The 144,179-nt window shown below is 37.0% G+C and overlaps 1 protein-coding gene across 2 annotated transcripts; it reads left to right on the top strand.

Annotated features, from left to right (window-relative positions):
• The first annotated feature begins 46,984 nt into the window (after nt 1–46,984).
• LOC131063749 (uncharacterized) lies at nt 46,985–121,138 on the top strand. Of its 2 annotated transcripts, XM_057997653.2 has the most exons (4): nt 46,985–47,130; nt 47,219–47,767; nt 120,271–120,557; nt 120,664–121,138. In XM_057997653.2, the coding sequence occupies exons 2-4, from the start codon at nt 47,232–47,234 to the stop codon at nt 121,014–121,016; spliced, it is 1,176 nt and encodes a 391-aa protein (XP_057853636.1). In that variant the 5' UTR covers nt 46,985–47,130; nt 47,219–47,231; the 3' UTR covers nt 121,017–121,138. The 2 variants fall into 2 exon arrangements, with proteins under 2 accessions (XP_057853636.1, XP_057853635.1); XM_057997652.2 differs by having other exon boundaries at nt 46,998–47,767.
• Nucleotides 121,139–144,179: the final 23,041 nt, after the last annotated feature.

Below are 144,179 nucleotides of genomic sequence, written 5' to 3'. Positions count from 1 at the left end.
ATTGATATTAAATTAATTAAATGGGGGATTTAGGAAGAATTGATTTTGGATGCCTTTGAAGAATAAAGAGAAATTGATTTATTAAATAAATCAATCATTGGATTATAGTGACAATATTAATTAGATTAAATCTAATTAATATTGAGAAGAATAAGGATTAACATAATTAAATTAATTAATTATGTGGGAGAGTTAAATTAATTAAAATAATTAATTTAAAATAATTGTTAGGGAATGTAATATCTGAAAAGGGGATATCCATGATCTTGATTGAGTAGAAGCAACATATAATATCAACATGCTTGTTAGAAAGGAGTTGAAGTCATTCTTTGGAAAGATCAACTTTGTCAAAAAGTTTATAACAGGATTCACATAAATAATAAGGCCATTAAATGGTATGTTAAAGAAAGATGCAAAGTTGGAGTGGACTCCTCAAGATAAGAGAGCATTCGACGAGATCAAAAAATCCATTGTCGATGCTCCTGTCCTCATGAGTTCGGACTATACAAATCCCTTCTATTAATATTCGTTCACATCAGAGCATACATGTGCCACCATTTTCACTCAAAGAACTAAAAAAAGGGATGAGCATCTAATTTCTTTCATGAGTTCACCACTCGAGGATGTCAAGTTAATATATCCCAGTATTGAGAAGAAAGCATATGCCCTTGTCAAAGCAATCAAGAAATTTTGACACTACATCCTGAGAAGCAAAGTATATGTTGTTGTCCTAGATATAGCAATCAAGACACTGCTCATGCAAAATGAACTTGGTGAAAGAAGAGGAAAGTGGGTCGCCATTATCCAAGAACATGATATGAAAATACAACCCATGAATCTAGTGGGAGGATAGGCACTTACATAGATGATCGCTATTGATGGACCAAGATTGGTACAACAAGTATACTAGCTCCAAGACATCGGTCCAGATAAGTGGTAGAAGGATATTATATCATACCTATTGAATCAAAGGTGTCCCACACATTTTAACCCAATATAGAAGCAACCACTACGCATCAAAAGCCAAAGGTACATGTTACAAGGATCATTGTTGTACAAGAAAAAATATGAAGGGATTTATCTATAATGCATTAGAAATAATGAAGCTAAGGACATTATGGATCATTTCCATAACAAGTTCAAAACTGCACATGGAGGTGCTCTAGCCACTGGTCATCACATCCTGCATGCAGGTTACTATTAGCCCACGCTATTCAAAGATTCACACCAGCATGTGGAAATATGTCATGTCTGTCAAACAACTACCATTCGCAAGAGGAAACATGCCATGCCATTGCAACCAATTATCAAAGTAAGACCTTTTTCTCAATGGGATCTCAAATTTATTGGTATGATCAATCCCCGATATTCAACACAACACAAGTATATCCTTACTAATACTGATTATTGCAATAGGTGGTTTGAGGCCAAGGTGCTATGAGTTTGCACTATTGATGTTGTGATTACTTTTCTTGAAGAATATGTTGTTACTAGATTTGGATGCCCTCATTTGTGATAACGGTTATGCCTTCACCTCACTCAAATTTTCCAATTAGGCCTTTTACTATGGTATTGCCCTCAAATTTTCATCGAATTATTATCCATAGGCTAATGGCTTATCTGAATTAACAAACAAAAACCTTTTGAGTGCCATCAAGAAACTACTAGACAAAAATCCAAAAGATTGGCACACCCAATTGAAGTATGTCCTTTAGGTTGATAGGATGAGAATCAATAATTTCATAGGAATTACACCTTACCATCTTATGTATGGCCAAGACCCACTATTTCCCATCTAATTAAGGATTCCCACTTTGTAGTTTATGTAGGAATATCTTGAGGATGTGGATCCAGTATAGACATGATTAACACAACTACTCCAACTTGAAGAAAAGAGAGATGAAGTACTGAACAATTTCACGCAACACAGGAGTGGTGAAATGATGGTTTGACAAGCAAGCAAGAATCAAGGCTTATAGGATTTCTAACTTGGTTCTTTATTGGGACAAAGCACACAAAAATGAGGAGATCATGACAAATTCAACAAGTTATGGAAAGGACCATATCAAATTTCTGAAATACTAGAGGAGAATTCTTTTAAATTGAACACATTGACTGGAGAAGATGTTTTGTTGCTCGTTAATAGGCAATTCCTTAAGCATTTCTTTCAATCTTAGGTTAGCTCTAGTAGCTTACCTTGTACATAGTTAGGATAGGTTTCCCTTTCAATTGGGTCTTAGTTTAGTTGCATCAATCCTAGAATAGATCTCTTTCTTTGTTTTGTTTTGTTTAGTTGAGCCAAAGGTTTCAATTTTCCTTCAGTCATTTGACTCATGTCTTTGTTTTCTCAAGTAGGTTAGTTGGTCTTTTAGTTTAGTTTGTTTTTGTTAGCTTAGTTTTATTTAGTTAGTTTTGAGGGACACCCATGTATGAGAGGGCGATTATACTCGAACACACAATGGCATTTTATTGTTGAGTCCTGATCATTCTCAAATAATTTCTCATGAGGATCTCAAGAATCAGGAGTTGTTCTTTTTAGTGTTATCATTTGTTTAGAATTTGTACTTAACTTGGAAAAGTTACTTATTATACCTAGATACTGACCCTTTTGATCTATATATTTTACACACTAACAAACTCTAGATCATTCCAATTTAAAGGTGAAGTTGTGATTAGTGAAAAATCTATAGTCTTGCTTCAATGCCACTGTATTCCTCAAACCCTAGTGAGATTTATTGCTTACAAGCCAAATAGAAAGTGAAAATATGTGGAAAGAAACTAATATCATGCAAAAATGGAAAAGAAAAAGAAAAGGAAAGAAAAATTGAAATAAATTTTTTTTTAAATGAAATGAAATGAAAGTCAAACTATTTGGCTATGGAAATATGCGAGTAACTCCATCAGGGCTATGGATGCTCAAATGGCAATGGAGCAATATTCGTGAGTGATGGGTAATCTTTTTGGTTATTTTATATGGACTTATGTTGTGTTAAATATGTCATTTTATAGTTTAGACATTCTGATTAAGATGGATATAAGTCTTTTTGCAACTTGAACCTATAAACTTTGCCATCTATTAAAACAACCTTAATGATGTGGTAGTGCTTCATGAAATGTTAGTTGGAAGTAATATTGTTCGAGTATGTGTTTTGTGCATTAACTTCTATGTGTGCAGTTGGAAGAGAAACTAAGCCAACAAAGAGATATCGGTTGCTATTTTAAGAGAGTTGCAGTACTACTCAAATAAGGACTGTTGAACTAGTCAATCTGGCAGTTGATGATCCTAGCAGATCTCCTAGATGTTGTTGATCAGTTGTTGTTTTAGAACATGTGTCGGTCCGTTGAGAAGGTATAGAGAGCGTTGTCACATATATTTTTGCATTAGACTAAGTCTTAGAATGATTTACCCTTTTATTCTTTTATTTCTAATAAAAGTTGTCCTCCTAGTTTGTTGGGAGTGGATCGACTATGTAGATAGTTAGTTGTTAGATTTCCTATAAATCCATCAGTTAAAGATGGAGTATGCAATGAAATTTTTATTTTCACTTGAGCACCAAGTGTACTTTGTTTTACAGTTATAAATAAGAAGGAGATTCTAGTTATGCCATCTTTGTTGTTCAGAACTTCAATGTACATGTGATGTTGATATAATCTTTAGGTTTGGTTAGAATCCCAGAGGCTCAACCAAGGGGGCCCACTTGGGGAGCATCCACACTTGTTCATTTCTATGCTTTGCTAAGTAAGTTTACTATCAAGATTAAGTTTGTTGTTTAAAGTCTTTTGGTTGACTGTCCTACAGCCATAAAAACTTCATTCTGTGATTGTTCCTGTAGCCAAAGGAAAGCAAAGTTTTAGTTACCAACTGGGTTAGTTTATTTCTCGGATAGAATTATAAACTTCACATTCAATAGGTCAAGTTAATGTCAGTAGAAGCAATATTGAAATCTGATGTTTTCCACTACTTTCTTATTTAGTTGTTTCAAGTTTGAATTACTGTTCCCCATAAGTCTCTTAGTGCACATACAGTGCAGTCTTGTTTCAAGTATATGTTCCTATGTTTGGAAATTGAATGAATTCCTTATAAATGAGTTAGTGATAACATCGAATTGAGCCTTTTGGTCAAGGAAATAAATCTTTATTACTAAGGCACTGTAAGAAACCAACATTTTTGGCGTTGTTGTCAAGGACAATGTCAAACTAAGAACTTATTGAGAATATAGTGTTTAGAATCTTTTAGTCTTTGTTTCATGTCACTAAAATTAGATAAATCTTTGAATTATTTGAGAAACATGACACAAACCTATTACGTAACATTTTGTGTAGGGATATTGGCAATTAAGACAAATATGCATGCATAGGGGAAGAAGAAGGGATGCATTAGGAAGATTTCTTCCCTCTCAATATAACCTTGCAATAAATCCTTATCAAGCTCCAGATATAAATCCTTTTGTTGAGGCTTTTGTGGAAGCTGGAAACCAGGGTATTTTTTATTTAACAAAGGGAGACCCTGATTTCTTAAATGAACCCCCTGAAGAGAATATTTTACCCCTGGTTCTTTATCACCCACAAATGGCGGCTCCTGGTGGAGGAGGTCCTCCACCTCCTCCTAATCCCACTTTTGAATTCCATATTCCTAACCAGCATTATAATGCAAATTTGAAGAATATACCAGCCTCCTCTCTTCCAAAGTTCCATGGCTTGGTCACAGAAGACCCAGACACCTTTTTGTTTGAGTTTGATATTCTTTGTAGAAGATATGATTGTACTATTGATGCCCATAAACTCAATTTATTCCATGCTACCCTAAAAGAAGTTGCTCTTAGGTGGTTTATGAGTTTAGGTAGAGATGCAATAGCTACCTGGGATGAAATGAAGGAAAAGTATAAAGACTATAGCAGAGGAATTGATCGACATGGTGATGATATCTTCTGAATGGCGCAAAAAAAAGATGAAAGCCTAGAAGATTATCTTGAGAGGTTTATGTTTAGTGTCAAGAAATCCAAGCATAGCACCTTGAGTCAAGAATCCCTAAAATTAATTTTTCTAAGAGTAATTAATGAGGATTGTATTGAAGCACATGGACTTATGGGAGGAGGAGACATTACTCAAGCAGAATGGGATGACATTAGGAAGATTTATCAGAAATACTCCAAAGCTTATGCCAAGAAGGGTAGATACTATAGGACTGGATCAACGACAGCAAAAGCATCTTCAACGGTATTTAGGATGGAGATAACTCATTCGTTAAAGGATTTCAAGGAAGACATTATCAACAGCATGGCAACACAACTAGATACACTTCAAGCCAACAAGAAACATGAAGCAAAAGCTATGTTGTTATAATACTACCCCCATTCCAGAAACAAGAAGAGGGATTGCATATGCAGAATCATTTCAAGCATTGAGAGCAAGCGGGAGTATCCAGAATTCAGACTACTTGACGATGAGGAAGGACAAGTATTATTTGTTGCATATAGGAGACCATGGGCACTAAGGAAAGGTATGCCACAAGACCCTCTTTCTTTCAATCATCCTTATGCAAATCTCAATGCTAATAATAATTGGTAGTTCCAAAATCCCCCTAATTGGTCAAATTATGGGAAAAACTATTGGGGAAACTGGAATCCTTTCTGGCCAAATAGCCCTAATATGAACATGCAACAACCACGAGGTATTTGGCAACTTCCTCAAGGGAAGTGACAATCAACACCTCAATGGAGAGGAGGACAACAATGACAAAATAAATCTTTTAGTTACATGCATCCACCTGTTCCTCCTCTTTAACAATCTCTATTACCTCAGGATAGCCCAAATACAAATCCACCCAAGCCTACTCAATTGCTAGCACAACTTGCGCCAAATCCTAACAGTAAACCACAACAGCAGGTGTTTGCTACTAACCCTATCCAATACCCTTCTTATGTTGTGAATATCAACAATATGCAACTCCGCTTAGAAAAGGACTTGAGGGTTCCTCATTCACCAATTATTAATGAACTCTCTCCTTAACAAGAGGAACTATTAAAAAATGATCACCCTCAAGTCACACAGTCTACTCCTAAAGAACACACTGAGCAGGCACAAACAAGTGAGTTAGACCCTCCATTTTCTCATAGGTTAGCAATCAAATAACCAGAAGTAGAGCCAACCTTTGACTTTTTAGACCAGCTTAAGCATGTTTGTGTCAAAATACCCTTATTCCAAGCCATTAAAGATTTTCCCATCTACAGTAAAGCAATAAGGGAAATGTGTCTCAAGAAACCAGGAAGGAAAAGAAGAGACCCAAAAATTGTCCATGTTCGGGTCAATTGGCAGATATTATGTTGGGTATGTTGGCATAACTGATGGTGTTGGCACATCGGGTTCATCAGTGAGTATTGTCATTGATGACTAATACTTACCGATGAATAAGACCAAGCTCATAGGTAGGGAAATGTGGTAAACCTTAATGGTTTACTCATGGCTGCAAATAGTATGGAGGATTCAGTGCTTGCCAAATATGCATTATTGACACACTTAAGCAGTGTTTTGGTTGAAGACTAATTGGTTGAAGGATAAACAGAGTAGTTGACCAGTCAGTCAACCATCTGATAGGTGTTGATATCAGTTTCTTAAACTGATAGTTAAAATGATGATGTGGTCACGGGAGGTGACTCAGATTGCAGTGTAGTAGTCTTATGCATGACCGAAACACTCTAGATAGACAGGTGATCAGTCTAATTGATGATCACTGACTGATGGAAAAATATAAATAATTACACCGATGAACCAATGATATAGGTTGAAGGATGATATCCACTGAGAATCTTGGAGTAGTGACCTATAAGTTGGATGCGATGACCAAAGGTGAGTTGGTCAGAATGAGATATCATCAAACAAACTTCTAGTGAAGTCTACAACAGTTAGCAATCAGTTAAGGAGAGATTTGTGTGGTTTTTTTGATTCACATTAAACAGGCAGAACATGACCCAAAAGTTGCTAAAATTATGAGTTGCAGTGACAGATAAGGATGAGTTGTTGGCGAGAATGATGGAGTGCGCAGAGAAAGTGTGAGAAGATTTGGGAAGATTTGAATTTCAAATCTACCGAGTGTTAGATGTAAACTCATTTAGGAATTAGCACGTATGTGTTGGCAAAATATGGTATAAAGGTTTTTGGCGAAAACTAAAAAGTTTGATCATAAAAATTGCTAAGTGCAATTTTGAAGAGAGGCAATCCAACAAGGTGAGAAGAGTGCAGAACTGCTAAGTGAATAGCAGAGTGGTGAAGAGAGTGTGCAGAGCTCGGATAGTGTGAAGAGTATAAAAAGAATTCAGAGCACTAGTAGAGTGCAGAGCAAGTGAAATACAAAGCATCAGTAGAGTGCAGAGCAAGTGTAACTGGTGGTCAAAACAAAGAGCTTCAATTGGATCTGATTAAGCTAAGAGTAGCTATTATAGTAGATCATTCTCTCTATTTTTTTCTAATAACTACAACCGTAAAATCCCTTAATTGGGTGGACTTTAACAAGTCCCTTTGTAAAATCCCTTAACCGAGTGACATCTTAATTGATGATCCTAAGTCCTTTAACAAGGCTACCTCTAACAGGGTAAAGGTTCTAAAAGGCCTTAAAGAAAATCCCTTAACTAGGTGGCACCTTACAATGTCTTTGTAATCTCCTAACAGGGATGGCTCCTCACCGAGCGTACTCCAGAAGAGTGCAGATTTTGTGAGTTTCTACTCACATCGTGGTTTTCTCCCATTTGGGTTTCCACGTGATAAATCTTGGTAGTCATGTGTGTTTGATTTTATGTGTGCATGTTTCTTATTAATGTTGCTTATACTGATAAGTGTTAAGTTTGAATAGAAACTTTGATTAAGGTTAAATCTGGTAAAAACGGTATAGTGTTGATTCACCCCTCCCCTCTCAGCATCGGTTGGGACTGACAATTGGTATCAGAGCCCTGGTCCTTAGATTCAGAAAAGCTTAACAACATAAGGAAATATCCAAGATGATACGAAAGGAAGGCCCCAAGTTCTCTAAGGAGAACTACACATTATGGTGTGGTAGAATGAAGCTCTACCTAAGAACCCTAGGAGATCAATACTAGAATCATGTAAGTATAGAGTACAATGAACCTATAGTGGTTCTCATTGCAGATCAGATCAAAGAGAAGCGAGATAACATCACAACTATGGAGGTGATTTCTAGTACTCTACCTGATAACGAGTATGTTGAGATTCAAGATCTAAAAATAGCCTATGAGATGTGGAATAAGGTGAAGACTATTTATGGAGGAGATCCTCATGTATAAAAGGCTAAGATGGACAGTTGGAGAGGAAAATTTGATCAGATGAGGATGCAAGAGGGAGAGAATATAGAACATTACAACAAAAGAATAAAGGATGTGGTAAATTTCATCAGAAATACTGGAGGAAATCTTGAGGAAGATGATGTGGTCAACAAAATCCTGAGAACATTGCTACCACAATATGTCATAAGGGTTTTGCAACTCAGGAACTTAGATCTTTGGGAACACTTAATGTTACACTTGACTCCCTGATCCGTAAGTTGATTGCCTTTCAACTGAGCAACTATGATAATAGTATGCCAAAGATTGATGTTGCCTTCAAATCTTCCATGACACTTGCACCAACAATGAGAAGAAAATAAATTGGAAGTAGTTCTACTGCAAGAACCAGTCATTCTCATGAACATGACAACTTGTTATCTAAAGAACAGGAACAAGATGAGCTTGAAGCTCTAATAGCAAGAAGGTTGCCAAGAGGAAAAGGAAAGTACAGAGGTAAACTACCCCTGAACTATTTCTCTTGCAATAAAATAGGTCACATTGCATCCAAATTTCATGACAATGATAAGAACGATAACTTTAGAAGATACAAAGAGAAGAGCAAGAAGGAGTGTTATCTTGTAGAAGAAGGAGTTACAATGAAGAATCAGAAGGATCTGATGGAGAAGGGATTGCATTTGTAGCGGTAAAGGAAGATAGCACAGAGGAAAGTGATATGACACTGATTTCCAATTCAAACAAGTGTGGAGACCGGGTAATTGACAATGGTTGCACTCACCACATGACTGGTGACAGGAACAAATTCCTCAGCATGGAGGATTGTGATGGAGGATTGGTGAGATTCGGCAATGATACTCCTTGTGTGGTAAAAGGTAAGGGATCTATATCCCTAAATGATAAAACCAATTGTGAAGATGTTTACTAGGTAGAAGGGCTAAAGTATAGTCTATTAAGTGTTGCACAGCTTAACAATAAGGGTTACCAATTAGAGTTTAATGAAGGAATATGCAAAATAAGTGATAAATCAAGAGGTTTGACTGCTACCGGTAAACAAACTAGAGGTAATTTTTTCTACCTGGACACCACTATAGGAAGTTGCCTAATGACAAAGATAGAAGATAGTTGGTTGTGGCACAAAAGATTGTGTCATGTTAATTTTGATAGCATAGAAAAGGTTAGTAAAATGAAGTTTGTCAGAGGTATGACTGACATTATGAAACCTGAGAATGCTATGTGCAAAGAATGCCAACTAGGAAAGTTGACCGGATCTAGTTTCAGTAGCAAATCTTATTCATCTGAGAATGTGCTGGACTTAGTGCATATAGATTTATGTGGTCCTATGAGGACTAAGAGTTTCTATGGGGACCGATACTTCATGTTGTTTGTAGATGATTTCTCAAGAATGATGTGGGTTGTATTTTTGAAGAAAAAATATGAAGCCTTTCACATGTTTAAGGTCTTCAAGGCTTGAGTGGAGAGAGGAACCGATAAGAGTTTGAAATGTTTGAGATCGGATAGAGGAGGAGAGTTCACCTCTCAAGAGTTCATAAAATACTGTGAAGAATAGGGGATTATGAGGCAGATGTTTGCACCCAGAACACCTCAGCAGAATGGGTTTGTTGAAAGAAGAAACAAAACTCTAATTGATTATGTGAGGACTCTAATGATTCAGAATGATATTCCACATGTCTTCTGGAGAGAACTAGTGAGCAATGTTGTGTATACCCTGAACCGGATACAAGTGAAGAAGGGGATAAATAAGACTCCCTATGAATTATGGTGTGGATACTCATCCAATGTGAGTTACTTCAAGGTATTTGGAAGTAGGTGCTACATCAAGAGGGATGAGTACTTTGGAAATTTTGATCCTAAGAGTGATGAAGGAATCTTCTTAGGTTACTCCACAAAGAGTAAAGCATATCGGTGTTTGAACAAACAGATCAGTAATATTGTGGAGAGTGCAAATGTCAAAGTAGATGAGTTCTTTCAGAAAAATGAACAGGACAGCAAGAGTGAACCAAAGGACTATCAAGGATTCGATTACACTATACCGGTCAAACCTACTGCAGAGAATCCTAGTGTAGCTGCAAATGAGGAAGCATGTGAAGTAGAACCTACACAACCGGTAGAAGAGGCTCCAAGAAATTAATCGATACCACCAAGGTATATCAGAAACAATCATTCAGTTGACAATATTATTCGTGATAAGAATGCAGGAGTATACTAGAAGAAAAACAAGGGAGAGTACCTGTCTACTCTCTAAAATTGAGCCCAAAACATCAAAGGAGGCTCTAAAAGATGAAGGTTGGATCAAAGCTATGGAGGAAGAACTGGAGTAGGTTGAGAAAAATGAAACTTGGACCCTTGTGCCCAGACCAGAGAACGAAAATGTGATAGGCACCAAGTGGGTCTTTAGAAACAAAATGGATGAAACTGGTCAAGTAGTAAGAAACAAAGCAAGGTTAGTCTGCAAAGGGTATGCACAGGAAGAAGGTTTGGATTATGGAGAGACCTTTGCACCGGTGGCCAAACTAGAAGGGGTCAGAATCTTGCTTGCTTATGCTGCTTGTAGACACCTAAAAATGTCTCGTTAATTCTACACTAATTATTCATCTATTTAATTAAGTAATTCTTTAATTATTTGATTAAATTAACTATTTCTTCTAATCACCGCCCTTCAACACTTCTAATTATTCTATTTCTATTCTCAAATCATTTTAATCAGTTAACCCTATCTCAATTATTAATTATATATCAATTATTTAATTAATTGCAACATTTTCCTTAGTTAAATAATCTTTATTATTTAATTAATTCTATTTCCTAAGTTTAAATAATTTCACTTAAATTATTTAAATTAATTAATGAAATTCCTCCAATCCCCCAAATTATAATTCCATCTGATTTCATTTCATGTTTCCCCAAATTCGAATTTCATATCATTTCATTTAATTTCATATTTCCAAATTCACATTTCCCCAAATTTGAATTTCGGTTAATTTCGTGTGCATTTCAATGTTCAAATGACCAAATTCAAATCCAAATTGAAAATGAAAATCAAATTCAATTTCAAATTCCTACAACACATGCTAAAATTAGAACCGGTTGATCAAATCAATTGTTTAATTAGTTAACTCAGTTAACTCATCAATCATCCTTTTTAACTCAAAATCAATTTAGTCTTCTAATCAATCAATTCAGTCATCTCCCCAATCTATTCATTTCACTAATCAATCAAGTGAGTTGACTAGTCCATCTATTCAGTTCACTCTTCAATCAATCAAGCTGACTACTCAATCAATTGAGTTCACTGATCAATCAATTTCAGTTGTCTATCCATCAACACTTGAGTTCTATTTCTCACCCCCTTTGTGTTGAAAATCTATAAATTCAACCTCTTTTCATCATTTCAATCTATCTTTTTCAAAGAATCACAAAATCAGAGTCTTCAAAGTATTTGTATGCAGGAAATTGGTGCAATACCTAAGAGCCACTAACCACTCAAATTGGAGAAGCACAATGGAAGCAAAGATGCAGAATGAGGGAGTTTCTATTTGAATGCATTTCTCATTTCTTGTATTGATTTTCATTGATTATGTTTGATGTTTGTTAATTATTTGAGAATTAATTATTCGTTCTTATTCGCTAATTAGCTTAATACATTTATGACATTCAGGCATAGAAACAATGGTGAACCCGACGTGAATTTACTCTAAACCTTTATTTTTCTATTTTGACAAAACTTGCAGATCCGTATGTGCACAGGAAACTGGATATTGCAATTGCATACGTAGAAATTCACAATTGCCAATAATGTATCGCAATTGCTATGACATCATATCTCAATTGATTAGACATCATATCGCAATTTCTTAAATAGATCACAATTTCTCTAAAGGATTGCAAATTCAAAAAAAATTGTGTCATTTTTGAATGATTTTGTCTTGCGCATCTAACACTGAAATTTTGTCGAATTCTGGAAAAGTTAATTTCTGCATATAAAATGTATCTAATCCAATGGCAGGAAAGCTGACATTCTAAATTTCAGGTACAAGAAAGGCAAAGTAGAATAGGAGACAACAAAAGGCTTATTAAAGACTTCTGAAGGCTGAAAGGGAGCTCCATGAGATTGAAGAAAACGAGGAGGTCACTCAGTATCACAAAACCATCCACCGCTTTTTAACCAAATACAAATTCTTTGACGAAATCAATGTGTTGGCTCGCGTAGTGTGGAACAATATCATTGCAAAATAACTCTTCTATCTCCTGTCTTTTTCTTCTATTTTTTTTTTGTTAAAAGTTCAAAAAATAAAATAAAAAGTCAAAAAAAATTCAAAAAAAAAGAAGTAGCAATTTCTATCACATCATATCATAATTGATCAGTCATCATGTCGCAATTGCTTACACAATAATTCACAATTGATGGTTTATCATTTCGCATTTGATTAGTAGTTTAGTCGCATTTGATAGATTCAGTTCTTTATTTTTTGTTCTGATGCAGTTCTGGTTTTTACCAAGATATCTTTCTGTCTGTGAAAAGACAAAACTCTGTAACCTGAAAATTAGGTTGGATAGCCCACTATGTGTTGACAAACATTATTATTTTTCTGCAGGGGTAGCCCAAAAACACTTCTTTTTGGTGCTTTAATAAAAGAACAAAATAAATTTCATCATTGCTATGCTGGTTAAAATGAACACGATGTATGTGTGGAGCAACATCTCCACTTAGAATAGAAAATCATTGCAATGAAGGGATAAAAAAGAACTTTGTTTTTTGTCTCTTCGAGGAGAGCTCTCCCCTTCAATGGGTGATCAAAAAACCAGACTCTCTTATTTCATGCTTTCCTTTATTTTTTGAAATTAAATCCTTTAGAAGGCTTGCCCTCCCGAGTTGCCCTTAAGGTGCCATTAAGGCCGGTGAGAGGGAAACAACCTAAGTGGCTAATGGCTAAAGCCAAGTAATCCAAGCCACTATAAATAAATGCATATGTGATGAAAATCATATGCGATGAGTGTTACATGTTGTCACAATGGCATTATGCCTCCCTCAGTGCCTATACGGTACGTTAAAATCTGTAGAGCGTAACCTCTATAGACTGGGAGACCTCCCTCAATGGAGTGTAAAACGCTGCTGATTGTGACCACTCGAACATAACCCTGTCTAAACACCATAGAAATTAGAAGCCAAGTTGAGTCAATAACCAGACACTTGTTTTATCACAGTGCAAGGGTGGGGAAGAATCTGCCCCCAAGACACTCACCATAAATCTCCCAGGATAACGGACCAATTGAGGAGCAATCTTCTTTGGTCTAATTTCTAGAAAAAGGCAAAAAAATGGGCGCACCCTAGGGTGTGACACGATTTTTTGAGCTGATGGAGTATCAAGATGTGGTTTGTGATAATACTTGTGACCTTTTGACCTTAGGAGAGTCTTCTTTATGTAATATTGAATTGCCCAAATACAATGAAAAAAAAATGGGGTCTTGAAAAAGACACCAATATTCATGGGAATTTGAAAGAAGTTCCTTAAACAAGTATTATTTTCATGGTTTTATTCTTTTTGATGTGTCTATTGTGTCCTTTGCTACATTTCACCAAGTTCAAACATCTTAGAAAATACCAAAAACAAAGTGGAATCTCAACCAAAGTTTTGTCAAAAACATCAACAAGATCAAATCCCTCATCAAAGTCAAGTTTCAATATCAACAAGATCAAAACCCTGCAGCAAACAAGCTTGTCAACATCAACATCAAATCAAACTTTTGCAACATTCTAGAAATGAAGAAAACATCTTACATGTTTTGATCTTAGGTTCAAACCAATCAAGCAAACATCATGGATTGGCGTTATGCATTTCATAGGGAAGGTGAAGAATTCATCTCTTCCATTCCTATTTCATCACCATCCATAGAAACATTAGCTCAACAAATCAATACTTTGCAACAACAAATGAGAGACATAACTAGTCCTAGCAACCATAGGGGGTGGTTAGAAAATATGATGAGGGAGGTGACAACCATGAGGGAATCATTATCAGGACAACCCTCTTCTTCTTGTGAGACCATTCAAACATGCCAACCTTCATTCTTCAACAAAATCATTCCTACCTCAGTTCAACCAACATTAGAGTCATGTCAACCTTCTTTCAACCTAACATATCAATCATACCAATCATATCAACCCAACACTCAAAGTACCTTTTTCAACCAAAATCAAGCCTCTTTCAACCAAAATCAAACTCATTTCAACCAAAATCAAACCTCTTTCAGCCAAAATCATACTCCTTTCAACCAAAATCAAATCCCTTTCAACCAAAGTCCAAATCAAAATTCATACCAACCCAACATTCAAACCTCTTTCAACCAAAACCAAACCCCTTTCAACCAAAGTACAAGTCAAAACTCATTCAACCAAAATCAAACCTCTTTCAACCAAAATCATACTCCTTTCAACCAAAATCAAATCCCTTTGCACCAAAGTCCAAATCAACCACATTTATCCACCATTTCATCATCCCCTAAGGTTACACAAGACCAACCCATGCCATCTCTATCCAATAACACAATCTCCCAAGGGGTATCCATAGCACAAATCCAATCTAATCCAAGTCATGATTTAGAGAGTCTCGTTCAAGAGCATTTCTCATCAAGTCAAAATGTTGAAACCTTCCAAGAATCTCCCATGAATATCCAAACACCTTCCCTATGTCAGGAGGACAATCCAAAATCAGAAGAAATCAGTCATGAAATAAATCAAGATCAAGAACAAACCTTTTCATCCTACCCAGTTTTTTATGAAGACTCCACCTATCAAGAATCTTATGATGATCCCCTCATTCTTTTCTATTCCACTCATAATAACACCCTTGTTTCTCAAGAGCAAGATGTTCTTTCAAGTACCATCCAACATCCACCTCCTAAACAAGATCCCATTATAATTTCTCATAGTCTCTCTCATGATTCCAATACACAAGTTGTTCATGAACCCCTTATCAATAAAATCAACAATCCGGATCATGCTACACAGGACAACTTGTCAACAATGGTATGTGCACCATCATCAAATGCCAATGTCGTGACAGAAACAAGCATAACACCAGCTAATGAAATCAACACCCATATAGTTACATCATCTTCTTCAAGCACAAGCATAACATTAGCTAATGAAATCAACACCCAAATTGTTTCATCATACTCTTCAAGTGCATCAGTAAAAACAAGAATAACACCTGCTCATATCACAACTTTGAAACCAAAATCTATTTTCCTCATACACCCACACTTGAAAGACTGGGGGCAAGAAGGTCTACCACAACTGAATTGGATTGAAAATAAGGAGGCTATAGCAGAAACTATACATGAAAGACACCTGATTGAATATCCTATTGAAAAAGACAAGTTCAACCAACTCTTCAAACAAAGACCAATGAATTATCTACACAAAGTTCATACCAACTCAATAACAACATTCACCTCAAAAAATATTACATCTAAGGGTGGGTTCATTTCAATTTTTAGTTCTGCATTTGCATATTTCTTTACTGCATTGCATATCTCCATTTCAGAGTGCATTATAGTTGCTTGCATATCACCATTGCACAACATATAGTTGCATATCATTATTGCTTTCTCATATAGTTGCATCAATAAAACATGATTATTGTCTGAGTTATTCACTTGTCCACACTGAAAGGAACAAAGGTTGTCTCATTTCCTAGATACTTGTTCATGAAGTCTTTAGGAGGCCTTTAGTCATTCACATTGTGATTACGCTTTATCCTTAGTTGGGTAGAGGTTTCCTTATCAAGTCTTGTTACCCAAAATCTATCAATTGTTATATCTCATACATTAATCAAAATCTCTAAGTCTTTACAAGATACCTAGTTGATCACGTGGCTAGTGAAAAATCTAATATTTTGCTTCAGCGCCGCTGTAATTGTCATACCCAAGTAGGTTTCATTACTTACAAGTCAAGGCAAGAAAAAAAAAAAAAAAGGAAAAAAAGTGTTTGTCAATATTCATCTCAAAGCAAAAAGAGCAGAAAGACATGGCTGAAATATCATGCATACAAGTGAAACAAAAAGCTTGACTATGGGAAGATGCAAGTAACTCCATTAGGGCTATGGACGCCTACTGGCAATGGACCAATATTTGAGAGATTACGATGCATAACCTCATTAAAGCCCTAAAAGCTTACTGGTAGCGAGACTCTATCCAGGTTACTTTTGAAGTCAGAATAACTCATGTAGCTAGCCACATAGGATTACAAGGGTCTTTGATGGTTATAAGAGTCAGAATGAACTCAAATGCACACACATGGGCAAAATAAGATCAAAGTTTCAAGAATTGATGGAGAAATTTTCCGTGCCTCCATTTATAAATCTTGGTTACATAGTGTGTTAGGTTGGATGGTGTAAGTCTTTTGAGAATGGATTGAACTCCTATCTCTGAAATGTTTTGCACCTTTAATCCAATTAGTGCATTTCAAAATGAAAGACACACACACTCATCCTTGTTCGAATAGGAACTGCATTTTTGTCATGCATCCTGCATTAACATAACTCATATAAAAAATTTATTGTCTCCACTATATTATGCATCATCATTTTATCATCATAGGTCTCCATACTTGGGGGCATAACTGAAAAAAATCAATCCTAAAAATCATCAAACGTCATGAAAAAATCGATCAAAAACATTCACAAAAAGTCATGAAAAAATTAATAAAAAATATTCACAAAAAGTCCTAAAAAAATCAATCAAAAACATTCAGATAAAGTCCTAAAAAAATCAATCAAAAACATTCACAAAAAGTCATGAAAAAATCAATCAAAAACATTCACAAAATGTCATGAAAAAATATCAAAAAATAAAAAAATCAAAGCAAGAAAGAATGGGCCATCCATCAAATCAAATCAACAACAAGAAAACTCTCTAAGTCTACAATCAAACTGATCACATGTCTTGTTAATCAATTTATTGATCAAACTTTATCAAACATCAACACGTCTTATACAAGGAAGGGTACACTCGAAACCAGACAGATCGGTCTTATACGGGGTACTCACTTTTTGAAACCAAACATTCCTATCAATGATCACACAAATCAAAACAATGACATAGATTAATATGACTGTTGGATTTTATCCAAGTTAGTGTTATCTTTATCAATTAATGGCAGGTCATGCTTCATCAAATACCAAAACATTTGAAAAGCTCTTCAAAAACAAACTAAAAAATTAGAAAACATCAAAAACTTGCAATAACATGTCTCGCAAGAATCAAATACCCTAGCAGATATCTAGCAAACACTTCACATGAAGTTAAACAAAGGATACAACTATCTTGTAAAAAAAACTACAATCAAGCTGATCAACTGTCTAATCTATTGAATCACTATCAAACTATCAACGTGATCAACATCTTGTCTTAAACAGAATTGGTACACTCAAAACCAGACAGATCAGTCTTGTCTTAAATATTGTTTAATTAATCAAGTAAAGACCCAATTACTCTAACACCCCCCCTTAAGCTAGACTTAGGGAGAAGCTAAAACCTAGAACAACTACTGAAAGAAGGAAAGATGGGTCCCGACAACAAGGCCTGATCATGTACCCAAATACAATGAAATCTCTATGAAACAAAGAAAAAGGAGAAAACCCAGTGGGAAAAAATCCTCTCCAAAAAGAGATAAAAGAACATACTAAAAGAAAAAGAAGGAAGGGAGGCCTCATAAAGACCCCCCAAGGACAACTTCCTTCATCCCAAGCATAGAGCACAACTCAAGATAGCACGGCGATGCAAAAGGTTTCATGAAGATGTCTGCAACCTGCTCGGCAGTAGGAATGTACTCCAGAATGAGAACACCATCATGAATCGACTGGCGGATGAAATGCATGTGAAGCTCAATGTACTTCGTCTGCTGATGCTCTACCGGGTTGCGGGAAATATGAATAGAACTCTGATTGTCACACCAAAGAACAATGGGACTATCAGGAGGAAAACCAAACTCAGTCATCAACTGTTGAAGCCATAAGATCTCCTGACTAGCGAGCATAGCAGCACGGTACTCAGCCTCTATAGATGATAATGCATGAGCAGTCTGCTTCTTGCAAGACCATGTGATAGGACCAGAGTTAAGATAGAAAACAAAGCGAGAAGTAGACCTCTGATCAGTGACATCAGAAGCCCAATCTGAGTCAGTGTAGCCAACAATGTGACGTTCCCCTGATGTGTAGTGAATGCCATGAGAACTAGAGCCCCGAATGTACCTCAAAATATGTTTGGTAGCTTGCTAATGACTCTCATGAGGATCATGAGAGAATCAAGAGACAAGGCCAACCGCAAAGGAAATATCAGGATGGGTGTGAGTCAGGTACAACAAACTGCCAACCAACTACTTGTAAAGTGTAGAATCTACTGAATGAGTGGGACAAGCAGTAATCAAAACAACCCCTGACTGAAATGGAGTGGGAGTAGACTTCCAATCAAGCATGTCAAAGCACTGAAGCAAGTCAATAGCATACTTCTGCTGGTAAATGGAAAGCCCATCAGAAGACTGAATCACTTGAAGACCAAGTAAATAGTGCAGAAGACCAAGATCTGTCATCTCAAACTGATCCATCAAGGCACGCTGAATATGATGAATCATAGAGGATGAGCTACCTATGAGGAGGAGATCATCAACATAGAGCACAAGAATAAAGATCTCGCCCTCAAGAAGCTGAATGTACACTGTGTGATCAGAATGACTATGGGTGAATCCAGTGGAGAGCAAGAAAAAATCCATCTTCTCATACCAAGCCCGAGGGGCCTGTTTGAGACCATACAATGAACACTGAAGTCTGTAAACCAAATAACTATCCTGCACAAATCCCTGAGGCTGCTCCATGTAGATTTCCTTCTGTAGGTCCCCATGCAAGAAGGCACTCTTCACATCCATCTGAAAAATAGGCCATCCCCTAGAAGCTGCAAGAGATAGTACAAAGTGAATAGAGTTCATCTTGGCAACAGGGGCAAAGGTCTCGAAGTAATCAATACCCTCAACCTGTGAGAAACCCTTCACAACAAGACGTGCTTTGTACTTATCAATGGAACAATCAACAACATACTTAGTGTGATACAACCAGCGACACCTAACCATCTTTCTGACCTTAGGAAGAGGACAAAGATCCCAAGTATGATTCCTCATCAAAGAAGAATACTCCTCCTCCATAGCATAATCCCACTCAGGGTGTCCGGTAGCCTCTGAAAACTTCTGAGGATCATATGAAATAGCATGACTCAAAAGACTAGAACCCACAGTATGAGAACAGGTGCGATGAGTATCTAAAGGATCACTAGCCATAGGACCTTCCGCCTCAACAGTAAGGCGAGCCCAGTTGGGCATCTAGGTGGAGTAGGTGGAGGTGGGGATGGTGGATCATCAGCACCATCATCAGAATCATCCTCCAAAAGATCCTGAAGAGGTGCAGTGGTTGGAGTAGGCAAAGGAGTAGACACTGGAGTCGGGGTATCCACTATGGGAAGGCGCTCATCAAACTGAACATCCCATCAAAATAGGACCTCTCTGGAATCAGGATCAAACAACCTGTATGCCTTAACATCCTCACAGTAGCAAACAAAAATGAGGGGTCGGCTCTACCACTCCATGGCTTTCCTCTAAGAATCAGGAATAAAAGCCCATGCCTCACTACCAAACACTCGGAAAAAAGAAACATCAGGCTTGTCATGAGACCAAGCCTCCTCAGGAGTCATATGTCGAATCGCCTTGTGAGGCATCTGATTTTGAATATAGTTGGCACAATTGACTGCCTCGGCCCAAAAAGGTGAATCCATGGACCTGGACTAAATCATACAATTTGCCATCTCCCGTAAAGTTTTGTTCTTGCGCTCAGTGACACCATTCTGTTGAGGGGTGTAGGGAACAATAAACTGATGCTGCAAACCATGCTCAATGCAAAAATCTCCGAATGCCTGATTCACATACTCCCCCCCATTATTTGTACGTATTCGCCGAATAGAACAGCCAGACTACTTCTCTACAAATGTCTTGAAGATTCGAAATGAATCAAAGACATCAGACTTGTACTTAAGAAAGTACACCCATGTGCGTCTGGAGAAGTCATCAATAAATGTGAGTACATACTTGGCCCCGGAAAAAGAAGGAGTGGGAAAGGACATGAGATTACTATGAATCAACTCCAAGGGTGCCAACGCACGAGAGACTCTTCCATTTAGAAAGGGATCTCTGTGATTCTTGCCAAGCACACAACCATGACAAACACCATCAGTATAGGAAATCTATGGGAGCCCAAGAACAAGTGCCTGTGTACTTATCTGCTGAAGATATCTGTAATTGACATGGCCCAAGCACTCATGCCAAAGGTGACTCACTGAATTTGCATGTGCTATAAGAGATGAACCTGTACCCGAAGGGGGCTCAAAGTCATCAAATCTGTAGAGACAAGATGTAGTATCAACACTCCTAGTAGCCACAACCAAATTAGGGTCATGGAGGTCCCAAATAACCACATCATGTGGTGAGAACTCAACTGTCTTACCAGGGCCAGAGTGGAAAATCTGATAAATGGACCAAAGGTTCGTCGAGATATCAGGGACAACCAGAACATCCTGTAGAGTAACCCCATCCAAAGAGATAGAACCTAAACCCAAGACTGAAAGCTGAACTGAGTCACCCACTACAATCTGTGAAATACCACAAGAGGCAAGAGAAGTAACCAACTGTTGAGTGTGTGTCATATGGTGGGAAGCACCAGAATCTAGTATCCATGTGAACCCATAAGTCGAAGCTCGGGCAGTGAGAGCATGACCTTTCCCTGTGGAAGGAGAAGATGCCTGAGGTGAGGAGATGTGATGCTGTTGCATGGCTTCCTCTAAAGCCTCTAAACATTTCCAGCACCTAGAAACTAGATGTCCTTCCTTGCCACAAAAACTGCAAGTGTCTCCTGATTTCTTCTTAGTCTTGGAGGACGACTCACCAGATTGTGAAGATTTCCCTTGTTTTGGAGGAAATGGAGGTTTAGAATCAGACTTAGGAGGTGGCTTGGAGGAAGACTCACTGCCTGCAAAATTCTTCTTGGGCTTTGATTTCTGCTTTTGTTTCTCCTTCTCCTTAGAGGACTGAGCAACCAATGCTTTGTTCTTACAGCCTAAGAGCTTAGCTAGCTGAGAAAGATGAGACTGCTCATGAGACAAACACTCACAAAAGAAATCAAAGGTAGGCATGTTGAAACAAGCACCCAAGCCATCCATGGTGGAGTAGAAAGCAGAGGCAAAAAACTAAAAGTGACCCCGAAGCTTTGAAAGAATCAAATGAATGCACTCTATGTCTGTCTTGATCTTGCCACATCCCTGAAGAACAGATCTTGTAGTCTTGAATTTGTTCAAAAAATCCTCAATGGTGGGAAAGGAATCAAGTGACAAAGAAACCAACTTTGCCTCTATCTGTAATACCTGAATCTCACTAACCCTCCCGAAGAGAGAATCAAACTTCAACCACATAGTCCGAGGAGTGAGAAACTCATCAAGGGGAAACAAAAGACTGTCGGAGACATGCAAAGAGAGCAAACTCATGGCCTCATTCATCTTGTTCCTGTGCTGAAGAAGCTCATAAGGATGTTGCAATACATGTTGAGCCTCATCCAAACAAGACCACAACCCTCGTGCCCAGAGAAGCCTCGTGATGCGAGGCTTCCAAGTGTGATAGTTGTGTGAAGTCAACAACTCAATTGAAGGATCTGCCATGAGAACAAAAAACTCTGCACCTGCACCTGCACCTGCTTGTTGGTTTTTTTATTATGTGATCTTTCAGAATAGATAGAAGATTCAGAAGGGTTTGTTTGTTTTGAGAGTTTTAGTGTTCTTAATTTCTGATATAAATGACAAAAAGGGAGAAAAAACACCCCCCCACAATAGATAAACCTAAACCCTAGTACATACTAATGAGAAGGAAGTAGTGCATAAGTAAAAAAACTTCAAACTGATATCTCATGTACTTGATGAAAATTCTAAGAAAAAATATCACAAATCTGAATAGAGCATGTTGAGAGCTTTCCAACACCTATTCATTTTTGAAAAATGAAGTCCGTTTGCACAATCTACGGCCCCGGAAGTGCAGAAAAGAAGCCTGACTTTGACTAGAAAAAAGTACAGTCAAATAGTAGATTCAGAAAAAAAAAAAAACCAATACCACGACGTCCATCTTGGAACCAACTTTCTAATGCCTATTTGTTTTCCAAAAATCGACTCTGGATGCCCAAGATATGACCAAAAAATGAACCCCCCCTCAAAAAGGCTAGAGGGTGTGGGTCTGGTGGAGGAGCCAGGAGGAGGTGGCGCTCCAATGACGCTCAAGTGGCGCTCCGGCGGCACTCCGAGGAGGAGCGATGAGCAGCGGAGGTGACGTTGCTGGCAGAGGCGGGGTGGCATTGCTGCCTGCGCGACAGTAATTGGAGGGTCGGCAGGGCGGAGGTGGCGAACTCGCTGGCAGCGGTGATCGGAGGGCCGGCGAGGCGGAGGACCGACGGGGGCTGGAATGCAGGGGCTGGCGAGGGGTCGGAGAGGTTGTCGTTGAGGATTGGAAAGGGTGCCACCAGGGGCCGGAGCCGGCAGGAATGTCATCGTATGGCAGCCGGACTGTCGGTCCCGTACCCTACATAAGCCTGAAAACTAATTTTTTTTGAAAAAAACTTGTCTTTTTCACCTTTTTTTTAACTTTTTTATTTTTTATTTTTTTATTTTTTTAATTTTTTAAATTTTTTTAAAAAATCAAAAAACCGGCCTACATGCCCTAAAAAGGCAAAAAAAAAATTGAATTTTTTGCTCGATTTGTGTGCCACAGCTGTACGACCTAGTTTTGGAGAAAAAATTCACCCCCAGATGCTCAGGATTCAAAACTAGGCAAATTTTATATGATTATAGGGGTTTTTGGGCCTTCTAAGCATGATGGTGAGGTTCGTTTAGGCCCAAAGTGCTCAGAAAAAAACCTATCCCTAAACACACAAAAAAAATTGCTTGAAACCCTAGATCTGCTTCCAATGCAAAAATTCTCAAAAACAGGAACAGATAGCTGCAGATCTGAGCTCTAATACCATGTTGGAGTTGAGAAACACAACACCACAGGAGCCTAAAGATCTTTTGCAAGCTAAAACAATATGTTACAAGGAGAAGCAATGAAACAAAATAATTTGAAGAACAAAAACACAAAAAAATATGCTCAAAAGAGGAGAGCTCAATATTCACCAAAATGTGTAATGACATAATGATACAAAGAAAAGAAAATTAACCTTTAATAGGTCAAGAAACCCTAAAGGAAAAGCCCTAGGCTTGCACATAATAATTAATAAAAGAATTAATTATTATGCACCTAATGTTAGCTTAAGTGTAAAAGATAATAGGAAACTTAAAGAATTAAACAAATATTGTTTAATTAATCAAGTAAAGACCCAATTACTCTAGCAATAAATCCCAGAATGGAGGGTTCATTCCTTGTTTGTTATGTGTTTGTTTCTTTACAATGAGATAACTATGCATTTTGGTTCCTTATACCCTGGTGTACAAAGCTTCATTGTTACATAATAAGGCTCAATGATGAAAATGTATTGCACTATGAATAAAGACAAGAAGACTATTCATCATCAATCATATCATTTCATTTTTCTAATCTCATCATGTTGATTGTCTCTTCATATCATTCTCTCATCAAACATTTTTCTACTTGATCATTCTTTCATCTAACATGATCTCTCTCATCACTTAATTTCAATCTTTTCATCTATAATTCTATCTTTTTCTCATATCAACTATTCTATCTATCAATCAATTATTCCTCACCTTCATCATATTTTATCATTCATCCAATTTTTATCTATCTTTGTCCTATACAAGATTAGTCCTTCCTGAAACAAGACATTTTTGACCTATCATTTGTCTTATACAAGATGTATCCTTCCTGAAACTAGACATGATCATCTATCTTTGTGTTATACAGGATGTATCCTTCCCGAAACCAAACATATCAGTCTTATACAGGATGTATCCTTCCTAAAACCAGACATTTTGATCATTTTTTGTCTTATATAAGATGTGTCATTCCTGAAATAAAACTTTATCTTATCAATCCAATCCTATCAAATCAATCAATCTACAAATCACTTCAACCATTTCTTTTCTATAATCAGACTCATTCTTGTCATCAAGCTAACCAGTATTCATCTTTCATCTAACATTCTTCTTCTTTTGAGAGATCATTCATGCCTTCAATGCACAAACAATCTCTCGAGGGAGAATTATACCCTAAGCGTTACCGAGGCATACTGGGGCATTTTTTTTTCTTTTCATTTTCTTTGAAACAACGTCGTTCCGACATTGTCTCAAAGAGGGGCAAATGTAGACACCTAAAAATGTCTCGTTAATTCTACACTAATTATTCGTCTATTTAAGTAAGTGATTCTTTAATTATTTGATTAAATTAACTATTTCTTCTAATCATCACCCTTCAACGCTTCTGATTATTCTATTTCTATTCTCAAATCATTTTAATCAATTAACCCTATCTCAATTATTAATTAAATATCAATTATTTAATTAATTGCGACATTTTCCTTAGTTAAATCATCTTTATTATTTAATTAATTCTATTTCTTAAGTTTAAATAATTTCATTTTAATTATTTTAATTAATTAATTAAATTCCTCCAATCCCCCAAATTATAATTTCAATTAATTCCATCTAATTTCATTTCATATTTCCCCAAATTCGAATTTCATATCATTTCATTTAATTTCATATTTCCAAATTCACATTTCCCCAAATTTGAATTTGAGTTAATTTCATGTGCATTTTAGTATTTGAATGACCAAATTCAAATCCAAATTGAAAATGAAAATCAAATTCAATTTCAAATTCCTACAACACATGCTAAAATAAGAACTGTTTGATCAAATCAGTTGTCTAATCAGTTAACTCACCGATCATCTTTTTTAACTCAAAATCAATTCAGTCATCTCCCCAATCTATTTAGTTCACTAATCAATCAAGTGGGTTGACTAATCCATCTATTCAGTTCACTCTTCAATCAATCCAGTTGACTACTCAATCAATTGAGTTCACCGATCAATCAATTTCAGTTGTCTATCAATCAACACTTGAGTTCTATTTCTCACCCCCTTTGTGTTGAAAATCTATAAATTCAACCTCTTTTCATCATTTCAATCTAGCTTTTTCAAAGAATCACAAAATCAGAGTCTTCAAAGTATTTGTATGCAGGAAATTGGTGCAATGCCTGAGAGCCACCAACCACTCAAATTGGAGAAGCACAATGGAAGCAAAGATGCAGAATGAAAGAGTTTCCATTTGAATGCATTTCTCATTTCTTGTATTGATTTTCATTGATTATGTTTGATGTTTGTTAATTAGTTGAGAATCGATGATTCGTTCTTATTCGCTAATTAGTTTAATACATTTATGACATTCAGGCATAGAAACATTGCTTACAGGATTTTCAAGGTCTACCAAATGGATGTCAAATCAACATTCTTGAATGGTGTTCTAGAGGAAGAAGTGTACATTGAGCAACCGGAAGGATTTGCTTCAGGAGATGAAAGAGATATGGTATGTAAGCTAAAAAGGGCTTTGTATGGGCTAAAACGAGCACCAAGAGCTTGGTATGAGAGATTGCACTCATACCTAATAAGTATAGGGTTCATGAGAACCAGTGACAATAGTAACTTGTATTTGAAGAATGGAAAAGAAGGAAAATATATGATTGCAGATATTTTTGTAGACTAAATCATCTTTGGAGGAGATGATGAAGTCAGAAAAGGTTTTACAAAAGAAATGAAGAAAGAACTTGAAATGTCCATGATTGATGAAATAAAATTCTTCATTGGTCTGCAAGTATCTTAGCTAAAGAATGGTATATTCATTAGCCATACCAAATATATAAGGGAAATATTGAAGACCTTTGGAATGGAAGATTCCAAACTTGTTGGAACTCCGATGGTTATAGGTTACAAGTTTTCCAGAGACGATGAGGCTAATGAAGTGAATGAGACACTATACCAATCCATGATCGGTAAGTTGCAGTATGCAGTGCACAATAGACCAGATATAACACAAGCAGTTGGCTTGGTTGCTAGATTTGTTGCAAATCCAAAAGAGACTTATATGATGGCAGTTAAGAGGATATTCAGATACCTTAAGGGGAATGATGAGTATGGTCTCTGGTATCCACATAAGGAAAATTTTAACTTAATTGTCTTCACCAATGCAAATTGGGCAAGAAACATTGATGACAGAAAGAGCACTAGTGGAGGTGCATTCTTTCTTGGAGATATGATTATGTCATGGAAAAGCAAGAAACATAACTGTATCTCTTAATCCACAGCTGAGGCGAAGTATGTGGCTACTGCAATCAATTGTACATAGGTAGTATGGATTAAGCAGATCTTGGAAGGTATCCAAGAAAAGGTGATTGAACTTGTGGTGATACACTATGACAATACAAGTTCCATCAACATATCAAAAAACCTAGTAATGCACTCCAAAACCAAGCATAATGCAATAAAATATCGTTATCTTAGGGAACAGGTTCAAGACAAAGAAGTTAGACTGGAATATGTGCCAACCAAGGAACAGGTTGTAGACATATTCACCAAGCCACTACCTAAGGATACTTTTGATTGTCTCAGAGGTAAGCTAGGGGTAATTCCCCTGAATGCTCTAAGGTGAGTGAAGATCGAAACAACAACAATCCGGTATGATTTTTTGTGAAAATTATATGTATTTGGATTGATGATTATGGACTACTCCTATTAGGGGGAGCGGTAATTGCAGTATGTGAAATAGGATGTCTAGACTACACCTTTGGCATTGTTGTCAAAGGGGAAGTGAAGTCAGATGTAACATGAAGGAAGATGAAGTCAGATGTGACATGAATGGAAGCCAGTGAAATGGGGAGTAAGATCTTTACTCAAGACCAAACAGAGCAGCTAATCGGTACAACAAAAGAAAAAGTGACTGGTTGCTAAAAGAGAAGTTGGAAGTGTTGCCATCAATGTCAAAAAGGGAGAGTGTTAGCATACTGATGGTATTGGGACAATTGGTTCATCAGTGAGTATTGTCATTGATGACTAACATTTACTGATGAATAAGACCAAGCTCATAGGAAAGGAAGTGTGGTAAACCTCAATGGTTTATTCATGGCTCCAAACAATATGGAGGATTTAGTGCTTCCCAAATATGCATTATTGACACACTTAAGTAGTGTGTTGGTCGAAAACTAATCGGTTGAAGGATAAACAGAGTATTTGACCAGTCAGTCAAGCATCAAATAGGTGTTGAGATCAGTTTCTTAAACTAACAATTGAAATGATTATGCGGTCACAGGAGGTGACTCAGATTGCAATTTAGTAGTCTTATGCACAATCAGAATACTCTGGATAGACAGGTCATCAGTCTGATTGATGATCAGTGACCGATGGCAAAAGATGAATAATTACACCGGTGATACAGGTTGAAGGATGATATCCACCGAGAATCTGAGAGCAGTGACCGGTAAGTTGGATGCGATGACCAAAGGTAAGGTATTTAGGATGAGATATCATCAAACAAACTATTAGTGAAGTCTAAAGCAGCTAGCAATCAATGAAGGAAAGATTTGTGCAGATGTTTCAGTTCGCATTAAACAAGTAGAACACGACCTAGAAGTTGCTAAAATTAGAAGTTGCGGTGGCAGATAAGGATGAGTTGCTAGTGAGAATGATAGAGAGTACGCAAAGAAAATGTAGGTAGATTTGGGAAGATTTGAATTTCAAATCTACCGAGTGTTAGGTGTAAACTCATTTAGGAATCAGCAGGTATCTATTGGCAAAATATGGTATAAAGGTTTTTGGCGAAAACCAAAAAGTTTGATCATAAAAATTGCTATGTAATTTTGAAGAGAGGCGATCCAACAAGGTGAGAAGAGTGCAGAACTGCTAAGTGAATAGCAGAGTGGTGAAGAGAGTGTGCAGAGCTTGGATAGTGTGAAGAGTAGAGAAAGAATGCAGAGCACCAGTAGAGTGCAGAGCAAGTGAAATGCAGAGCACCAGTAGAGTGCAGAGCAAGTGTAACTGGTGGTCAAAACAAAGAGCTTTAATTGGATTTGATTAAGCTAAGTTTAGATATTATAGCAGATCATTCTCTATATTTTTTTATAATAACTACAATAGTAAAATCCCTTAATTGGGTGGACTTTAACAGGTCCCTTTGTAAAATTCCTTAATCGGGTGACATCTTAATTGATGATCCTAAGTCCTTTAACAAGGATACCTCTAACAGGGTAAAGGTTCTAAAAGGCGTTAAAGAAAATCCCTTAACCAGGTGGCACCTAAAAGTGTCTTTGTAATCTCCTAACAGGGATGGCTCCTCACCAAGCGTACTCCAGAAGAGTACAGATCTTGTGAGTTTCTACTCACACCGTGGTTTTCTCCCATTTGGGTTTCCATGTGATAAATCTTGGTAGTCATGTGTGTTTGATTTTATGTGTACATGTTTCTTATTAATGCTGCTTATACTGATAAGTGTTAAGTTTGAATAGAAACTTTGACTAAGGTTAAATCTGGTAAAACCGATATAGTGTTGATTCACCCCTCTACTCTCAGCACCGGTTGGGACTGATAGGGTAAAGTTATCACTCCTAAGTATTCTGATCCTGGTAGTCCAATGGTAGAAATAACCATTAATGGAGTCTTGGTTAAAAATGATCTTATAGATTTGGGAGCTTCTATACATGTTATGACCAAGAGCTTGATGGAAAAATTGAATGTTACAACTCTAAGGCACACACCTACTATGTTGCAACTGGTTGACAGTTCAACAGTTACCCTAAATGGAGTTGTTGAAGATCTTATTATCACCCTAGACTCTTCAGAGTATCCAATAGATTTTATGATTCTATCCCCTAAAGCCACTCTAGGAGGATATCCTATTATATTGGGAAGACCACGACTGATTGCTACAGATGCTTACATATGGTGCAAGTCTAGAGATATGACAATTTCCAATGGTAGTACCAGTAAGAAAATTCTTCTCTTTCCACCTGCAAAGCCTAATGAAGAAAATGATACTATAGCATGGCCTGAATTAGGTGATGATCTCGAGGAGGTTAATTCACTATAATCATTAATGATGATTGGAAGGACTTCTATCTTGCAATTGCAAGATGAGGATGAGATTTTATTCCAGAACAATTGTCAAATAAATGATTGTATTTCATGTCCTTTGTAAAATTTGTTACTATCATCTTCTACTTCGGTACCATAAAATCAAGCACACCTACTACATGCATTACTTCCACATGAAATAAAGATCTCGACTGTCATTCAAGCAGCCATGATAGAACTGATTAAGCAATTAGAAGTCTCCCCAGGAAAATTTCTTAATATCAACAGTAAGTTGTCCACAGTACAACATGAATCTTTGGAAACACTCCTAAAAACTCACCAGCATGCCTTTGCATGGGACTATCATGATATGAATGGATTGGATCCTATTCTTTGCACACATATAATTTACATCAACAAGGAGTGCAAACCAACCTGACAACCATAGAGGAGAGTAAACCCTGCAGTAAGAGAAATTGTCAAGCAAGAATTACAAAAAATATTAGATGTAGGATTTATTTACCCTATCTCTGATAGTTAGTGCATATCTCCTTTGGTCATTTTACCAAAGAAAGGAGGTAAGTGGAGAGTATGTGTTGATTATAGAGAACTGAATGCAGACACAAAAAAAGATCACTTTCCATTACCTTTTATTGATCAAGTATTGGATAATTTAGCAGACAAGAAGTATTTCTCTTTCTTGGATGGATTCAGTGGATATAATCATATTAGAATTGCTCCTTAGGATCATGAGAAGAATACCTTTACATGCCCTTAGGGCACATATGCTTATTAATTCCTTCCTTTTGGTTTATGTAATGCCCCTGCAACATTTCAAAGGGCAGTTATTAGCATATTTTTTGACATCTCTCTCAATAAAATGTAAATTTACATGGATGATTTCACAACTTATGGAGACACATTTGATGATTCCTTATCTAATCTGGAAAAGGTTTTGCATAGGTGTGAATATCATCATTTATCCCTAAATAGTGAGAAGTGCTTCATGATGATGACATAAGGCATAGTACTAGTTCACCATATATCTCAATTAGGCATTAAGGTGAACCCTGCCAAAATTGAAGTGATAAAGAATTTATATATGCCCACAAAGCATAAAGATGTCATGAGCTTCCTGGGGCATGTAGGTTATTATAGGATACTCATCCAAGAATTCAGCAAAGTAGCAAAACCACTACATAATCTCTTAACAAAGGATGTTGAATTCCATTGGATAGACTCTTATGATCATGTGTTTTCCGATCTTAAGGATGATCTTACTAAAACACCTATTCTCAGAGGGCCTAACTAGGAACTTCCATTTCATGTTCATACAGATGCCTCTGATTATGCAATTGGAGTTGTCTTGGGGAAAAAAGAAGGAGATAGTGAACATGCTATCTATTTCATCAGTAAAAACTTGCAAGGAGCTTAACTAAATTACATAGTGACAGAAAAGGAAATGCTAGCAGTAGTTTATGCTTTAAACAAATTCAGGTATTATATCACTGTGTATCAAGTGTTTTTCCATACTAATCATGCAACTATCAAGTACCTAATGAATAAACCTTTGGTAGTAGGTAGGTTAGCTAGGTGGTTGTTGTTACTACAATAGTAGACAAACTAGGGAAAGCCAATGTAGTAGTAGATTTTCTCTCACAACTTACAACATCTAACCTCGATACTGTCATTAATGATTCGTTCCCAGATGAGCATCTTTTTTTGTCAATACCTATACACCATGGTATGCTGACTTAGCAAATTATCTAGCTTCAGAGAAGGTTCCCTCTATTTCTCCCCTAAAGAGAAGAGACTACTGGTTGAAAAGAGTTTTCCATATTCTTGGATTGCAGGTTGTTTATACTATAATGGACCAGATCATGTTGTGCATAGATGTGTTAGAGAAGATGAGACTTATGATATTCTACATGCCTGCCAAAAGAACTGCCATGAAGATTCTTAACGCTGGTAATTATTGTCCAAGCCTTCACAAGGATGTCATTAAGTATACCAGAAAGTGTGATCGCTGCCAAAGGATGGGATGACCAACTAAATCTGATGATATGCCCATGCAAACACAGGTAGTTGTTACACCATTTGATAAATGGGTGTATACACCTAAAATTGGCTATGAGCAATTAAATAAATATTTTATATTTATTTAATAATTATTCTTCTATTAAATAGTTAATTCGAAAAGATTAATTAATTTAATTCATTTTCATATCTTTCTATTAATTAATATTTTATTAATTAATTCATCTATCCTATTCTTCCAATTAATTAAATATTTAATATTTAATTATTCCTCTAACCAAGTTAATTAAATATCTAATGTTTAATTATCTCCTCCAATCAATTGAATATATAATATTTAATAGTTATTCTCCTATCATATAGTCTTAAATATTAAATAATTTCCTAAATTATTTAATCTCTTTTCCAACTCACCCTCCATCTCCACTTCATCTTCCCTTTGCCAACTCATCAAACATGTGGCTAAGGAAATTAATATTTCTTAAATATTAATTTATCATTTATCTTCAACTTCCAAAATTTAATGAAATTGTGTACATACACATATTTCATAACCATCTTCTATATTCTCTCCAACACCCCCTACATCTTAGGAAGGACTTGAGTCCACTTGTCCTCTCATGCCTAAATTTCCTCCAACCATCCCTAGATTCTCTCAGTCAGCAACCCAGTCAAGGTGAGATGAGTGACACTTGTCTTCTCCTTCCCCCTTTCTCTCAACCTTCACCTTTGCTCATAGCCATTCAAATCTATAGATCTAATCATGACCATTGATCTAAGCCACATCATCTACTCCTCTCAAGGTCTATAAAATCAGGAGCTTCAGTTGAGAGGAAGTTAGTCTTCAAAAAATAGTCTTCAAGCCAATCTTATGCATCTGTGAGTTTTTGAAGCAAATAAGCAAATAACAAATAGTAATAGAAAATATCATTTAGCATAATCATGTAGCTTTGCATATCATACTATCAGTTAACTATAAGTTAACAGTCCATTCTTCATATGCCATCTTGGAAGCCAACAGTGCATTGTCTGAGAGCACACCATCTGCAACCAGGAACAGTGGAGTTAGGACACAATGAGACATAAGTCATGAAGGTAAAATAATGTTTTATTTTAATATGTATTTCATGTAGTTTCATTGGTGGATTTTGGATTTCCTGTATGCATTTCCATTGTATTTTGTGAAACTAACTTATTACAGGTAATATTCTAAGGATGAAATTCAAGCTCACACAATGGGGAATGGACTTCATTGGTCCTATTGATCCTCCTTCTAATGGTAAGTCTTATATACTTGTTTGTACTGATTAAGTTACTAAATGGGTGGAGGTTAGAGCTATGGCACATGCTAGGGATAACAAGGTTGCAAAGTTTCTGTATGAAGAAATTTTTACTAGATATGGAGTCCCTATGGAGTTGGTCACTGATCAAGGGCCACAATTTACCTCCATCTTAATCACAACTCTCATGAATGACTATAACATTCGCCATAAAAATTCTAGTCCCTATCATCCCCAAGACAATGGCCAAGCTGAGGTCACCAATAGGGAAATTGAAGCCATTCTTACAAAAACTATGAGTCTCCACAAGAAGGATTGGGCCTCTAGATTACCAAAGGCAGTATGGGCTTAACGAATTTCATGAAAAACAACTACTAGCTTTACCCCATTTGAGTTACTCTATGGAAAAACATTTGCCCTTCCAATTGAATTTGAATACAAAACTCTAAGGATGACACTAGACCTGGATATGGACATTTCTGAAGCACAACAGGACTGCATCATGCAGCTTAATGCTTTAGATGAATACAGGTTGCGGGCACTTCAGCGTACATAGCTCATACAACAACAATGAATTCGATGACATGACAAACATATTAAGAGCAAGAAATTTGCCCTTGGAGATTGGGCACTACTGTATGACTCTAGATATCAGGAAAACCAGGGCAAGTTACAAACATGTTGGATGGGACCATAAGAAGTGGCTGAAGTCTTTTAAAATGGGGTTGTTCATCTCACCACAATAGATCTGGTCTATTTTAAGATGTTGGTGAATGACCACAAACTTCACCTTTATCATAAGCCCATTTCAAAGCAGGAGTTCCTACAACAATTTGCAAATAATGCAAATTTCAAATTTGCTGCAGGACAAAATGGTGGGCTTCCAAGTTCACCACGTGCTGACTAAGATTACTTTTCCACCTTCTCGAAAATTTTCCATGTCCACATGGATTTTCTTCTTATCTATCGCCACCATTCCAACTCATCTCTTTAACTCCATCCATCTGTACTCATTTTCTTTTCATTCTTTAACTTTGTTGTTTTGCACATCTTGCGGCCATCACATCAATACCAGTAATTATTACTTCTTATGGATCACACTTTAGGTATGCCTTAACACATCTTGTACTTATTACTCTTAACTACAATTTTTTTTCCAGTAATTTCATATCATTGTATATTATCCTATCATTTCTCAACATGTTTCTATTCCTATCCCTTCCCACGTGCGGACCCGTGTAACATTTGGGTTGGGGGGAGGGTAGATGATGTGTTCTTTTTTTTTTGCACATGCGAAAATTGAACTATGAAATTCAAATATTGGCCATCTTCCGCAATCTTGATTTTTTTAAAATTTTCCTAAGTCTAGAGTTATTATTTTCCTTCAAACTATCTTCCTTGTCACCCTGACTTCTTCAGTTCGTACGTGTAATAACAAAGGTGCTATAATTAGCTTTGAAATGTGTGAAGGTTATGAGTTGCAAGTTAGAAAATTGCTAGAAACATTCAGAAGGAAGGAAAACTGCTTTGTAAAGAACAAGAGGGAATTTCTCTGTGAAGCAAAAGTGATAAGCTCTGCAGGAAATGGGAGGACCGCCGAGCAGACATGAACTAGTAGACCATGGGCTCATTCTTTCAAATGTAGATTGTGAGCCAATATTTAGAGCTTGCAGATGGTTGGATTATTTCTTGAAACTTGACAATCTTGATCATTGTGTAGCCCATGAGTTTGCATCTACATTTCAAGAAGGGGAAGCCATGGTAAGAGGGGTTAAAATAATTGCTTCAGAGGAGCGAATTGCCGAAGTAACTGGACTTCCTACAGTTGGGGAGAAATGTTTGGATACTTTCGATGCAAGATCAGCCAGGGTTGAATTTACACTTCCTAGGGATCCTCCATTAGAGATTTCCAAGCAGGGGACGAGTAGAAAATATTTGCATCCAGATTGGGCTCCTATAGTTGTATATATCATCAAATACATTACCTGCGAAGGTCGATAGTCTCTTCTTTGTGCTATTCATTTCAAGCTTCTTTCTCATCTTTGCCATGGGAGACACATGAATGTCTCGAGCGTCCTGTACCACATGCTAAGGAAGATGTCTTCCAAGACACAAAAAGGTAGGGAGAATTTTGTGTCTCATCACTGTTTAATCAAATTATTAGTAGAAAGAAGTATTCGAGACATAAACCCTAGACTTTTTGGGGATAATTTTATTCAAGGGGAACAAGTTCAAAATTTAGGGATTGTAGCTCAGCCTTCTTCTTCTAGAAAGAGGAAGCGGAGGAAGTTTGTTGCAGAGGTTTCCTCTTCAAACCCTGATAATAGAATTGTGGTGGAAACCCTAGCAGCCTCAACCCCTATTTCTGATAAACAAAATAAGAAGAAGTCTATGAAGGATTAAACACCATCAAAAGATATACCCAAAGAACACAAAGATATTGACATAAAAGAGGTGTCTAGTGTTAAAAAAAATAGTCATCTGAAGCTTCAATCAAAGAAAGCCAAACCCTCACCTGTAGTCTTTCCTGTAACAAGAACAAGCATAAAGATTTTTGAACCCTATGATTTCCATTTAAGACATAGCAACTAGAATCAGGGTAAAACTAAAGGTAAAGCTAAGGTAGACCCTCAGCAGGTGATTATTGAAAGTGATATCAAGTTGGATATTAATTTTATAGGGGAATTGGTAAAATTGATGTACGACAACTCACCTCCCAGAGCTCAAAGTCCTCCATCTCCTCCTTATAATTTTTCATCAGAGAATGTAGGCATTGAAGAGAAGGGAGGGATAAATCTGACAGTTAATTTAAATATGCCATGTAATGATCCTAATCAGCTTAAAACTAATGAGGCAGCTAGCCTGGATAAGCTTGTCGTCATTGCAGAGCAGATTGCTTCTGCAGGGCAAGCTGAAGTAAGGATGAATTTGCCAATACCACCTACATTCATGTCAAGAAGCATTGTTTCAAATGTGCCAACTTATTCAGGAAGAATGAGAAACTTGGAAACAAGAAAAGAAAAGGTTGCAAAAGGAATTTGATAAGAGAGATAAGGAAATTTTAAAATTGAAAACCAATATGGGGGAGGTCATGGAGTTAGTTCACCAGATTGTGCAATGTCGACGTCCTCCCAGAGTATATTCTCTATACCTGAAAGAATTATATCTTTCTTATCAGCTATCTAGGGAATTTTCTAGTTTATGTTCTTCTTTGTTAACTCCAAAGGAATTCTTGAGTGCATATGAAACTTAAAGTTTTGATGTCAGAAATCTACTTTGTGAATTATATTTACATAATCATGTAATACCAATGGATACTCATTAGAATCCACTATTGTATATTGGTGATATCCAGCTCAGAGCATTCATGTCCTTCATACAAAATCAGAATAATTGGGGACAACAGTTCAGACAATATAGATATTTAGAGTTAACTTTCCCATTGGAACTTAGAGCTAAAACATCTTCCTCAGATGATGTATTGTATGAATGGAACTAGATTTTGAGTAGTAACTAGAACAAGGATCTTGTCTTGACAAGAAGAGAGTAGGTATATCAAGAGTATGAAAACATGGCTAAAACCTCAACCCGTTTAGTGTTTGGTTACCTTGCACAACGGTGGAATGATTTGACAGATGAGTTGAAACAATGAGAGCCGAACTCTTTATAGAACTATCATGCCATGTTGAGGAGGGCAGCCAAGTGTAGTACCCCTACTCCTTTGAACTCATTAGACTCATATTTTATTATTGTTACTTTCAGTGGATACATTACCATGATGTGTTATTCAGACTTTTATGACATTATTTCATGCTTTATCTGGATATGAGATGCATAATTTATTTGCAATATTTCAGTACTTGTGAATTTATGGCATTTTATGGATTATTACTATGTACTGACACTTTACTTTATCTATGCAATGTGGAATTATATGTTGTGTGTCTGTGAGTGTATTGGATGCAAGGGGACAATTTTCCTTCACTCATGTTGGTGAGAGAAGGAACATCGTGATTCTCCTTCATCGGTGTGTTTGTTGTGTTTTCGATATTGTATATATGCATGTGTGGTTCGGTGATGCAGGATATTGCAGGTACAAGTACCGGGTAGGTACGGGGTATCGTCTCCACCTGGCTTCATAGGTCTAAGCATGCCTTATATTTTCTGATGGAAGTGGAGGAGATAGTAGTTGACCCTATTTTTACTCAGTTACACTCGCATGAGTGTCGTCAGTTGGTCGTCCTGTCAGTTTGTTCGGCCTTCGTATTTTGTCGTTTGATCTTTTTATGAGTATTTGCTTGAGGTTTGTTCAGTTTGTGTGTTTTAGTGTATTTAATTAATTAATTAAATTTATGGAGTTATCTCATAGTTGGTGTTTTTGAAATATGTATTTTATGCATTGAGATTATAAATTTAATTAATTAAAAGAAGTTATTAAATGAAGTTGCAATTTGCATGATATTAGAAATATATTTTATTTAAATTTTAGTGAAAAATAAATTAGATTAATTTCATTAATTGTTTCCTAGAATTTTAAATAAATAAAAGAATAAATAAATAAATGAATGAATAAAAGAATAAATTAGAATTAAAGTATTGCTTTAATTCATTTTTTAGGAAATTAATTAATTTGCATGAGAAAAGTAAAAGAAAGAAAAATGATTTTTAATTATTGCATGTTAACTGATCCTTTGTTAGAAAATTAGAAAAGAAAAGAAAATTGCTTTTATTACTAAATTTAGGTTTTTGGGAAAAAGATATGCAACCTAAAATTTTAGTTTAAAAGGGGAATAGGTCTTTCTTTTAGGGGGACACAGGAAACAGGTCAGAGATTTAGGTGAAGAGAAATTTATTTGGAAGCTTGTTGAAGGATTGGTTCTCTTCTAAAAATTTCTTCCAGGAAAGCTATACCAGGTTGGGTGGCTTCTTTTGATTGTTTGTTTTAAAGAAAATAATTTATTTCTATTTCTTCTATCTTTCTGAATGATGTGTGTGTTAAGATGTTTGTCAAATCTAAAATCCTGTCTAATTATTTTTTGTTCTTGGCTTAAGTCCATTCCTGAAGTTAATTTTTGGTTTATGGAAAGAAGTTATTTCCTCGGTGTTTGTAGATTAAATTTTGAGAAAATTGGGAAAAGTTATTATGGCAAATTTTGCCAAGATTTTTATTATGCATGGAAATTGCAAGATTGGTAGAAAACGAGTTTTTACCAGAGAAAATATTCCCTTTTGTTGGGTTTAGTTTTGATATTTGGCTATGGATGTTTTGTCAATATTTGTGTAATCTCTGGGTAATTATTTATTTACTATGGTAATAGATCTAATTTTAATTAAATTTATTTGGGTTTTATAAGTTATGGGGAAATTATTTTATTTAAATTTTTCTGGGAAAAAAGTTGTTTTTAATTAAATTCTGGAAAATAATTTTTATTGAATAAGGAAATTCATTGTAAGTTTTGTGTTATTGAAAACTTTAAAAAAAATAAAAAAATTAGGGCAGGTAGCAACTACCGAGGGTAGTACAGCTACCGTACGGTAGTAGTACTACTGACGGTAGCACGTGCTATCGGCGGTAGCACGGGCTACCTACGACAACACGTGCTACCTACGGTAGTACCTGCTACCGTGCGGTAGCATGTGCTACCTACGGCAGCACGTGCTACCGTGCAGGGTAGTAGATTTCACGTTTTCCCTGTGTACTTTGGACATGACACTTTCGATTTTCGTGCCAGGGATTTGTTGTATGGTTTTTTGTTAATTAATTTATTATATATTTATATATAGAAGTTGTTTTTTTTATGATGGGTATTAAATTATTTTAGTATTAATTTAATACTGTGAAAATTAATTTATGAGTTGACATATATATTTTGTAATATAATTATAAGTATATTATATATATACAATGTGTGTGTATATATATATATAATTTAGAGTTTGGGTGTTTTCAGAAAAGCTTGTAATTTTTAGATTTTATATTTATGCTTTGAAACACATTAGGAGATTAATTCATATGTGAATTTATTTAACATTATTGGACAAATGACAAAATTGATTTATTTGTATTAATATAGTTGTATTTTATTATTGTCTGGAAAATCTTTAATTGCAAGTTATTTATGCTTTTGGCTGTTTTAAGAAAAGATTGCCTGTGTTAAGATTTTGTGTAAATGGTATTTGCAGTCAAGCTTAATTTCATTGCAATTCTGGTTGAGTGGTCATTATGTCATATGTTATTATATCTCCTGGGTTAGGTGTTGTTGTGTAACCTTGTTGATATGAGCCATTGTGTGTTTTGTTCCAAATGGTCAATCTTGGGTTAGTGATTGTGTATCCTTCACCTGTGGTTTGTCAGGATTAGATATGGCTATTTGTTTCGCCATAGAGTTCTCGTAGAGAGACCTTTCCTATTAGTGTCCTTTGAGATAGAGTGGCTTTCGAGTGGGGGCCACGGCCGAAGTGGATGGTAGGATAACCCCTCGAAAGTCAATTAAAAAGCGATAACCTAATAATTGATTAGGGGGTGGGTAGAATAAATATTAATTAAGATAATGCACCTCGTGCATAGGTGAGTGCTAGTACAAGGCTCATAATGTTGCGAGAAGGCCTGGAATGGCAAACTTACCACCTTGTCTTGACGAAAGGATTGGTAGGGTCCGCATGAGACTTAGATGGAGCCAAAGGTTCGGGAGAGGTTACTAGGATAACCCAAGATGGGGGTCGGGACCTATGGAGGCCTACCATGGTAACCACCGTAAGCCATGCGATGACACTCTCTCCTTAGAGTCACTAGTGTTTGTGAGTTGAGTCACATGGATGTTTGCAGAGTCATGTAGTTCTTTCGTACTTGTCTTACTTTTGCTTGCTTGAGGGTTTTCTACTATCTCCTAGCATGGTGGGGTGGTTCCATTTCGGGATCACATGGTCGGGTGGTAGTGCTACTTCCCATCGGATGTTCTGGATTGTATCTTCTGGCGAGGAAAGGCTTCGCGAGTGTTTCTTGGTTCGTGGTTCATTTACCAGCTCTTGTTCGTGATCATTGTTCAGTTGAGACCTTGTGGTCATTGTATCAGACTTTTATGTAGCCTTGATATTGTAACTTTTGGATTCCGTGGTATTTTTGGAAGCCATGTATTTATGGACATTGTAATATTATGTCAGTGGAATGTATGTTAATTCAGTTACTTTGATCTTTTATATAAATGGTTTATGGATAAATAGATGCTTTGAAATACTTTGATTCTTTCATTATGGAATTTAGATGTATTTGTAGTTTTAATCTTAAGCATTTAATTTACTTAATTAAATGGACAGTTGGATTAACCATGGTGTTAATATAATCTACAAATTAATCTTCGTTGGTAACCCTTAGGAAATCATGTGTTAGACTTCTACTGTGTTGTGAAACGTGCAATTGTTATAATTAATGCACTTAATCTTTTAAAAAAAAATGTTTCACCCTTTAGTTGCCTAGTTGTGTTGTTTTCCTTTAGGGTTCCTGGCGGGGCATTACACAAGTATGTGCAGTTAGGAAGATAATTATAGGAGAGGTGGTTTCCTCTCACATTCCATCCTCCACTCTTACTGTACCTTGTTCCAGATTGGAAAAACCTCCAGATTGTTGATAAGGAAACTAAGGATGCTCGATGGAAGGAGATAGAGGAAAATCAAGGTTTCTATTGGGATCCATATGTTCAGGCCATAGGGGAAACTGAAGTGACAGATTTTAGGGTGGAAACATTAGAGGAACATAAAAATGCTTGGGGACAAGCATTAGTTAGGCTGGGGGGAAATGATGGGTAGTATTTTTTGTTGTTTTATATGGACTTATGTTATGTTAGAATTGTTATTTTATAGTTTAGACATTCCGATTAAGATGGATATAAGTCTTTTTGTAGCTTGAACCTATAAACTTTGCCATCTATTAAAACAACCTTAATGATATGATAAATATCTTTTAATGATATGGGAATGCTTGATGAAATGTTGGTTGGAAGTAATATTGTTCAAGTATGTATTTTCGTGCATTAACTTTTGTGTGTGTAGCTGGAAGAGAGACTAAGCCAATGAAGAGACATCGGTTGTTGTTTTAAGAGAGTTGCAGTCCTACTCAAATAAGGACTGTTGAACCAGTCAATTTGGAAGTTGATGATCCTAGTAGATCTCCTTGTTGCAATTGATCAGTTGTTGTTTTAGAACGTGTGCCAGTCCGTTGAGAAGATCTAGAGGGTGTTGTGGCCTATATTTGTGCATTAGACTAAGTCTTAGAATGATTTACCCTTTTATGCTTTTATTTCTAATAAAAGTTGTCCTCCTAGTTTGTTGGGAGTGGATCGACTGTGTAGATAGCTAGTTGTAAGATTTCCTACAAATCCATCAGTTAAGGGTGGAGTATGTAATGCAATTTTTATTTTCACTTGAGCACCGAGTGTACCTTGTTTTACAGTTAGAAATAATAAGGAGATTTCAGTTTTGCCATCTCTGTTGTTCAAAACTTCAATGTGCATGTGACGTTGATATAATCTTTAGGTTTGGTTAGAATCTTGGAGGCTCAACCAAGGGGGCCCACTTGGGGAGCATCCACACTTGTTCACTTCTATGCTTTTCTAAGTAAATTTATTATCAAGATTAAGTTTGTTGTTTAAATTCTTTTGGTTGACTGTCCTATAGCCACAAAAACTTTATTATGTGACTGTTCTTGCAACCAAAGGAAAGTAGAGTTTTAGTTACCAGCTGGGTTAGTTTATTTATAGCATAGAATTATAAGCTTCACATTCAGTAGGTCAAGTTAATGTCAGTAGAAGCAATGTTAAAATATGATGTTTTCCACTACTTTCTTGTTTAGTTGTTTCAAGTTTGAATTGGTGTTCCCCATAAGTCTCTTAGTGCACATATAGTGCAGGCTTGTTTCGAGTATATGTTCCCAGGTTGACAATTGAATGAATTCTTTATAAATGAGTTAGTGATAGCAGAGAATTGAGCCTTCTGGTCAAAGAAATAAATCTTTATTACTAAGGCATTATAATAAACCAACAATGAGGTCTACAAAGATAACCTCATTGGGGTTATAAATGCTTGCTAGCAGCGAGGCTCTATCCAAGTTGCTTTTGAAGATAAGATGAACTACGTAGCTCTTCATGATCGAACTTGAGAATTGTAGACATCTTGTGAGAGGAAATTAATGCAGATGCACACACATGGGTTATCAAAAGCTAAGTGACTCGGTAAAATTTGAGATTTCTTCCTTGTTTTTGTATATCTTCTAACCTTTTGAGTTGATTGAGCAAATTTTGTTAAGAAATTCTAAGTTTCAAATGAATTTTATTCTGGCAATCTTCTGGAACAATTGCTCCATAGAGTCGCTAGATGTTGTGACTAGATCACACATTACCCCATCATAAATGGGGACCCCCTCTTTGCTTTGTAGTAGTTTTGAATAAAGTGTCAAAGTCTCTTTAGAGATATCCCAACATGAAGTGAGCTAGAATGATGCACCTTCAAAATTCAAAAAATAAAAAAAATTGGCTATGGCATGAAAGTGAGTCAAGTCGTCCTAGACTAGAACACCCCGTCCTAGACTAGAACACCATGTCCTTTACTAAAACACCTCGTCCTAGACTCGGTCACTACCTTTCCTAGGCTAGAACACCAATCGTTTCAAGTTAGATCACTACTTGTTCAAGGTTAGAACCACCTTAACTTTTGACTTAGAGCATTTTCATAATTGCATTATCAAGTCATTCTAGGCTAGAACATCATATTCTAGGCTAGGACACAAGGTGTATTCAACTAGAAAACCCTGTCTTTGACTCGAACACCTTGCCTTTGACTCAAACAACTTGTCTTTTACCAAAACACCGCATCTTTGACTGTGATGATCTAAAAGCAAGAGAGTGTCTTTTATGGTCAATCCTAATTCGATTTTGAAAAAAGAGAAGCAATGCCTTGAACTCCACACGATGTGAGTCATTTGGTAAATGTGATGGACGAAGAACAAGGGCATTTAATGAATGCAAGAGCGAAATATAAGCATTTCATGATGCCACCTCAACATTTGAGTTTCTACGATGTAATCTCTATGCTACATTCAATGCAAAATTTCAAAGTTCAAAGATGGATTTAAATGATAAAGGCAAAGCATTTGATGAATGTTGTCACATAGATGAAGATATTTAAAATCGATACCCTTGATGTTGTAAGGAGTGAAAAGTTTTAAAGTTCTAAGTTGGGCCATTAATGATGATTGCGAATTGGGATGCAAAGGTCTATGTTGTCTCGCCAAGATTGATCAATCCGCATTCAATTAATAGGATGCACTTTATATTTTAAGTTAATTTGATGAATGAAATACTTGAGTTGCGAAACTTGAAATTCTCCATAAGCATTAAAACACATTTGATAAGAAGCGCTCACCTTTATAAAATGATTACAAGGTGATTTAATTTAAAGACTCAAAAGACAAAGCTCGAGGCCTCTTGCCAATAACAATAGCATTGCATGCAATGAAAGTCATTGAACAGAAGGAGAAGTATTCAAGTCAATGAGCAATAAATCGATTTAATCAAGGTAGCGTATTGAAGCCAAGCGAATGAACTTAATGATTTTGATGCAAAGTTCGAAGTCTTCCATTTGTGACAATCGCAATACATTAATGAAATTGCCAAACACTTGTGATGAAGTATCGAACTCTGGGAGGGACTATAATTTTGTTTTGATCATTGCATTTGATCAACACATTAAATCGATATTGTTTCTGCCTGGGTGAAGACAGCGAATTTGTCAGAGAATCTATCCATTTGTGGTCAAGACTTTGGTCTTGATCAAGAGCGACCAACAGCTAGTCATCATTCAGCCGTGATTTGTGTCAAAATGAGACAAATTTTGCCATCTTAGATAGCGACTCTGTAATCATCTGATATCAGCAAGCAAATTGATTAAAAGACAGTGATTCATGAGGTTTTGATTGCATTCGTGGGCAGTGATTATGATTTTAAGATCAACGAATTGTGTCTAGATATCTCCCAACTCGAATTCAAATCATACAGGTGACAGTGATTGTTGAAAGACAACGAATTTATCTTTGGCGAAATTGAGTTCTACTTCATACGATTTTGATGAGAAAAGGAAATCCGAGTTTGAATGAGGTTGGCAATTGGGGTTTTGATCTGATATTACAAAGACAATCGCAGCGAATTACTTCATTGCCAAAATAATTTGGTGTAGAAATACAGCAAGATATTGAGTGCGACCAACAATTTTTTTCCAAAGAGACAAATCTTGTTTCCTTCAAATCTATCGAATTGATCAACATCAGACTTGGGACAAATATTATTGTTGGAGGCCAAGAAAGAAGACAATTTCATCTAGAATTAAGTGCCAATTCATTTTGATTAGTTCATAGTTTTTTCTAGTGCTGGTATATTTCATCAATTTCAGTCACTAATAACTCTTTCAATCAATTTTGAACATCTTTTGATCATTTGCAAAGATTCATTATTAGTGAGGAGGACCGTTTCTATGTTAAGGGTTAGAATTGTCATCATAGTGTTATATTTTCCCTTAGGGTTATTAGATTCTCTTGCAAATCAACCATCGCGTCATGAAACTAATTTAGCCAATTCTCACAGGTGCAAGATGGCGGGAACAAGACAAGCCCTCGCCAAGGAAGACTTGAAGAACGTCATTGTGGGGTCCAAGATCACATTGTATTGGGGCAATATAGGTGATCCCAATCTAGGCCAGATTGATATGAAGAAGTTTTAAAGCTTAGCCTCCAGGATCCCATAGACCTTCCAGTTCAAGATTTGGATGTTCTACTTCATGGAGAACGTGTCACTGGAAAAAGAGAGGATAAATTGGGCGAAACTCATTAATAACAACATTGACTTGCAACTCAAGAGGCTTGAGTGAATGAAGACATTCTACATGGTCTCATACATCATATACTCACTCACCTAGGCTTATCAGTATGTAGGACTAACATATAGAGGACCAATTGGTACCAAATTAGGACAACTAAGAGCATGCGATTCATACATACAATTGCATTACCTCAATCAAACGTATTATAGGAGGTCAAATGATGTCCACTATGCACATCCCAAGGATATTGCAAGGTGGCATTCAATAAAGGCTATACCCAAAAGCACAAGAGTTAGTAGAGAAGTTTGATGCATGGTTCATTCAGTTTCCCAAATTCACTTATATAAGAGTTTAAGGATGCTCTTGCCCACCTCTCATGCTACCAAGATATCCCACAAGCAAACGAATATTGCTTGAATTGGTGAGACAATTGATAGGATATAACAAAGTGCAAAAAAACAAGTTAAAAACAAAGACTTCTTTTCCTATTTCACTAAGAAAATCTTTGCAGGTTTGTCCATCCTTGCAAGCAATAGAGAAAATAGATGAAGAGTTGATGTCTTTCTCCCTCCAACCATACATTCCCAGAGACAACTTTGATCCTCATGACATCATTCGAACAACAAGTGGAAAGAGGCATGGGCATCGATTCTAGTTAGAAGATCATTTCATGAATTCACTAGATGATTTGGAGATTAGAAGGAAAATGTGTTCAAGACTACCTATTGAGATTATTAGAGCAACTAAGGTTTTTGATGTCACCGACAAAACCCATGATAGTGGAAGACGCCTCTTGCCAATCTATGAGAAAGAAAAGGGCAGGGAAGTAAAGGTCAATTGGGTTGATGTTGAGATTAAATATTTGGGAGAACTCATGACGCTAGTCTTGATCAACACCAAGCGACGAGTAGAAGCACAAACATATATGTTCCAAGATAAAGGCATCCAAGTGACATTTCAAATAATGGGAGAAGTCGAATCTTCTAATGATGAAAGGGAAAGCGAGAGTCATAATGAGAGTGTCACTCAATCATCTCATTCCAAAGGATCCTGACAAAAGGAAGTTAATGAGGAAGAACATCCAAAGAAAAAACACAACTCAAGTCAAACACCTTGACCTTCCTCTAACACTTCATTCGTACACAAAGTAGAAATGTATCAAGCATTCAAGACAAGTACTATGAGCGAGCCTAAATGATCCATAGATAAAGGGAAACAACAAGTTGTCTAAGACAAGATAACTTCACCTAAGCCAGTCAATGATACATATGTGAACATTGAAGATGATGAAGAACATGAAGTCATATGTCCTCCATGAGAGAAGTGATTGAATGAGATACATGTTGAAGAGGAAAGATCAACTATACCTGCTTGGCTAAGGGAAAGATTGTCGAAGAAGGTGATTGTAGAAGAAGAACAAGATCACTTTGATCTAGGTAGCTACCTGGATAGAAATCAAGAACATGAGAAGAGGGCAGCCTCCAGGATGTCAAAGATGACAGGGGACAAAGAAAGATCCACGATCATACAAATTATCGTTCCAAGGGTAGATAAAGCCAAAGACGAGATTACAGCTGAAGAGTTTGATTTGGAGACCATCAATCTAGTTCCTCCCACCATTGATCAAGCATTAGAAGATATGAATGATAGAGTGAAAATAGTTCATGATATTCTCAAATTGGAAGTTGAGAAGAATAGAAAGTTAGAGAAAGAGAACAACATATTGAGAGGCTACCTCCAACAACTCAAGGTTCCACTAAGACAACATGATCCATCAACGTCACTATCCTCGCTATTTCCTCCAGATTTATAACAGAAGAGTTGACATCAAAATAAATTTGATATTTGATTAATTTTGTGACTCTTGATCTTTTAGACTATTTGATCCTGTAAACTTAATTAAAATTCCTTAATTCATTATTTTAAAATTTCATACTCTTTAAAACCTACTTTACAAACCGCCCCCCCGCCCCCCCCATATATATAATACGAAGACACACTTCGTGGAAGCCAGCTATGTACGTACCTACTTTTTACTCTTTAAAACCTACTTTACAATATATAATACGAAGACACACTTCGTGGAAGCCAGCTATGTACGTACCTACTTTTTACTCTTTAAAACCTACTTTACAAACCGCCCCCCCCCCCCCATATATATAATACGAAGACACACTTCGTGGAAGCCAGCTATGTACGTACCTACTTTTTACTCTTTAAAACCTATTTTACAATATATAATACGAAGACACACTTCGTGGAAGCCAGCTATGTACGTACCTACTTTTTACTCTTTAAAACCTACTTTACAAACCGCCCCCCCCCCCCCATATATATAATACGAAGACACACTTCGTGGAAGCCAGCTATGTACGTACCTACTTTTTTGCATCATTGATTTGGAAAATGACCTTTAGACGAACAAAGCGCCATCGAAGTTACTCTGAAAGCCGTCACCTTTGAAGCGTTCTGAAACTAAAGTTTTGCTCCACTGTAAGTGCAACTTTTTCTTTATCAAAACCCCAAGACAACAAATTTCAGTTTCATCAATATGTTTCTGAGTTGTTGTCAATCTGTGTAGAGTCGAACGAGCCATGCCGAGACTTACCAGGGCACGAAAAGACGCGCGGAAAGCCAAAGTAGACGCCTGGAAAGCGTACGAGACGAGCACCACTGGTAATAATATTAATAATGCTCCTCCTGCTTCGATTTGGGCTCCATGTGGCACAAGCTCTGACCTTGTATCGGCCGGAGGAGAAACGAGTGTTTCAACGGCGGGAGAAAGCAAACAGGAAAATGCAACTGAGAGTGATGCTTCTGCAGCGGTGCAGGATAAGATAGCCGAAAAGAGTACGGCTGAAATTGGCAAGGAGAGATCAGATGGAGGAGAAAGGGGGCCGGGAGAAAACAAATACCAAAAGGTAAATGAAAGGGACGACCGTTCGAGCTACGCTGGGAACAAGAATTTCAGACATTATTTTAATGGCAGAAATTCGAATGCATTGCAAAATTATAAAGAATATAATTCTAGACAAGGTGGGCAACATGGGTATTATGAAAATCTGAGGAGAGATCGCGAAGGATATAATGAAGGCAACATCAGACGTATCGATGCCCTTGGAAGAGCTTTGTAAGGGTTTTTCATTTGTAATTTTTCATTTCGTTTTGTTTTCAAAATCATTGGCTCTCATTTTATTCTGTATTTAGTGAAATGGTTTTATTAGACGGATGTGTGTATGGCTGTATCCCGAGACTTCTCCTTTCTCAATGATTTGGGCTTTCTTCGCCACGGGTGAGGGGTTTTCATTGCGTTTAATTCAACAAGCGATGACATTTGCTTGAGTGTTTGATGCCAAATTTTACTCAATTGGTCCCTGTTTCACGTCTCTTTTATTCGACATTGGGTTTTACTTTGGATATTAGTATGCTTTTCTGCGCAATTGAAACTGCCCTTCAGTTTGATTGTGTATCCTCCTGATTCTGGGGCTTCTGATTATCGTTTTTTTTTTGGTCGAGGTTACCTGTTGAAATCATGGAGCCCTAGCTCGGCTCTGGACTCTTCGATGTGCCAACAGATTTAACCATATTATCATAGCGCCTCATCAATGGGGAGTCCATTAGGTAGTAGGCTGCCTCAACACAGAGTGAGATTTGAACCTTGGTTTCTCTCGTTCGAAAGCATTCCATTACCGTTAATTGCTCAAATTTTGGTATGCTTTTGTTTTTAATTGCTTGGATACATTGTCTTTTCATCTAATGCCGGGTTTGGGGAAGCGTTAAATATGGTTTGAGGAAAGCCTGGGCCACATTCTTAGAAAAAGGAATCTGAAAGGTCCTCTACAGTTTCACAATGCTTGTTGTTCTATGCCCGGTCCATCATGCTTATGCAACTTGGTATATTCTCCAGCAGATGAGTACCTATTAAGCCCGGGCTACAAACTCAATATACATGGTAGCGACAATGTTAACAAAAAAATAAGTACAAGAGGATTAAAATTTCCTAAGAATCTTTAAAGCACAAAATTGAAATGGAGGACATAGAGGATTTTATTTTCAACTCAATACACCCCGGGCATGTAGTCTACAAATAACATCATTTAAGTAAAATTTTGATTTAGGCCAATAAGTTTAAAAAAATGAAGGTATGGCTAGATAGGTCTGTTGAATATCAATTCTTGTAAAAAAAAAATGGTTAATTTGAAACAAAGCAAAGAAAACTAAAATAGTGCACTTATCATGCGTAGATTCTGATGATGGATCCTGTTGGTGTGTGTTTTATCATTCACCGAACACAGAATAAAATGTCCAAAGACACTTTATCCTCTCTTGAAAAATCACCGCTTATGCTAGATTGCGAGAAGATCATATGGCGATTCCAAGGTTTCTTTTATCAGATCTTGACGCGTGGATAAGCTTAATGGGCGTTGTTGTGATATGTTGGTAATACACAAAGAGACTTACGCTTGGCTCGTTCAATTCACAATGAAGGTTTAGACAATGAAGCTCTATCATTTGGGACTTGGATTATGAAAAAAAACTGAAAAGGAGACAAGGGTTTAGAAGTTCTAATCTATTCCTAGGAATTCAAGAGACGGTATTGACTAGGTGAATTCAATAACCACACTTTGCTTTGCCTCACTCAAGACAACTACACAAAGTGAGTGCAATCTTCAAGGGATGTGCTTATGATCGAAAGTTAAGCATGCACAAAGGAAAGCTCAGACTAACTTTACACAATGAACAAAAATCATCTGTTCATCAAAAGTATGAGTGGAGATTCTTCACAAATCAATACTTATCAGATCTTGCATTCATCTAACATACATGAAATAAAATCTAAACTATTGTGTTGAGGAAATTGAAAACCTCGCCAATCATTCAGATAAAAGAGATTACAAGGCCTAGAAGCACACAAGTAATGTATTATCCAAAATGACCTCTCGCAACAATATTTCAAAAACCTCACTCTCCAAATGAGAGGAGGAAACCTTATATGGGCACACAAAAAGATTGAATGGCCGAGATTTAACAATGATCAAGGGGCTAGATTGAAAGATCAAAACCCTAATTAGGGTTTGCTACAACTTACTACTCCTCGACCAATGAGAAAATTACATTTGGAGATGCTTGTCCTTCTTGCTAAATATGAACCAATAATAAAAATAGAAGGTTGTTGCATTGTGAAGTGTGCCCTCTAGAAGCTTCTATGGATAAGTCAGGTTCATTGAACCTGGACATGTTGACTCGGTGATTGGTTGGAAGATGACGAGGTGCCACCTCAGCGTGTTGGATGTCTTCCCCAAATTCTCCAATTTGTGTGAAGGAATTGTCTAAGTATGGAAATTTGTTTCTTCTTGTCACCATCTGATTCTGATTTGGAGCTTGTCTTTAATTTTTTAGGAGATGAAAATCCTTCAAGAAGTTGCCTCGATTCCTTCCATAGGTCTGGTGTTATGGATGAAATTCCTCAAGAAGTATGAAATTATTTTCATCAAGTCCGAGGACTTTCTTTCTTGATGCCTTGAGATTCTTTCAAGTGCCTTGAATTTGGGGAAGAATCCCATTGTGAAGTATTTCTCATACTTAGCCAAATTTCGGCCATTTCTATGCTCGGACGAACCTTGCTTGTGGACTTGTCTTCAATTCTGAATTTGACTTTAAACTCCATTTGTGTTTTCTGCGATGATCCCGCCTCCGTTGTCATCCAGAACCTGCCAAAATTAAAGAAAATAAGTTAGAATCCTCATTTTGAACATGAATTTTGAAGGTTTGATGGCAGAGTGTGCTCTGATTTTGGTCCCTTTTACTCCAATTCCTCAACTCTTTTAGCCTTCAACAAGCTGTGAACACTTAGAAATTTCAGAAACCCTTGAAAACTCAATCTGATTTGAAGGTTTGGGAGTGAAAATTGTCTTTGATTAATCTGAAATTGAATAACTTAGTCCCAAAATTCGTGAAATGAATGTCAAAAAATCAGATTTGGATGACTAAGTTGTGAAAACCAAATCCATTTTCCATAAAAACTTCATCAAAGCTTGAAAAACCAGTATGAAAACCATGAGAATTTGTCTTGAAAAACATTGTCACCTTCAGAATCTAGACAAGAGAGAAGTAAGAAAGCACTGCTTGTCTCAGAAAATTTTGAATCTGCACATGAAATGTCTTTGAAATGCTCTTGAAAACCTTCGAAATCCTCTTGAAATCTGTATGAAAACTCTTAAAATCTTCTCCTCCTCTTGTGTCTTGCTCTTCCAAGTTCGAACTTTCACAATGAATGAAATGAATGAATGAGTGACCATTTGTATAAACCTTCAAGTGGTTAGGATTTTTTGCAATTGGAAACACAGCTGGTTATTCCAATCTTGAACTAGTTTTGTTTCTAAATTCATTGAACTCAATGAGAAAGTTGCCATTTTTTATTTCAGTTGAGTTCAGTCTTCTTGGGAAAGTTTTGATTTCGAATTGAGTCTAAGTTTAGTTCAATAAGAAAGTTTCTATTTTGAGTTTGAGTTCATGAATCGAACTCTATCCTTATCTCTCCTTCCAAATTTGAAACTTTCTAAAAACTTTTTTCTTTCCTTTAGTTCGAACTTAGGCAGATTTTCTTGACAGCAAGGCGGATTTTGTCAATCATTTCCATATAGCTGGCAGACTTTGTGAGAATCCTTTCCTTATGTTGGCGAGATTAATGAGTTTCTTTCCTCTCTTTGCTGATCAGATTTATCAATGTAGGGCGAGCTTTGGGGAATTCTTTCCCTCTCCACATACCAAGCGGACTTCATCAAAGTTGTGCACCTTATATCCAGACTTAGTCACACCTCATCCTCTCTTACATGGCGGAGTTCATCAAGGTTGTGCACCATATTCAATCAAGGGAAGACTTGATATGAGCTGTTCACCTCCTTTAGGCGGACTTGATGACAAGTCTTCCATCTTGTTGGTGTTTGTTTTATCATCTACCAAACATTAGGATAGGATACCCGAAGACATTCTATCCTCTCCTGAAAAATCACTACTGATTCCAAGGTCTATATATGCGAACAAGCGACTTTAGTGGAATAGCTTCTTGGGTAGTGTATGCTGAAAATCTCAAGGGGGACTTACGTTTAACAAGTATCTTGAACTGCTGGACTTAGATGGATTTGGCAATTTTAGGCTCTTCTCTTTTTTGGATTTTCGGGGATTTAGATGTTCAAAAGAAAGGAGAAAAGGATAGGGTTTAGGAAGGCTAATCTAATTCTACGAACTCTGGAGACGGTATCAGCTGGGTGCTCTCGGGAAACCAAACTTTGCTTCGCCACACTAGAGACAACTACACAAAGTAGGTGCAATCTTCGATGGGTTGTATTTACGATCGAGATGTTCGGATGCACAAAGGACGGGCTCAGACTAACTTTGCATGGTAGAATGGAAATCATCCATTTACCAAAAGTATGAGCGGAGATACACCATCAATTGACACTTATCAAATCCTTCATTCAAATTAACAACAATGAAAGTAAATCTATATTAACTTTAACTAGGTGTTGAGGAGATTGAAACCATGCAAATCATTCAAACAATAGTGATTACAAAGCAGCGCACATGCAATATATTATCTGGAAATGACCTTAAGCAACAATATATCGAAAACCTCACACTCTCCAAATGAGAGGAGGTAGCCTTATATAGTTTTTCGAAAATCAATGAATGGCCGAGATCGAACAGTGATCAAGGGCCAAGATTGATAACTACAAACCCTAATTAAGGTTTCCCCAAACACTATTAGTTCAAATGAATAAGAGGGTGACACGTGGCATAGCTGCTAATTTGACTGTGGTGAGTGTCCACTTTCCTTTTTCAGAGATTCGACGTATCTGGACACAATGAGCTTGACCTCCTCCATGGCGACACTTGGTGAACTGCCAATTTGGAAGTCGATGATGTCCACATCATCGGTACAGGTGGCGAGGATGCTCTCCCACTCAACGGCTTGGGCAAGGAAATTTTCATCGATGAAGAGAAAATTTGCAATTTTCGAGAAATTGCCTTTGTCAATTATCCCTGAATCCTTGAAGAAGCTAGACTGGATTCTGGCTCTTAGGTTTTTTGCCTGCAGATGCTTCTCCCTTATGCTTTCCTTCTTCCAGATCTCTGACGCCACATGGAATACCTTTCCCAGGATCTCTCTAACACTTTCCTCTGTCTCTGAGCACTTGGTCTCGGATTTCTTTAGAACTTCAATTCGAGTGACCAAGGCATAGTACCATGTGCTGAAGTCGTACCTGTCTCCGGTCTGTATGATTCCCGCATCCACTAGGCTTCTCTTCGACAAGCCTCGGATAACCTTCAGGTGTGGAAGTGTTTCATTCTGAATTTCATTCATATCCTCCCAATTGATGGCTAGATCTTGGATACGATTGATCAGGGAAAAGGCCGAGTCATGTGCCGATACCAAATTCTCTACTAGTGTGTCAGCACGCGCAGAAGCGTCTGAAATCCACTCCTTTGCTTGAGTGTATGAGCCCTTCATATCATCATAATCCTTCATCGATCCTTGCTGAAGAGGCTGTGGCGGAGTAACTAGGATCTCATGGTCAAGTGGTCTGGTAAGATGGAGAATGTACCTTCTCCATTGCTGGTTCTCCTCTTCGACCTTCTTCCTCTTTTCTTTTTCATGGGTTAGACTTGCCTTCAGAACACTGCAAGAGTCGTCAAAATACTGGACCTCTTGGTCCTGGGTGGGCTTACCCAGCTCTATGGTAGTGATCTTGTAATCATCTTGCAACGACATTGTCCCTAGTCTTTCCTTCTTTGGGCATCGCTATCTGGATTGTCCTAAACCCTGCATTGTCTCTCTGAATTAAGGAAAACTTTCTAGCGGGCTTGGGTGGTTTGGTTATAGTGGGCTCATTCACCCTCTCCAGAAATGCCGCAGTGACCTCTTCGGAACAGGCCCCCTTGGGGACCTTAGCCTTTATTCTTTCCCTTAGCCAATCCGAGACAGTTGATTGCTCGACAGTATTATGGTCAAATTCATCATTTGCCTCTCTTGGGTTTGCTGGTATGCCGTCCAAGAAGACTGTAGGTGTTTCCACTTGCTCTCTGTCTGGACTTTGGACAACTTCCTTCATTACTTCTTCAACTGAAGGAGAAGGCATTCTCTCTTCATCATCAACCATGCAGATGTTCATCTCTCGTTCTTTAACTGTATTCTGATCAGGTATGATAGAAGCGACACTTAGAATGGATTGGCCTTCGCTGGACTCCCTTCTTTCTCCTATGATCTTCTTCCCTGTGATTTTCACCGAGCTCCCCGCTAACTCCTTCCTCTTCCGAGACCCAACACTTTCTGGATTTCGGGCATCACCGGCAGAGGTACAAGGATCGATGGACAGCGTATCATCTACTCCCATTGATTCGTAGGTCAAGGTCACACCTTTGGCTTTTAACTGCCTTGTCTTTTCAGACGTCCACCACCTCAAATACTCAACCACCGACCTCATGAGGTCTGCTAGATCTGATTTCTCCCCCTCTGTCCAATCTATCAAAACTAGGGGTTTGTTTTTCATCTTTTCGAAGCCTGGCTGATGAAGCTCTAAGCTTTCTTCTACTTGATCAGCAACCTTGAATACCTTTGTTGCTCTCACCATGCTCAAAGGAATTCTCGACCAGAATCTCTTCCTGATCTCGAAGCTATCGGCTGCGTTAGCCCAATAATTTTCTAGGTCCAGTCTGTGCTCAAACGACGTTCCTTCGATCTTCTTTATCTTGTGGAATGGATCGAAATTCCTTCTTGTCTTGTATTGATAGAGGGGATACCAGGCTAGCTCCTTCTCAGCGGTCGCAGAAGCTTGGGATGACGGACACGTTTCGAGCCCATTGCCTATTGTAAGTGAGGACGTCCCTGCCTTCTTTTGCCTATCCCTTTGAATCAGTATATACTCCTCCAATTGTTTGACAACCTCGAGCAACACCACTCGGTTGGTAGGGTAAGCTGGAAGCTTGTATGGAGGCCCAGAGAATCCCTGGATTCAGAGGTAAGTGAACTTTGGGTATTGGATGTACCAACATCCAAACCGACTGATGAAGTCCATAGACTCTTGAGAGAGTCTCTGGTGCAGCCCGCTTTGCAATGTCCGAGTGATGTGCATAAGGAAAGTATCATTCACTCTTTTGTAATGGAATTTCTCTTCCATGTGGAGCTGAGGATAGCAATCATATACTGGAAACTGGTTCTCCTTGCTCCCTACTTCTCCTCTACAAGTGAGACCTCTGTACCTGTAGGTCCTGGCCAAGGAATAGAATAAGTAAGAACTCATGAAGAAAGTCCTATTTGTCTCTAGGTTCCTCAGCTGGCTGTCTAGGTTTTCGCTAATCATCCTGGCCCAGTCTATCATCTTTACCCCATTGATTATTTCATTAATGAAATAATACATCTAGGGTTCGAATGGAGCTCCCTGAGGGCTTCCTATTATCCTATTGAGCAGGACGATCATGTCTCCGACGTCTTCCTTGAAGTATGCTCGCACTAGGCTCTTCCTCTGAAGTTTGGAGGCACCCTTCCTTGGCTTGTCTAGCCAGGAATGGTAAAATATGGTGTCATATTCTTCCAGGTGGTCCTGATACAGACTGTCTGCTTCGTCCTTTGCCATATACACTGTGTTGTGATACTCTGGGATCCTGAAGGCCTCTCTGATGGCCTCATCACTAATGTTCGCTAGTATCCTTCCATCAGGTGCAACAATGTCCTTGCTGATGGGGTTGTAATGTTTGACACATTCGACTACTAGTTCATTGCATTGCATGGTGGGGAGGAAGCCAGCAGCATGCACAATACCGCTCTTCATCATCTTTCGTGCAATGGTGGTAGGCACGAGGTTGTCTAGACCAAACATTCGCTTCTTGAATTCCCTCAAATTGATGTGTCCGAGGTTGGTGTTGCTGACGTTCTTCCATTTTGAAGCCATCCTCGACTCTGGAGGAGCATCTTTATCCACCTAGAATTTCATAGTGTTTAGGACCTGCAGACGAACAATGAAAATTTTAAGTTAGAAAATATTTCGCAAAATTTTGAAAAAAATAATGGGGCTGCGAAATGGCTAAGTTTTGGACAATTTTCCATTTTTATTCTCATACTTAGCCATAAAAATCAAATTTTCACCTCAAAACCCTCAGTCTTGAGGCTGGTTGTGGTTACCACCAAGTGTTAAAACTTTCAAAAAACTTTCAAAAAAAGATTTTCTTTCCAAAAATTTTGAAAAAATATTTCTCAAGTTCTGGAAAATATCTAGAAAAAATCTATAAATCTGCATCATGAATTTGGTTTCACCTTCGAATGGGCAGAAGCAGGGCTAGGAATTCTCTCAAGAACACTCAGAAAATTCAGTAAAGGTTAAATAATCTTTTCCCATATTGGTTGCCTTCCAAAAATCTGCGAAACTTTGGTCAAAAGCTTATCCAACTTCCAGAAATGTCAAAAACTTTCTCCAGATGATCTTCGAACTGAAATAATTTACTAAGCTGTCCTTAGTAACTTTGAAATTGTTGGTGTAGAAATGAAGTCCGAAGTGAAGTATTTGTAAATAAAATTAACTCTTCAATTGGAAACCCTTAAAATCTTCCAACCCATACTTCTAATTTCATCTTCACTCTTTTTTGGAAAGTGTTGTCATGTTTCCAAGTTTGAAGAAAATATCTTCCAAAGGTTTCCAATTTGGTTTATAAGTTGAAATGTTTATTAATCTTCCAATATTCTTCTTTTGAAAACTTTCTATTTTGGATTCAGGTTCGAAAATATCCACTAATTCTCAAATATTCCTTTTAGAAACTTTCCGTTTTGGTCTCAGGCTCGAAATCCTTACCAATCTTCCAATATTTTCCCTTTCGAAAACTTTCTATTTTGGTCTTCAAGTTCAAAATCTCTGTGGATTTTTGTGACATCATGTTGATTTTGTTTGACTTTTCATGTGTAGGTGGACTTTTGAAAACTTACCTTCATCTTTTTCAAGTTTTGGCGGACTTTGCCTACCTCTCCAAGGTATGGTGGAGTTTAGAGGGCCTTCCCATGTGGTATGGCAGACTTTGGAGGCTCTCCCTACCTTGGGCGGACTTTGGAGACCTCTCCTCATAGCCCTCCTAACCTATGGCGGTCTTTGGAGACCTCTCCTCATGGCCCTTCTGTATCGTGGTGGAGTTTGAACCTGCAACAATACTTTAAAACCCTTGTTAGCCAGACTTAGAAGAATTTTCAGAGGAATTTCAAAATTTCACAGTTTAATCAAATTTAACTGGATTAACTTAAAATTTGAAATCCATGCCTAGGTGGATCATCTGAGGCATCACGCCCCTTAAAATGTAGGGATTTGGCTTTTTAGGTCGAAACTTGGAAATTTTGGATCCCGGTCGAGGCAAGTCAATGGCAGCCGTGTAGACCCTGAGTACCCATTCTGAAAAAGCCAAAAAGCGGACTTTCTAAAAATAGAAAGAAAACTTTCTAAAAATAGCCATACCAAGGATTGGGCTAGAAATGCCAAAAACGAAACTGCCTAAAAAATAGGAAAAAGCAAAAAAAGCAAACTTTCTAAAAATAGAAAGTTGTTCAAATTCGTCCAAATCGATTGCGATCTTCGTCCTTTGGCGTCCCTAAGTGCTTTGAAGGTGTTTGTACTCTGGAATCACATGATTTGCAAAAACTAACTTTCAACCGTTAGGGCTTGAAATGTTCGAAACTGAACAAGGCTTGGTAAAACTGGAGCGAAAGGTCATGGGCGCTAACAAAAACCCTAGAAAGCAGGAAAAGAGAGAGTCCCCATTTGCAATGGGGCGATGTGTGAAAAAAGGTCACAACACATCTTATCAAGCAATGAGGGCGGACTTGGAAGAACCTCTTCTCCATCTACATGGTAGACTTGGCAAGAGTCTTTCACTTCTCTTCAAAGCCTTCTACTATTGCTAGGCGGACTTTATCAAACCTTTGCACCTCTTACTTGCCATGTTCTTAACCTCTAGGCGGACTTGATCAATCTTTTGCACCATGTTCGATCCTCTTCAAGGCGGACTTCGTAAGGCACATTCTTCATGGAGGGCGGACTTTATTGAAGTCATGCACCTCAGTTTGTTGTGTTGGGCAGACTTCCTTAACTTGTTGCACTTTCTTCATCTCATGCACTTACCACATGGAGGGTGGACTTGGTCATGTCTTTGCACTTGTGCATACTTCTTCAAGGCGGGGTTCATTAGCTTCATTCCCTCTTCACGTGCTTCAAGTTAGACTTAGTCATGTCTTTGCACTTGCCACATGGCGGACTTCATGAGATCTGTGCACCACATCCCATCAAAGGGCGGAGTTCATTGCACTTATGCACCGCAACATGGCGGAGTTCATCAAAATTGTGTACCATGGGTAGGCGGACTTAGAAGAATTCATTCCATGTGATTTTGAAGTGCATCTTATGAGAACGGGATTCAAAACCTTCATAACTTATGCATTTCAACTCGGATCATCTTGAAATTTGGAAATCATACTCCACTTTACCCCTGAAATCCTCTGGATCCCTAAAATCTAGGAACTTAGCTTTTTCAGACAAAACTTGAATTTTGGAGGATTTTGTCGATCATTTTTAGTATAACTTAGGGCCAATAGTGCAAACCCTAGATCCCCTTTCCAAAAATAGAAAAAGCAAGCATCCCTTAAAATAGGAAAAACTTTCTAAAAATAGCCACTTCGGGGATCGTGCTTAAAATGCCAAAAACAAAACTTCCTAAAAAATAGGAAAAAGCAAAAAGCAAAACTTTCCAAAAATAGAAAGTTGTCCAATTGACCCAAATCAATTGCAATCTTCGTCCTTTGGACTTTCTAGGCAGTTTGAGGACGTCTAGACTCTGTTTTGACCATGGTTTGCACAACCTGACTTATGACTTCCAAAACTCGAACCTTTCAAAATTGACAAAATTGGGCGTCGAGAAGGTTGCTAGGCTCTAACAAAAACCCTAGAAAGTAGGAAACAAGGAGGGTCCCCATTTGCAATGGGGCGATGTGTGAAAAAGGTCACAACAGATCCCAACATTGATACAAAATCTCGTACAGAATTTAAAAAAAATCTTTTTACCCGTAAAACTCTTTTTGGTTCTTTTTTTACAATTGAATGCACTTGTTTTTTTTTTCATTGTGGTTGGTCTTTAGGGTTATGGGATGCCTTAGTGCACCGATCAGAATTGGACTTGGTTCACACTATAGCAGATAGTCCTTACAATTTTTTTTTGATATACATGGATTTTAGTGTCAAATTTGGGCTTTTTACAATAAACAAGATCACCAGGTTCGATAAGATTACTTAATCTTTGGCATGATCTTGGAAGAATGATTATTTTAATTACCAATTGATTGTAGGGTCAACCTTGAGCAATTGTTTCTTGAAAACAATTTTGACCATATTATCCAAAATTATTTTAAAGTAAAAACAACTACCTAATCTATAGCAGATTAGAGATAATTAAAGAGAAATATATAATGATTTTGAGAATCTAAAATAAGCTAATGATTGCTATGAATAATGAAACTATCTCTACACACCTTTGCCTTGTAATTATTCTCATAATTGCTTTTTGCAAGAAGTTTGCTTAAAATTTCTTGGGCTTTTTATGCATTAATAGTTCACCTGGTGGCATGTGATTATATTTTGCTACTTATTTTATGCTCCCAAGATAATTTGTTAATTGTTCACTTGTTAAATTCTTGTTGTAGATACCTATATTTGTTGCCCAGTCATTTGCAACTCAACTTTCGACACTAACACTACCTACATATCTCAGTTTTCGTTCCAGTATAGTTAGATTAAATCCTTCCATGTTGTTTTCTTGATTCTTCTGAATTCCATTTATTCCATTGCTCTAGATTTTTTTTTCAGAGCATTTACTTTTCTCAATTCAACCCAATTTCATACATAAGGATATCTTATGTTTGTACTTCGAATGAATTGAATTGTTGTCCGTTTTTTTGGTATACAACACTTACTGAGGCTTTCTTTGCTAATGTTTGAGTGGGCCTTTAATCTTAAATTGTTAACAATCTTGATACTGGTTTAGGTAAAATAGAAATTTAAGTTTGGGTACATTTTGGGTTTTTTCATAATATATACATATTTATAACCCAATAAGAAAAATAGACATATTTTTTAATATTTCATAGAGTAGTATTTTTGAACTTGATACAATATTAATAAAATCAATATTATATTATAATATTAAATAATTTTTTTATGTTAATAAATAAATAACTAAATAAAATTTCTATTTTCCCATTGTTATCTTCACATATCAACCATGGTGTATAAATCTAAGTTACACCAATTTTTTGGGATGGGGACATGTTGTGACCTTTTCACACATCACCCCATTGCTAACGGGGACCCCCTCTTTTGCCAGCTTCCTGCATTGTTAGGTTAGGGTTTTGGCTGCTTAGTGGGCAATTTTGCGTTTCCCGTGCCCGAGTCTCAAAGTTTTGATCATGCCTAGTGCCCTCTAGGGTTTTTTGAATTGTTAGGATCAAATTGCAAAAGTTGATATTTTAATGATCCTAAATTTTGCTAAGTGTTTGACCTATTGAGCGTAAACGTGTTTTTAAACACGCGCATCAATGATTTTAAAGTGCCAAGGTATTCACAGACTTTTTGGAGTTGTTTTCTTGCTTCCAAGGTAATATTTATGTTGGTTTCGCACTTTATTCCAATATTTTCCTAGCGTTTCGCTCATATTTTTGGAAAATTAGTCTAAGTCCAGTTAAATTTAATGTTTCTAAGTGATCTTGAGTGGTTAAAATGATAAAATCCTAAGGGAAATTCATATTCCAAGGGTTAAAGGGTCAAAATCCATGCTAGAGGTGTTTTTTCCCTCACATTCCAGACTACCCAACCCATTCCCCCACTCAAAATCCATACTACACATGGGTTTCCCCTGGAATCCATACTGGCTACTAATTTCCCCCACTGTTTATTCAGACTGCCATCGAATTTCCCCTGGAAGTGCTAAAATTTGGCTAAGTGTCAGGATTTATCCAGACTGCCATCGATTTTCCACCATGAGTGCGGATTGAAGTGCGGACTAAAATGCAGACAACGTTAAGGATGATTCCATGCCTGGGTCGATTTTCCACCAGGATTTTTGTGACGACTAAGTGAGGATTTTTGTCCAGATTTTTATCCAGATAGAGGTCGATTTTCCCTAAGTATTTTTGTAAGGATTTTTATCCAGACAGGGATCAATTTTCCACTGGGAACATTATGAAGAGTTTTGAGTCCGGATTTTCATCCAGACTAAGGTCGAATTTCCACCAGGGAGGTATTTTTCCAAGCTAAGTGAGTTTTGAGTGTGGATTTTTGTCCAGACACATATCGAATTTCCCCTGAGGGATGATTTCTTGCAAATTGAGTGCATTGTTGTCTGGATTTTTGTCCAAACTCACATCGAATTTCCCCTGGGAGGGTTTTTATGTGCATTTTGATGAAATTGAGCAAGGATTTTTGTCCAAGCATGGGTCGAATTTCCCTTATGGGGTAAGTTTTGACACTTAAGTGTTTTTTTAAAGGAATATTTCAATCCCAACTGATAGTGATTTTCCCCTGGAGGCTTTATTTTGGATTTAAATTGAAATATTTTAATAAATAAGCCCCATTTTAATTGTTTTTAAATAATTATTAATGATTATTTAAAATTTAAAAGCAAAATTTAATAACTTGCAATAATCATTAAATGTTTGAACCTTCTAGAAGAAAGTTAGGGTTTCACCAAGCAAGTATTTATACAAGTGTTTTATCCCACATTGCTTGTGTGGTGAAAGTGAGAGGTGAAAGCAAGCATATGAGAGGAACTTCAGCATTATTTTATTATTATTTCTGCCAGGGGTCTCCATGAAAGCGATTTTTCTCCAAGTTGGGCGAATTTTTAGCAAGGCATTTTTGTGAAGTGTGGGATTGAGGATTTATTTTCCTCCATTTTTTCCAGCTTGCTGATCTATCCTCCTTGGCTGCCATTAAAAACCAGTTTCAAATTTTCGATTTTGCTAAATTTGGCGATTTTTTCCAAATTTGGCATTTTTTGGTGAAAGTTGGCAAATTCATGTTTGGAGACTTGGGCGATTTTTCCTCCACCATTTTTGCTTGCTGTTCAGACCTTCATTGCTGTTGATTGCTGCCATTAACAACATTTTTCAGAATTCTGAAAATTTCGATTTTTTGCTAAGGAAGGCAATTTTTTGTTTTTGGGGTATCCAATCCCAACTTGGGCGATTTTTTCTAGGTTGCTGTCATCCTTGCTGTTGCAGATCAAGGCTGCCATTGGCATCAATTTTCAGATTTTAAGTTCAGCGCTAGACTTGGGAAAATTTCGATTTTGCTTGGGAGGTGTTTTGGTGCCACATATTGATGTTTTTTGTGCATTCTTGTTGGCTGCCATCATTTCTAGCCTGCTGATTCGCTTCAGATCTGAGGTTTGCTTCAGATTTTGACCTCCATTAATGGCTGCCATTAATTTTCAGACTTAAGTTTTTATTGCCCAGCCAATTCCAACTTAAACATTTAGCATTTGGAGGTGTTTTATGGAGTTTTCTGTGTATTTTTTAGACCATTTTATCGCTGTTGCAGGTCTAAAACTCCATTGTTAGGCGGTTGTCCTCAGAAATTTTCATTTCCAGCCACCTAACTAGTTTTGGCGAATTTGCTTGGGGCTGTTTCTTTAGCCATTTTTCATCATTTTTAGGGATTTAAACCACTTTGTAAGGTGCTGGTAAGTCTGAAGTATCCGATTTTCAGACTTGTCCTCAGAAAACTAAATTTTACCAGCCATACTTACATTCTAGAAAATGATTGTTTTCATCAATAAAATTGATTTTTATTGATTTTATGCACATTTTGAAGATTACAACATGTTTTGAAAGTTTGATTTTCAGGTTGTCTTCAGAATTTTGACCTCCATTGTTGACTACGGAAGGTGTCTTCAGACATTCATTGTGTGAAAACACAACCTTTCACATCTCTCCTTAGTCATCACTTATCTGGTATACTCCTTTGCATTTTTGCTTGCATATTTTCTAAGCATAAGGAGGTATCCAATGAATTTTATGGAAGGCTACCATGCCTTAGTGTTGTCACACTTTGAACTTAATTGCTAAAATTTACCAAGTGTATGGATTATTTTCCTGACTCCATGCTCTAACTAGATAAATCTTTAAAAAGTCAGGAATTTTATTACAAGTATTATTTATTTTCCTTAGTCTAACTTCGAGCTTCGTACAGGTGCGATGTCAAAGTCAGGATACAAGGAAAGAAAAGAACTATTGAAGACGTTGGAGACTGGATTTTATCCAGAATTTAAGATTTCATCCAGATGGAAGGAGATCACAGATACAAACATGCATTTCCTAGACTTCGACCAGATGCAGCGTCGGATGTTCGGAGTTAGAGATCAAGTTCCTTCCCCAACATATGCGAATATTATGAAGAGTGGCATTTTCCATGCCGCTGGATTTCCACATTCAATACAATGCAGTGAGTTGATCCTGGAGTGTGCACGATGTTACGATCCACTCACAAGAATGACCAGGAGTCCCAAGGGTGTTGTCATCGCCTACCTTGTTGAGGATGCCATTGCTGAGGTGTTTGGAATTCCATGCGGAATAGACATGAAGGATGTGACCAAGGAGGATTATGCAGACAAATACACCAAGAAGATGGGTGTATGCAAGAGTTTAATTAACAAAGAGTGGATGATTGAGCCTAGGCCTCATCATTCCAAGGCTCCCAAGACACTTATGTGCATAGATTTTAAGGAGGAATATAGTGATTTGATATTCCTACTCAACAGAGTGATGGGGATGCCACAGGGAGCAATATTTGATGGATGGATGCTCTACTTCATTCAGGATTGTCTGAGAGGGACACTAGTGAATTGGTCCAAGATTATAAGTGACAACCTGGATTTCCAGCTGAGGAATGTAGAGCGGTCCAAGTCATTCGCTATGACTTCTTACCTGGTGTACCTGCTTGCACGATTTGTTTCATACAAAGGATTAATATGCAAGGGTGAAGTCGGGAATGGACAAGGACAGTTCAAGAGTTATGAGTGCTACCCCTAGCTGAGCATGCATAGAATTGAAGATTACAAAAGAGTGAATGATGCATTCACTATGTACATCACACGGATGCTGCAGGGCGGAATGCACAGAAGATTGTCCAAGGAGGCAACAGAGTTGATAGAGAAATATGGATCGTGGTACATACAGTTTCCCACTTTCACATACCTGAGGATTCATGGGTTTCAATCTAAACCCTACAAACTTCCTAGGTATCCTACCGACAAAATGATATTGTTGGAAGTGGTGAGACAACTTCTAGAGTTTGATGTTATCCAGAGAGAGAAGCACAGGACAGGCATGACATTCCCTATTTCAGTTGGGAAGACGTCAGAGGTTTGCCAATCCGCCATAGTTGCCAACATTGCAGGTGAGGAGCTTGCATTCTACAGATTTGCTACATACAAGAAGAGAGAAAGATTCGATCCAGACAAGAAGGTGGGAAGGATCAGAGGAGAGAATTTCACTCATAAGATTGACATAGAAGATTATTGGGCTAACCTGATGGACGAGCAAGCAGTGAAGAGAAGAATGTGGTTTAGAATGTCAGTAGATTTCATGAGGAAGTGTGGACTTTTCCTCATTCCTGATCAGGTATTAGATGATAGAGATCATACACACCCACATTATGAGAATGAAATGAAGAAGGCAATCCTATTGCCAAATTGGTCAGAGTCAGAAGAGATTGACCTGGACGCATTGATGAGAGAGGTCTTAAATTTCTCCCGCACATGGGTGGATATACAGATGAACAGATTAGTTGACATGGGTGTTCCCTTCACTTATGAAAGGATGAAGCCGGAAGAGTTTACTTCCGAGGATGATTAGAGGACTGTCAGTGATGTCAGGATTCATGCAGACGAAGAGAGTCAAGCTCCCAAGAGAAGGAAGAACACGCCCGGAGAAGTCAAGGCCAGAGGGAAGAAGATTGAGGAGGTGAAGAAGAAACAAAAGACTATCATTCCTTCACCCCCTCCTAGTGTCTCTTCAATCGAAGTGATTGAAGTAACAGAAAAGAATAAGGAGACTCAACAGTGTTCCAACACAGTGATACTACCAGAGAATACTCAGGAATTTCATGCCACAGCGACATCTGCACCTCCTGAGGAGAATGATGACCAACCGGGATCCCCTACTATTCTTTTGGAAGTTAGTTTGGGAAATGAGGTATATGATTGGACCAGGAATAATCCTGATGATAATGATGATGTTATCTCGGCATTGAAAGGACTTGATCGAGAAATATGTCTCGATGATGGTATGGAGATGGCTGCTATTCCTGAATGGTTGATGAGAAGTATGGAAAAAAGTAAACAAATGATAGAGGTACAACCTATTCATGATATTGATGACTACCTAGCTAGGAGTGCTAAGGAGAAGGAGCCCAAGAGAGCGGAGATTTTATCACACATAGCTAGAGATGAGACAGGAATGCGGATTGCGCAGATTGTTGTTCCTATTTCAGGCATGACAGCGGACACTGCTACTCCTATGGATTTCTAGATCACTTCAGTTGCCCTTGGTCGTACATCCAGTAAACAGGAATTTCAGGAGATTGGTAACAACCTCCAAGCAATAAATGCAAGGTTAGACAAAGCGATTGAAGAGAATGAAAGGTACAGAGAAGAAAATATTAGACTCAAAGAGTATATTGCAGGGACAAGGCGTGAGGATCCCACCCTTATTTCCCCTATTGTAGTTGACTATGGAATACATTCACACTGCAAGGTAGCGAGAGTTACACTTTCGAAGGTGGAAAAGTGGATTGAAAGCACAAAAAAGCAGGCAGATGATTTCCTTACTCAGTTTGTCCATGCATATGATAAGACAACAACGCTCGTATTCAGAATCTAGTATTTGGAGGGAGTTTGGGAAGAATACCGGCCTATTCAAGACAAGACTATTCCACGCCTCCTGGCATTGAAGAAGGTTCCTAATTCCACCTTGGTCAGCGAGAACATTGTGCACAGTGGAGACAGATATGATTTCCATGGCTGGTATTGTGCATTAGCTTTGAAGAAATCAGCTTATGAGAACGCCCAATCGAGTTGTATGGAGATGGAAGGATTAATTCAGGACATTCAGATGAAGATCCTTGCCTCGATTGAGGAATTATTGGGTATTGATGTTAGTGATGCTAGTGGTTTACACTTAACCGAATTAAGAGACAAGATGAAATTTATGTATTTTTGCTAGTTAGACTCTTTGCAGAAGAGTCAGATTGATTACTTGGTCTCTTTGTTGATTCATGTTCATAATTCGTAGAAGCTTATGGCAGAATGGGAGAACACTTTGAATGCTTGCTTGGATTCATTGGACGTGATTGATTTACAGTAGGATACCTTGCCTAGCATTTCCATGGAGGAGTTAGATTCAGTATTGGCTAGATTCTTGGAGTATGCTAGGAGAGAGAGAGATGCAGGGAGGAATCTTCTAGAAGATTCCCTATATGATGACTAGGTATCTTTTCATTGGGCCATATGTTGGTGGCACCATTTTTGATGTAACCCTAATTAGGGCAATTCTAGGGTTTTGTTGGCATGATCTTGGCCGTTGATCTTAGATCAATCTTGGCCATCCATTTTTGTAAGAGACTCTATATATGCCTCCTTGTCTCTCATTTGTAAGAGAGAGTTTTTGTAAAATTGTTGGTATATGCTGCAGCTATTTGAATCCTAATCATTGTTCAATTGTTGGTGATTTTGCTCTTCAAGTGTTGTATTTGCATTCATGGTTCTCAATTCCTCCAAGTTAGATTAGAATTTATTTTCATGTATGTTAGATTGAGTGGAAGATTTGTTGAGTTTATTTGTGTGGAATCCTTAATCCATACCACTAGCCTCTTGCCGCTGGTAAGTGCACCTTGTGTGGTCAACTGGAATTCGAGTAAGCATAACTTCAACTATTACGCGTTCGTTGACAAGCATCAACTTGGATGGTGTCAACGTTTGATGGTTATAGCCTGAAAAACTTTAAGTATACCTTAGAAGATTGCACTAAGCTTGTGTCAATACCTGATTGTGAGACCTTGCCTGGTTTGATTCCACTAGATCCATTCATCATTTCCTACATTCTTAGGTTTAGAATAGATTTCCTGAACCCTATTCTTTTTCCCCCTTTTTTAGTGAGAAGTAAATCTAGAGCCATATTGATAAATCTTAAGTTGTCAGCACACCTATTCCGCATCATTCATGATAATCCAAACATTTGCGTAAGCCCCCAAGTGAAACACAACAATTCACATCAACCACTGAACTTACCCACTCGTCAAGACCTGACATGTAGAAACCTTGGAATCATTTTAGTTGATCTCATTCTTAGCATCTGAGGTGATTTTGTTCAAGAGAGGGTAAATTACTTTGGTAATTTATTCTGTATTGTTATGTGCATAAAAAACACATCAACAGGACGGTAGGGGATGGAGGTACATGTTTCCAAGACATTTCTTTTGGAAGGCTATTTTTTAGGGGACATTAGGGGATGGTTATGGAATTTAAAATTAAGGAAATTTCAAATATTCATATGATTACACTAATAAGGCATTCGTCATATTCTTTATATAAGCTTAATACATAATATTAGACTTGAACTGAGATTTCATATGATAGTGAACAATCAAGTTAATAAAATTCAATTCCTTCCATTCTCAAAGTGCATATATGCTACATAAAAATTACAATAAAATGCTCAAAGGTTGTGAATTTCAACTACAAGATGACTAAAACATAGAAAATATGTTGTTGTCTCTAATTGGTATTTGGTAACTGTTGATGTGTTTTTTATGCACATGCGAACACAAAATAAAATACCAAAAAAGTATCTTATCCTCTCTTGAACAAAATCTCTCAATGCTGAAGATTAGCTTAAGGATCACTTGAGAAGACTCCAAGATTCATGAATGTAGGGTCACTACGTGTGGATAAGCTCATTGGTTTGATGTGATTATGTTGGAATCACAAGGGGACTTACATTCGAATGCCTGAATGCTTGATTCGCTGGAACTTGATCATTTGATATTTCAATCTTGTGATGCTTTTTGTCCTAGACTAACTCGAGTTTGAAAAAATGACAAAAGGTGAAGGGTTAAGAGAGTCTATTCTAATCCTAAGAATGTAGGAATATATATGAATGACTATATGGAATCCTACCGAGTGAGGTCTCACCATCAACTTGAACAATTTGACACAAGCTCAGTGCAATCTTCTAAGAACGTTTCAAAGATGTTCGAATCAATACCATCAAACATTGATCACCGTTCAAGTTAATGCATAAGCAATGAGTGTAGAACGATTCGAAGTTAAGCTCATATCATTCCAGTTGACCACACAAGACGCACTTACAAGCAGCAAGAGGCTAGTGGTATGGATAAGGCGGATACCACATGAATACATTCAACAACTTCTTCCATTCAATCTAATCAACATGAAAATAAATTGAGAAGTAGAATCATGAGGCTTGTTGAAATAACAAATTTCACCATAACTTCAATGAAAAGAGTATCTCATTTACAAGTCATACCAACAATTCTTCCTTCTCTTAATCTACTCTAATTGCTATTCTATTCACTCCTATTACTAATTATTAGCTATTCTTCAACTATTCACTATTAACCTTTACAAATGAAGATTCTGAGCTTTTATAGAGAGCTCATTTACAAAGAACAGCCAAGATTGAATTTCTATCAATGGCCAAGATCTTACAATGGAAACCCTAATTAGGGTTTGTTACAACAAACTCAATTCGGCCAATGAAATGATTACAACATTTTGGCATGACCAATAGATGACAAGGGTAGGTGCCTCGGAGTTTGTGCCATCACTGGTGAATTAGGTTCATTGAATTAACACATGTTGAGGTAGACCTTCCTTGACTGGTAGAGATAATGATTGGGACACGACCTTCAACTTGCACTTTGTAAGATTGATGGATCATCATGAAGAAATATCTCTTGACTCAACATTATCTAGCTTCAATGATGACGACGATGATCTTCTAACTTTGATTAACTCTTCTGAAACTGTCATCTCGAATGCCTTGATCATGGAAGTGTAAGGTATAAATCTTAGTTTTGAAGTATTGATGAACTTCTGATGTCACCACTGTCTCTCTTCTTTGGAGTTCCTTCTCCTGTGACTCCCTTCATGTCGTTGATGTTGTAGATCATGTCTTCGTGCAAGTGAATGCCTCTTGTGTGATCTCCTTATTTCTTTCTCCATCTCCTGCAAAACAAACAAGCGGGTATCAAATACACGATAAATAGGTTTAACAAGAGCATATAAAGAGAATTATTCCTCTTGAAGGGACTCTTGAAGTTGTTTTTCGCTCTTAAAGAGGAACTCTTTGAAGTTTACTGCACCCTTGATGTTCATTAAGTTGCCCTTGTCTTTGAAGTCACACAATTCATTGAGATCATGAAGTTGTTAATGTAGATCAAATCATAAGGTTTTACATGAAATTCGCTCTTGATTCATGAAGTTGATATTCGCTCATGAAGCTTTTGAAGATGAAGATCGCTCTAGTTGGTGTGCCCATGAAGTTGTTTCTCTCATCTTGCTCATCAGGTTTGTCATTCCCTTCCAACTCATGAGGTTCGCTCATGATTTCTAACTCATGAAGTTCGTTTGTGTGAAGCTTGTTTTTGTGAAATTCATTCCAAATCCTTAGGTTATGAAGTGTACTTGTTATGAACTTAGCTCTAAATCTCCCAAACATGAAGCTCGCTTCAAATTGTTAACTCATGAAGTTGACATTCATTTTACCAACTCGTGAAATTCATTCATCTCATATTTGCTTCATTTCCAATTTTCATTCATGAATGCTTGAAGGCAAAATTTGCTCCGAATCCCCAACTTATGAAGTTCGCTTCAAAAGCTCAACTCATGAAGTGTATTTTGTATGAAGTTCGCTCCATTTAATTGATTCATAAAGTACACTTGTTATGAACTTCGCTCCAACTCTCCCAAACTTGAAGTTCGCTCCAAATTGGCAACTCATGAAGTTGCAAATTCGCTCCAAATCTTGAACTCATGAAGTAGGAGATTTACTTCAAAACAGCAAGTCATGAAGTTGTAACATCTCATCCCAAGGGTTGTACTCATGATGTCTTATATCCATTGCCTTGTTTGCTGAGTTTGCTTGTCTTCTCCAAACATAAAATTCACTCCAAACTGTTCAAACCTGAAGTTTGCTCCAAAACAGTCAAACTTGAAGTTCAACTTCGCTCCACTTCTTCAATTCATGAAGTAAGAACTTTGCTCCACTCCTTCAATTCATGAAGTAAGAACTTCACTCCAATCCTTCAATTCATGAAGTTGTTGAATTTCACTCCTAGTTGAGAGATCATGAAGTTGATTTTAAATTTGCTTCATTCCCTTGAATCTCATTTTATCAACGAAGGCTTGAAGGTGTAATCTGTTCCAATCTCTGAATTTCCCCTCTAGAGTCCAAGTCATGAAGTTCAACTTCGCTCCAAGAGGTGGAAGCATGAAGTTCGCTCCAAAACACTCCAACATGAAGTTCACTCCAAAGCACTCCAACGTGAAGTTCGCTCCAAAGCACTCCAACATGAAGTTCGCTCCAAAACTGGAAGTCATGAAGTTCGCTTGGAATTGCTAAGTCATGAAGTTTAGCTTCAAGTTGAATCCATTCAAGGTGAAATGCTATCCACCATACTTCTCTCCTCTATTCCAACTTCGCTCATGAAGGCTTGAAGGTGAAGTTTACTCATGTGTGCTCATTGGAGAAGTTTGCTCCAAATCATCAACTGTTGAAGTAGGAATTTTGCTCCAAAAGCTCAGGTCATGAAGTTAGAAATTCGCCCCAAAGTACAAAGTCATGAAGTTTGCTTCAAAACTCAACTCATGAAGCTAGAAATTCGCTCCAGAAGGTGAACTCATGAAGTGCGTGCTCTCACCTCCTTCACTTCATTCCTTTATAGCTAATCTTGCCTATGAAATCTTGAAAGTGAAATTCGCTCCAATGCCCTAACTCATGAAGTTCGTTCCAAAGTATGGACTCCTGAAGTTGAAATTCATTCATGTGTGCTCATTCATGCAATTCGCTTTAATCTCCCAACTTGTGAAGTTTGCCCTTGATCGTTTGAATATGAAGTAATTGTTTTCAAATTTCCCTCATTCTTACACTTCTAACATGAGGACGCTCGTTCCAAGTCTCTCAAGCATGAAATTTGCTCCAAGAGTCTTGCTCATGAAGTTCATTCGTGAGTGCTTGAACATGAAGTAAGCTGCTCTTCATCTCTCTCAGGAAGCCTTGAAGGTGAAATTCGCTCTAGTCTCCTCCTTCATGAAATTTGCTTCAAACCTCTTACGCCTGAAGTTCGCTTCAAAATGTGAGGTCAGGAAGTCAAAACCTAACAAAGACTTAGAGATGAGGCGGATTACAAGTAATCACTTCATTACACATTCAAATTCTTAAACTCATTCTTTCATCAATTCTCAAGCAAAAGACTCAAGAAGAATTCACTCATCAATCATTCAACATGAAGTGAGCAATTTCAAAGAACTCTTTAACAAGACTCTTGATCATCTGACATGGAATGCAAAACTTATAAACTAACTCATTTACTTCACATTCAATCATAAGGCTATTCACCTAACTCCTGGCCATTTTAAGCGCCTATACCTCTCTAATGCAAAGGCTAATAGCAAAAGACTCGACACTACCTATAAAGCAAGAAAAAAGTGGGGGTCCCATTTGCAAGGGGGTGATGTGTGAATACCTCACAACAGTAACATTGCATCAAAATTGGAGTTTGAGTCATTGCTACTGTGAGGGGCTACCTCATCCAATGGAATCCCAATCAATCACTCTTGTGCCTCCTCCTTATCAACTTGTGTGGCATCTTTGGGTTCAACATCCTAGTGCATGGTTGGAGTGTGATGATACTTGTGAGTCTGTTGATACGAAATTTGCAAGGCACTTTGCATAGCCACTAGCTTTTTCACTCATTACGAGGTAAACCTATTTCTTTTGATTGATTGAATGAAGTTGTATGTGGACTTTTTCATTTTTGTAGTAGAAGAATTGACAACTTGTGAAAGGAGGTGAGTTGCAAATATTTATAACTTTGGTGCATCCTTGCCATGACATGCTACATCTACCATTTAAAAAGGTTGGTCTAAGCTAATGTAGTTTTTGTTAGGAAAATGGTAGAGTTAGCTAATGTAATATTAGAGTTGGTCATCTCCTCTTGAATCTTTTGTTAGGAAGAAGGACAAGAAAGATGAAAGAGGTAGATCCAAATCTTGTGGAAGATCCAAGTCTCTTGGAAAGTCCAAGGCAAAATGTTGGAACTTAAAACCGGTCACTTCGGAAAAGAATGTAAGGAGGAGAAAAAGACGAAGAAACCCTCCGATTCAGATTCAAACAAATCCTCTTAGGATGACGGTGAAGCATTTGTCGCAACCTTGGCAATGCATACATTAGAAGATGTGTGGTTGACAGATTTCGGTGCATCTTTTCTCATTACCTCACATCGGGGTTGGTTTTCAAAGTATGAAGAATATGATGGTGGAAGGTGTATCTTGGTGATGACTCATTTGAAAATTGCTGGCCATGGAAGAGTCAAGATTAGATTCCCTGATGGTAGAGTGAAGGGTATTGGTGGTGTAATGCACATTTTGGGTTTGGCACGAAATCTACTCTTGATAAGTAAACTCGGTGATGTGGGTGTGCAGGTTGTTTTCTCTCAAGGAGGATGTAAAGTGATTAGAGGTTTTATGGTGCTTGCTAAAGGTATTCAAATAGGCACCTTGCATAAGTTGGATGCATGCATTGTACAAAGCGGTAGTGCTTCTATGGAGTCCAAGAAGAGGGATTTGGATTCTTCATCCTCACTATCAAATCGAGCAGTGAAGAGGACTGTTGCTTCTACATTTGATGGTCGTGCTTTTTGGGTATTTAAGGGTGCCAACTCTTTGGAGATTTAACTCCAAACAGAGAAGACAATGTTATGGCACCAAAGACCTGGTGATATTGGTGAGAAGGGTCTCAAAACCCTAAAAGTAAATACCTCGTAGAGGGGCTTGATGATTGTAATCTTGAGTTCTATTTTTGTGAATTGTGTTTATGGTAAACAAAACCATGTTAAGTTTTACTCTAGTTCTCACAAATCTTTTGGGTTGTTGGACTTGATACATTTTGATGCTTTTGGTCCTATTAATGTTCCTTCGATTTCAAAATCTATGTATTTTGTATCATTCATTGATGACTATAGTAGGACATTTGTTTATTTTCTCAAAAGTAAATCTGAAGTCTTTAGTCGATTTAAGGAGTTTAAGGCTCTTGTTGAGAATCAGACTAGTAGAAAGATTAAGTGTTTGAGGACTAACAATGGTGGTGAGTTTTGCTTAGCAGAATTTGTCAGGTTTTGTAAGGACTGTGGGATTGAGAGGCATAAGACAACTCCCTACATCCCTCAACAGAATGGAGTTGCAGATAGGATGAACAAGATGTTGATGGAGAGGGCTAGGAGTATGCTTAGTGGTGCTAGCCTTGAACAAAAGTTTTGGGTTGAAGTTGTAGCCACTGCTTGCTATCTAGTAAACAGATCTCCTAACATCAGCACTTGTTGATAAGACACCTATGGAGGTGTGGTCAGGAAGAAAGCTGTCGTGATGTTTTCAGTTTCACACATCGCCCCATTGCAAATGGGGACCCCCACTATTTTCGCCCCTGCTTGTGAGAGGGGATGAGTTTACGGATGTGGTTGCGTCGAACTTGCAAAGTTGCTAAGATTGTTAAGATGCAAAAAGGTTGTCGATTTGCAAGTTAGAGGGCATGTAAGAACCCTTACTAACTTTGCCCTTAAATCATTGATTTCTACCCTTGGGAATTTTGTCAAACACTTGTCTTGCAAAGTCTGTACTTGCTGTTATGAGTTTTCTATTTGTATTGTTTGGGTCTTGTACACTGCAATTAATGTTTTGAATGCCTCTAACCATGAAAGATTGACTAACAATGTCATAGAAATGATATGCCAATTGATTTTGATGCATATAAGTAACTAAAAATAACAACTACAGCTGCTTGACAAATCATCAAACACTTGGCATGCAAACTAGAAATTATGTGGCAGCAGCATAATGAAGTTTTTATAAGTTATTCTCACACCAAATAGTTACAAAGGTATAACATGTAATTTCCAAAACTTATGACAGCAAAATTAGAGAACCTGATATGTAAAATGCTTGCTGCAAATGATGGTCTCCACTCTTCAATGGACTGCCAATTAAACACGTTCCTGCTGTAGCTACGAATAATTTGCCAATTAAATGCCTGATTTCTTAGTACTGTAGCACGTCACTATTCACGCCACTGTAGCCTTTCACTATTCACGGATTACTGTAGCGCGGGTACTGTAGTGTCTACTGTAGCGCGGTTACTGTAGCGTCTACTGTAGCGCGGGTATTGTAGCAGCAATTGTATCTTGAAATGATTGCTTCAATTCTGATTTTTAATGGCTGCCAAATGAAACTGTAGGTCTGCAATTGATATATATTCGAAAATCTGCATACCCTAGATGTCTTCCCTTCTTTTTAAAGCCCAAATAGAACTCCAGAATGAAGCTCTCCTGAAATGCCAAATTCAGTGGATATTTCACCACCTCAAATGGTTGCAACACTGAAGAATTGTCGCTCTCCAATGGCTGACTGAATCAGAAACCCTTGGCTTCTTCTCCCAAGTTCATAACAAACAAATATCAATTCTCTGGATGGATCATATAAAATGAGCTCTTAAGTCCCTTTTTATTCTTTCTTATGAGAGCTCGAACACTTTCTTGGCCAATGTGGGATTAAAGACATATTCACACATTATAATATTAAAGTGACTTTATTATTATAAAGTTACTTTATAACTTTATAATAACATTAAAATATTTAAATAAATCACTTAAGTCACTTTTAATTAAATTAATTAAATATAAAGCCACCTTTTTTTATTTTATTTTATTTAATGACTTAATAAGAAATTAATTTAATCAATTTCTCCTTATTTCTCCACTTAGCCTTCGGAGAATGTAAAGGCTAAGAACTCCACTGAGATGCTAAAAAGGTGGGGACATTATAGGGCATTAGGGGTTTGAGATGACATGAGCTAGGGTTTTGATGTGAAACTTGACAAAGGCATGAGTTTACTCAAAAGATCGATCTTGATAAATGTTAGCCTAACAATTTCATGTTTGTACAAATGAAGCTTTGATGAAGTCAAGATGCTACGAATGAAAGAGGATTGCAAAGCTATCTAATTTGGTCGATCGAGTCTCAAACTGCAAAGCAAGTCAATTTGGCCGCCCAAGTGGAAAGTTGCAAGGGTCTTCAATTTCACTGCCCAAGTTTTGCAATGCAAAGGTCTTCGATTTGGCCGCCCAAGCTTTGCAATGCAAAGGTCTTCCATTTGGCCGCCCAAGCTTTGCAATGCAAAGGTCTTCAATCTGGCCGCCCAAGTCCTCAATGTGGCAATTTTATCAGCAGACTCCATTCTGATTTGCAGCGAATCTCATCTCCAAGGTGGCGATTGTGGTGACAAATACAAAGAAGTTTTATTCCGATCTGCGATTCAGTATACAAAACACACCCAGTCCAGCAATTTGATGATCATTTTGATCAGTATATTTGATCAAAATTCACTTGAAGAGGGCGATTTTGAGGGAGAAAAGGTTTTAAGATCAAATTGAAGGCATCTTTTCATCTATTTTGGAGGCAGACAAGAGGCGAAATTTGGTGAAATTTTGTGCATCATCAGACCTATAGCAAACATAATCCGACATATAGAAGTGGAAGGTAAGTGAAATTAGTACGTATTCTATGTATTTGACACACTTTTGTTTGCTTTGTAGGTGATTAAGTAAGGAATCAAGGACAAGTCAACATCAAGATTAAGCTCGAGTCATGCAAATTAGAGATCAAAGTCAAGACCTTGGAGCATGAAAGAAAGATAACTTACATAATGATGAAGGAAAGTTTTACAATCTTGAATTCCCTTCGGGAACCCAAGAATCAAAGACAGTACACCAGGTGCACCATTCATCAAGTGTATCATGAACAAGGGAGGATCAATCAAGGTCATCACACAGTCTACATCAAACATGATCAGGGAAATAGAGAGTTTCAGAAGAGTTAATTAAAGTTTGTTAGATCATAACAATGCTTCTCATCTTCATCACATTGAGCAAATTGGATAATGTTGGGTATCAAGAGATATTGCTCAACATTCCTTCATGAAAATCTACCAAGTCTACAAGTACGAATTGAGATGGCATCCTAGTCATCATTCCACCAATTCGAGGAATTCCACATCAGCATGTCTAGATGCAACACACCTAACTCATCTTATGGAGACACAAACTTTGAGCTACCTACCCTCATATTTCATTGGTCCACATTCAATATTGAACCTAAGTGTAATTTTCTCATTGGCCAATGGAGTTTGTTGTAACAAACCCTAATTAGGGTTTTCCATCATGCAATCTTGGCCATTGATTGTGAATCAATCTGAGCCATTCATTGTAAAAAGCTATCTATATAAGGCTCGGTTTTCTCATTTGTAAGGAGTTAATAATAGCAAGTTAACAATAGTAGAAGAATAGAAAATGGTTAGCAATTAGAATAGAAGTTAGATTAGGAGAAGGCAAAGATTGTTCCCAAAATCTTGTTGTAAAGAGCATATGATTTCATTGAAGCTATGGCAAATTAATGTGTTATTTTAACAAGTTGCATGGTCTCTACTTCTCAGTTCATTTGTTTCCATGTTGATTAGATGAATGAAGGAATTGGGAGTGATTAATGATGAAATTCATACATCCATACCACTAGCAATTTGCTGATTGTAAGTTTGCCTTGTGTGGTCAACTGGAATTCTTAATGAGCTTAACTTCAATTGCTATTCACACTTTTTGATATGCATTGTCTTGATGGTGTCTTTGTTGTTGATAGTGATTTGAACATCACATGCCTACCTTAGGAGATCACACTAGCTTTGTGGAGTTGTTCATTGATGGTGAAGCGAAGCTTAGTTGAATTTCATCGAATCAGTCATTGTCTCTTGCATTCTTAGGAGTAGCGTAGTCTTCCTATTCCCATGTCTTTTGCTTTTTTTTATTCTCCAAGCAAGTAGTGAGAATCTAAGTTCCAGTAGTTCAAGCATTCAAGTATTCAACGTAAGTCCCCTTGGATTATCAGCTATCACATCAACCATTGAGCTTATCCACAAGTCAAGCCCCAACATTAGGAACCTTGGGAGTTGTCTCATTTGATTGCGTAGCATAGCATTTGTGAGACTTTATTCAAGAGAGGATAAGATAATTTTGGGTATTTTATTTTGTGTTTGATTGTGCATAAAAAACACATCAACAAAAGCCTTCTATGAAACATCTCAAACACCTTTGGAGGTGTGGTCAGGAAGGAAGCCTTCTATGAGACATCTCAGAGTTTTTGGTTGTGAAGCTTATGCTCATGGTCTGAGTGAAAAATTGATGTAGATTATTTTTGATCCTGCATGTTAGTGATCACATCCTAAATATAATAGAGAAAAAATTAACAAATGAACAGAGGTCAACAAAGAAAATCATAGAATTGTACTCCAAAAAATCTGATTACTGTATTCATTACTCTGCAGCAGAAGATTACATCTTCCCCAAGGAAAAACCCAACTCGTACAATACCAGCAAGTCCCATTTATTTCAGTCACCAACCCTTAACTCCCTCCTAACGAGATTGCAACCAGCTAATTAACTGAACAATCTATGCCTAATTTAACTCCTACGTAACCTCCCTCAACCCACAACTAACACTAATCAAAACATGGCTCAGCTGATAACAAAGATTGATAGCAAAGAAGATCAGTCAAAACAACTGGTTGAACGGGGCTGAAACTTTAATTAAGCCCAAAAGATTGGCTGTTAGACTAAATGCTCTGCATCATCCTCCCCTTGTCTGGAAAAGTTCGAACATTTCAGTCCTTCTGTGTTTGGTTCAAAAGTTGGAATAGCTTGGCTATACTTAAGCAAGTCAACTTCTAAGACCCAAGAGTTATAGGAATCAGGTAAGCCTTCCCACTTAACAAAATACAGCTTATAAGATTTGGATGGAGTATCCACTGATTTGGTATCCAATACTCGTTCAATCTGCCCTATTTTCTTCTTTGGCACTTGTTTGGTCCAATTGTCATTTTCCTTCTCATTTCGCTCTTCTTCGAATTGATCATCACTAGTTCTAGCTGAGTATGAATGAAGGTCAGCAACATTAAAGATGGGACTAATGTCCAAATCTTTAGGCAATTCAATTTGATAGGCATTGTCATTTATCCTCTTCATGGTTTTGCAGGGTCCAATTTTCATGGGTTACAACTTGTTGTAGGCACCTTGGGGGTACCTTTCTTTGCGTAGATGTACCATAACCATTTCTCCTTCATGAAAGACTTGTCTTCTCTTATGCAAATCAACTTTCTTTTTATATTGGTCATTCATAGACTGTAATTTGAGCCTAACTTGCTGATGTATCACTTGAATATTCTCTTAAAATTCTGTATCTACTGGGTTATTATGTGTGCTTGTTGGCAAGTCAACTAAATCCACAACTCCTTTAGGATTTGCACCATATACAATTTGAAAAGAAGACTTACCTATCAATCTATTTATACTGGAGTTAAACTCAGCTTGAGGTATTACCAAATCCCATTGCTGAGGATTCTCTCCAACTAAACACCTCAACAAGGCTTCTGTTCACCACCTTTGTTTGATTATCAGTTTGGGGATGGTATGCTGAACTGAATTGCAACTTGCTATCCAACTTCTTCCATAAGACTCTCCAAAAATGGCTTAAGAACTTGGCATCCCTGTCACTGGTAATTGTCATAGGAATGCCATGCAGCCTCACCACTTCCCTGAAGAACAAGTGTTCCACTTGGTTTGCATCATTGGTCTTCTTACATAGTATGAAATAGGCCATCTTAGAAAAACGGTCTACCATCACAAGCATTGAATCATTGCCTCTTTGGGTTTGTGGAAGCCCCAAGACAAAATCCATAGCAATATCAACCCATGGCTGCTTTGACATAGGTAAGGGCATGTATAAACCTGTAGTTTGACATCCTCCTTTTGCTGTTTGACACACCCTACAAGCAGCAACAAACTTGTTCACATCTCTCCTCATATTGTAATGTCCCCTACTAGGAGGTTGCCTGTTGTTTAATGATTAACATACATTAGCATACCTTAGCATACATTGTTATGCTTCAAATCAGATTATTAAACTAGAGAACAATTGATTATTCATAATACAATCAATAATTATTATATTAGGCCCATCCTTACTACTTTACTAACCCTAATGGAGGATAGGGGAATACTGTTATAGGGTGCTTGGAAACCACCTCCACAAGTAGGCCCAAGGGTTTCATGAACACTCGTCAATATCACCACTTGGCCCAAGGGTTTCATGAACACTTGTCAATACCGCCTCTTGGGGCTCACCTATTTTGGGATGGAATTACTCCGCCTCTCCCTACACAAACCGACCTATCCTTCCAAAGGCATTTAGCAAAAAATTAAAATAACATCTTTCATGAATTATGAATGTATGTGCTTTGATATATATATATATATATGTATGTATGTATGTATGTAAATCATTTCTGATATAACACTGAATTCATTGTCAATAATATAACATCTTTCATGAATTATGAATGTATGTGCTTTGATATATATATAAAACTTATATTATGGGCTTATTCTGTTTATATAATCATATTTATTATTATTTTATTTGTATAATCATATGTATATTTCTTGTCATTCTTACCAGAATTAATATTTGTCAATCAGCATAATTAATCCTTTAATTCATAATGGGTAGATACTGCATATCAATCTGCTATTCGTAGATAATTACTTGCCAATGAATGATTGATCCGAAGTCTGCAGATTGCTATTTCTTATCACTGTCTTTTCTCTCCTTCCTCTGTTCGATTTTGGAATGAGTATTGTTGTTTCTTTAATATGCTTCAAAAGGACTTGTACACAAATGGTTGCAACTCTCCATTATCCTTAACAAATCGCACCTCCTCTTTGCCAATTAATTTCTTTGTAATAAATCATACCTTTGAAAGACTTGGTAAATTGCCGACTTACCTTAATTAAATCATACCCTTTGTCATTCTTAATCACTACCTTGACAATGCATCTCATCATAATGTAATCGCTGCTTATCTTCTTTTGCATGTATCAGTAATTAAATGTTGCAAAGGAAGACAGATCTGACATGCGTCAGATCTAGTCTGCCACTAACTATGTACCGTTGTTAATCTAATATTTGGGTTAAGGATGGGGACATGACAGTCTGCCCTTCCCAAATTTGCTTGTCCTCAAGCAACTCGTACTAATATAATCTCAATCAATCATGGTTAGCATACTTGCCTCAGTCAACTACTACTATAGTTCTTTTTTAGGATCATGAGGTCGATCACATTGTCTAAAGGTATGAGGATAATTTTTTTAGTCTAATGTTATTAACTGCAAACTTAGATTTGGTAATGGCAAGCCTATGATTTAAGACAAGTTTTCTCTTATTGTATTTTGGATTGACCCATGCTTGCATAATTGCATGACTCACGTCTATGACTTCAAACATAATAAATTCATATCCTTTTGACTGACTTGTAAAAAACATAGAGTCCAACATGGAACATACACTTGAAAACATGAAGCACACACGTGGATATATGCAAACATGGAGCATACATGTGAGTACACATATTGTTAGATTCTTTTTCATTGATTCATTTTTACCCTGCAATGTTAATGAAGAGGTTGTTCCTTTACTTGATTAGGACACCTTGGAGTCTTATGAAGAGACTTGACATATTACAATTTTGTATCGTGGGGATTGTGTTTCTAGATCTTAAGGATAGGAGGGTGTTTTGATTACTATTTTTGTTCCTCCATAAAGCTCCATCTGTTCTTCGTCTCTTTTTCCTTTGATTGTATGCTCTTAAGATCCATTTTTCCTTGCCTTGTTTTTTTGCTAGAATTCTCTTCGATTTTTTCATTAGTGGTTGCTTCTATCTTATGAGCTTGACCTCTCCTTTCACATCTATGCCCTGGTTCCCATTTCTCCTTACGTTTGTAGCATAAGTTTTCCTTTTTTAAGTTGCACTTTATGACAAATGTGCCCCTGTTCCCAAGGTTCCTTGCATTTGTAGCATAGTTTCATTTTCTTAAGTTCATCGCATTCTTCTTGGGTAGAGAAAGTTTTGTGAAATCCATCTTTCTTGTGGAAAGGTTTGGTATGGCTGTTTGAGGGCTTGTTACTTGCTGATGAAATTTCTAGTCTCAATGCTTTTTCAATGGCATCTTCAAGAGATACTGGTTTAAGAGCACTTACCAACCCTCTAAGTGAATCTTTTAATCCTTCCACAGATATGTGAGTCTATCTTCGTCAACTCCTGAGACTCGGTCTGGGATTCTTTGGAATTCAGCTATGTAACTTTCTACTGTTCCTTGTTGTTCCAACTAAGTTACTTTTTAAAATCTTCTTGGGGGTGTTTTCTATCAAACCTTTTAATAAGTTTTTGTGAGAAGTCATCATAGGAAGTTATATTTTGGTGCCATTGGGTGGTGCCACCATTCATGGGCCAATCCCTCCAAATGTAGGATAGCAAATTGGACTGCATCTTCTTCTGTCATTGGGCTGACGGTAAAATAAGTCTTTAACTTTTGCAGCCAGGCATGGGCTGTGATTTTATCTGATCCATCAAAGTTTGAAAGAGTTACTTTATTCACTTTGTGTCTTAAGTCCTTATTTGGATGCCTCTTTTCTTCCCTAGGTGCCTCATGTCTCTTGGCTTGACAAAATTCCCTAAATGTTATAAGTTCCCTAACCTTAGGTTCAAGATTTACATAAGCTCTAGCAATTCCTTCGGTGCTATTTGTGGGTGGATCAATTTCTTCTTCCTCCCTTGGTTTATCTTCCCTGGGTAGGGGGTTTGGGCACCCTAGGTGTAGAGGAGCCATTGTTATTCTTTGAATGATTTGAGCTTACGTCTCTCCCATTTGAGGGATTGTTCTTAAGATTATTAATTGAATTACTCATATTTTGTAGGGCCTGCAGAATTATTTGAGTTCTTTCATTCAGATCCATTAATGCTTTGGTTGTCAACTCCATGAATGTTCTCAACTCATCTCTCATTGGTTCATCCATGTTATCGTTTTGATTGGGGTTAGAGTTTACTGCTAGTTTTTTCCTTTCCCTTTCTAAGGCTCTTTGTGCCCTTTGATTATGTTGCATCAACTTATCTTTTCACAGGATGGCAAGATATAGCTCTGATACCAGTTGTAATGTCCCCTACTAGGAGGCTGCTTGTTTCTCAATGATTAACACACATTAGCATACATTGTTATGCTTTATATCAGATATTAAACTAGAGAACAATTGATTATTCATAATACAATCGATAATTATTATATTAGGCCCATCCTTACTATCATAGCCCTAATGGAGGATGGGGAATTATTGTCATAGGGTGCTTGGAAACCACCTGCACAAGTTGGCCCAATTGTTACATGAACACTTGACAATACCGCCACTTGGCCCAAGGGTTTCATGAACACCCGTCAATACTACCTCTTGGGGCTCACCTATTTTGGGATGGAATTACTCCGCCTCTCCCTACACAAACCAACCTATCCTTTTAGCGAAAGATTAAAGACCATGTCATTAAAATAATATCTTCCATGAATTATGAATGTATGCGCTTTGATATATATATGTATATTTAATCATTTCTGATATAACATTGAATTCATTATTATTAGCCAAATATATATCTATCGCCCTGGGAACCCTATGATTCCTATATTAGTGGGTGGGAACTATAGTTGAGAAGACTGAGGGGCTCCATCTAATCATCTTATTAGGGATCAGGATCCGACTAGGAGATAGCAATTTTGGCAAACCGCCCTAAATATTTTGTGGTGGTTTCAGGGAGATTAGATCTAGAAGGAGAGGCCTTCTACGCCCACCCCCTTCGAGACGCCTTCTACGCCCACCCCCTTCGAGACCTCCCCTTGCACTTCTATAGTTCCCTGTTGAACCCTATGCGTCCCTACTATAACTACTGTAGTAGCGGGGTGGTCCTCTTCATTCCGAACTCGATGCTGGGTGACTGATACAATCCAAAGGACCTTGAATCACTTCTCTCCAGGCTGCCCATAGAATAGTAGGGGTCTTCATCAGGAATACACTATGTTTTGTTGTAGGGATCGGGAATGAACACAGAAGAACGTCAGTTAGTGAATTATGTCATTATCTGTTACTTCCGGGTCTTTCCGTTGCATTCACTTACGATAAGAAACAATCACCTGCGTTTGGTACTTCACCCCACTTTTTGTGCACTCCTCTTTCTCTCCCCTGTTCTTCGTTCCGTCATACTCCTTCCAACTTTCCCAATTACAATGTGTCTATATATATATATATTATTATTAGCTTATTCTGTTTATATAATCATATGCATATTTATTATTATTTTATTTGTATAATCATATGTATATTTATTGTCATTCTTACCAGAATTAATATTTGTCAATCAGCATAATTACTCCTTTAATTCTTAATGGGCAGATACAGCATACCAATCTGTTGTTTGTAGATAATTACTTGCCAATGAATGACTGATCTGAAGTCTGCAGATTGATATTTCTTGTCACTGCCTTTTCTCTCCCTCCTCCGTTCAATGATGTTTTGGAATGAGTATTGTCGTTTCTTTAATATGCTTCAAAGGGATATGAACACGAATGGTTGCCACTCTCCATTAACCTCAACAAATCGCACCTCCTCTTTGCCAATTAATTTCTGTGTAATAAATCATACCTTTGAAAGACTTGGTAAATTGCTGATTTACCTTAATTAAATCGCATCCTTTGTCATTCTTAATCACTACCTTGACAATGCATCTCGTCATAATGTAATCGCTGCATATCTTCTTTTGCATGTATTAATAATAAATTGTTGCAAAGGCAAATATGTCTGCAATGCATCAGATCTGGTCTGCCACTAACTATGTACCATTGTTAATGTAATATTTGGGTTAAGGATGGGGACATGACACATATTAGGCCAAAAGTACTTCTCACTAATCAATTTAAAGGTCTTATCTCTTCCAAATTGTCCACCCAAACCATTTGAGTGCATCTATCTCAATAGCTTTTCTCTTCGTGATCCAAGGGGAATACAAAGTTGAGATCCCTTTAACAAGAAACTATCTAGCAATATGTAGTCTTCAAATGAATGCTGATGGATATGGTTTGGATTGTTTAGAATTGCCAAGATGTTGCTAAAATTGGGATCATTTGCATATTCGTTCTTCATCTCTTCAAAATCAACCAACCCATGACTCATTACAAACAATAATTGATGTCCTCTACTCAAAGCATCAGCCACTAGATTGGTTTTACTACTCCTATGCTACAAAACAAAAGTATAGGCCTTCAAGAATGATATTAGAATAATATCTTTCTCTTTGTGTTATTAATGGTCATTTAAGTTGTTTCTAATTTCACTTCTAGTTAACGATTGTTTCTTTTAGAAACATCGTCTTTGTAACTCTATTTAAAGGAGCTTTGTCTCCTCGATTAATTGAACAACATCGATTCTTTGAAATCCATATGCTTTTGCATCTGTATTATGGTATCAGGGCCTTGGTTATTTTCGAAATAATTTTTTAACAATTTTTTTTGAAAAATTTCTTTGTTTATTCGAAACTACTTTGGCAGTTCGTTTTCGTTGCAGCTGCTAGGGTTTTCTCGCTATTTTCTGCCCTCTCCCGCGACCCGTCTCCTGCATTTTGCGCAATCATGCGACGCGTTTTTTTTTCCCGCCTGTAATTTTTTTTTGCCATTTTTGGACGGAAATCTGCATTTTCGATTAGGGTTTTTACCCTTCAAATCAAGTCGAATTTTTTTTTCGATTGCAGATTCTTGGTAGGTTTTTCGAGATCTCAACTTGGTTGTCATCAGCATTTTCTGGGTGCCTTGATTTTTGAGCTAGTAGATCCAGATTTCGACAGCAGATTCTTTCTAGGTTTTTTGCAAGGATTTTTGGGTTGTCTTCAAATTTTTCTGAGTCAGCCAAATTTTTTTTCAAAATCCGTGCCATCCATACTTCATTTTTCTTGAAGTTTGTACCTGCATCTGTCTTTGTTTTTGCATTGGGATTCAAATTTTTGAATTCCGTGCATGCCCGTCTCATTTTTTCGTTTTCCATGCATTGGGAAGCGTGCAAGATGGCGTCATTGACCAACTTGATGTTGGAAGGCAGTCAGGTTTTGTGCACTTAGCATCTTCTCAGTACCTCGTTTTTCGTGCCTCGAAAAGCGTGAAGATGGCTTATGGGCATTGATGTTTGTTTCGTTCTTTAATATTTTTTTACCTAAAAAAAATCTGATGGGTTTTAATATTTTTTTCCCTTGAAAAAATTTGTGGGTTTTAATAATTTTGTCCTAAAAAATTATCTGTGGGTTTTTAAATATTTTGTCCCTGTAAAAAAAATTCATGGGAGGGTTTATGATTTTTTCCTCAAAAATTGTACTTTGCTGCAATCTGTTTTTAGTCGCACCTGGAGTTGTTGTGCGAACATCTGCACTAGTCTCTTATTTGCAATCTATTTTTGGGCATCTTGCTCATTTGCAATAGTTTGGAGGGTTTGCCGATTTTTTCCTCAAAATTGTGATAGCTGTTCTTGGTGTGTCTCTGGTTACAGAGAGGGACAGTTCTCCAACATCAGGTTGGACAGTTGGTGTTGTTTTGGGCATCTCTAGAAGTTTTGCAGTTTCTGGGAGGGTTGGTGGCAGACTCATCTCAAGTGGCAGAGTTAGTGGCAGGCTCTTGTCTTCTGTTGCAGCGTGTTCTGAGAAGAAGGGGGCAACCTTCTCTGTTATTTCTCTTGGTAGTTAGAACAATGACCATTAAGGGAGGGTATTAGAATAATATCTTTCTCTTTGTGTTATTAATGGTCATTTAAGTTGTTTCTAATTTCACCTCTAGTTAACGATTGTTTCTTTTAGAAACATCGTCTTTGTAACTCTATTTAAAGGAGCTTTGTCTCCTCGATTAATTGAACAACATCGATTCTTTGAAATCCATATGCTTTTGCATCTGTATTAGGCCAAAAGTACTTCTCACTAATCAATTTAAAGGTCTTATCTCTTCCAAATTGTCCACCCAAACCATTTGAGTGCATCTATCTCAATAACTTTTCTCTTCGTGATCCATGGGGAATACAAAGTTGAGATCCCTTTAACAAGAAACTATCTAGCAATATGTAGTCTTCAAATGAATGCTGATGGATTCTTCAAATGAATGCTGATGGATATGGTTTGGATTGTTTAGAATTGCCAAGATGTTGCTAAAATTGGGATCATTTGCATATTCGTTCTTCATCTCTTCAAAATCAACCAACCCATGACTCATTACAAACAATAATTGATGTCCTCCACTCAAAGCATCAGCCACTAGATTGGTTTTACTACTCCTATGCTACAAAACAAAAGTATAGGCCTTCAAGAATGAAACACATTTAGCATGTTTATGGGACAGCTTACCTTGTGATTTTATGTACCTCAAAACTTGATTGTCAGTCATCAAAATGAACTCCTTATGTAAGAGATAATGCCTCCAATATTTTAATGCTTGTACTACAACATTGAATTCTTTATCATAAGTAGTGTACCTCTTCTTAGCTTCATTTAATTTTTCAGTGAAAAAGGCAATTGCTTTCCCATCTTGACTTAACACTCCCCCAATAGCTACCCCTAAAGCATCACATTCAACCATAAAAAGTTTCTCAAAATCAGTTATGGTAAGGATAGGTGCTTCAGTAACCTTTTCCTTGAGCTGTTCAAAACTAAGGTCAATTGCCTTTCTCCAAGTTAAGGTCTTCCCTTTTGTGCAATCAGCTAATGGTGCACTAATGCCACTAAATTTTTTGATGAATCTCTTATAAAAATTTACCAAACCATAGAAGCTTCTCACCTAAGTAATACGAACCTTTTCTGGATGCATGCTCAATCCATCTGATGAAATAACATTTCCCAAAAATACCAACTTATCTTTGTAAAACTCACTCTTTTCATTGTTGATAAATAACCTTTCTGCTCTGAGTATGTCAAGTGCTATCCTCAATGTTCTACATGCTCCTTCAAGGATTTACTAAAGTTTAAAATATCATCAAAATATACTATCAAAAATTTCCCAATGTGCAATCTAAATACATGATTCATTGTTCGCATGAAGGTAAATGGTGCATTGGACAATCCGAATGGCATCACCACCCACTCAACTAACCCATATTGGGTTTTGAAGGCAGTCTTCCACTCACCTTCGCGAATCTGAATTGGATGATGACTGCTTTTGAGGTCAATCTTGGAGAAGATCTTAGCACTTGACAAGCAATTTGTAAGAATTAGCTATGAAGATAGCCACCCAAGATCTAGAGGCCAAATGAATAGCTCAATAATAAGAGAGAACAATAGAGACAAGAACAAATTGTATTCTCATCAATGATGCAATAAGTTGGACTAGACATACAATGTACATGAGCCTGCTTATATAGGCAAGGCAAAAGGGAATGAGAGACACAATAATGACATGTGGCCCAATGAGATGCAAGGTTAGGTAAGAATTAGTTAAAACTCAACCACTCGACACAAGTAACAATGCATCCTAGGAAAGGACAATTCCACCTAAAGTGGAAATGCTCCAACTAATCCTATGCAGTTCTCTAAGTAAGCTCAAGTAAAGTGTAATTAGGACCTAGGAAAGAATAAACCAAGGTAAAATGCCTTAATTACATGAACACCCCCCCCTTAAGTGCAACTTAGGGGAATGTAGACTCAAGCTAATAATGCAAGATGGGTCTTGACTACTAGGCCATGCTAGGTACCCATGAACAAATGCAATGCAATCTCTCACAAATGGAGAAAGAGAGAAAAACCTAGTGGGACAAAACTCCCCCTCCCCACCCCCAAAAGAGAGATGAACACACAAAATGCTCTCAATGAGAACAAAACCTCATGTGAGGAAACCCCCCTCGCCCAGACCATTAAGCGCCCCCTCAATGTAGAATCTTCTGCAAGGATGGTCCAATGATTTTGACCAAAATTCCTCCCCATTAGGAAGAAATAGAGCCAATGTTGCACCAAGAATGTCAAAGTGTGATAAAACCAGGTACCAATGTTGATGAAGAATGACGGAGGAATTACTCGTTGCAACATGATAAAAATCAGGCATTGAGACAACTTGTATGAGCATCAATTGGATACTCAAACTACATACATTCTCAACTAGAGACATGTACCAAGTCATACAAGATAGTTCCTAATCTATTGAATACAAAAGGATTACATCAAATATGTCATCAATGACAAAGTACAAAGAGGCATGGCACTTTATATTAGTGCGAGTACAACATAGCTCATGTAAAATAATACAACATGACAAAGTGCAAATTTGAAAACATGAAGATGATGCCACCAAAAAGATGCCTTGTAGCTGACTGCAAATGAAGATGCCTCCGATTGGTATGTCGCCAAGAAAAATGGAGGACAATTGGCCCCCTTGGCTACTAGTTGGAGGACACTGCAATACAAATATGAAAGGTGTACAAGAAAAAAATTGTGCCCCCAATTTTGCTAATTTCATGAAAATTTTGTTTTTAAAAGACTTAAAAAATCTTACTAAAAACATTTATTAAAAGCTTATGATAAAAAGCTTTATTAAACTTAATAAAGAAAAATTAATTTTTAAAATTTTAAAAAAATCTTTAATAGAAGAGAAAAACACATGTTTTTTTTGAATTTTTGATTAAAAAAGTTTATTAATAAATAATAAAGAAAATTATATTTAAAAAAAATAAAAAATATTAAAAAATTGTTTTAATAAAAATTTATTTAACTAAAAATTTAAATAAAAAATTATTAAAGAAAAAAATTTAAAAAAAGATTTTATTTATTAGAAATAACTTTAATTAAACAAATTAAAGAAAAAACTATTAAAAAGTTTATTTTTTAAAGCATATTTTTTAAGTTTTTCAATTATTAAAAAATAAATAAAAATAAAAATGCCTACAATGGCAGGGTACTATCCTGTCACGACATGACTGTGGCAGGGTAGTACCTTGCCATACAACCCGCAGGGTCTGCATACGCAGGCCCTTGTAGGGTACCAAAAAAATTTAATTTTTTTTTTGTTTTTAAACAAAACAAAAAAAGTGGCTTTCAAAAAAAACAAAGATGTTTCCGATTATTAATTTTTTTTTTGCTGAAAAAATTAAATCAACAATTTAAAAAAAATAAAATCACACATGTACTTGCAAGTCCGTACGATGATCAGTGAGGGAAATTTTCTCAGCTTGGGGTGATGGTGGCCGATTTGGGCAAATGGACAAGTGATCTTGGGTTTTTTGGGCCTTATAAGAACAATGGTGATGCTAGATTTGATCCAAAGTGCTTTAAAATTGTAGATCGCTCCTTGGTCAGACCAAGGAAGCAATAATTGTTTGGGGAATTAATCGGCAAATCAAAAGTATAATATTTTTTCAAAAAATCGGGAAAAAATCGGATTTACAAAAAAACATAAAAAATTGTAGGCAAATAAAATAGACACTTGAACACATGAATTGCAGGAAATAGATTTCCGTTGTTTATATTCATATCACTGATTACGTTGCACAAAATATACTAAACCATAAATTATATCTAGATGGTGATAGATGTCAAAATGTCAATTACAATATAGTTTGTGACTTTGAACAAAGTCAACTTGTAAACTAAGTACAAAATTCCAAAATATCAAATGTAGGCAATGACATGCTAAAGGGCAGGAGGCTCTGATGATGAAGCTCCCGGGTGAGAGCCTGTCCTAATTCAATCAATCCATTGAGGACCAAAGTTGGCTTGCCTCATGATATCAAAATCTTCAGTCTCAAGTGGACGATCAACAACAACATCATCATCATCATAAACATCATCATCATCAGCAGCAGCAATCAACTCACACTCTGGATATATCTCATCGAGGTCAATTGGCAAGCCATCCTCAATAGTTCCTGATTTTGCCCATGTAGAAATTAGTGTTTCCCTTACAAGTGAAAAACACAATGAATAGTGAATACACTTTAAAAAACTGCAACAATATATTAATATTCTCACCTTGAACTTTGCTTATCTTCAAGCGGAGGTTGTGATGAACAAATACCAAGTCATTCACCCATTGTTGTGATAGGCGGTTGCGTTTCTTGGAATGTACGTTTTCAAAAACACTCCAATTACGATCACAAGACGATGAGCTGCATGGTTGGCTCAAAATGCGCACTGCCATCCACCTTAAATTTGGTATTTCGTCTCCAAAAGAAGCCCACCATGCAGCTGAAAAACACATTACATGGAGATGATATTGTAAGATTGAGAATATCTTATAATCTTGTCAGCCTTATTGAGCATGTTGGCAAAATAAAGAGATTGTCAAAAGCTTATAGAGTCTACTTGGTTGAATGGTCTTCCCCCTTTGTATAGCAGCCCTAGAAGAGAGAAAACCCTTAGAATGCTTGTACACTTCCAACTCTATCGTAGCCGCATCAAATTTTTCCAAGTTAGGAAACATTTTTTCCATGCACTTGAAGAAGCCTTGTTTGATCTCAGCATCAATTTCCATGAAGTCAGTCTTATAGAATAACAAGGGATTGAGCAAGTATCCCGCAGCATGGAGAGGAGTGTGCATCTGTCCATCCCATCTCCGATCAATTATGTCCCACAACGGCATATACCTATCCCTGTTATTTTTCATCTTACTCCTTATCACCTCCTTGGCCCTATCCATGGCCTCATACACATATACCATGGGGGGTTTTTCCCCATCCACTAGTCTCAAGCCTTTACTAAAGGCTCTGAAAATTCTACAATTTGTTCAATAGATTCCCAAAAGGTGGTAGAATACATATATTCTGCCATTGCTATGCCATTTACTTGAGTTGTGAAGCCAGACTCCATCTACCCTGCAGAAACAAACATTCGCCTCAAATTACCTTTTTGTTCACATAATGTTTGTAATGCAAGGAAATATGTTGCAAATCTTGTCACCCCTGGTCGAACTAGCTCCTTGCCTCTTGTGAAAGAGCACAATATAAGCAAAACCCTCGTGTGATTATAAACAAATTTGGTAACCTTGTGAGCCTTTTGAAATGTCGCCTTAACCCATTCATTTTTTCCAATGTCCTCTAGGGTTAGATCAAGGCAATGTGCTGCACATGGTGTAAAAAACATTGAAGGGTATTTATCTGTCAGAAGTCTCCTTGCAACAACACAAGCAACAACATTGTCTGTGATAAATTGAACCACATTTTGTGGCCCTACATCCGTAACTACCATGTCATACATCTCAAACAATGCATTTGTGGATTTCATCATATTAGATGCATCCACAGATTTTAGAAAAACAGTGCCAATCTCACAAGAGACAAGGAAGTTAATGAGAGTTCGGTTCCTTCTATCTGTGCAACCATCTGACATGATACTGCAACCAGTCCTAGCCCACTGTAACTGATTTTTAACAACATCTTGAACATCCTCTACTGCATCTTTCAGCATGCCAACCCTCAATGACCCATAAGATGGGGCTTGAAACCTAGGTCCTACAATTGCAATAGCATCTACCATGGGTTGCCAATATGGATTTCTGGAAGCATGGAATGCCATGTGAGAGGAGTACCAAAAATTACCAATTGCCTTCTTTTCCTGTTCAGTGACAGTTTTTCCCCGTCCTGTACTCTCCAAAGTGGTTTGTGATCCCGGTGTAGTACGAGGTTGGAAGAAAGTTTTAATGTTTCCTCCACCTGCGTTTGGTCCACGTGCTATAGAATTAGGTGTTGATCCACATTCCCTAAAACTCCCATCTTCACCATCCTCCTCACCCAAATGGTTCGTTCTGGGATCTGCAGAACTAGAGCCTAGCTCAACCCCAATTCTTGCCTTTTTGGCCTTACTCTCAGCAATCCCGTCAAGAGATTGTTTTGCCTGATACGAGACATTTGTAGGGCATGCTTTGCATATCACAGTGTTATTTTCTCGTTCTTTGGACAAATGCCATTTGAAACGATAAATTCCACCACTGATCTCTTCTAGACACCAATTGCACTTGACCTTCGTGCTACCAGGAACTGTTGTGCAATGTGTCCACGCAAAGTCTTTTTGACGTGACATTGTGATCGAGAATTAGTTCTGCAAAAATATTTTAGTTCAGTCTTTCAACAATTTCAATTGATACTTTTAAAGATATGAGTTTTTATGACTACAATCGATGTTCTGAGCAGACTAAGAAAAAGGTAAAAGGTCTCATTTGCTAGACTAAGAATGGCAAAACATTTTTGTCTTGGTTTGAAAGTCTCTCAAATTCCATGGCTATGAAAAAGAAAGTTCTTGGCAGCATTCTAAAGTTTTGAACAATTGATTAGGAATCGATTCTATCCAATGTGTCATAAGGAAGAAAAGGGTATGAAATGTCTTAAGCAAAAAGAAATTCAAAGCGTACAAGAATACACTAGCAAATTTTATAGAAGGGCTATTCAAATGGGTTAAGATGTGTTAGAATAAGTACAAATGAAATATATCGGTGTGATGGATGGAGAAGCATTGTTGAACATTAAGTTCTTTGTCAATGGTGTTAAGGTTAATTCTTTGTTTGATTCATGGTCACAAACTAACTTTGATTGCACAAAGTTGATGGACTTGCTTTGGAAACTTTTTAGCCTTAAGCCCTATGGTTTGGGTTGGATTAAGAAAGACACACAATACTAGTTGAAAGACACATAATTTTCTCTCTATTTTATTTAAAAAAAATGTAAAATATGTTTTTTAGCAAGATGAATCTCAGCAATTTTCTCTACATAGCGTATCAGCCATTTTTCTACACTAATGCTAATACTATATCCATAGTCCCCTCTACCTCTTTTTTTCTCACTTATTTTGAAAAGTAATGGAAACCAACTAACTAGCAAGTTGTAGAAATCAACAGAATGTGCTTAAAGGCTTCTGAGAGAACTAACCATGTTCTTTTCTAACGCCCTATCCTATTTTAAAATTTCCATGTAGCTGTGTATTTATAATGACAATAATTTACGTTTATCATTTTAAAAATAAAGTGATTTGATAAACCTATCAATAGAACTAATTCTAATTCTTAGCATAGAATTTGTTTCTCCATTCTTATCGAAGACAAAATTTGCTTCTACATTTTGCTTAAAAAGAAAACCGGTGAACAACTCACACAGGAAATCATAATTTTGCTATTTCAAACCACAAAATTTCATATTGGAAACAATAAATTAATGACTCTTAATTGATCAGAAAACTTCAAAATTATTTGATGAAATGGTATTTCTTAAATGATAAGCTTATAACATCAACTGACGTCATAGAAATGTATACAAAATGGGGAAGCACTAAATGAAATCTATAAGCTATTTTCTGAAAAAGAAAATTGATAAATCTTAGAAAAAACAAGCATTAAGTTTAAAAAAACAATACTTATGAAATAAACAAAGATGCACACGATAAGTATGAAATAAAGTTTAAACAAAAAAATTGATAAAAATAAATAAAAACCTGCTATAAAGAAAATTCTCCGTCAACTTGTAGATGCCGTCTATTTCGTTGAAGACTTGCAGGTTTTAACTTTCGTCGACTTCGCAGAAGACTTGCCCGTGTATGGAATGTTATGTGCGTGCGTGCTTTATAGAAAACACGGGCCAAAATATTTTTTTTTTCACGCGGTTTAGGGTTTTTTCTTCGTCGCGATTTTTTGGGGTTTTTTTGCATTTTAAACGGGTTTTAATCGCGATTTTTGGCGATTTACAACGCAAAAAATTGTTGACTGGCATTGACTGATTTTTACCGATTTATTTGGGGAAAAAATCGGCATTCTCGACGACTCCCGATTAATTGCGATTTATTCCAGATGTTTGCTTCTATGGGTCAGACAACCACCCTCCACCTTCAAATGGCTATAGATTTGGCCTCCAGTGTTGGATTTGGACGAAACAAAAGACGATTTTGACTTTCTTGAATTTCCTCAATCCAATGGTAAACCTCAGATTTGACCCAACAAGCTCCAATATTAACTTGCAATAGAAAGCTTCAAAATACAAAACCCCAAATTGCACCAAAATTCTCTCAAACGACAAACCAATGGTACTTTAATGGCTATGATACCAAGTAAAAATTGGCTATGAAGATAGCCACCCAAGATCCAGAGGCCAAATGAATAGCACAATAACAAGAGAGAACAATAGAGACAAGAACAAACTGTATTCTTATCAATGATGCAATAAGTTGGACTAGACATACAATGTACATGAGCCTACTTATGTAGGCAAGGCAAAAGGGAATGAGAGCACACAATAATGACATGTGGCCCAATGAGATACAAGCGTAGGTAAGAGTTAGTTAGAACTCAACCACCCGACACAAGTAACAATGCATCTTAGGAAAAGACAATTCTACCTAATTTGGAAATGCTCCAACTAATCCTATACAATTCCCTAAGTAAGCTCAAATATAGTGTAACTAGGACATAGGAAAGAATAAACCAAGATAAAATGCTTTAATTACACCAGCACAATCCAATAGATCATCCATCTTGGGTGACAGATAGTGGTACTTCATAGTGATCTTGTTAATAGCTTTCTAATCCATACAAAGTTTCCACTTTCCTCCCTTCTTAGGGGAGAGTAGGGTAGGTGTGGCACAAGGACTCATGCTTTCTCTCGCAAATCCTTTTTCCAATAAGTTAGTGATTTGTCTCGTATTTTCCGTATTCTCTAGAGGAGTCATTCTATAAGCAGTTTGATTTGGAAGTTTAGCTCTAGGAATTAGATCAATTTGTTGAGTAATGCCTCTAGAGGGAGGCAAACCAGCTGGCAGGTCACTTGGTGTCAAGTCAGATAATTGTTGCAGCAATTCTTGCACTTCCATTGGAAATGTTTGGTGGTCTGATTTTTCTTTTCCTCGTAGGAACAGCAGATAACAAACATCTCCCTTAGATTCTGTTAAAAACTCTTTCCAACCCACTGTAAATAGGGACAAAGCTGCTATTTTTGTTGATCCTTCTCCCTTAAGGCTTCAAAATATGAAGTTTACCCTCATGTTGTATCTCATAGGTGTCCTCTCTAACATGATGAATTTGTAATGTCCCCATTTAGGATTCACCTTGATTTAGACCTGAAACAACATTTCTAACTTAAAGTGAGAATTGTAATACATTTATAAATATAATTTCATTAATTTTGAAGACATTTTACTATAATATTTAACTCATAATGGTAAGAATAGTTTTTGGAAGAAAGAACTTATCTTGATAAGTTTCCCAACATCCCCTCTAAACCATGTGTTGACTCTTGTTGATCATGTTTTATTGCAGCTTTTATCTGATTGATATCCCACAATTAGTGGAGAATGGGTTAAAAACACAAATAATTTTCCCAAACAAAATTCTTCAATCTTCAACATGTTGTTGACTCCTCTTAGACCATCGTTGACCTTTTGGTAATGCTGATTGTTCAAATCACAATCAATAATCTGCAAGGCATAAGTGGGGATAAAATAAAAACCACAACCCATATTCAAAAAGCTTCCAAGTGGGTCCCATTCCCTTTAGTGGAGCTGCTGCTAAAAACACAATAATAATTGTGAAATTTCCAAAAACCTTTTCTAATTGCTTCAAACACTGTTCGATAAGTGGGGATAAAATAAAAACCACAACCCATATTCAAAAGGCTTCCAAGTGGGTCCCATTCCCTTTAGTGGAGCTGCTGCTAAAAACACAATAATAATTGTGAAATTTCCAAAAACCTTTTCTAATTGCTTCAAACACTGTTCGATAAGTGGGGATAAAATAAAAACCACAACCCATATTCAAAAGGCTTCCAAGTGGGTCCCATTCCCTTTAGTGGAGCTGCTGCTAAAAACACAATAATAATTGTGAAATTTCCAAAAACCTTTTCTAATTGCTTCAAACACTGTTCGACAATTCTTTCATTATAGGAATATGAATAATTATTGTGTGGGGCCCACAAAGCACTTTGGCAAGCTTAATCTAATACTAATAAATCTGAGTTTCTATTGAAGTCCTTTTTCCTTAATTCTGATATCTCTGTCAGATCAAAGACTCCCCACGTGGTATTCCTTCCTTTATAATTTGACAAGTCCCCCAATAAGATTTACTATGGAGTGCTATAATGAATTGACTGATTTTTAATATTGCTACCCATAACACAACATACAATCACCGTGAGGTGTTGGATATTTGTACCAAGCGATTAAGATATCCAGCTCTTCTGGGAATTCAGAGAGGGTTGTGATATCGGTTGGTAAGAATTTATGTCAGAATGAATCAGCAATACCATTCCTTTCTATCGTGTAATGCAAACAATACCATTCCTTTCGTAGACATGCACCTTCCATGCGTTGTCCTCCAACTCCCCCTCTTCAAATGATAAAAAACTGTCTTACATATCTTCCGTATGTCCTTCTATTAGAGTCATGACTCTTCATTCATCAATGCATAGCCGTGCCCTTTCTTCATCTTAAGTGATTGTTATTGACTAATTGCTCCTTGTCCATATATAATCGGTGGGTTATAACATTCGATTAGTCTCCTTACTAGTCATCGTCAAATTAGTGCCATGATTGATTAATATGTCTTCTCCACTGATTAATATAATTAATGCTCAGTTAATATCATGCTTCTCTCGAAGGAAGATAGTCTTCTTTCCTTGATAGTGCAATCAATAGTTGACATCCGTTAATGGTATTTGGATCAGTCAACTGTCATCGATGCTAATTGATGTTTATTCGATCAATTATGATCATGTTCAATAATCGCTGATGGCAAATATTAGTCACTGTGATTGATATACTTTGAATCTTCTTCTTGGATTTATAGCGAGCAATGGTATCATGCTGATGATAATCTTCAATCACTAATAGTGATGAAGTTGATTGCTGTCTCTGATTGGTGCTTGAAACATGTGCAGTATATTGGTGTTGTTTCTGATATAAACTTTGAAGTATGCAACCTTTATGTCGATGGCAATGAATGTTCAAAAGAGCAGATCCATTTAGGATACAAATAAAAGACAAGACAAATTCCAACCATGTTTGGGGAACGAGGATCAATCTCCTATTATATCTTGTACGGTTGAATGGTTGCACCCCCCTTCGTTTGGTAATAGATACATCTCTCTCTTGATCGCACCTCTCTTCTATACAAATCGTGCTTCTTTGCTGTCTAACAATTAGTTAGAGAATTGATGAATAAGCATTGATTGTTTATGACTAATCGCACTCTTTCATGATCATTTGTAATTGGTAGTTACTTGATTATATTAATCAAGTATTTGATTAACTAGCCAATGGGTTTGATAAAGTCCTTAATCGGTATTCATTTGATGTCTCCCTTCAATTGATGCACACGAAGTTTCTCCATGAATAAATGTTATCAGAAGATATGGATGCTCTTAGATCTGCATTCCTTGATTATGAGAGTGACATATCCCATCTCTTGTCTTCATATGCTTTGCTTGGAGGCTTGATAGGAAAATCATGAAGTCTTATGGAATAAGATGATTTTTCACAATGTCTCTATGCTACAATTGATATAAATATACAACTAACTGTTAGTACTATGTACAAATTGTTATCTTCTAACTTCTAGCTAATTGAGGATGCTATCAAGGCTGCCACCCTTGATCACATAATTGCTAATCATTATTTGGTCATAGATGGGGACATGACAGAATTACATCCCTATCATATAGCCAGGGCCTACCCGATAACAAGCGACAAACTTCCATTGGCACTACATCACACAACACTTTGTCCTCATATGGACCAATTTTGAACTCAACAAAACAAAAACCAAGAAATTTTATAAGGGTTTGGTTTCGATATGCAAGCAAGCTTTTATTTTTGTACCATCTCTCTACTTACCAAGTCATCAGTGGTTCCTCCATCAACAATCACCTTGCACACTTTACCTTTGACACTTGCATTGTGTTCGAAATACACTGTTTCTCCGCCAATCAGCTATAATGGTTTCCTAATCTCCAGCTATCATGGTCCTTCTCAGCATTAAATTCTCACCTATCTCTGCTTACACTTCTTCTATCAGGGGCTCTTCTCTTTCTTCTTCTTGAGTCACCATTGTTCTCTTGGGGTTTTGAGGGCAATCCATAGCTCTATGAGCCTCACTGCAAATATAACGTTTCAAGGGTTTCCAACCCCCCAAAAATTGTTGTCCTCGTCCTCTACCTCTAAAGTCACTGCTTCTTTGGAAGTTTGTCTTCACATTATCCATTGATTCTTCTTCATTGGTTGATTTGGAGGAACTTGCCCTTCCTCTATTTGAATTACCACCTCTTTTGCTGGCTTCTTTACTTATTCTATTCAATTTCCCCTCTGCTTTTAAAGCTATTTGATAAGCTTCATCTATAGAATTCACCTTGAGTAAGGTTAACTCATTTTGGAGCTGGAATCTAAGTCCATTAATATACCTGGCCACAATATGCTCATTGTCTTCTTGCAAGTTAGTTCTGATTTGCAGCTTCATAAATTATTCAGTGTAGGCAGATATGGAGGACTCCTTCTGTCTAAAATTCTCCAAAAAACTTCTCTTGGTAATCTGAAGGCATGAAATGCTTCAACATCTTTGGCCACAACTTAATCTTCTCCTTTCCTTGACTCCTAATGTATTTAAGATTCTTCCACCATACAGCTACATGAGACTTCATCTTTGAAGCTGCAATCTTTACCCTTCGTGGTTCAACTTCCTCAATCCCTTCAATATCATAGTACTTTTCTAAGTCTTGAATCCAATCCAAGAACACCTCAGGATTTAGTTCACCTTTAAAATCAGGAACCTCAACCTTGACTTTAGTTCCTTATTTGTTGATGGCCTCAATAAGTCTCTCCATTGGGTCTATGACTGTTGCTTGCCCTCTTTGAACTTCCTATTCTTCTTTAGAGTCCCCATGAAGCAACCTAGCCTCTAGGTCCCACAACCTTCGAAGTACTTCATCCAATGCATTACCTCAATCGAGCATTCTTCCTGCCGTTGTGTCCACAAGCCATGGGAGCTCCTCTCTGAGCCATTTTCAGTTTTGCTCTGATACCAAACTGATGCAAATTATTTTTGATCCTTCCAGTTAGTAATCACATCTGTATACTAAAGAAATAAAAAACAAATGAACCGAGACCAACAAAGAAAATCATAGAATTGTCCTTCAAAAAATCTGATTACTATATTCATTATTCTGCAGCAGAAGATTACATCTTCCCCAAAGAAAAAACTAACTCCAATACTAGCAAATCCTGTTTATTTCAGTCACCAACCCTTAACTCCCTCCTACGGAGATTGCAACCAACTAATTAATTGAACAATCTATACCTAATTTAACTCCTACGTAACCTCCCTCAACCAACAACTAACACTAATCAAAACATGACTCAGCTGATAACAAAGAAGACCAGTCAAAACAATTGGTTGAACGGGATTGAAACTTTAAATAAGCCCCAAAAGTGTGGTTGTTAGACTAAATGCTCTGCATAAAAAAAGATCTAAGTTGGAAAACAAGGCAATGAAGTGTATCTTTATTGGCTATGGTGTTGGTCTAATTGGGTATAGGCTTTGGGATCCAGTGATAGAGAAGGTTCTCTACAACAAAAGTGTTATTTTCAGAGAGATGAAACCTTCCGCTATTGAGCTACAACCAGAGAAAGAAGAGGATCACAATGAGGTAGTTCAGATTTCTTCTACCCTTGAGAAAGAACTATGAGCTCTTGGTGGATTTGATGATGAGGAGAGCTCTAGTAGCTTTGAAAGTTCAGAAGAAAATGAAGAACCTCAACCCCAACCTTTGAGGAGGTCTATAAGAATTGGGTGGCAACTGGATAGGTTTGGTTATTCATTGTTAGATTCCAATTGTATGTATGCTTTGATTGTTAACACTGATGAACCTGTTGGCCCGTTGTCATTGATGTGATTTGGTCGAAAATGTATGTCTTTGATTCAATTCGGAAGTTTGCTTCAGTATATGTTGTTTCTTTGTTATGCGATGTATGTATGTTTACTTCAAGCAATTTTGAGGTCCAGTATCTACTCTTACCGGAAGATGTTTTGGGTCTGGTCCCATTTGGAGGCGATGAGAGTAGATTCTTCAAGGTGGTTTTGGTTCCGATCCTATCTGAAAATGTTAAAGGCATGTTTTATGATTCAAGTTGGAAGCAAACACTTCATGAAGATATTTGTTTGTTGTAGTGTGTAGATATTCCGGTCTCACCCCTTTCCAGTTGAGTCGACTAGTCAGAATACTTTATGGGAATACATATAGCCATCAATGTTGCATGTTAGAAGCATCGTTGTTGCAAAACAACTATTTGTGTACGTTATGTATATGCAAAAAAGTCTGTGGATGTAAATATTGTTATGCGGTATATGTACGGTGGATGTATAAGATAGTTTGTGCACTTCAAAGGAACTATTACCCATGCGTATGTCAGATACAACATTAACAGTTCAATTTTGTACTCTATCATTCGGCAGTGAGCCCTTCAGGTAGTGAGCCCAAACTGGCAGTGAGCCACCCCTTGTATTGTGTAATCGGTTACATATTGCATTATACCCGAGATAACACTCTTCTATGGTTTTTCCCATGTTAGGTTTTCCATGTACAAATCCGGTGTTGTATTTTGTGTTAATTTCCCTTACTGCATTTAAATTATGTTATTTGATTGGTTAGTTAGAAGTTTTAACAAGTTCAAGAGAATACTGATTCACCCCTCCCCTCTCAATATTCCGAATATTCAACAGAACCTAGGACTGTTAGAGAGGCTATGGGTATGAGTGATGCAAATTCTTGGATGGAAGACATGAACGATGAGATGTCGTCTTTGAAGAACAATACTTGGGATTTGGTACCTTAGCTTGAAAGACATAAGCGCGTGGGATGCAAATGGTTGTTCAAGGAAAAGTTGGGTTCCGATGGTAGCATCGAGAAGCAAAAAGCACGGTTTGTTGCCAAGGGTATTCCCAGGTTGAAGGAATAGATTATGGTGATAATTTCTCTCCCGTTGCAAAGTTGACATCCATTTGTTTCTTGTTATCACTTGCTACAGTTCATGATTTGGAAATCAAGTAAATGGATGTGAAGACAACATTCCTTCATGGTGATTTGGAGGAAAAGATTTTGTATGTCACAATTAGAGCATTTCATGGTGAAAGGTAAAGAAAATCTAATTTGCAAGCTGAAAAAGTCTTTGTACGGTTTGAAACAATCTCCTAGGATGTGGTACCAAAAGTTTGATTCCTATGTGTTGAATTTGGAATTTCAGAGGTCTAAATTCGATCATTATGTTTAATTGATAATGGTCGCATTCTCATTATTGCATTATATGTGGATGATATGTTACTGTTTGGGAATGGATATTTAATTTCTGATTTGAAGCCTTAATTTTTAGCACAGTTTGAGATGAAAGATCTAGGTGTAGCTAGGTACATTATGGGAGTGGAGATCAGAAGAGACAGAGCTAACAAAAAGCTTTTGTTAAGCCAAAGTAAATATGTGAATTCAGTGTTGAAGAGATTTAGCATGATAGCTTGTAGATCTGTGATAAGCTCTATTGCATTGGCAACTAAGTTATCTATGAAGGGTTGTTCAAAATCTCCTATTGAGGTGGAGGACATGGCCTGTGTACCATACACGAGTGTTGTTGGTAGTCTTATGTTTGCTATGGTCTATACAAGACCAAACATTGCCCAAGCAGTGGGAGTCTTGAGTTGATATATGGCTAATCCTGGATGGGTGCATTGGGATGGAATTGAGAGTGTTCAAATATTTGAGGCGTACTTCCAAGTATTCCTTGTGTTAACATGGTTATCCTATTGGACCTCGACATTTTGTGAGTATTTGTGGATATGTGGATTTAGATTGGGCAAGTAACATTCATAGCAAAAGATCCATCGGTGGTTAATTCTTTGCAATGTATGGTGTTGTTATTAGTTGGATGAGTAAGCAACAAGATGTAGTCACTTTGTCCACGGCGGAGATAGAGTATATGGTAGCTACTCATGCTTGTGAGGAAGCCATTTGGTTTAGACGGTTGTGTTCAGATATTGGCTTGGATGGTTGTGTTCAAAATTTGGCTTTCCATGTTAGAACAAAGCAAATTGGTGTTCAGTTTCATTTTGTTCGAGATATGGTAGAGGATGGAAAGGTAAAATTGGAGAAGGTTGACACTTCGACAAATGTTGCAGATGCTTGATAAAATTGGTGAGCATAGAGAAGTTGAGATGGTGTTTGAAGTCAATGGGCCTCAAGGCCCCTAGCAATTAAATTATGGAGTAGATACTCCCTTTGCTCTTGCAAGGTGTTCAACAAGTGGGAGAATCTTAAGAAAATTGTGTTTCAACCTTGCATTTACATAAGGTTACTATTTATAGGAAGTTTTCATTTGAGCATGAATTAGTTTGAATTTTTCCCCAAAGCTTTAGATTGGCTAAATAAGCATGCCAGTAAATTTTGGTTGCAAGATCATATCTAGATTTGAAGATACTAAAGTTTTTGCTTTTGAAAGTTGTGAATGAAAGTTTTGGAGTCAATTTGAGGGCCTTAGAGGCTCCAAACCAGTCCAAAAGTGTTTGTAACCGAAGTAGTAGGTTATAGTTTTGATAGAGCACATTGCAAGCTTTTCGACACGTCAAACGGTTCATCAATTGGACACCCAATTCAAAAGTTATGACCTCTGGAAGTTGGATCTCCTAAAATAGGAAATATAAAAATGTGTTGACACATAAATGAGCTGTAAAAGTTGGTGTGTGTGTTGACACATCATAGGGCATCTTGGATTGGAGATAAGTTGGGCGCCACTTTTTGGGCTGTTTTAGTTCATGGTTTCGTAATAACATTTAACAATTTCATGTATTGTATCTCCTATATGTTAGGTGCATGAGATGGAGATTGTGTGTAAGAGTCTTATAGCTATTGGGTTACCTTCTAATCTTTGGTTGTTGATGTACTTGTGAGAAGCTTGCTTCATAAGTATATTGTATTTTGTTGTTGATTTGTGAATAATATATTGGGCGACTTTTGGAGTGTGGCGTTTTTCTCCCGAAAAGATTTTCCCCACGATATATCTTGTGTTCATTGTGTTTATCTTTATGTATGTTTATTATCTCCTTTTGAATGTGTTTCTTATTTTATAATAGCTAAAAATTGTAAAGAAAATTTGTGATATCTTCCCCACTAGATTAGTGTTAGGAAGCATTTTCCGCTCCTTAGCTTCCTTTCAATTTTATCCATCCTTGCCTCTATTTTGTTGAATGTTGGAACACAGATTGGCAAAGGCTAGTCATTATGTGAGAAGTAAGGGAGACTCCTAATCGGTATACATTTTTGAAGGGCTTTCATGAGTATTTGTTTCCCACCTTCATCATGAGATTGAGGCACTCGCCTAGGCCTAGTTGCATACCATTTGGGATTTGGAGCATAGGTTGCCATATGAGTAGGGTGTTCATATTGTTTAACTATTGTGTCACAATGGGCCTATTATGCTTCTCATAAAGTCCCAAAGTAGGATCCTTTCTATGAGTTACTTGCTTCATCTGTCTAAGCATGATATCATATGTCTCATATATTTCTCCAAGGCTAGGAGAGTCTATATCAACATCTCTTCTGACTTGCATGATAGGTAAGATGAAGGAGAAAACATTAAACAAGTTACAAAAGTTAAAACTTAAATAAAGATTAATACTCAAATGACAAAAAAAATGCTATTACAAAGAATGAAAATAATTTACAAGTTAGAAGCATCGCTAAATTAATCATTTAATAACTTTAACAATAAAACCAGCAATTTCTTACTTCATTTTGGACTACCAATTATCTTCAAGGATATTTTGTTTCACACATTTTCTTTCAGTCATGTTTGCCTTAAGCTATGTACCACATTTTGGAAACTATCAAAGAAAATGAAGTAGTTGGCATATTGAGCATTCATGGGCTTGAGAAATTCCTTCATTGAAAAAGTATCAAAGAAAGCAAGTGAGGTGTGATGGTTGCGAATGGACATTTGTATGACTCTAGCTTTTGCTACCATTGCCTTCACCAAATCTATCTTTCAAATGTCTTGCAATGTGTTTTTCAATGCATGAACTCATAGGCTTCTAAAAATGTTCTTGAAAGCACCGTCCATCATCAAGTCAACTAACTTATATACAGGGTTGTTACCACATGTACAACATTAAAGGGTCCAACCTCTTTTATGGCATTCTTTAAAATTTGAAATTGGAAGTTTGCATTATTTCTCATCCCTGAATATTCAATAGCTCTAAGAAAATAAAAGCCATTTGATGTCTGGTTGATGCCTAATATTGGTCTATCCATCCACGATGATAGAGCAACCATTCTTTATTCAAGTTTGCCTCATTTCCTCCATTACCACACTCACCTTAAAATATTCTCTATTGAGGTGGGTGGTATGTAACTTATTTTTGCTAGGGGGTGAATGAGGGATCAACAATAATTGCATCTTTGAACTTTTGTTTTAGATAGGGAGAACGTGCCACACCAATTGGTATGGTATGGGCAAAGAAAAGTTAAGTAATAGAAGACTTATTCACCTCTTGTGATTGCATATTAAACATTCCTACAACACTAGTAGCTTTTTCCTTGGTATAACCCTCTCTCCTTTTATTTCCAACATCTAAGGTTTGGGTAGGCAATGACATAGTAGGCTGCGTGTTCTCTATTGATAATCCCTTATTTTTTGTTTCCCATCCCTATACAATCTAGTCATCACCCTCTTAGTTAGAGTTTCTTTTCACAACCATTTACAAATCGTTCACTTATGCACAAAAGATGAGAATAAACTATTGTATAGCTGCACCTATAGCATTTGTCGGACAAATGGCAAAGCCATACTTGACTTTGATGATTTATAGCTTCAGTCGGATAAAATTAAATGTTAAATTGGCCTTAAGGCCTTCAACATTTAATTATATATATCATTATGTTATTTATTATTATTATTGTTAAATTGATTAGATAATAATAATTAATACTATATATTTTGGTTATGTTCATTGATTTATTAAATCTTGTATTTAGATATATATCGATTAACATAAATAATATTAAATAAATGATTAATGAAAACACCGATTAAATATTGGGTTGCATATAATATATCGGGCTGCATGTATTATCGGGTGGCAACATAACGAAGATCACCGATAGTTATCGGTGTGTTAGTCTACACCGATAGTTATCGGTTGTTAAGGCTAACACACTGATAACTATCAGCTGTTAGCATTAAGACAACACCAATAGACATTGGTTGCAATACTACTCCCACCGATTGGCATTAACGTGGAACAAACAATTGTTTAGTATAAACAAAGAGCCACAATCAAGTAATGTCTTGATCGGTCATGACCGATCAAGGCATTCATGACCGATCAAGACATTGCTTGACCGTGCCTCATTTGTTACATACTTATATTGAGTGGCATTCGTGAGATAGGATATAGAAATATAATAAATGCTCCTCTCACCAGCCATACAAAAGAAGATAGTCAGATTTACATTTTAATCAGTAATACATAGAACAAGATAGATGTTAATTCTGATCCATAAATTTAACAGACTTACCTCAATATATTTTTTTTCTTGTGTTTGTCTATGGCTCTTGCAAATTGTTAAAGGGTATTTTTGGATTAAAGGGGCCTTTTACATTGGTTTTGAGGAGTTCAAAAGAGCTTTTAGATGGGTTACTTGAACTCATAGTCACTGCAACATTTTCACTCCTGAGGAACCCCCAATGAAAGTATCACGACTTCTTTGTTGAATTTGAATCTCATCACCCTCACTATTGGTCATTGCCTTTTTGTTGAAAATTCAAAACATGTTTTCAAGTGAAAACATTAAACAAAAACAAACAAAATAGTCTCGTAAAGTGTTTCAGAACTATCAGAAAAGTTAAAAAAAGCAAAAGAATTTGAGCAAATGAACAATAGATATAAACTAATGTCAAATGAAGAAGATTTGATGCTCTCTTGCTTTTTTCTATTCCTGTTCGCTGCTTCTCACTGCTCTTCTTTCTTTGTCTTCTTCACAAATTGGAAAAATGGCAAAATGAGTTTGTTTTTTGTTTTTAGTAGGGCTGTTTTAGGTTTAGGAATGGTGTAAAGGGGTGTGGGAACTGGGGACCTGTTGATGTGTGTTTTAGGCACATAACATTACAGAATAAATTACCAAGATAATTTACCCTCTCTTGAACAAAATCACCTCAGATGCTAAGAATGAGATCAACTAAAATGATTCCAAGGTTTATACATGTCAGGTCTTGACGAGTGGGTAACTCAATGGTCGATGTGAATTGCTGTGTTCACTTGGGGACTTACGCAAATGTTTGGATTATCATGAATGATGCGGAATAGGTGTGTACAACTTAAGATTTATCAATATGGCTCTGGATTTTACTTCTTACTAAAAAAATGGTCCAAAGGAATAGGGTTCAGGAAATCTATTCTAAGCCTAGGAATGTAGGAAATGATGAATGGATTTAGTGGAATCAAACCAGGCAAGGTCTCACAATCAGGTATTGACACAAGCTTAGTGCAATCGTCTAAGGTATACTTAAAGGATTTTCAGGCTATCACCATCAAACGTTGACACCATCCAAGTTGATGCTTGTCAAGGGACACGTAATAGTTGAAGTTAAGCTTACTTAAATTCCAGTTGACCACACAAGGGGCACTTACCAGCGGCAAGAGGCTAGTGGTATGGATTAAGTATTCCACACAAATGAATTCAACAAATCTTCCACTCAATCTAACATACATGAAAATAAATTCTAAACTAAAATTCTAATCTAACTTGGAGGAATTGAGAACCATCAATGCAAATACAACACTTGAAGAGCAAAATCACCAACAATTGAACAATGATTAGGATTCAAATAGCTGCAGCATATACCAACAATTCTACAAAATCTCTCTTACAAATGAGAGACAAAGAGACATATATAGAGTCTCTTACAAAATGGATGGCCAAGATTGATCTAAGATCAACGATCGAGATCATGCCAACAAAACCCTAGAATTGCCCTAATTAGGGTTTACATCAAAAATGGTGCCACCAACATATGGCCCAATGAAAAGATACCTAGTCATCAAATAGAGAATCTTCTAAAAGATTCCTCCCTGCATCTCTCTCTCCCAGCATACTTCAAGAATCTAGCCAATACTGAATCTAACTCCTCCATGGAAATGCTAGGCAAGGTATCTTGTTGTAAATCAATCACGTCCAGCAAATCCGAGCAAGCATTCATAGTGTTCTCCCATTCTGGCATGAGCTTCTACAAAATATGAACATGAATCAACAAAGAGACCAAGTCATCTATCTGACTCTTCTTCAAAGAGTCCAACTGGCAAAAATACATAAATTTCATCCTATCTCTTAATTCAGCTAAGTGTAAACCACTAGCATCACTAACATCAACACCCAATAATTCCTCAATCGAGGCAAGGATCTTCATCTAAATGTCCTGAATTAATCCTTTCATCTCCATACAACTCGACTAAGCGTTCTCATAAGTTGATTTCTTCACGGCTAATGAACAATACCAGCCATGGAAATCATATCTGTCTCCACTGTGCACAATGTTCTCGCTGACCAAGGTGGAATTAGGAATCCTTTTCAAAGCCTGCAAGCGTGGAATAATCTTCTCTTGGATAGGCCGGAATTCTTCCCAAACTCCCTCCAAATACTGGATTCCGAATATGAGCCCTATTGTCCTATCATATGCATGGACAAACTAAGTAAGGAAATCATCTGCCTGCTTTCTTGTGCTCTCAATCCACTTTTCCACCTCCAAGAGTGCACCTCTCGCTACCTCACAGTGTGAATGCATTCCACGGTCAACTGCAATAGGGGAAATAAGGGTGGGATCTTCATGCCTTGTCCCTGCAATATACTCTCTAAGTCTGATATTCTCTTCTCTGTACCTTTCTTTCTCCGCAATCTCTTTGTCTAACCTTGCATCGATTGCCTTGAAGTTTTCACCAACCTCCTGAAATTCTTGCTTTCTGGATGTACGACCAAGGGCAACTGAAGTGATCTAGAAATCCATAGGAGTAGCAATGTCCGTTGTCATGCCTGCAATAGGAACAACAATCTGCGCAATCCGTATTCCTGTCTCATCTCTAGCTATGTGCAACAAAATCTCCGCTCTCGGGCTCTTTCTCCTTAGCACTCCTAGCTAGGTAGTCATCAATATCATCAATAGGCTGTACCTCTATCATTTGTTTACTTTTCTCCATACTTCTCATCAACCATTTAGGAATAGCGGCCATCTCCATACCATCATCGAGACATATTTCTCGATTAAGTCCTCTCAATGCCGAGATAACATCATCATTATCATCAAAATTATTCTTGGTCCAATCATATACCTCATTTCCCAAACTAACTTCCAAAAGGACAGTAGGGGATCCCGGCTGATCATCATTCTCATTAGGAGGTGCAGATGTCGCTGTGGCATGAAATTCCTAAGTATTCCCTGGTAGTATCACAGTGTTGGAACACTGCTGAGTCTCCTTGTTCTGTTCTGTTACTTCAATCACTTCGATTGATGAGACACTGGGAGGGGGTGAAGGAATGATAAGTGGAGGAATGATAGTCTTTTGTTTCTTCACCACCTCCTCAATCTTCTTCCCTCTGGCCTTGACTTCTCCTGGCGTGTTCTTCCTTCTCTTGGGAGCTTGACTCTCTTCGTCTGCATGAATCCTGACATCACTGATAGTCCTCTAATCATCATCGGAAGTAGACTCTTCCGGCTTCATCCTTTTATAAGTGAAGGGAACACCCATGTCAACTAACTTATTCATCTGTATATCCACCCATGCACGGGAGAAATTCAAGACCTCTCTCATCAATATATTCAGGTCAATCTCCTCTGACTCTGACCAATTAGGCAATAAGATTGTCTTCTTCATTTCGCTCTCATACTGTGGATGTGTATGATCTTTATCATCTAATACTTGATCAGGAATGAGGAAAAGTCCACACCTCCTCATAAAATCCACTGACATTCTCGACCACATTCTTCTCTTCACTGCTTGCTCGTCCATCAGGCTGGCCCAATAATCTTCTATGTCAATTTTGTGAATGAACTTCTCTCCCTTGATCCTTCCTACTTTCTTGTCTGGATCGAATCTTTCTCTTTTCTTGTATTTAGCAAATCGGTAGAATGCAAGCTCCTCACTTGCAGTGCTGGCGGCTATGGCGGACTGGCAAACCTCTGACATCTTCCCAATTGAAATAGGGAATGTCATGCCTGTCTTGTGCTTCTCCCTCTGAATGACATCAAACTCTAGAAGCTGTCTCACCACTTCCAACAAAATCATTCTGTCGGTCGGATACCTAGGAAGTCTGTAGGGTTCAAATTGAAATCCATGAATCCTGAGGTATGTGAAAGTGGGAAACTGTATATACCACGATCCATATTTCTCTATTAACTCTGTTGCCTCCTTGGACAATCTTCTGTGGATTCCGCCTTGCAGCATCTGTGTGATGTACATAGTGAATGCATGATTCACTCTCTTATAGTCTTCAATTCTATACATGCTCAACTGGGGGTAGCATTCATGACTCCTGAATTGTCCTTGCCCATTCCCAATTTCACCTTTGCATATTAATCCTCTGTATGAAACAAACCGTGCAAGCAGGTATACCAGGTAAGAAGTCATGGTGAATGACTTGGACCACTCTACATTCCTCAGCTGAAATCCAGGTTGTCACTTATAATCTTAGACCAATTTACTAATGTTCCTCTAAGACAATCCTGGATGAAATGGAACATCCATCTATCGAATATTGCTCCCTGCGACATCCCCATCACTCTGTTGAGTAGGAATATCAAATCACTATACTCCTCCTTAAAATATATGCACATGAGTGTCTTGGGAGCCTTGGAATGATGAGACCTAGGCTCGATCATCCACTCTTTGTTAATCAAATTCTTGCATACACCCATCTTCTTCTTGTATCTTTCTGCATATTCATCCTTGGTCTCATCCTTCATGTCCATTCCGCGTGGAATTCCGAACACCTTTGCAATAGCATCCTCAGCAAGTTAGGCGATGACAACGCCCTTGGGAGTCTTGATCATTCTTGTGAGCGGATCATAACATCGTGAACACTCCAGGATAAGCTCACTGCACTGTATGGACTGTGGAAATCTAGCGGCATGGAAAATACCACTCTTCATAATGTTCGCATAGGTTGGGGAAGGAACTTGATCTCCGACTCCGAACATCCAACGCTGCATCTGGTCGAAGTCTAGGAAATGCATGTTTTTATCTGTGATCTCCTTCCATCTGGGTGAAATCTTAAGTTTTGGATAAAATCCAGTCTCCAGCATCTTCAATAGTTCTTTCCTTTCCTTATATCTAGACTTTGACATCGCACCTGTACGAAGCTCGAAGTTAGAGTTAGGAAAATAAATAATGCTCTTAATAAAATTCTTGACTTTCTAAAGATTTAGCTAACTAGGGCACGGAGTCAGGAAAATAATCCATACACTTGATAAATTTTAACAATTAAGTTCAAAGTGTGACAACTCTAAGACATGGAAACCTTCTATAAAATTTATTGATACCTCCTTATGCTTAGAAAATATGCAAGCTAAAATGCAAAGGAGTATACCGGATTAATGATGACTAAAGAAAGGTGTGAAAGGTTGTGTTTTCACACAATGTATGTCTGAAGACACCTTCCGCAGTCGACAATGGAGGTCAACAATTATGAAGACAACCTGAAAATCAGACTTTTAAAACATGTTGTAATCTTAAAAAATGTGCATAAACTCTATAAAAATCAGTTTTAATGATGAAAACAATCATATTCAGGAATGTAAGTGTGGCTGGTAAAAAATTAATTTCTGAGGACAAGTCTAAAAATTGATTACTTCAGACTTACCAGCACCTTGCAAAGTGGTTAAAAATCCCTGAAAATGATGAAAAATGGCTAAGGAATCAGCTCCAAGCAAAATCGCCAAAGTGGTTGGATGGCTAGAAATGAAAATTTCTGAAGACAACCGTCTAACAATGGAGTTTTCAGACCTGCAACAGCGATAAGATGGTCTGAAAATGCACAGAAAACTCCACAAAATACCTCCAAATGCAAATCGCTTGAGTTGGAATTGGCTGGGCAACAAAAACTTAAGTCTGAAAATTAATGGGCAGCCATTAATGGAGGTCAAATCTAAAGCAAACCTCAGATCTGAAACGAATCAGCAAGCTGAAAATGATGACAGCCACCAAGCATTCATGGAAATCCACCAAAGTGTGGCACCAAATCACTCCCAAACTAAAATCGAAATTTTCCCAACTATTGCGCCAAAGTCAAAATTCTGAAAATGTCATTAATGGCAGCCTTGATCTGCAACAATGGAGGTTTGGAACAACAAGCAAAAAATGGAGGAAAATATTGCCTAATTCTCCAAACACAAAATCACCACCCTTCACCAAAAATCACCAAATTTGCAAAAAAATTGTCAAACTTGGAAAATCGAAAATCTGGAAATGGTCTTCAATGGCAACAAGGGGAATGGATCAACAAGCTAGAAAAAATGGAGGAGGAAAGAATCCTCAACCCAACACTTCACTTCAATCACTTGCTAAAATTCGCCCAACTTGGAGAAAAATCGTCTTTCATGGAGACACCTGGCAGATTTAATAATAAAGTAATGCTAAGGCTCCTCTCTTATACTTGCTTTTACCTCAAACACTTGTATATATACTTGCTTGGCAAAAACTAACTTGCTTCTAGAAGGTTCAAAATATTAAATTTTTATTGCAAGTTATTTAATTATACTTTTAAAATTTTAAATAATCATTAATCATTATTTAAAAACAATTAAAAATGGGGTTTATTTATTAAAATATTGCGATTTAAATCCAAATTAAGCCTCCAGGGGAAAATCGACTTGGGTTGGGATTGAAAAATCTCTTTAAAAATCATTTAAGTGTCAAAAATTTCCCCACAAGGGAAAATCGATCCTAGCTTGGATAAAAATCCATGCTCAAATTCATAAGAAATGCACACAAAACTCCCCAGGGGAAAATCGATGGCAATCTGGATTGAATATCCACACTCCAAACTCACTTCACTTACAAAAATCACTCCCTGGTGGAAAATCGACCTCTGTCTGAATTGAAAATCCACACTCCAAACTCACTTCACTTGCAAAAATCACTCCCTGGTGGAAAATCGACCTTTGTCTGGATGAAAATCCGGACTCAAAACTCATTAAAATGCTCTCACTGGAAAATCGACCTTTGTCTGGATGAAAATCCGGACAAAATCTGCACTCACTTGTCACAAATATCTTGGTGGAAAATCAACCCAGGCATGGAATCATCCTTAACGTTGTCTGCACTATAGTTTGCACTCCTGGTGGAAAATCGATGGCAGTTTGGATAAATCCTGACACTTAGCCAAATTTTAGCACTTCCAGGGGAAAATCAATCCAGGTATGGATAAACAGTGGTGGAAAATAACAGCCAGTATGGATTTTAGGGGAAACCCATGTGTAGTGTGGAATTTGAGTGGGGGAATGGGTTGGGTAGTCTAAAATATGAGGGGAAAAGCACCTCTAGCATGGAATTTGATCCTCTAACCCTTGGAATATGGATTTGCCTTAGGATTTTATCATTTTAACCACTCAAAATCATTCAGCAATTTCAAAATTAGACTGGACTTAGGCAAATTTTCCCAAAATATGAGCAAAACGCTAGGAAATTATTGAAATAAAGTGCGAAATCAATTTAAATAATACCTTAGGAGCGAGAAAACAACTCCAAAAGGTCTTGGAATACCTTGGCACTTTAAAATCACTAATGCGCGTGTTTAAAAACACATTAACGCTCGAAAGGTCAACACTTAGACAAAACTTAGGATCATTAAAATATCAACGTTTGCAACGTGATCCTATAACTTCAAAAACCCTAGATGGCACTAGGCATAATCAAAACTCCGAGACTCGGGCACAGGAAACACAAAATTGCCCACTAAGCAGCCAAAACCCTAACCTAACAACGCAGAAAGCAGGAAAAGAGGGGGTCCCCGTTAGCAATGGGGCGATGTGTGAAAAGGTCACAACAGGACCCTTGGACTCCCTTCGATCCCCTTTTCTATTTTCTATTTTGTGTTTTTCTTTTTTAAAATGGCATTTAGACCTGGGCTCTAGGAGATGGCTAATTGCCTATTGGCGTTTGCTGCCTCAAATAGGCCATCCTTGAAAAGTATCCTCTTTTTTTGAGATTGGGCACAGGTTGAGGTTGTTTTCTACCTAGTTTTTGCATCCTTGAAATGTCTTTTATAATGGATGGGTCAAAATATACAAGGGATGTGTCCTTGGGGCACATAGATATAAACAAAATAATAAATATTTAACTAAATAAAGTTCATATGTCGGCATGGTCATATGCGCTGTCATGACTATTCCCAAGGTATATTTTACTATTTTAATCACATGTAGGGAGTCCATCCACATCTTTTAAGGAACACCTCAATGGAGTATAACTTATAATGAATAAATCTGTGTGATCGGTATAACATATTAGTAGTTCATGTCCATTGGTGCTAGCAGAGTGAATAAATCTGTGTGATCTAGAAGACAAAGGGTAGTGATTCGTTTTATGTATCCACAACAAATTAAAAAGCAAAAACAATTTTTTAAAAACTGTCTTATAAATTGTTGGCTTCACTATAGGTTTTCTGAAAATTTGACGTGGTTTTGCATGGGCTCATTCGGGATGAATTCACATACTGAATCAGGGCTCCTAGATGCACCCTTGCCTCTGCCAGACTAGGATCCTACCTAGAGCAGATTGTATCCGTATTCAGAAAGTAGTAGGGATGAACTAGTAACATAGATTTTAAACATCTCATACTGTGTTTCTCGAACTGGCTTGAAGGTCACATGTTTGGTATGGAATCTGGATAGTGTATTATCTGAGAATTAGCTTAAAATATTGAAAGTGTTCGCATTATTAAGGAATTATTTTTATTGCCATGGTTACTTCTTGAAATAATACGAGTCATTTTCATCGTCTAAATTAGTTCTCTTCTATGCCTATTTTGCTGAAATGCAAGTAATTGTTGCATGAACTCTCACTTTTGATGTTTTCATGTTGTTGGCTTTGTGAATTTCATCTCACACAATTTAAATGGACAAAAATTCCAGTTCGTTTCCTGAGATTCTTGATATTATACTAATAAGCATGAAGTCTCAACCTCCCATGGCACCATCTGAACTGTGTATCTATTGTTTTGTCACAACATTATAATTTATAGTAGGCTTGATAAACTGAATATTTCAAATTCATGTAATTATAAATGATATTATTTAGGCACCTTCAGGTGATAAATTTAATCATCATATCACGTATATTTCTATCTATATCATTACCCATAATTATACTGTAGACTGATGGCTTTGTGGAATTTATATCTTGGGAAACAGTCATTCCACCATCCATCTACTTTTTAGTTTTTAAATTTCCATCATGATAAATCTTGTGGACTTAAAGTGAATTGAAGTTCATATTTTGTTACAAACTCAATATGACTCTGGATGGAAAGAATTTTTCTCCCAAAGAATTGGCACAAGGTTGTGTCTGAGTAAATTTGAATTGTAGTAATCCAGAATAGTGAGCTATTGAAGAAGTGGATGCAAGTGAATTAGGTTTGCACTTGTGAGAGGTAGGTAGACTGTACTGAAGAAGAAAAAGGAACAAAAGAGTTTTCCACGACCAATTTGTTGTAATCGAAGAGAGGGAAATTTGAAGCTTCTTTTCTGTTGCAGCAGTCAGGGAACATCTTAAAATTGAACCTGCATGGTCTACCCATGCGCTCACTTTTGTCCAACTGTGTGGCACTTCTTAGCACTGCCATCTGCCCCACCCTCTTGTACCCACTTCTGTTTGCTATTGCATTGTTTGATTTTTTGCCCAAACTTTAACTGCAGGCATTTTGTGCAACCCGTGAGCTATGGGTAAGCAACAACATCTTGTTCTGCAACTCACTATCCCTCTCCTTGCATTCAACACCTCTACCTATTGTACACCATCTCTCCATTAGTTCTTTATGTATATGTTCTTATTCAATACTAACCCTAAAATAATCATATTATTATAATGGTTTAATATTATTAATATTAGATTAGGATAGTTTATTGGCTATAGTTGCCTGGAGTTACAGACAAAAAATTGAGCAACAAACTGATTATGAATAGTATAATATTCATTAGTATTCACCAAAAAAGGACACATTATTGTGCATGATTACATAGCTGAACAATCAACATGCTTGGTGACAATATGAGTTGACATTTCATCTGTTGATTCTTCAATTGTTGCACCTCAACATCAAAGCTAAACCAGAAAATCTTCAACTGTAATGAAGGATTTTTTAATAACAAGGTAAATATTAGCCCCATTTGTCCAATCTTATAAAACTGCCTTTGAAGTCTATAATATTTCTTGTTGGAGGTTTTGATCCCTATACTGCCAACAATTGTTGTTATAGTTTTTGAGCTGCCCATTCTCTTTTTTGTTTCTTGCTTTGGCTCAAGGGTTGCTGGCTTGTTTCCCTAAGTGTTATAAACTTGTAAGGATTAAAATTATGCTTTATCTTACAGGCTGGTTTTGTCACAATCCTTTGAGATTTCCTCCTTCATACTAATTCCCTCTTTCTCTCTGCTGTAAATGGAAATTACCCTCTCGTTTGTGAATCCATGACTGTTCTTTCTGAGATTCACCCCATTCAATGTTTTCCAAATCCTTTAGCTGAATTTCCTTCTGGATGGATTCTTTTATTAATATCTTAATGCTGTCTTGTCGATCTCATCTGGAGTTTAATTTTGCTCGTGAATTTACTTGGATTTTCCTATGTTTTTTGGCAATTGTTTGCAAATGTGCATTTTCTTCTGCTGCTTGTTTTTTGACTTTTTTCCACATTATCATCTGTAAAGAACTTCCCATGATTTCTCAAAAATAATGCTTTCCTTTGCTTCTCTAAGAATTATTTTGGTCTCCAAACTTGTGTAGGCTGGGATTGAGAATTCATTTTCCTTGGGAATTCTTTGTGTTACCTTCTTCGTATGTTACAATTGCTGACTACATGATCGTTTTCTACAGTCGAAGCATCTTAATGACAAACTCTCAGCGCAAAGTTGACTTCATTTGACCAAGGTCAATTCTGATACACAACTGAGCATAAAAGAAGAGTTACTTGTTTCCAGTAGAGTCATCCATTCTGATATATTTACCTAAAGTCCTTGCTATTCGTTTTAGAATTTCTTCATTCGTTAATTCTGAGGCAACTTGAAGGCATACCCATATCAGTACATTCCATTTCAAGTCTTCCTTCAGATTAAAGAGTGGAGAATAAGACCTAACGTGTAGACCCTGGTTTCCAAAAAGCCATGATCCATTATGAAAAATAGCATGTGTGTTTTGTTGGGATTGAAACAGCACTTGAACGAAGCCTTCAATTAAGACTCTAATCGCTAGGCAAGAGGGTAGGGTCCAGTTTTGACCCATCCAATATTTCATCACTTCTAATGCTGGCTAAAAGCCTATAAACTTACAAATGATGGCGCACTCACACAATTGTTGCACTATCTTGTATAAGGCTTTATCTGGGATATGGATATTAGATAGTTCATTCTTTTGTGATGTTCAGTACCTTAATCTTGAGGTTTGAATGCTGAAGTAATTGGTCATCTAGGCAAGGGAATGCCCTTGATTTACATTAAATATGTTTATATGTTAATCCATAAGCCATATTTAGAATCAGCCTTTTGTCTCTTTATATAAGCCCTTGTGTTTTAGCCATATTTTAAAAACTTGGACTTGAGAATTACTTAGAAGACTCAAAATTGTTAAATTTTTTGGACTCAGCAAAAACTCGGCAATAAATTGACCAATTTATCATAAAAAAAAATATATATAATTTTTAAAATATACTTTAAAAACATGCATATTTTTTGAATTTATAAACCATAATACTTATTTTCTTCATAAATAGATCAAAATTGGAGTTCAATACATGAACTGAAAAATGAGATCAAAGTTTCAATAGACATAATCTTCCATTTTTATTATCAACAAAAAAATATAAATCGTAAATTTCTTTGACGACTAAAGCTTAGAAAAGTCTGTTGCCACTGTCTGGATGTCATGAAAGTGGATGGTATAGCTATGTATCCTCAACAAGTTGTGTATGCGGTGAACACACCCCTAATGACTTGACAAAGTCCTCTTTTGAAGCCTCAAATATTGCCATATTTGCTTGCCATTCAGCTTTATCTCTATCCAAATCATTGATCTCTTTAGTCGTAAACAACATATTCACATCCTCGAGCTCAACAACCCAATTTGAACATGGATCAATATCATCAAGTTCAAGCACATGATGTGCATCTTGCTTCTATACCATCTTTTAATGCAATTGAAGGTTGTATCACACAAACATAAGGTCATTCAAGTGCTTTTGAGTCAATTTGTTGTGATTTTTTGTGTGAATGGCTTAAAAAGTATTCTAGTTGTGCTCACAACTAGAAACAGTAACAGGGCTAGTATAGAATGGGCTAGTATAGAATGTGGATAGTGAGCTTTTGAAGATTAGGTGTTGTGGCACCAAAATCTTCCTACCACAAATTTGCATAGACAACATTTATAACTTAGTAAGATATTAAGAATTTTATTAAACTTAAATAAATTTTAAACTATAATAAAACATAAAGTTTTTATTACTTGGCTAGAGTGTCTTTTCTAGAAAAATCATGAAGGTGAAGAAAATAATGCTCTCTGCCCCTCTTATAACTCTGTAATTCATCATATATGAGATCGTGAACATTGTCATTAGGGATCACCCTTTCAAACATGTTGAGGCCAAACATGACCTCTGAGTTTGCTCTAGATAAAGGGGAGAAGAAAAACTTAAGGTTCAATTTGTAGGCAACAACATGAATATGTTGGTGGAGTTTTAGGTTCCACCTTTGATCAATAATATGCCATATTTGTTCATATTTGGTTCTATTTGACCCATGCAAATGTTGAATTGTTGGTCTGGCCCCATCAATGACATCATATAGATACTCAATGGGGTTTTTGTCCCATCCACCAATCATAGAACCCCAACCAAAATGAAAAGGAAATTAGAAAAATAAAGAAAATCAGAAATTAAAAAAATATAATTAGCAAATTAAGATATTACAAAAAACTACTTGTAACCTTGTAAATTTATTCTTAAAAAAAAGAAAAAATTGATAAAAAATTTACCTTGATGTTCTCATCCGCAGTGTTGACAAATGTATCATAAAAAATAGTCCTCACGATCCTCTCTGCTTTAGCCATCTTGTAATAAGGATCTCTAAATATCATTTGCTCACAAACATTTACTTAAAGTTGGGCAATACAGTTGCTATGTTTTGTAAGGTAAGGAAATTATTGGCAAAACATGTGTCTCTTAAGTGAACAAGCTCCTTACCATTAGCGTGCTCTCTCATGAGATCCAAGACCCATGTGTGATTGTAGATATATTTGTTAATATTCCTTGCATCTTCCTCTACTTTTTTTTCACTTGGCTTGATTTCCATATGCCATCAAGTAGAAGTTCAAGGCAATGGGCAACACAAGGTTCCAAAACAATGTAGGGTGCCTCGTCTCTATTAGTTTACTCATTGACACATACGTAGAAGCATTGTTTGTAATTGTCTTGATAAAATTATCCAGTCTTACCTCCATCACTACTTAATCCAACAAGCTACTCATGGTCATACTACTGGAGGAATCATTTGACTTCAAAAGACCATCTGTCCTTCAAAAACCATAAAATTTTTTTAGTGTTTTATACTTGGCATCTCTCCGCCCTTTAGATAGAATGTTGTAGCCATTGCTTTTCCAAATCCATTTTTTGTTCCTCTACTAGCTTGTATATGTTGTGGACCTCATCCTCCAATAATAGGACCCTTAATTCATATTTGGTTGGGGTCTTCAACCCCTTGCTTTCCATGGTCAATTTAGTAACCAGCTCCTTCCAGTAAGGACTTGAAAGAACATTAAAGTGAATATTATGTAGTATTAAAATTTGTAACATGTCAGTATTGCCTCGTGATGCAATTCTCTATTCCATGCAGTACCTTCCAATGAATGTTGTGCACTAGGACTGTCATGAGAAACAAAAATCCTAGAACTGTGGTTGCCCACATTGTCTAATCCTCATATTCGTTGTCCAGTAGAAGAAAGCCACCTATTTTCCTCAATGTTGGATTCTATAAGATTGTGAAATGTGGGTGAGATTCCCATTGCCTTTGTCGTCCTCTTTATTTGTTTATTTATTTATTTTTTTATTTTGGTCAAAAGCTAAAAGAAGGGCTCTCGTCTCATTTTGAACCTCAAGAGTTGCTTTACTTCATGGCATAACATCTTGGCGAGGAACCCCTGCAAGGTGATATTCTAGACAATTAATATTTTTGCTCGTATCTTTGGAACAATGGTTGCAAATAATCATTCCCTTTTTTGACCTTTTGTACCATGTTCAAGCAAGGCTCCTTAGACTTTCTGTCTTTCTTAGTTGTAGTCGTGGATGCCATATTATTTTCAAAAAATGAAAATCAAGCCTAGAGAAAGGGAAATAACAGAAAAGCATTAAAATAAAATCATCGTTAATAAGTTATCCTTGTTTAATTTAAAATTTTTTAAATGGATGTCGAATAGTTGATAGCCCATGATAATGTTTTTCAAAATTTGCAATAGGTTCATAGTCACATAAAAACCTAAGCCATATTTGAATTTGTCATTAACTTTTGGAGCGCCATATTTGAATTTGTCATTAACTTTTGGAGCTTATTTGACATATGAAACCATTGCATTGAATATTGAGCACTTTGTATATTCATTGTTCAACATATAATATAGACTAGAATTTGACTACAAACTTTGAAAGTAATGGATTAATAATTTCATTAACAAATGGTATGCTTTGCTCACTTGTCAAGGATAAGCTATAAGGTACATCTAAAAGCATTAGTGATAATTTATATATGAAGTTACCAGCTCTACCACCAAGCATTTTATGAACACTAAATAACCTCTTTTGTAATAACATATAAAGCTTTCGTCCTTTTTCCCTTTCTAAGCCATATTTGACATATTTATGTTTTTATTTCTTTTTGATGGTTGGTTGTTTCCTATAAATAGGTATTAGTGGATTAGTGATAATTGATGATGCATTCAATTTATAAAATAGAGGAGAATTTTTTTTAAAATGTATTTCTTTCTAGTCCTTGCAGCATTCGTAATCATGACTGACATTTGTATTTCTTTAATAACATATTAGTGATAGGATGATCCAGAATCACGATTCAAACATTTTCATTGACACACATACCCCTCGTAACGGGGAGAGAGCGAAGGAGACAGAGGATGATGATGCACCACTCGAGAGACCTACCTCCCCAGCATATATATTACCATTAATAACCTCTTCAGCTAGGGGACCGAGTCATCATGAGTATGGGAAGCCAAGCAGAGCTGGTGCTACTATGCCCCCAGCTACAATACCTACTACAGTGTTCGAGACTCCTATCACTTCAATCGATCCTGATTGGCGAGAGGGAGATCCAAGTGGGAAGCTATATAGATACACATTGATTTATATGTTGTACGATTAGTTTCAATTTTGATATACATGATGATATGTTTGATTTCATACTTGCCTACTTTTTTGTAGTTGGCACACGGGGATGGCGTGAATTTGTGAGCCGTGTCATAATGGGGATGGTCTCTTCTACAGGGGCCCAACGATTAGTGTGGGCCGGTCATGGTCCACAACATGGTGCAGGGAGACACGAGGACATCTTTGAGTCCGTGGCACAACTGAGAGTAGAGTATGATTACTTACAGGCCGAGCTTGAGCGAGCGCGAGCAGAGAGAGATCAGTTGCATCGAGAGAACGTTCAGCTCAGGGTAGAGGCAGCAGAGCTCAGAGGTATTGTCCGAGGGATAGAGATACAGAGTCACTCACGGTCTATGGCATCACATAGACAATCGTTTATCCCACAATCACCACCACTAGGACTTTAGGGTTCTGCCAGCGATCATACATAAGGTGATGAGATATGTTATATGATTGTACACCGCATTTTATTTCAGTGGTGATTTTGATGTACATCTTGTATTGAAAGCTATTGCGCATATATATATATATATATATATATATATATATATATATATATATATATATATATATATATATAATGATGTTTTTGTTTTGAGATGTTTTATATAGATATCACATGTGATTTAATGCTAAACAATGTGTCATATTGCTTTCATTAAATGCAACAAAAGATCCGAGTAAAACATAATGATGAACATGTATGTCTAACTTAATACCACTGTGATTGATTAAACAACCTAATGAGATTGCTTAAATTTTTTTACAATATTAATTAATTAATACACGTGACCTAATTAAACAACTTTTCACAAGTGTTAAATTGAATGTGACAAGTGATGGTGTAATGTGTATATGTTAAGTTAAATGTCAATATGATCTAGCCAACAATTTTTTCACTAAATACAACATAATCTAATGAACATGGCACACAATATATTGAATTATATGCTAACATAAAAAATACAATTTTAAAAAAAGTGAATCCAAGACAACCAAAAAGTTTGTCATGAAAGAAGCATTGTACACTAAATAGAAATAGAATTTATCTATCATAACATTATTTAAAGATGAATGTGATAGCATACTATTTAGTAAATAAGAAGAAAGAAGATTAAGCATAGTATCTACGAAGGTGCATAACATCAATGGGTTCCTTCAGAGGCATTCTATCCATTTTTGTTAATTTGTAACTTCAGTGATGATGTAAGGTCCTAACTAATTTTGGTTGAACTTCACTTTTTTAAAATTGGAAGAGTGTTTATTTTGAGTTGATTTTCATAGAGCACCAAGTTACCAATTGAAAAAGATCGTTGAACAACTCAATCATTATAGCTTTGTTGCATGATCTTTTGATAAATTTAAGGATGTTCGAGAGCATTTATAAGTTGTTCATCAAGTATTTCAAGTTGTTCAAGGTGCCACTATCTATGAGAATTGTCATCAAGGATTACCTTGAGAGAAACTCGCAATGAAACAATCTCTAACTCTAAAGGTATAATTGCATTGGCATCATAAACAAGGTTAAAAGTAGTAGTAGCCATAGCTATAAGAATACTAGTTCAATAGGCCCACAATGTTGGCAACAACAACGAAGGAAAATTGAGAGGGGAGGGGAAGGGGGAAGGGGGGGTGAATCAGTTTTCATCGGATTAAGCAAATTAATCAAAACTTCAAATTTCATCAACTATAGCAACAACAAGGATAAACACAATAACACCAAAACATATAACATCGAGATTTTGACGTGAAAAATCTGGTTAAGGGAATAAAACAGTGGGAACCTACCCACAATAAGATGATACTTTGCAATAGTATGTGAAAATATTACAATGGGGAATGCACATGCATTCAGGGACACTGCCTAGAGCTCACTATTCAAAACAACAAAGGGCAACAATCCAGGGAAGGCTCATTGTCTTACAAAGATCAGACAACAATCCATAATTACTTGAATTGAAAGAATATCATCTTCTAATTCCTGATGACATTTCCGATTAAGCACATAGCACATTTGTTTGCTCTGCAACACTTCAATCTCTACTCAACACTTCACTGAAAGATCAATTCACTTGTTCGCACATATAACACTCTCTAATAATGCAGACACTTCACCTCTTCCAAAATTACATGAATATCAAACCTATATATACAAGTCATCAACCTTGGTTACAAGGTTGGCTCAACCCATAAGACCTAATTGCAAAATTACATCACATGATACAATAATCAACCATCAGACCAATACAATGTTGTTTCCAAAATAGCATGGACCTAAATCAAATGCTCAAACACGCAACACCACCGAAAACCTCGCCAAGAACAATCACAACACATTACATCATCAAGAAGGTCACATAACACAAAGAACATCACCGGATCAACAAAATCACCAATACCACGCACAATGATCAATGCAGACCACCAAAACAAATAGGACACAATTAGGAAACGCCAATAAGCACATTAGAGCCATCCATAACAACTGCGCCAACACCACTTATTCAAATCTACATCAATCAACATCTTGACACTCAAGAACACTCAACAACAACAACTACCATGTGGAAAGATAACTTTCAAAGCACCAAATCATGAACCATCTGAAATGTAGACACACGCAAACATCCCAAACGTTCTCCCAAATCCACAACTCAAATACTGATCACATCGGAGCACAATGGGTCAAGTACCGAACTCTGCAATACTGAACACTGAAAAACCAATCCACAAACCGGACCAAATGATATGATCAAATAAACTTCTGGAACACTGAAACCAATAAAGAATGAAGTATCTCTAGTTGATTGAGCATATCAAATTGATAAACCAACTAGATTAACTCTCTGCAACCACCAGAGAACCAAAACATAAGAATATGTTGACATCAATGACATCAACATATCCTAGCAGCAGCAATATCCAACACATAATGCATAAGACTATTGAGTGTGTCAATCCTTACCATGTTTATTAATAGTTTCACAAAGGATTTGTTCAATTGTCTTATTAGAAGTTTCAACTTGACCGTTTGATTGAGGATAATACTAAGTAGAAAAATGATGTTGAATGTGAAATTCTTGAGGAATTTCTTCACTTATTTGTTTAGAAAGGGTGCACCATTATTAGAAACCTAAATAGAAGGTAAAGAAAATCAAGAGATGATATTATCAAGGAGAAATTGATAAATTATTTCAGTAGTCACAAATCAAAGCGAAATAGTTTGAACCCATTTCGTGAAGTAATTTGTAGTTGTGATGATGAATGTATGTCCTCGAGGAGGAAGAGATATTTTGACAATAAGATTCAAACCCCATAAATGGCCAAGGAGCTACTTGAGCTCTAAGCATGAATCAAATTGTTGTGTTGTTGACATTGAGGGCACTTTTTGATATACGCAAATGAATCTTTGTCCATAGATTGCTAATGGTCACCCACGTGAAGCAACTTTTGAATGAGAGATTTACCACCAAAATGCCCCTTTAAGCATTTGAATGTTCTTCCTCAAGGGCAATAGGGATCTTTGATTTGTTGAGACAACATTGGAGAAGACCATTATAACCTCTTCGATAGAGAATGTTAGATACAATGATGTAACATGGGACAAGTTTACAAGTTCAAGTTCTAGCATTTTTAGTTGTAGAATCTGGAAAGGTACCATCACACAATTATTGAATGATATAAGAGTACCACTCATCAGAATCCATGTTAAAACAATGAGCAATTTCATTAGAACTATCAGAAATAGTGGACGAGGTTAGGTTATGGATAATAAATTGGCAATCCACGGATGGATCATCAAGTGATATAAGGGAAGCAATGCTTGCCATTGCATCCTCATGGCAATTATCTTTTCATCGGATAAGGAAAATGGTGTAAGAAGAAAAGTTCTTTAATAGTGATAAGACAAAGTAATGATATTGACAAAGTTTACTTTGTTTTGCTTGATAAGTTCTCATTATTTTTCTTATAATCAACTATGAATCACCAAAGATACACAAGTGTTGAATTTTAAAAGATAAAGCTACATGAATTAAATTGACTCTAAGGGATTCATACACATCGATGTTGGTACATAAGGAGTTTAGACGATAAGATAGTGGAATTGGCTCTCTTGAAGGAGATCTTTGTTAATGTGAGGATCCGGTTAACACTAAGAGGGGGAGTGGGCGGGGGGTGAGTAAGTAATAACAGTAAACTGCAAAAAATTCACCAATATGAACAATACTTCACAAAACAGTTCATAACCAGTATCGGTAGCTGATCAAACAATCACTTAATGCAGATTTACCAAAACATTACCTGTTGCAACTTAAGTGTTCATCATTAAGAAAATATAGTAAAGACATCAAATGCATAATCCATCCACAACATGAACACAAGGATTTTTCACGTGGAAACCCAAATGGGAAAAACCATGGTGAGAATTGGTACCCATAATATATGCACTATTTTGGAATGCGCCCTGTTAGGAGACTAGCTCGGTTAGGAGTTTTACAACAATGCCCGATTAAGAGAAAACCCTGTTAGGAGTCACCTGGTCAGGGGATTTTACAACTTAGCTCTATTAAGAGCTTTACCCTGTTAGGAGTAACCTCGTTGGAGGATTTAAACCCAAATTAATGAGCCACCTGGTGAAGGGATTTACAAGATTAGGCCTGTTAGGACCTACCCGGTTAAGGGATTTTAATGTTGTTGCAACTGTTAGGAAACAATAGATAAATGATCTGGACTCAACACTTCATAGCTTGCTATTACAGATCCTTGTCAGCTTCAATCTGCTTCTCTCATGCAGATATCTCAATTTGGTTCGCACACACACACACACACACACACACACACACTTAACTGATCACCGACACACTCAACCTTCTCAAACTCGATCTAAATACATTTTACAATTAGGTCAGTTACAAAACCCTAACCTATAATTAATATACATCATAGATCATATTAGATCATTACAAATCATTATAGATCATCACACAAATCATTACAACAAATTAAAAGACAATTACAACCGTTGAATGATCATAACTTATCATCGCACATCGATTTGATAAGTTGTCAAACCCTTAACATATTCTGCTAAGCACTTCTGCTTCCCAAGAAATTAGATCTTTGTACGTGCCAAAACAACATCTTATCTCTTCACATGGATTCTAACATGCCATCATCAACTTATGAACATGAAAATAATCACAACCAAACCATAAAACATCACCGGTCAAAGATCTTGATACCAGTTCTCAAACCCTAGTTGATTATACAACAGTCAATTAGAAACTTGACTTCCGATTCTCCAAACATGATGCAGTTCAAGTCATAGACTCATTATGATGTCATAAGCACACATTCTAAACCACAACACCTAACTCAACACAGATCTCTACCGCAACCATCTCATTCTTTGTTCCTGCTTATCGATTCAATGTCACTTAGCAGTTTTGCTTTCCAGCTCAATCCAATTCAATTCATTATCAATTAGACTTAACCAGTAGACTTAAATGACATACCAAGCATAAACAAACATGGTTGCCATCAATGACAACACAAATAACTAATCATCAAGCATCATATCATAATTATATTATGACCAACAGTCCTTTACCGATACACCATCATCTCCATCAGCTATGCCAACATGCCAACAATCTCCCCCTTTGGCATTGATGGCAACACCAAAATCTCGTCACAAAACCTGTTATGTCTGTTGTACATCACTGTCCAGTCATCAGTTCTTCTCCTATCATATTTCTTCTCCCCATGGTTGTTACATTTATTCTCCCCCATTGACAACAATGCCAAAGGTGCAAAGGCATCTTCTGTCATCTTCTCAGCTGCTCCCCTGAGGAGTATCCTGCTTTTCATCAATCCACAGTGAAAGATATTCAATGAGTTCAATGAGTCCACTAGATTGATGCTTCCACATCTTCTTATTTGACCTTGGATAGGGGTATATGTTAGGTCCCGAAGACAACTGAGAGGGGGGGGGGAGGGGGAGGGTGAATCAATTTTCTAATAAATTTAATCCAAAAACAACTTAAACAACTTTAATGCTTAATACCGGTAAACCAGTCTTTTATGCCGGTAGACAGTTATATCAGTAATTGCAATACCGATAAGGATTAATGCATGAAACAAAAAGACAAAGTCATCCACAACACATAACACCAAAATTTTACGTGGAAACCCTGTAAGGGGAAAAACCACAGTGGGAAACCTTACCCACAATCAGATGATACTACTGCAGATAGTAAGTGTATACAAATGGGGTCTACACATGCAGAAAGGCCAAGCGCCTAGAGCTCACTTCTCAAACACAAATGGGAGTCACACTGACTACAATTGGATGATCAAATCCAATATGGATGTATGGATGTACTGCTCAAATTAGCATCGTTCTATGCCGGATTCAGTATCGGTGTAGTTCTGATTGTCTTCACAAAACCTTCCTTCAACCTTCAAATGATATCTATGTGTATAGCTCTTCTTATTTTCGCATATACCTTCACACAATTTCTTCTTCGCATTCCACATTCGATCTTACAAATAAGATCTTACATTTATATTATAACCTAAGACCAATTTTAGTAGGTCGTCTCTAAAGGATATTACAATAAAATCAATTTATAAATAAATCAATATCCGATGCAATAACCGATTCAACATGTCGGCTTAATGCATTTACAACAATAATAAATCATATCCATAGCGTGTCGTGCTGATCTGGAAAAGATAAACCTGCCGGTGTATATCCTGGACCTATTTGTCGGTAACAACAAATATGCAAATACGAATATGCCAATAAACAAATCTTCAAGACAAAGTGTCCAAACGATGTCTTTGACATAACCAGGTGTTTTCCATGTCATTCCAAGTGCCGATGATCATTATATCCTGTCGGTGTACCAGATACCGGTGACTATGCATAAGTCACTTGTTTGCTGGTGAATGTTGCCGATTCTCCAAAGTGCCAGAGTTGATAAGTGTTAGTAGGTGTTGACATCAATGACAAAACCATACCAAAATACCAACAATCTCCCCCTTTGGCATTGATGGCAACACAAGATGGAAAAACCATCAAAGTGCCAAAACAGAAATGCCAAATACCAAAAACCAACAATCTCTCAAAAGAGATCATAACCAAAAACATTTCTCCCCAAAGTAACAATTATCTCTCCCCCTGAGAGTGACATGTGTCTTTCTTGTGTTTTTCCATATACCAATCTCTCCCCCTTTGACATCAAATTCCAAAGTAATAAAAAACATTTTCAAATACAAAATACCAACCAATTCAGTATACCAACTACTAACCCTGAGAAGTAGCTTTCCCATAAAAAATCGAAGTAAAATTTTTTTCTGTTGGTTCTACCGGTTGATGATAAACATCAACTGTCTAAGTTTCTACCGGTGGGGGTATGACCCCAAGCTGATCTCTTAGATATTCAAAAGTCTCCTTAGGCAGAGGTTTAGTGAAAATATCTGCAATCTGCTCTTCAGTATTCACATAAACCAGTTTTACTTCTTTTGCTTCAACATTCTCTTTCAGAAAATTCAATTTGATAGAAACATGTTTAGTTTTAGAATGTAGTACCGGATTTTTAGATATATCAATTGCTGCAGTGTTATCACAATAGATAGTTATAGGTTCCTTGCATTTTACTTTTATGTCCTTCAACATTTGTTTAAGCGTACCTGTGTACAATTAGTTGCTGCTGCAACATATTTTGATTCTGCTGTTGATAAAGATGTACAACTTTGTTTCTTACTCAACCAAGAAACTAGTCTGCTTCCAAGAAAGAATGCTCCACCAGTGGTACTTTTTTTGTCATCTACATCTCCTGCCCAATTTGCATCTGTGTATGCACATAATTCAAAGTTTTCATCTCTAGGGTACCATAAACCAAGATTTGTAGTGCCTTGTAAGTACCGGAAAATCCTTTTTACTGCTGATTCATGATTTTCTCTAGGATTACTTTGAAATCTTGAAACAATACATACTGCATTCATAATGTCAGGTCTTGTTTGTGTCAAATGCAGTAGACCTCCTATCATAGATTTTTACCTGGTTGGATTAACAGGTGATGACTCATCCCTAGTGATAATTTGTCATTTATAGTCATAGGTGTGCTTACCGGTTTAGAATTCTCCATCCCAAATTCCTTTAGTAACTCTTTTAAGTACTTGGATTGACTTAAGAATATACCTCTATCAGTCTGTAAAATCTATAATCCTAAAAAGAATTTTACCTCTCCAATCATAGACATTTCAAATTCTTGCTACATTTCAATAGAAAAGTTTTTACATAATCCATCTTCTCCTCCAAAGATTATATCATCAACAAAAAATTCTATAACCAAGATGTCATCATTAGTTACTTTATAATATAAATTGTTGTCAGCATTGCCTTTAGAAAAACCAATCTTCAAAAGATACTTATCTAATCTTGCATACCAAGCTCTTGGAGCTTGCTTCAACCCATACAAAGCTTTCCTTAATCTGCAAACCATATCTTTGTTTTTTGTCAAAGAAAATCCATCAGGTTGTTCAATGTAAACTTCTTCTTCAAGATCTCCATTTAGAAATGCACATTTGACATCCATTTGATAAACTTTGTAGTTCTTATGTGCTGCAAAAACCAAGAATAATCTAACTGCCTCAATTCTAGCTACCGGTGCAAAGGTTTCATTGTAATCAATTCCTTCTTTCTGAGAATATCCCTTACACACTAGTCTTTCTTTATTTCTAATTACCTTACCATCTTCATTAAGTTTGTTTCTAAATACCCATTTAGTTCCAATTACATTTTTGTCTTTAGGCCGGTGAACTGATGTCCATGTGTTGTTTTTCTCAATTTGTTCTAATTCTTCTTCCATAGCTTTAATCCAGTGTTTATCCTCATATGCTTCATTAATTGATGCTGGTTCAATTTGAGAAATAAGACATACCTCTCCATTTGCCAATCTTCCTCTTGTCATAACTCCTTTATACTTGTTTCCAATTATATGATCTTCAGAGTGATTCAATCTTACATACCGGGGTGTCTTTGTTTGATGTTGTTCCTCAGTTACAGTGGAATTTTCAGATGATACCGGTGTAACTGGACCTTCATTCTGTACCGGTGGATTCAATGTAGATTCATCTGTTAGAATCTTTGTTGCCGGTTCAGAGTCTATATACCTTGAAGTTCCTCTAAATTGTTCATCAATCTTTACATTTGTACTCTCAACAATTTTCTGCAATCTTTTGTTAAAACATCTGTATGCTTTGCTCTTAGATGAATAATCAAGAAATATTCCTTCATCACTTCTAAAATCAAATTTGCCAATATACTCATCTCTTCTAATGTAGCATTTACTTCCAAAAATTCTAAAATATTTAAGAGTAGGAATAATACCAAACCATAGTTCTTGAGGGGTCTTACCGGTTTCACCTTTGATGTGAACTTTGTTGAATGTATAGACTGTTATGCTTACTGCTTCTCTCCAATATACATGTGGTAGATTTGATTCAGACAACATACTTCTTGCTACATCCAAGATAGTTTTGTTTTTCCTTTCTACAACTCCATTCTGTTGTGGTGTCTGAGGTGCTGATAGTTGTCTTTTGATTCCATTTACTTCACAGAATGCATTAAATTCTTTAGATGCAAATTCTCCTCCTTGATCTGATCTTAAACATTTGATTTTCTTACCGGTTTCATTTTCTACCATAGCTTTGAACAGTTTGAAATTCCCAAGTGCTTCTGATTTTTCTCTGAGAAAAATAACCCAACACATTCTAGAATAGTCATCAATGATTAACATGAAATATCTATCACCTTGTAAACTTTTAGTTCTAGCTGGACCACATAAATCAGTATGAATTAAGTCAAGAGCATTATTGGATTTTTCTGGAATGCTTTTAAATGTAGCTCTTACTTGTTTTCCAAATTGACATTCCTTACATACCGGATTGTGAGGCTTAACAATCTTAGGTAAATCTCTAACTGCCTTAGTAGTACTGATCTTCACAGTGCAATCAAAATTTACATGACAAAGTCCCTTATGCCATAGCCAGCTTTCATCAATATGAGAAATCAAACATGTCTTTTCACTGTTATTCAAATGAAAGATATTACCTCTAGTTTGACTACCGATTGCAATTTCCAAACCAGTTCTGTTCATAATTTTGCATTTACCATTTTTGAATTGTAACTGAAATCCTTTCTCAACTAATTGACTAACACTCAAGTGATTATGCTTTAAACCTTCAACATAGTAAACATTGTCAGTATTATGCTTACCATCAAGAGATATTGTACCTTTACCTTTGATCAAACAGGCTTTATCATCTCCAAATCTTACTAGACCTCCATTATACTCCTGAAAAGTTAGGAATTTACTTTTATCACCAGTCATATGATGTGAGCATCTTGAGTCAATGATCCATTCATCCTTAACTTTAATTTTAGCTTCCAAGGCCTGCTCTACCGGTTGAACAGTAGGTGTAGACGTATAAAAATGACCACATTCCTAAATGAATATTTTATGTTCATTTCTCTATTTAATTAAATCCAATTTAATTAAATTATCCACATTTCTCTATTTAATTAAGTAAATTACTCAATTTATTTAAATTAAATTCACTATATCCATTTAATGAATAAATCATTTTATTCAATTAAACCCCCCCCCCCTATCCACTTTTAATTAAATGCAAATTTAATTAAATAGTTATCCTAAAAATTGAATAAATCTAATTTATTTAATTGCAACCAAATTGAATTAAATCATTTAATTCAAATCCTATTATCCCTCCATCCACTTGCATTCTCTTACATCTCCCACTTGCCTTCCTAAACCCCTTTCTAAATCCCTTCTAGACTCTTCTAATCGCTTCTAATTAGCCTAACCCATCTTCTAAACTTTGTCACATCCCTAAGCAAGGGGAGGTCACTTCTCAAACCCTCAAAGTCTTTGATAACCATTAAAGGCTTCAAACCTTCAACCACTTATATCCTCAAAGTCTTTGATAACCATTAAAGGCTTCAAGCCTCCAACCACTTAATTCCTCAAAGTCTTCAATAACCATTAATGGTTAACTCAAACCCTCTTACATGGTTAAAGAATTTGTTTTAACTCAACCTTCACCCAACCCAAAGGTCTCATCAGGCCTTTAATGCATTGACCATGATTATCTCTTAATCATTTGCACATAGGTTTATCCTTGGATTAACTCTTAATCTAGTGGGTAACCCAAATTTAAGCTTGGCCCTTACCTTCTAGATAACCCTAAGGTCTTCTCAGGCATTTAATGTCTCCAACCCCTTCTCTCAACCCAATCTTATGTTGACACTTGTCACCATTTCATTGGTTCAAATTGCAAACATGGATCCCCAACTTTCAAACTCAACCCTTGATCAACTCTTTCAATCCTGACCATCCATTGCCCTGTTTTTGCTATAAATAGAGCTCTCATTCCTCCATTTAATCCATCCTCCAAATTTGTAGTATCACACTTATGCTCAAATACATTCAAGCTCTCATATATCATTTTATGCTCACAATTTAGCCTCTCTTTAGAATATAAATTAGTCTAAATATACATGTTTAGAATACTTTCTTTATCATTTAGCTCAATCATAGACTAAATATATCATGTTAGGATAGTACTCATACTAACCTTGTCATCTTATCATCTAGTTTATTGCATTTCTAAGATCATGCATAGCTTAGGATGCATTTTATTTTAAAATCTATCAAAGCATCCCTCGTTCTTGCATTTTCCATCCCTAAACCATTTTGTTCAGTGATCTAAGAGCAAAAACATTGGTTTGAGGGACATTGTGAGATAGAGAACCATGGGACCAACCTTGAGAAGCTGAGTTATACTTTATGACTCCATAGCTTGCACCAAGAAGTCTTGTGTGTGTGTGGACAAGTCTTTGACAATATTTTCACATATTGAGTTTTATCAACCTGATTTTCCCACATACATTTCTGGCGCCCACCGTGGGGCTCGACCCCAAATATCAAATCGGTTTTTGAAACTAACTACTTTTGCAGGCACACGGGAAAAATGAATTAGCGCGTTAAATTTACTGTTTAGCGCATCCAGTAAACAGCGTAGCGCATTCAGTCCACTGTTCAGCGCGTGGGGTCTCTACTCTAGCGCATAAAGTCTTTACTTTAGCGCATGACCTCCACTAAAACTTTTCCTGTAGGTCTCAGCGCGGAAGAAAAACAGAGTAGCGCATCTGCAAAATAGATTGGCGCGTTGGGTCTATCAGATAACACATCCAGTTTACCATCTAGCGCTTTAAGTCCAGCATCCAGAGCGTAAAAACCATCTTTTAGCGCATCGGATCATCATTTTTCCTGTAGGTCTCAGCGCGGGAGAAAAATAGAGCAGCGCTTCCGACACACAGAGTAGCGCATCCGGAACACAGTGCAACGCATTAAGATATTGTTTTAGCGCATTAAGATATTGTTTTAGCGCGTACAGTCCTTTCTGTAGCGCATCACAGATAGTGAACAAGAAAATTACAATTGTAACCGAAATAAAATCTAGACTTGTAGAAGTCCACCAAAATCTAGAGTTTCTAACTATTTGATTGAAATTTTGCAGGTTGCTGACAATTTCTTGCAGGTGGAGCGGGAAATTTTATTTTATCGATTTCTTTTGTTGACCACCAAGATCGAATTTACTTTGTTGACCAATGCTTTTTCATAGATAAAAAAAAATCATTGCCTTAAAAGGATAAAATAAACACCATGTTTTTGTGGAGCAACATCTTCACATAGATTTTAGCAAATCACTGAATTGAAAGGCTAAAAAGAACCAACTTGATTTCTTTGTCTCGAAAGTGGAAGGAATATGCTCTCCCCTTAACTGGGCGATCAAAAATCCAGACCACTCTTACAACTTTCTGTACTTCAAGCATTTACATCCTTTAGCAGGTCTGCCTTCCCGAGGAGTTGGAATCAACTCTTAAAGCCGTTTATGGCTTGTGTGAAGGGAACGACCTAAGTGGAGAACGACTTTGACGCCAAGAATTCCAACCCACTATAATCAAACGTGGAAAGTGACGAAAGTCCTTTTCAACGGTTGCGCGCAGTGATTAGCCTTCCCCCAGTATCCTCAAGATACATAAAGTCTTTGTTCTAAAGGTTGGGAAGCCTCCTAAGGGAGTTTATCACTGATGACCGAACGGGAAGCCTGATTACGAACCATAGAAATAGAAGCTTTGAACCGAGTCAGTAACCAGACATTTATAACATCATAGTGCAAGGGTGGGGAAGAATCCGCCCCCAAGATTACTCACCATATATCTCCCAAGATAACTACTCAACTGTGAAGCAATTCACTTTGAGTTAACTTCTAGCAAAAGGCAAAAAAACGGGCGCCCTCTAGGGGGTGACACGGCTGTTTGAGCTGATGGAGTATCGAGACTAGTGGGCTATGATGTTATTTATGACCCTTGACTAAAGAGTCTTTCTGAAGTGTATTATCCATATCCAAACCTGCTAAAACATTGGGGATTTGAACACATCCTCGCAGAACATACACTTTTTGTTAGATTAGGCAAAATGGTTGTACTTTTTGTGTCGTGCTTACATTTATTACTTCAGAAAATCATCCATCAAACTTGAAAAATTCACAAAATACTCAAACAAAAGAAAAATCAGGGCAGATTAGCACATAAGAACAACCTCTTAGCGCGTAAGGTACTTCTATTAGCGCATCCAATCATCAAATTAGCGCGTCAGTTCAAAACAGTAGCGTTTCATCTCGAGGCAAAATAGTGTAAAATCCTTTAGCGCATCAGAAACACAGTCTAGCGCGTGGAAGCAACAACTTAGCGCATGGAATCCAAACATTATCGCATAAAGTTCAATAGTTAGCGCATGACAGGCCCAAAATAGCGCATATCTTTTTCAAACAGCTAGAAAACAATTTCAAACAGTCAAAACTTTAGCGCGTGTCTGGGGGCAGCCTAGCGCGTGTGGTTATTATTTTAGCCTATAGAGGCATTTCAGTAGCACATGTAGTCTCTGTTCTAACGCATGATCAAAAACAGAAAAACAGAGGGCAAAAGCCGGGAGGAATTTTAAAAATTTTCAAAAACATTTTCAGAATTTTTTTTCCATCAACATCATTTTTCATCAAAATAGAGTGACAAAAACCAAACGTTGCAACTATTTCTTGAGCTAAATTTGCGTCAGAACAAATGTTGTTAGGATCCTAAATGAATCGCGCGATAAAAAATGTCTCTCTTATCATAATCCGAAAACCTCATCATCAGTATCAACAGAATCCTTTACCATCTTATGGATTTTTATATCAAAACACTTGTTTAAAATTTTCAAATTGTCAAATCAAGTTTCCATATCGGGAAGCTTCTATCCATATCATTTGACACACTTTGTCATGAAAGGGGCATCTAAACCTTCACTCTGATAAAGTAAGATTTAAAAATTTTCAAACAAGATCAACTGAATCCAAACCAATCAAAGGAAACCATTGATCACTCATACATGACTAATCCTCATATTCTGAGAAGAAAGAACCTTTATCGTAACATCACGTTGAAGAAACAACAACCTAGTTTTTCCAAATTCATCAAGAGAAATAAGTTTTTATACATCAATCGTCAACTCTTCAAATCTCATCGGGTATTCCTTCATCACGTCAAACGTTATATCCAAAAAAAATCTAGCGAATTTGACAAAGAACACTTGAAGATAAGAGCCTACTGTCAACAGTCTGCTTTTAATCAAACCATAAACCACAACGGAAGAATCAATCCAGCATTCTTGTCCGACGAGTGTATCACTTATAACACATCTCGACCAGAACCACCCACCTCTGAACAACATATCAACGAGGCTTTTGTCCCTTTCATCACTGAGAGTTTCTACTAAAATGCTTGTTACTCGCTCTCAAAAAGACAAACAAAGCGAGACACACGCCGAGTCTAGTATGAATCGAAGATTATCAAATCCTTTTGAAGTTCCACCCTTAGAAGACCCTGAAATTACTGAAGCACTTCTTCGGGAATGTCAGGAAAACCCTTCATTCCAAAAGCTTGTAGAAAAGCTCATGGAAAATGACAAAGAAAAATATCTTCTCATGCTTACAAGTAAAGGCGTTAAACTTCCCGAAGATTTAGACCCCAACATCTTTAAAAATGGATCTCGACAATATGCATATCAAGAACAACAAAGAGAAGAAGAAACCCGTAACTTTGAACAACATATACCTAAGCAACACATTCCAGAACAACGCATACCAGAAATGCGTATACCTGAGCTAGAAACACCAGAGCAAAATATACCATTTACCACACCTTTTCAGCTGAGAACAAATACAAGGGAAGAACTTTTCCCTCGACAAGACCATATACCTTTGGCAGCCCTTACTCAACAAATGCAAATGTTGCAAAGGCAAATACAAGATATGCAACAAGGGACAATAGTACGGTACTCTTTAAACGAAATCTGTCCTTATCCATTTGATAGAAGATTGAACATGGTGCCTTTTCCTCCAAACTCAGACGTTCCCAAATTTGATAAATATGATGGGAAAAGTGATCCCCGAGATCATGTTCAAGAATTTTGCACACCGAGCCTTGAATTTTCTCATGATGACACCTATTTGATGAGGTTATTCCCCTGAAGCTTGGGAGGGCAAACCATGGAATGGTTATCCAAAATTACACCGCCTGTTAGATCATTTGATGAATTGGTTAACAAATTCATAACCCACTATTCCTACAACATCCAACATGCCATAACCATGCTAGATGTTTGCAACACCAAACAAAAGAACAATGAAACATTCATGATATTCCTTCAACGCTGGCGACGTATGGTATCCAGATATCCTCGAGATATTCCCGAGAAGGAGAAAATGGAAATCTTCATCGATAACTTGAATAGTGAAATGAGTTACAGACTAAAACTTCAATGCATACCATCTTTCGCTAAATTAATCAAGAATGGCATTCAAGTAGAAGAAGCATGTGTCAAAAAGGGAACACTCAAATTTTACAAGGAGGGAACAAACTCATCAAACTACAATAACCAGAACAATACCAACCTTGACAAATCTCGATTTTGGACTCGAAACAAAAACGAAGGCAATAATGAATCATATGATCCCAAATCTAAGCAACCAGTGCTTGCATTATCCGGAAATCTTCAAAACACGAAAAATCCTAAAAATGCTAATCCAAATGCTAACACATATGCACCTAAAACCGATCAAGGACAACTCAACACAAACAACACCAATGATACTCAAAGCAAAAACTTGAATCCAGGACCTAGCAACAATTCACGCAACAACACAAACAATTTCCAAAAGCGTATCTTCACACCACTGGGACAATCACTAGAATCAACATTCAGAGAACTTTTGGCACACAAGATTCTTTCTTTGCCTCCAATCAGCAACTATGAACCCCAAATCAAACCACCTTGGTGGAATGATTCACACTATTGTGATTACCATCGTAACAAGGGTCATCAGACGAATGATTGCATGAGGTTAAAACACGTGGTGCAAGATATGATTGATCGAGGTGACTTAACAATAAATGGCCTCAAAACAAATGGTGATCATGGAGCCTTTAAAAATCCTCTTCCAAATTACAAAGATGGAGCTTCAACCTCGGATAATACACGCGGAGCTCGAATCAACCATATCTACAACAACACCATAAATCACATATCAGCTGAAGATCACCGAGTAAATGTCATCACCATCCGAGATAAGCATGATCATGAATCTGTCAATGTAACAACCCGAACTCAAAAATATGTCTTGAAAGGACATACTGCACCTACAATTACCACACCAAAAATCCAATATGACTTGGTCAGCCAACTACGTAAAACTCCAGCATAGATATCTATACTGGAATTGTTGAAACTATCACCAAAGCACAAAGACATATTAGAACAAGCGCTATTGGAAACCAATGTACCTCAAAATTTGGATACAGACAGATTTCAAGCCATGGTCGCCCATATGACTGGACCTCATAACCTCACCTTCTCAGAACATGACGATGCTTCCTTAATCCATCCGCATAATAATCCTCTCCATATCGAAGTCATTGTTTGCAAACACCGAGTAAAAAGAGTCCTAAGAGATGGAGGAGCCGGACTTAATATATGTACTTTAAAGCTTATCCGTGCATTAGGCTTCTCAGAAGAATCTATTGATCCCTGCAAGAAAATTACCATAAAGGCATATGATGATGAGGAAAGATCCTCTAAAGGAACTGTGATATTACCCATTCAAGTAGGACCAGTGCAAAAGGATACTATATGTCAGGTCTTGGACATAGACCTTACCTACAATATTTTATTAGGGCGACCCTGGATACATGAAATGCAAGTAGTACCTTCCACATATCACCAGTGCGTAAAATTTCCTTATGACGGACAAGAAGTATCCATATCTGATGATCACAATCCATTTCAACATTGCAACGCAATGGGGGCAGCCCAAGACAGTTTGGTTCCTCATAATAGAGAAAAGCAGCGATCTTCAATATTAGATCAACAAACAGCAAAATCCAACTCCTTATGGGGAGACTTCAAGCAGAAAATGCAAATCAAAGACCAAGGTATGGGGGAATACTCTTTGGAGCCTTTATGTTTGGCTAAATTGCCAACATCACCTAGATCTCATGGATTGCCTACTACATCAACACATCTAGTCACTCAGCCCATCACCAAATTTGATGGTACCTTCATCCAATTGGGCACTATGGCACATGAATCAGAAGACAAAGATATTCTTAGCTGGTTGTACAAAGATGAGAAAGAAGATAATAGAGCAGCCACTCTGGACATTGTTCTACCTACACACCTATATGGAAAAGGATACTTAATCATGCAACAAATGGGATATGACGGTAAAGGACCTATTGGGAAACGTAAGGAAGGAGTCACTGAACCTATAAATCTTCCTTCACAACCCAATAGAAACAAAGCAGGATTGGGTCGTGAGCTCACCTTCCTATTAAAAAGGCCACCCCACCTAACTACAAAACCTCAATAGAAAGTAAAGACGAAGTACAAAGAAGAGTCCTGGCAAGAAGCACTCTTTGAATCAGCAGAAACAATCCGCAAGGCACGAGAACGGCAGGATCAGAAGTTACATCAGGAAAAGCTTCTAAAACACAAAAGGGCCATATCTATAGCAGTAGCTCATATTCAAACACCATAACCTCAAGAACAAATAAAATCATCTCTGGATATCTTTGTTTCACCCCGAAGAAGCACAATATATGAACAAATACAGAAAATAGAAGACGGATCTGACACAAAATCAACAAAAACTATCAAAATGGCATCTATCGTCAAAGATTTGTTTTCACCATACAACATACCAGTTTACAGCACTAATAGAATATGGGATGATGCCTCAGAGACTGATTCCAATGAATATGAATGGGGTACCTGCTCCAATGCTACTATAGATATCCCTAATGATAATGATTCTATATCTCTTTCTCAAGAAGCACATAGCACAAGAGATAGATCTCTTGAATTTGGACCGCAGAATATCTATGACGCCACAGAAAGCGAACAGAAACATTATGAATAAGTCTATGTAGAAGATAATACCATAGAAGACCTCGACGAAATCCTGAACTTCTTTAAAACCAAGAACAATCACGATGAAAAATCTGTCCTAACACTCACAGTAGCCGAACTTGATCCACCTAATGATTCCTTACCACTTGTCTTTCCTGACCTCATCGACTGGGATGAACCTGAAATCCATGATATACCAATTTTCCCAGATGATGAATCTATTATCTATTACCTATGTACCGTAAATCCAGAAACAGGCTCTACCAGTGAACGAAATAACGATGTCTACAAACCAAGGAGTGCCAAGTCTCTCAGTCGCAAAAATGAACCAAATAAAGGATCTGATGCTGAAAACCAATCAATGGCAGCTCTAGATCACAAAAAAGTAAAAATAAAGGATGCATCTGCGGGTGAAAACCTTTTTAAGGCACCTAACGATGGGAGACTTGACACTCTTCCTGAGCACTTTCATGAGCGATCACCCATATTGATTGAGCCTATTCAATCAATCAACATTGGTACCACAGAAGCAGTCAAAAACCTACACCTTGCAAAATCTCTGACAGAGGAAGAAAGATCAGCATTCATCATTTTCTTTAAAGAACAACAAATTAACTTTGCTTGGTCGTATGCTGATATGCCCGAAGTAGATCCACACTTAATCATGCATCACTTGTCCATTTCTTCAGGAGTTAAACTAGTCAAGCAAAAGCTACGAAAAATGAGTCCACAGGTGGCACTCATGGTCAAAACTGAACTAAAGAAATTATTAGATGTCGGATTCATCCGACCCATTGACTATGCAGAATGGATTTCCAACATCGTTCCAGTATCAAAACCAGATGGTAGTATCAGAATATGCACTGACTTCAGAGACGTCAACAAAGCTTGTCCAAAGGATGACTTTCCTCTGCCCAGTATCGACATAATTGTAGATCTTACAGCAGGCCATGCAATGCTCTCACTAATGGACAGTTTCTCAGGCTATAATCAAATCAAAATACCCCTAGAAGATCAAGATAAAACCGCGTTCACCTGTCCTTGGGGAACGTACTGTTGGAATGTTATGCCTTTTGGCTTAAAGAATGCAGGGGCCACCTATCAGAGAGCAATGACAACAATATTCCATGACATGATGCACACATTTATGGAAGACTGTGGATGATTTACTCGCTAAATCCTTCACCAGAGCAGAACATCTCAGCATCCTAACAAAGATCTTTGATCGATTGGAGAAATTCCAAGTCAGGCTCAACCCTAAGAAGTGTGTCTTCGGGGTTACATCAGGCAAGTTACTAGGCTACATTGTCTCAGCTAAAGGTATTGAAGTAGATCCAGCAAAGGTACAAGCCATTATGGACATGCCACCACCAAAGAATATCAGTCAACTCAGATCTCTACAAGGACGACTTCAATCAATCAGGCGATTCATCGCTCAGCTAGCAGATAAAAGTCTACCATTTAACCATTTACTACACAAAAATGTACCATTCAAATGGGAGACCAAGTGTGCAGAATCTTTTTACCAAATCAAACAATATCTGATGAATCCACCAGTTCTGGTACCACCAGTCGCAGGAAAGCCTCTTATCCTATATATCTCCACAACAGATATATCGCTGGGGGCACTATTAGCACAAGAAGATCAACAAGGGAAGGAATGCGCCATATATTACATCAGTAGGACATTGAGTGGCTATGAACTCAACTATACATTCATTGAAAAGGCTTGCCTAAGAGTGGTCTTCGCATCTTAGAAGTTCCGACATTATATGCTAGCACACACCATTAAGCTAGTCGCAAAAATTGATCCTCTCAAATATCTACTCAGCAAGGCAGCTCTTACAGGCCGATTGGCTAAATGGGTCATGATTCTCAGTGAATTTGACATCCAATACACAGAAAGACGAGCCATCAAAGGACAAGCAATTGCAGATCAGTTGGCTGAAGCACCGCTACCAGGCAAACACACCATGGAGATTGAATTTCTAGACAGGGACGTTCTTGCTCTTTCTACCAAACAATGGACCCTATACTTTGACGGATCCTATACACAACATGGTTCAGGTGCTGGCATTTTGTTCATCACTCCTAAAGGACACACTATACCAAGATCATATAGGCTTATGTTTCCCTGCACAAATAATGTGGCTGAATATGAGGCATTGGTTATAGGTATCAAAATGGCCGTAGAATGGAAAATCACAGAGTTAAAGGTCTATGGAGACTCGCAACTGGTCGTCCATCAAATCAACAACAACTATCAAACAAAGGATGACAAGCTACTACCCTACAAATGAATGGTGGATGACTTCAAACAGTATTTTGTGCACATCACCTTCGAGCAAATACCAAGGTTAAACAACAAAGCAGCCAATGCAATGGCTACAATCGCTTCACTACTACAAATTCCAAAGCAACAGAGTCATTATGAGTTCCTGGTAGAGCAACTGTTCTCCCCCGCCTATGACCACTCTGAATCCCAGGTTATCTATGTCTTGACTGGTTCAGATTCTCCGTTACATGGACCAATATACGACTACCTCAAGCACAATATCTTATCAATCGACCAATCCCGTAACCAAAAACGTAACTTTATCCGACAAGCTGCCCGTTACACCCTTACCACTGATACTTTGTATCGTCGAGGTCTCGATGGTACTCTTCTTCGTTGCCTTGATCGTAATGATTCCGATTCTGCTTTACACGAGCTTCACGAAGGTATTTGTGGCACACATTCAAGTGGCACTACTCTTGCTAAAAAGCTTCTAAGGATGGGATACTACTGGCCTACAATGGAGAAAGACTCATATCACTTCACTAAGAAATGTCCTAAATGCCAAATCCATGGTAATCTGATACATGCACCAGCACAAGAACTGCAGCCATTTACAACATCCTGGCCCTTTTATCAGTGGGGACTCGACTTAGTGGGCAAAATTCATCCTTCATCTTCTAATGGACACAAGTTCATTATAACAGCAACATAATACTTTACCAAATGGATAGAAGCAGTTCCCATGACCACAGTGACAAGGAAACAAATTGCCTCTTTTATCCTCAATTATCTGATCTGCAGATATGGTATTCCAAGTTCAATCATCACAGATAATGGAGGGCCCTTCAAGAATCAAGATGTCCAAGAACTATGTGAAAAATTCAAAATCCAACATAGGTTCTCTACACCATATTACCCGCAGGGAAATGGTCAAGTAGAAGCATCTAACAAAACAATACTGAAAATCCTCAAGAAAATAGTAAATGATGCAGGCAAAGATTGACACGTACAACTCAATCCAGCACTTTGGGCATACAAAACCAGCATCCGCACACCTATAGGAGCAACACCATACTCATTGGTATATGGATCAGAAGCCATTTTACCCCTAGAGGTAGAAATCCCATCTCTCAGAGTCTCTTTGAAAGACTTAATCTTAGATGAAGAGTATCGAGTTAACCGACTGCAAGAACTTGAACTATTAGATGAAAGACGTCAGCATGCTTATACTCATCTCAAAGCATATCAACAACGCATGTGCATGAGCTACAATCACAAAGTCATCCACCACAACTTCAAGGTTGGTGACCTAGTCCTCAAAGAAAATCCAAGAAATCAGCAAGATCGAGAAAAGAAAGGGAAATTTGAACCTAACTGGTTGGGTCCCTATGTTATCATATCCGCCTATGGATCAGGTGCCTATCAACTAACAAATTCAAAAGGAGATGTGCTCGACGAACCAACTAACAACATCCATCTGAAGAAATACTACACTTAAGTAGCCTAGTGCACGGAAAAAGCAAAAAAAAGCAAAAAAAAAAAAAAAAGCAAAAACAAAGTACAATAAAAACAAATGGTGAAAACCTGGTAAACAGGCGCTCTTGTGAAAGAATGGCTTCTCCATCGATATCCATACCATTTTATCCGTACAAACACTATCGGCCATCGCCTGGCACTTAGCACATATCCATTCAGGACATACTTAGTGTAGTCACTATCCTGGCTTATCCATATATATCCTCGTACCACAAATCCACCATGGCTTGGAAATCACTGTACAGATTCCTATCAAGAGGCACACTCAGTTAGGGGCATTCAAATCATCTCAAATATTGCAAACATTCAAGACATCAAGGCTATTTGCAAAACTCAAAAGCATGACATCCAACAAACCAAAAACTACGCTTCATCGCAAAAGAAAACAAAACAATTCACAAAAATACCAAGGATGGATGATTTTTTGAAGTACTGGATGTTGCATTATCACATAAACATCTTAACTAGTTTTTCATTTTAACCTTTTTGGACTTATTGGATTTTCTCCCTTTTCTCACTAAAATGCTTCACAGCTAGAGATCATCGGGACACTCCAATATTTTCTTAGTCTTTTGTCTGGGAGGCGATCCCTTGTACTGTGTGAATACTTGCCTCGAGACGTGATACGTTGAATATCACTGAAGGCCTGATTCCACTTCACGCATACAAATGATCTAATCTTGTCTGTTTATACAATACGCACTTAGGTCGTCCTGGTTCAATTATACCTTGACGCTTGTGCTATCTTGCAAAATCAAATATCATGTAAATTTTTCTCAGGTCATTATGGTTCAATTATACCATTATGCTTGTATAAATTTTCAACATATCCTACACAAATCAATGCTCAATGATGATATCTACAAAGAAAGCAAACAAATGGCTATATCAAATGGCAAATACAGAATGAGGATGCTACCAAAAACATAGTTGCATATCATTTTAACATAGTTGCATATCATTTTAACATCGTTGCAATTAGTTACATATCATTTAAACATGTTTACATATCATTAGTTGCATATCATTTTAAATATCATTTTACATTTAGTTGCATATCAAATCATACATCTCATTTTTAAGATACATCTCACAGCATATAAAAGCATACATCCTGCATCATACATTATATCATCTATTTAAGCATTACATCATCA

The sequence above is a fragment of the Cryptomeria japonica genome, chromosome 5 (assembly GCF_030272615.1).
Source record: "Cryptomeria japonica chromosome 5, Sugi_1.0, whole genome shotgun sequence".
In the NCBI taxonomy this organism is placed as follows: domain Eukaryota; kingdom Viridiplantae; phylum Streptophyta; class Pinopsida; order Cupressales; family Cupressaceae; genus Cryptomeria; species Cryptomeria japonica.
Note: the sequence above shows the minus strand (reverse complement) of the source record. Positions and strands in the feature narration are given on the sequence as shown.

What these genes read in the sequence shown, in the direction of transcription:
- LOC131063749 (XM_057997653.2), top strand. Translation starts at nt 47,232, where the DNA reads ATGCCGAGACTTACCAGGGCACGAAAAGACGCGCGGAAAGCCAAAGTA. An exon ending in GATGCCCTTGGAAGAGCTTT is followed by an intron (nt 47,768 to 120,270) that starts GTAAGGGTTTTT and finishes ATAACATATTAG; the next exon opens with TGATAGGATGATCCAGAATC. An exon ending in TTGGCGAGAGGGAGATCCAA is followed by an intron (nt 120,558 to 120,663) that starts GTGGGAAGCTAT and finishes ACTTTTTTGTAG; the next exon opens with TTGGCACACGGGGATGGCGT.